The sequence below is a fragment of the Sphaerodactylus townsendi genome, linkage group LG08 (assembly GCF_021028975.2).
Source record: "Sphaerodactylus townsendi isolate TG3544 linkage group LG08, MPM_Stown_v2.3, whole genome shotgun sequence".
Taxonomy (NCBI): Eukaryota; Metazoa; Chordata; class Lepidosauria; order Squamata; family Sphaerodactylidae; genus Sphaerodactylus; species Sphaerodactylus townsendi.
This window is the reverse complement of record NC_059432.1, coordinates 63762877-63907055: the sequence shown is the minus strand read 5'-3', so window position 1 is coordinate 63907055 and position 144179 is coordinate 63762877. Positions and strand designations below refer to the sequence as shown.

General features: G+C 42.9%; 3 protein-coding genes across 11 annotated transcripts; 2 read left to right on the top strand and 1 right to left on the bottom strand.

Moving 5' to 3' along the window:
• The first annotated feature begins 48355 nt into the window (after positions 1 to 48355).
• Positions 48356 to 121534, top strand: FBXW4 (F-box and WD repeat domain containing 4). 3 transcript variants are annotated; one of them, XM_048506638.1, is made up of 9 exons: positions 48394 to 48865; positions 60952 to 61047; positions 61940 to 62125; positions 64265 to 64397; positions 68355 to 68449; positions 98170 to 98235; positions 119501 to 119641; positions 119793 to 119934; positions 120737 to 121534. In XM_048506638.1, exons 1-9 carry the CDS (start codon positions 48642 to 48644, stop codon positions 120848 to 120850), a joined length of 1197 nt encoding a protein of 398 aa, XP_048362595.1. In that variant the 5' UTR covers positions 48394 to 48641; the 3' UTR covers positions 120851 to 121534. The 3 variants fall into 3 exon arrangements, with proteins under 3 accessions (XP_048362597.1, XP_048362596.1, XP_048362595.1); XM_048506639.1 differs by lacking the exon at positions 98170 to 98235 and having other exon boundaries at positions 48388 to 48865; XM_048506640.1 differs by lacking the exons at positions 119501 to 119641; positions 119793 to 119934; positions 120737 to 121534 and adding an exon at positions 110651 to 112429 and having other exon boundaries at positions 48356 to 48865.
• A 653-nt stretch (positions 121535 to 122187) lies between these two features.
• Positions 122188 to 128514, bottom strand: DPCD (deleted in primary ciliary dyskinesia homolog (mouse)). 3 transcript variants are annotated; one of them, XM_048506643.1, is made up of 6 exons: positions 128382 to 128514; positions 127710 to 127790; positions 126824 to 126948; positions 126200 to 126333; positions 122989 to 123091; positions 122188 to 122363 (listed from the first exon to the last, which is right to left on the bottom strand). In XM_048506643.1, exons 1-6 carry the CDS (start codon positions 128443 to 128445, stop codon positions 122259 to 122261), a joined length of 612 nt encoding a protein of 203 aa, XP_048362600.1. In that variant the 5' UTR covers positions 128446 to 128514; the 3' UTR covers positions 122188 to 122258. The 3 variants fall into 3 exon arrangements, with proteins under 3 accessions (XP_048362600.1, XP_048362599.1, XP_048362598.1); XM_048506642.1 differs by lacking the exon at positions 128382 to 128514 and adding an exon at positions 128134 to 128351; XM_048506641.1 differs by lacking the exon at positions 127710 to 127790 and having other exon boundaries at positions 128382 to 128498.
• On the top strand, positions 128504 to 143938 carry POLL (DNA polymerase lambda). Of its 5 annotated transcripts, none has more exons than XM_048506634.1 (9): positions 128504 to 128556; positions 130940 to 131096; positions 131383 to 131680; positions 132262 to 132430; positions 133767 to 134075; positions 135572 to 135745; positions 137008 to 137136; positions 140746 to 140914; positions 141710 to 143938. In XM_048506634.1, the coding sequence occupies exons 2-9, from the start codon at positions 130982 to 130984 to the stop codon at positions 142072 to 142074; spliced, it is 1728 nt and encodes a 575-aa protein (XP_048362591.1). In that variant the 5' UTR covers positions 128504 to 128556; positions 130940 to 130981; the 3' UTR covers positions 142075 to 143938. The 5 variants fall into 5 exon arrangements, with proteins under 5 accessions (XP_048362591.1, XP_048362594.1, XP_048362593.1 ...); XM_048506636.1 differs by lacking the exon at positions 128504 to 128556 and adding an exon at positions 130435 to 130501 and having other exon boundaries at positions 131527 to 131680; XM_048506635.1 differs by lacking the exon at positions 128504 to 128556 and adding an exon at positions 130435 to 130501 and having other exon boundaries at positions 131386 to 131680.
• Positions 143939 to 144179: the final 241 nt, after the last annotated feature.

Here is a 144179-nt window from a genome sequence, read left to right as displayed (position 1 = left end):
ACCAGAGGTGTCCAACACTGGTGCTTCAGATGTTCATGGACTATAATTCCCATCAGCCCCTTCTGGCATGGACTTTTTGAAAATATGGAAGTTGTTGGGAAGAGTCCAGCAAATGCTGCTCTAATCTTTCCAGAAAAATAGAGTAGTATTTTATGTTGTATATGGTAATAAACAGGCTTATTAAAAAGGCAGACATTATAAATGTTATGTCTTAATCTTTTATATATTTTAATATATATAGTTATAAGCATGTTTTACTTAAATATAAGAATTGGAGAAACTGACTATCAGTGGTTTATATTGTTGGTTTTATGCAATTATTTTAGCAAAATTGATTAATGAATTGGGTAGTGTTATAATAGAGTTAATTGATTTATGATTGGAAGAAGGGCACTGATCTATGCCCATAATAAAGATATTAATCTTTTCCAGTGGTTCTTCTGTTTATGCCAGTATTAGGGGCCATAATCTTTGCATGCAGGCCATCCTGGTTCATTGCGACTGAGAAGTTTAGGGCCTTTTCTGCACTAGTTGTTTAAACATATTCTGCTGCCAAATGCTATGTTTTTAGTTGGTATTCCACATATTTTTCTCCCCATTTAGTTCCATTTTCACTTTTTATTTCCTCTGTTGTTTCCACTTACACTTTTATTGTGATGTTTGTTCCTGAACCATTTCCGAGCCAACTTCCCTTGAATGGGTGATCACACTGATTTGTTGTTTATTCCTCTGCCCCACCAAACACTTGGCCCTTATCCAAATCCCTGTGCAGTTATCAAACCTTCCCCTGAGCCATTTTCTCTTTTCCTTGGTCAGCTATTTCCCCCCTTCCTCTCCCTCCAGCCATCCCCCCCCTTTCATTAAAAAAATTGGCAAAAAGCTTAGAGATAGAGTGCTGGTACAAATGAACCAGTGAGTCACAGAAAAAGCCTAGGGGTTCCTGAAGAGCTGCTGGTCTTTCCTTTGAGTGCTGAATCTATTTCACTGCAAATTGACTTCAGCCTTACATGAAAAAAATGCCAAAGTCATGATAGGAATGTGAATGGAACCCAGCCAAATATGCTGCAAATTCATATAAACTTTTACGCACTGCACATTGCAAGCCTATACCATACTGTGCTCTCCAGCATTTCGCCAACTTCACCAGCCCTATGCATTTTTGTTTTTCTGTGTGTGCGTGTGCAAATGTGCTTAATGATAGATTGCGCCTCAGCTTGTGGCATCCATTTTGCATGCAAACTGTTCCAAAAGCAAAGAGACAGAAGGGACATTTTCTGAGAGCAGGAACTTTGAACACAAGGGCTTGCAACTTCTGAATGTTCTCCCAATGTCGAGATTCTTGAACATGCAATAAATACTTCTGGAATAATTGAGTAGTTTCTAAGGGTGGATATGGGAGCCTGATATTGGAAACAAGAGTCCTTTATTTATTCCTTTGATAGATTTTAACTAGCTATAGTAAACTAATCAAGGGTAGAGACTCATCTTTTACTGTTAAGGCACTTGTTTGCTGCTTACAGTCCACATAAAGCAACACCCAACTGGGAGAGACCGTTTGCTAACCGCTTGTGAACATTCTTTATTGCCTGTTATCACTGTTATCACTGTTTTGCCTGCTAATTTCAACACAGGGTAAATTGCTGGGGACCTTCCTCTCTGTGAAGCAAGCCCTTGAAATCAGTTGTTACTGCAATTAACAACCAGTTTGGCTTCAGTTCAGCCTGTTAACTACCAGGCCATCAAGATCTAGTAATGATTGATTCTTGAGCAGTTGTAGCTCTTGTGAATGGACCTGCATTAGCCACAGCTTTGTGAAGGGCAGCTGGCTCAAAGATAAACACCAGGGTTTGGGTCACAGACACCACATCAGGACCAGAAAGCCTTAAGCCATCCAAAAAGCCTTCCTTCCCTGGTTTTGGTCAAAACCAGACAAAAATTAGTAATGTTAAATAGTATTTTTCTAGTTCCAAGTTTTAGCATTGCTATTGCGGAACTTCATGTGTGGCTCTTTCTACAAATAATTCCCTTCACCCATTTAAAATGCTGTTGTTCTTAGGAACATTTGTTGCTAGTAAGTTTATTCCAGCGTAAACTTTAATGGCCTAGATCCCATTTATTCAGATTCTGGAACTGAATCTTCACTATGCAGTCATTTTTTGTGGAAAGTTTAAAAAGTATTGTGAGATTTCTTAATAATTCATATTTTTATAATTATAGCTCGAAGCAACATGGTTTGCCTGCTTGTTTGTCTGGTTTTGGGGATTTTTTGTAGTTTAACATCTTTATTAATATACAATTTAAAATACAATGTCACCACTTTTTAAATTGTCATTTTAACAAATGATCTGCCCTAAATACAAAGATTTCCCACTTTTTCACAAAAACAGGGTTAATTTCTTCTATACAGCCTCCCTTACTTTCATCATACTAATATACTTATAATAGTATTCTGTTTCTACTACCATTAAATCTACACACTGCTCTCTAATGTATAAAGCCTACTGTTAACACATCTTTTTTCCATTTCATCAGGTAGGCGATAAATGGTTTTAGGGTGTTAAGATACCCGTCTGGGTCTTGTCCTCTTATTCTGTTTGTTAATTGGTTAACTTGTTTGTTTTTAATGTTGATTCTACCCTGATTCAGTCCTCAAACACTCCTGTAATTTTGCAGTTCTGTTAAGACTGATTTATCATTCTTATTATTTATTTGTTTCTTCTGTACCCATGATATTCATTAGAATGTTGTGGTTATAGTAAGTTAGAGTTAAGAGGGACTGAAGAATGTAGCAATTAAACATACTCTAAACAATCCACATGTTATAAACTTTTACTCACAGATTGTTTTGTAATTTCTGATCTAATTTCTATTGCACTATTCACTGATTGTCTTCTGGTGTCTAATTGCAACGTTTTATTTGTGTGTAACTTGTGAACAAGGTCCGATTGCTCCATCCAAATACGTTTATCTATGGAGACTGTTGATTGTAATATCTGGGTGTTTATGTGTGAATGGGATGTCACAAATACAAAGCCATGGCAATGTCTTGCATCTCTTCAAACACAATACTTTCCCATGGAATCAATTCATATCAGTAATCAAACACAGATATATCAACCATGTACAAGTGCAAGTTGCAAACCCATCCATTAGGGATGCCAACCACGAGCTGGGACCTGGAAATCTGCTGGAATTGCAGCTCATCTCCAGCCTACAGAGATCAGTTCCCCTGGATAAGATGGATGCTTGGGCGGGTGGACTGTATAGCATTGTGCCCTGCTGAGGTTCCTGTCTCCCCCACGCTCCATTCCTCAATCTCCAGTAGCTTCTCTGTCTGGATCTGGCAGCCCAAACCCCATCCCCTGCCAGTGACCGGGGGGACCTGGCAAACCTATAATCCACAGGTGTCAAACTCGCGGCCCTCCAGATGTCATGGACTATAATTCCCATCATCCCCTGCCAGCATCATGCTAGCAGGGGATGATGGGACCTGTAGTCCATAACATCTGGAGGGCCGCAAGTTTGACACCTATGCATACATTACCAGCAAAGCTCTGTGGAAAATCCAGAACTTTAGTTTGTACTCTTTTTGATTTTGTGTGTAGCTTTGTGGCTGAAAGCAGGTTGTTATCCACTCAACCACAACAGAGTTGCTTTGCGCTGTCTGAGACATTCCTTGATACTCTAAGAACAGATGGGATTGATACACATGACTATTTGACCCAGGTTAATTGTCTTGGTAGAGGAGGTTCAGAGGTGCCAGCAGACATAGATAGATGGATATAAAATTTATAGGATTTTTAAGGAAGGCATTTGTCAGATGTTAATCTGTCCAAACCTGTTTCTTTCCCCTTGTCTCCTGGTCTGCATTGTATTCAGATTGACTGTTTAGCTGCGCTTTGTTATTGCCAGCACTTAAGGGCTTTGCTTGCACACATGATCAAAGCTGCTGGTTCAAGCTGTAGCATGTGAAAGCGAATGACACCTGTTTGGAAACACTTAGAAGAGAAGACACAGTGAATGAAGTACAGTGATAGAATACCCCTGACCTTCTGAAATGTATACATATACAAATACCATCAGAGAAAGGCTGAAGCTGCACAATGGGATTGACGCAAATCCAATAATCAAATTTTGTCTGCAGGAATTAGACATTCGAAAATATTGTCTTTGTGAATACGGAGCAGCACTTCAACCCAGTAGGGGAGGGGACAAAACTTTTATGCAGTTATTTTCATTTTGTTTAAGAAACTTTATCATTGGTATATCTGCAGGCTAGTTTGCCCTGCCCTTGCATAGCTTTTAGAAGAGTGCATTGTATGATATGCATTTCTGCAAATATAATTTTATGTCTTTATTTCATTTGTACCTTGCCTTTCTCCTCAATGGGGTTCCTAAGTGACTTACATTGCCCTGAACGTGGAATGGGCGTAGTTGTTAGAGCCACATATTATATTTTCAGGTGCACTGAACTTTTATGTGTACTATTTTCAAGTGTACTGAACTTTACTAGTTTCTAATGTAGTTGTGAGTCCAGAGCACTGGCTATTCAAGGAAATGCATTGACAAATAGAGACTGTAATTCTTTAACGTGCTGGTCTCTCCATGGATGGGAAGCTGTACCCACACGGCTCTAGCTCAGCATGGATTCTGGATGGGAAGGATGTGACAGCTCTAGTTTACCTGGATGTCCTGATATGGTAACTACAGAATTATGTTGTTAATCACAGTTACAATCCATCCAGTTCAGTAGCACTTGAGGCTCAGGGTATAAGCAGGAGCAGCAGTACTCTCTAAGCATTTTGCTTTGAGTATCTCATACATTCTGCAGCACCAAATATTACTAAGGATAGATGAACATCTTTCTAAGAACTTTATTATGAAATTGATGTGATTTGTTTCCAAATAAATTCTGGTCAGGATGAAAATAACTAAGTTAATTGTAGAGAAGGACTAATGTTTTATTTCCCATGTGATTATGCTAAATATTTAGTGCCTAAGTAGCTGCCTACCTCGCAACTGCATGTACAACTGTTTGTGCTTCTTGGAGAAAGAACTGGGTGTAACTATAGCAATTTGCCTGAAAATAACTATCGTGCCATTAGTTACAAGGCTGTTTCAGATCTTTGTAGGGGAAAGAGGCAGAGGGTACTTATCACCCCTTACAGTAAAAATATTATCCACTCTTGTCCAAACACTTAAAGTCAAAGCAGTCTGGTTTTAAAAAAGACCTTGGAGCTTGTGTAGCACATAGTGGCTAAGAGAGTAATCTATGATCTGGGAGATCCCTACTTCAAATCTTACCTCAGCCATAAAATAACCAGATGGCCATAAGCAACTCTTTCAGCTTCATCTGCACTATAGGGAAAATAATGTTGTTCTACTTTACAGGTTATCTTGGTAAAGATTACTGAGATAATGAATGACACATGTGAAGAGCGTTAACACCACACACACACGCGCACACGCACACACACACGCACACACACGCGCACAAACACACACACAGAATTCAAATATTCTTGGCTTGAATTGGAACAGTATCTTTCTAGCGTTCTGCGATACAAAACCAAGTAGGTTCAAACTAAGCTTTATAGGAGAAGCAATGCTGTAACTGACCTACATCTCTTCCCCCTCATATCATTGGTAACGTCCAGGGGGGAAAAGGCTTTCAATGTAGCATTATTATGCTTAGTATTTCCTTGCCCATTGGTATCTGTGAAACACTCCTTATACTTAATCTTTTCTAGCTTCTTCATGGCTAACTTTCCCAGTCTTAATCTCTTTCTAATTTTTTGGTTGCAGTCTCCCTTTTGGTTGATGATGGAGCCAAGAAGCAAAAAATCTTGAACAATTTTAATTTCCTCATTGTCAGCCTTTAAGTTGCATAATTCTCCTGAAGCAATTACTTTTGTCTTCAAAGAAAAGCACCTTATTATATGAAACATAAGGCAATGCACTACCATGCCACCTTGAGTCCTTCATGAGAGAAATGAAAATATACTGGATTGTGTTCATTTGGATTTTAGTACACTATCTGATAAATCAACACAAATTATTACTGGAAAGAAGAAGAAAGGTTTTCTTAAACAGGCAAACTTTCTAATTGGAGAAACATAATCCTCATGGGTAAGGCTTAGGATCTGTTACATCCTTGTGGAGCAAAGTTCAAGTGGGTTGATAAAATCTGCAGATAACCAAGAGATACTTCTATTGCAGTGAGGGATCAGGACATTATGCAGTAAGAATTGGATGATCTCAAGAAATGGAGGAATGAAATTCAGTAGCAAAAAATGTAAGGTCATTCATGGGGGGGGGGCCCGTCATCAGCTGAAAGCAACCATGGAGGAATATTTACAAGATTGTCATAAGCAATGCTATCCAGCTGCACATAGGAACACCTAAATCCAACTTCCTAGGTAAGGCATTTCTAAAAAGGAAGAATAGAGGATTTTCCTGTGATCAAAATCAATAAAATCAATAAACATAAGTAAACAAAATACAACTAGTTGGTTGTCTTTTTTTCACAGCTTGAATTCACCCACCCTTTCTTTCCAAACCTGTATACAATAGACCTGATGAGGATTTGCTAGAGCTTTGTGCAAACCGGAATTTCCTTTCCTCACTAGAAATTACTAGCGCTTTCCTTACTAGAAATGTCTTAACTAATGTATCTTCTGGGGAAAATGGAATTTTGAACAGATGAGCCTTCAGGACTTTTCTCCCACACATTACTGAAAGGAGCAATTGCTGGCACTAGGGCAGAAAGGATCTGGTCCTAGACTCTCCTACAACTTTTGGAGATCTCGAATTCATCAGGTGAAGTGGTTTGGGTCTTTTTTTTTTTTTTGGACCCACTGACTCTGATACAACCCAGGATTAGAAAACCTGTGCGTCAGCTGTTTGGATTTTAGAAGCTGCCTTCCTTATTTGCACCTGGCTGTTCTCTAGTTTTTTACTTTCACTTTTTCTGGGTGCTTTCTTTTATGGGCTTTCTGTACTATTTGCTGTGTTCTTTTTTTCTATGCTCTGTTACTGGTGTTATGTTTTGTAAAAAAAATTATGTTAAAAAACTAATGTATCTTCCAGTTATTTGCAGATTAAAGATACTATTAATGTCTGTTATTCTACTCTACATGAAAAAATGTCTGGGTGCTGAGAACTAAATCCCATCCTTCCCCTTCCTTACTCTGCAGTACTTCTTTTTTGGGGGCGTCTTTCTTTCAGATTAAGAGTGCCAAATTGCAAGAGAAATGCAGTACTGGCAGTGGTGGGATCCAAAAATTTTAATAACAGGTTCCGATGGTGGTGGGATTCAAACAGTGGCACCGCCCACACACACACCTCTAGTCCCTATTGGGCAGGGAGGTTGCTTTAGTAACCCCTTCTCTGCACTCAGAAAAAATGAGTAACCACTTCTAGAGAAGTGGTGAGAACTGGTTAGATCCCCACCTCTGAATACTGGAGGACAGTAATGTAAGGAAAGGTGAGGAAAGGAAATTCCTGTTCGCTCAAAGCACTAGTAAATCCTCATCAGGTTTAACTCTCCTTACTCAGTTTTTTGTTTTGTTTTTAAAAAAGGCTATGACCTTCCACATAACATGATGCTCACTATCAAGGAAGGGATATGCTGGGCTAGGGGTAAAAGGTCTGCCACTGTAGCTGGAGACCTCCCAGCAATCCCCAACGTCATCTGCCAGTACCTCAAAATCTGGTAGGAGAAAAGTGAGGGGAGGTACAGTGAGTGGTGCTCTGGTATTGCATGAAGTCACTTCCTTTTTTGCCAGAAGTGATGTCACATGTCACATGTCTGTCCTTGTCCATTCTCAAACCCTCCTAATGTGCCAGGAGGTAGTCTGGCATCCCTAGGCTGAGAGAGTATGTGACTGGTCCAAAATCACCCAGCAAGTTCCTGTGGCAGAGTGGGGATTTGAACCTGGGTGTCCCGGATCCTAGTTTGACACACTAACCACTATGCCACACTCAGATTTTTCTCTATGCGAGGGTTGGGGGGAGCAGCAGGAACGGCAGCAATCAAACTGCAGGGTATTGGGATCTGGGCCCAGCAATATTTTCCTTTTGATGGTCTGGGGAATGTATTTTTGGTCATGCTCAGGTTATAATATTTGAAGTATGAAAGACAACGTGTTCCAATTCAAACTGGCAGTGACCCTGGGTTTTTGTATTTTTATGGTCTCCCTTAAAGATGTGAAACTTGGCTGAACTCACATGAATCTTTCTCACAAGAACTCACAAGAATCTTTCTGCAGTGTGCTAGCTACCTGTTCATAGCCCACATAGTTAGGGCTGTCAGCTGCCTGGAGGGGGAAAAAAGGCCTTTTTTTAACAGCAGGTGATGTTGTTTACCTCCATGCCATGAAAAGCTTCAGCTGCACATTGCCGTATATTAATCCTCAAATAAAGCTGAAGGTAGTGGGAAAAGAGGAAGACCCAACATGTTTGATTGATTTTTCTATAAAGGAGGCTGCTGGCCCTCAGTGTAGAAGACCTGAGCAAGGCTGTTAATGATAGGACCACTTGAAGAACATTAATTCATAAAGTTGCCATAAGTTGGAAGTGTCTTGGTGGCACTTTACACAACAAAGACACAGAACTTTTTCTTCAGGCCTGTATGTGGTACCAATTGAATAAACAGATGTATGGGCTATTAGGTGAATAGATGTAGTATTCCATTTTGCTGCATTTTTTACACTGTGCTTTACATTGCTGCAAAGCAGAAGAAGTGTTTGGATTTATATCTCACTTTTCTCAGCCCTAGTGAGTCTCAAAGCAGTTTACAAACTCCTTCCCTTCCTCTCCCCACAATAGACATCGTGTGAGGTAGGTGGAGAGAGTTCTGAGAGAACTGTGACTGGCCCAAGATCACCCAGCAGGTTTCATGTGGAGGAGTGGGGAAACAAACTTGGTTCCCCAGATTAGAGTCCACCTGTTCTTAACCACTATACCAGTGGTGGCGAACCTTTGGCACTCCAGATGTTATGGACTACAATTCCCATCAGCCCCTGCCAGCATGGAAGGTTCGCCACCACGGCACTATACTATGCTGGCAAGTCAGTAAGAAACATGCAACTTTTGAGAGCACCCAGTTTGGTTGCTTAAAGAGACACAGACACCCCAAAGTCAAGCTACAAGTTAAACTATTATTTGACTACACCTGTGTCAGCTTTTCCCTGGATCTTCTAGATTTCCAAGATGTTATGTTAGCACTATTGATCGTTTTCCCGCACAGTTAATGTGGGATCTTATGAAGGATTCTTCTACTAAAATTTTAAGTTTAGGATCTCTGATTGCCAAACCCTATGAGCAATTACCTTTCAGATACACAAAGCTATATATATACTTACTTGTCTGAGTTTTGTATGAAATACTGATTTTGCTGCTGCTGTATTTGACTTTTTAACAATCCTGTGAGCTTTACTTCTTGATTACATAGAAACTGGGCAATGTGCAAGGGTGGAGGGAGTCTGCTGGAACCTTAGAAAGTAAGGAAGGCTTTGGGTGTTGCTTCAAGTGGTCAGGAAGGTGTCAAATCACAGACACTTTGATTTGATTAAAAGTAATTTGGCCAAAAAGGGACACAGGTACTTCAAACAGTACAACATTTGAAGTAAAACAGAGGTTAATTGTTATCTGTTGACTTGAGAACCACTGCTAGCCACTGGCTGAGACTTTGCTGATACCACAGAAGCCTGGTAGTAAGTCAGAGTGACAAGAGCTCTGCCTTCTGGGAACTGAAATGAAGCCCTTCTTTGGTCTGTTGCAATCACTTGCTGGGCTGCCAGGATGTTATGGAATGTTCGCAAAGATGCCAGCAATTCAGAAGTGTGCTGTCAGTACAAAAATCGTAGATAATACTGTGTGGTCTGCCTGGGAATCGTTTCTGCTTATATAAATGAATAGAAAATCTTCCATGTGGAGATTATGAACTATAAAGTATGGGAACTATACAACAAAGAGAAATTAATCACATTGACTTGTAGCTGCCCTTCATCTTGTACTGAAATCTCGTGTGCATTATAAAGTACAGGAAGGTTTAAATGCAATGATAAATCAATCTCACCGTTTAGCAGGGCTGGTGGAAGAGGATGGTATAGTGCAGGGGTAGGGAACCTGCGGCTCTCCAGATGTTCAGGAACTACAATTCCCATCAGCCTCTGTCAGCATGGCCAATTGGCCATGCTAGTAGGGGCTGATGGGAATTGTAGTTCCTGAACATCTGGAGAGCCGCAGGTTCCCTACCCCTGGTATAGTGGGTCTCCTAAGACATGGTCCACAGGAGTGGTTTGGCCCATTCACTCCCACCTGGAAATTTAGATTGCTTCAAGGACATCTAGGACAATCTCCCATTTTCCTGGGGGTAATAGTAGGAGAATTGCACAGATGGACTGTACTAGAAAAAGTGAAAACAAGGCAAAACAGAAGGTGCACAGAGAATCTTGAATATGTGAACAGTATTTATTCAATGATGCAGATGCAGTAGGAGAACCATGTTTATATGAGAGAGCCATTCTCCACTGTGTGCCTTTTCTCCACAGGAAATGGGCGCTTGTCTTAGAGGGTCCTGTGACATCACAACTGTCCTTTTTCTGGAGAAATGATGGAAGAAATGAAGCGCTGATTCTCTGTCTCCCTTCACCTCCATTTCACTGACCCCAGAAAGCTGGACAAGTGGGATCTGTATGTGCATGTCTATGTGAGGGGCACAGATGTTGTGCAGGGGAATGACTCCTGGGGATACTCAGCAAAGGAGCCTTTGGGAGGAGTCTTGCCCAGGAGTTCCTCAGAACCTGGAGTTGGTCCTGTACCTGCTGCATAATTTGAAAAATCAACTAAAGCTCATTTAAACGTCTGGTAATCTCTTGTGTCAACTAACAGTGGGAAAAGAACTGAATATCACTTCATCATCTTATTCAAAGATTTGTGGGAGTAAGCCTTACTGAATAGACCTGAATGTGATTGTAAATAGACCTGCTTGGATTATATGCTTAGGAATAGCCTCTTAGAGATAGCGTCATCTTATGCAAAGAAAAATGGATTTACAAAGAATATTGTTATATTTTTATACTGTTCCAGAATCATGAACCTGCAATAATTGAGCCTTGGTGGTCAGGTTGGATTTTTAGCTGTTTAAGGAGAAATACTACAGAATGTATTACATTGTAGCCAACTGCTTGCAAAGATCTGCTAGGCAGGAAATGGCAGTAAACTCTGGAGCAAGGTCCTATAAAGGAGTTGAGTACCTCAGCAAAAGCCTACACTAACTCCAATCATTAGTCTTCCACCCTCCTCAATGAGCTATTACAGGATGGCATACCACAGAGAGGGAAAGGCTAATCTGTTTTGGCATCAGCTGTTAAATATAGTGCCATTGGCACAGATTCCTGAGAATGAGATACACAGCATGGGTAAGATGATATGACCTCTGCAGGTAAGAATTGCAAGCTTCTTAGTTTCAAAGAGCTCCATGAACCAGCAAAGAATGCAAGCTCTCACCATAGAAGTCAGTCCAATAAAAAGTATCCCTTTCCATGTTTTGTGTCTTACAATTCTACTGACCAAGTGAAAGCATCTTGAGAGACTGATGACATTCATTCAAAAGCAGAGTGAGGAGGGATGACATGGAGATTGCAATGGACTAATCTTGCTTTATGAGCTAGATTGACTTCCAACCAAAGGCCATAAAGTGCTTTAGCTTAGTCATGCCTGGACTTCCAGCCCAGAGTGACCAGATGCAAGCAACTGAAGGTAGTGCTTGTGTATTGAATACTGATAGTTGTATAGAAGCAGAACTTTTGCAGCCTGTCATGAAAGGTGCATCACCAACATGATGATACAGGAAACTTGACTTCTTTGCATTAGTCATCCTGTTCCTTCCAGTGATGCCCAGTTGTTCTGTGGGTACAATCTTGCAAAAGTTAGTCACCTCTGGAACCTGTTGAAAGCAAATGAACAGTGCTTAGATATTCAGGGAACTTGATTTCAGTGGCTCCTGTAAGTCCTACTGTTGGATTGTGATCTGTACTCCCAATTTCTCCTAGAACCGTGGTGGCGAACCTTTGGCACTCCAGATGTCATGGACTACAATTCCCATCAGCCCCTTCCAACATGGCCAAAGGTTCGCCACCACTGTCCTAGAATCTATGGTATATCATAGAGTTTGCCCTCTAAAGTTACCATTTTCTCCCGAGGAATTGATCTCTGTATGCTATATGCTGTAGCAGTATACCCCCTGGCATCTTGCTCCTTTGTTTGCCGGGACCTCAGATGCTGACAGGAGAAAATGGGGGAGGAGGGGGAACTTATACTGACAGGCTGATAGGATTTCCTGGAGATTTGTGGGTGGATCCAGGGAAAGGTGGGGCTTGGGTATGGGAAGGACCTCAGCGGGGTATTATGCAGTGGTGGGATCTAAATAATTTAACAACCGGTTCTGGTGGTGGGATTCAAATAATTTAACAACTGCTTCTTTACAGGCACTATTTTAACAACCAGTTCTGCCAAAGTGATGCGAACCTGCTGAATCCCACCACTGGTTTTATGTCATAGAAGCTACCTTTACAAAAATAGCCACCTTCTACAGGGGAACAGATCCCTGTTATCTGGAGATCAGTTGTAAATCTGGGAAATCTCTAGGTATCACCTGGAGCTTGGCAACCCTAAATGTAAAGAAGGGCTGAAGCCTAGCTGTCTCCCTTATGTTAGTTTTCTGTGTTGAGGAGGAGAACTTAGATCCTGAACTGGTACTGCTCAGAAGCAAGTTTATCAGTGCAGGGAGAATTAGGCCTAAAACATATCATTATAATAAGTACTATAAAAGCTTTTGCAGGCTCTCATGCCTGAATAGCTAGAGGAAAAAAATGTCTTATCTTTGAGTGCTACAACTCTCCTGTTTGTCTTTAAAAGCGTTATGGCACGAGGGAGGTTCAGATACCTTCCTTGCAAAGGGATCTCAGGCTGTTTTTTCAGTGCACTGGAGACCAACAAACCATCTTTCTTTGTGCATAGCTCATCTTGAGTTTTCACATATCATATGATAGGCATGGGGACTGTGGGCTAAACATAGGCTGAACAGTGCACATAATAGAGTTCTGATGATGTTATAATCCACCTCCCCTATGCCAATAATGCTGCTTTTTAAATAAATAGGTTTGTGTTTTCAGCAAATCTAGTTAACTATCTTAGTTGTTATCTGCTTCTGAGAATCTTGCATGGAGACGCACCTGGTGTAATTAGAACTGTACATGTAAAGTGCCATCGAGCTGCTTCCGCCTCATGGCGACCGTATGATTCAAAGCCCCCTAGAATGTCCTGTCAGTAACAGCCTTGCTCAGGGCTTACAAACTGAGGACCAGTAAAGGGCTTATAAATATCGAGGTGGAGGTGGAGGTGGAGGTGGTGGGCATGGAAGAATCGTGTGATGATCTGCTAGGAAACCAGACATAGTTTAAATTCTTTGCCAGCAGAGGGAGCACTGTGTCATTGACAAATGTCATTACTCATACCAAAGCCTGAGACAAACTGGAGAGCAAAGGTTGCCAATGCTACAGATAGCCCATTAGCAGAAGACAGCAGCAGGCCCGAGATCTGTGCTGCTTGTGCTGAGAATAACAATGGCAAGGGTGGAGGAGGAAGAGCCAAGGAAAAAGAATACTGAATGTGTGAACCAGAATCAATAGGAGATGAAGCTAATCCATCCACAGTTCACACACGAGGTTAAAATAGTCTAAATCTCCCAGCCCCTTAGAGACCCCTAATAAACCACTAAGTTCAAAGTCTGATCAGACCACAAAGGTTGGAATACACCCTGGGAAAATGAAAAGAAAAACAAGACAAAGTATAAACGAAGTATAAACGAAGTAGATATAAATTAAATATTTTGGACACTACTTTCCATCAGGTATCAGTAGAAACCATCAACTGTTTTGAACCACAGAAATATGTGTTCAGTATTTCTGTGCCCTGAGACATGAGACACAACATGTACTTACCAGGTGAGGTATGGATGGGAAATCTTGGATTTATTACAGGCTGATTGTTGGCTCATCATGTTAACTTCAATTTAAAAATTATCCCCCTCCCTCAAAAAAAAAAGAGCTTAGGTATGCTAGCTTCTTAAATTTGCCTTCAATGAGCTTTCCCACACAAGACTTTTGCTACATTTCCTGCCACCAGATGGTACATTCACTATTAGAATTCCAGAGGCTTTTTGACCCATTTGGTTCCAGAAACATTTTTGCCCAACTCTTCTTCCCTTGTTTTCACCATCACTTTTACTGTGATGTTTTTCCTTGAACTGTTTCTGAGACAACTTCCCTTAAGCTGCCTTTTCAATGCTTTCTGTGCAGATCTAGGTATGTTCTTCTATTTTAATCTGGTAAAAGAAGGTGTTTGAACATTCCTCCTTCAGAGGTTGCATGTTCTGCATCTTTTCTCTGTTGTGAAACAGTGGTGGGGATTGAGCTGCTGTTCAGCCATGTCTGGAGATGCAGCTTTCCTACTTACTGGTATGTTATATTATGAGAGTTCCCCGTTGAACAGAGTTCTCCAGTGAAGACATCCAAAATGCATCCATCATATATTATACTTTATAGACCCTGCACATTGCATCTTATGTTATTGACATTTCTCTCATTACTGTTTACATCTTTACTGTTCTCCTATAGTGACTGCTGTTTTGCTCTTGGGTTTGAACATGAAATAAACTGACTGCTTAAATACCAAGGCAGGCATTGCATTATAATGTATTTTTCATTTTCCTTTCAATTTGAAACAGAATGGTCTCTTCAATGTATGTCCCTGTTTCTTCTGAACATCTCAATATTCCATGAAGTTGCAAACTCATCTTTTGTTTTATTTATTAATTGAAGTTCTATATCGCCCTCCCCCACCAAGGCAGGGCTTGGGACAGTTTATAAAGTCACGCAGTAATACACGATCGTATATCAAACAATAAGACCTAAATACAAATATAATATACTTCTAGTGATAACCACAATACAGTAAAAACAATGCAAAGATGGTGTCCCATTAAAACAAAGGTCTTGCTTTGGTCAGCCGGTAAAGGCTTGCCCTTCTAAACCTTGTCAGTCTTACAGTAAATTGACCACAATTAGCTGCAACAAAGAACATTTTCACATTTTCATTCTTATTTGCTCAGCCATTTATGTTAAGGAATAGCAGATTGTAAACTGAGAATTTCCAAAGATATTTAATATTAAACTGTGTGATGGAACCATTGCAATGGACAGTTCTAACCGAGTCTTTCTGTCAAATGATAGACTAGAGAATTTGGAAGCTCCTACTTGGAACTGCAATCTGTATAAATATGGTTTTATCATTTAGCTGGGATGACTAACCCTGACGAGAGTAACATACAAAAACCAGGAGCAATTATTTTCACAGATTAGTATACAAAGTTCTACCCTGAGGCCACTAAATGCAAGGACTCACCACAAAAGCCATGTTTATTTCAGTAAGCAGTAATTTGTTTGGTACGTGGTCCTACCCCCAAAATTCAGGAATAATGATACTCCAAGCAAAGAAACGTGCCTCCTGATGATCTTTCAGGCCTTTTCTATCTTACACTGTTTTTATAAAGATAGACTGTTCTTATGGTTTTTTGTTGTGTTTTGGATCAAATTCTCCAAGGCTACACAGAAAGTGATAGAATTCCTTCTCTTGATAGAATCAAGAGTCCTACAGGGAGGGAAGATCCTTGAGAGATCATCTAACCCATCCCCAGCTTCTATTATACAGTAAGATTCATGATGCTTATTTTAAACACCAAGTGAGGGTTCTAACGGCACTCACACAGAGATAATTATTCCCTCACAACAATCCATTTGATAGTTGAGAAATATGTTCATACTTTTGTTTAAATCTTCATGTAAATCTTGAATGGAGGAAGAAAACTCTATATATTTACAGCCACATTCACTGTATAATGGATAGCTACTGAGATCCTCTCATTAATCTGAATAATGTAAACCCAACAGCAGATTTTACCTTGCATGCAAATTCTATCAGCATAAGTGAAGACCCCCACAAAAAGTGGGTTCGGGGGGGGGCAGATTGGGAATGGCTGTGTTTAACCCCTTCCCTGCTGACTGTTTTCCCACTGTAAGCTTCCCTCCACTGCCTTAGCCTCTTGTCTGTTGAGCTTCATTATTTGTTTGCCCTCCACTGAGCTTAATATTAAAATAATGGAAATATATGTACAAAGGGCCCTTCTATTGTTTGGTCAAACTGAGTATCTGGTGAGCACAGACGTTCAGAATAAGTTTACATCAAAAGACTCAGTGACTAGACCTTCACTGTATCCCCATTAATGGCTCCCAGTCATGAACAAGCTCTAGGCAGGTGGTGTGGTTGCAGACATTGCTTGAGTCATTTTGCTTTCGCCAAGGAAAGTGCATTTTTCTCAACTCCCTTCTCATCTTGACTGAGCAACCACAGATATGGCATGTGAGGAGCACCCAAAAACCTACTTTTTAATATTGTTTCTGGGGTCAGAAGAGTGCCAAACTGAGTGCCAAGCTAGACAAGATGCTGCCAAGACCAAAAGAGGTGATCCTGGGGAACAGACGATGTGGATCAACTTAACTTTGATCAAAAGGGCACAGCTTGCATTCCTGTGCTTACAGTCTCCACCATTCATGGAGGGAACAGTTTTACACATGCCAAAGAATGCCTATATCTATCAAAGAATTTTGATAGATGCTGCATTTTAATGGGGGTCGATTTTAACTTATAGAGCCATACTTAATAACTATTTAAAAATTTTGATTTTATTTGTGCTCTATCTATTTGTTTGTTCGCCGCCCTGAGCCCTTCGGGGGAGGGCGGTTTATAAATATAATAAATAATATTATTATTAATAATAATAATAATAATAATAATAATGATAATAATAATAATAATAATAATAATAATAATAATAATAATAATAATAATAATAATAATAATAATATATGGAACTGCCTTCTCTGTTGCAATGAAAGGTGGAATATTTTTGGGTGGGAAAGTTTTGTGCTCAAGTCAGTTTTTAAGAAATGCATATTGTTTCCTACAACACAGTCCTTATTAAACTTGCTTTAACAGAATGCAGATATTTTATTTTTCAACATTTACATTTCAGTTTTGAAGATAATGAATTGATAGATCCATTGGCTGTTTAATCATGAAATGCTGTCTTCCCATATTACAGGGGCCTGAAACTCAGACAGGCGGTATGAGAAGGCTCAGATTTTCTAACCCAACTTTTGAAAGGGAGGTTCAATTTCTCCAAGATAAGATGAGCTGGAAGTGAGCTGGGATGCCTTGCTAACCCCTGGAGTCCATCGCTATGATAACAGCTGTTGTGCTGGAAATCTAATGCCTATGAAAGAGTTAAATGCTGGTCGATGGGCAATATCAGTGACATGGCTCTGAATTGAGCATGCTCCTGGAGTGAGACTGTGGACTGGTGTTCCTCAATGAATAGGGGCCACTCCAAGGGAGTTTTCCTTTGAATAGAATGGGGTCAGGGAGCTGCTTTGGGAACAATGGTTACCACCGGCAAGCTGAATTTCTTACAATCACACACCATACCCCCTGATCAAATAGCTCCTTTGTCAGCCTGATATAAAAACATGTCATACAATGATGATCTGGAAGAATGACATGGGCTCCCCTTTCATGGAGATCAGAAGGGCTTGTTGTGCACAAAAGGGAGCCTCCATCAGAGTCAAGAAAGGGGGAAAAGAAACGGAGAATAAAAGGGGAGCGAATGGAAACAAACAGTAACAGCAACTGCCACAACAACTACAGAAAAGGGAGCAAGCAAGAAAGCTATGCCGTCTGTCCTACAGGATTGGGAAATGCCGCAAAATTGCACCCAGTTCAGTCTGATGTGAACAGGCAATTCCAGTTGCTGCGCCCTTAAGAGTCCATTGTCATTCTGCACTGAAACAGAAGAAATTGCTGGATGGGAAAAGGTCAACAGGCCCAACAAACCTTCCCCAATCTTATTTTGAAATTCTGGAAGTTTCAAACTCCTAAGACATCCACATTAAGGGAGCAGCAATGAAGACAATAAAGAGCCTGGAGGTTTGTTTTTTTTTGTATAAGGAAGAGTTTAATCAGAGAAATGACCATGTTTAACTTAGAGAAATAATTGAGATAGCAATATTCTAACACCTTAAAGTCTGCTGTTAAAACAAGCTGATGAACAACTGAAGAAACAGTGCAGTGAATAGCAAAGGAAGTCCCATCATGAGAATTATTTGAGAAAAACCTAGGGCAGACATCTTTTAAGGGTGGCTTTTATTATATTACTTAGAATATTTATATTCTGCCTGTCTAAATTAAACATGTAAAAAAACTTACTGCAATTTACAAAAATATAAAACCTTTACAGTCACACCATCTAAACTAACTACTAAACAAGGCAAAATGAGAGAGAATCAGACAGTAGCAACATGTAACAAAAACAATGTAAATGACAACAACAATTAAAATTTGTACCAGTGGATCAAATTCTCCCGCCTTCCAAAATAAAGAGGTCTTAATGCAACATCTGAGAAAGAGGAACAAAGGCAAGCTTCTTGGGGCAGAGAATTCCATAGCCTGTTTTCAGTACCTGTCTTATGTATCTACGCCCTCAAATCTAGGGTTGTCACCTTGGGTTGGGAAATACCTGATGATTTGGGGGATGGAGCCTGATGGGGAAGGGAAGGACTTCAGTGGGGTACAATGCCAGAGAGTCCACCTTCCAAGGTGTACATTTTTTTCCTGATGAACCGATCTCTGTGCCTGGAGATCAGTTGTAATAGCAGGAGATCTGCAGCTACCATCTGAAGGTTGGCAACCCTACTCAAATCTCACCTCTCTAGGCATGGATAGGTAGAGCTGTGGTCCAGCAACTGATTTCAAATCATGGGCAGAGGTGGTTACCCTGGACCTAGGCTGTCCAGGGTCTAAAGATCGCTATCAGTCCTTTGAACTGGACCCAACAAACTGACAGCTGGTGAAGCAGGCATAATATTGATGTGGACAGAGGCATTAGAGACTTGATGGCATGATGCCCATGACTGGAATGTAGTAGTAGATGGCTATGAGTTGTATAATAAAAACTGAAAGGGTTGAAGGGGAGGCGGAGTGGTATTGTCTATGACGAGAGGGTTTGCTGGTCAGGAAATGCTGGAGGAGGAAGGTGACTGCGCAGTGGAAAGTATCTGAGTGAGGATTAGGAAAGGAAGGACAAACACTATTGTGGATGGAGTCTGCTACAGTCCAGATCACCTGACCAAAGGGAGGAGATACAGTTTGACACTGTATCCAAGCAACATGTCCGTGTAGGGTGACTTCAGCTTTCCTGATGTATACTAGTAGACAAGCTTTGCTAAGCATCCAGAACCATGCAACATTCTGACCTGCATGGCTGTGACAACTGCCTTTTTCAAATGGTGTACGAAGCTAAAAGGGACTTGGACATACACAAATTAATGCAAAACCAGCAGGCAGAATTGGTAGAAGGGGTGAAGATGCGGGGGACCTTAGGGAGAGGTGACTATGTTCTCCTAGCACTGGCGTTCCTGCCTAGGGACATGGGGTACCCCTTGTCCCCAGGCGCATCGATTGAGGTCACGTGGGGGGCGCCAAAACATCCTCCTACACAGCTAGGGATTGAGCAAGCCCTAGAAAGCAGGCACTGAAGCAGCGGACTGCTCCCAGTGCCTGTCGTAGCCCCGCCCACTCTGTACGGTGGCCTGGAGTGTCCAGGGGGCGGGGGAGAAGTCCCACTGGGCTCCCAGGAGCAGGACTGGGGAGCTCCGCCTCCCCTCCCTCTAACCCAGCATGCCTTATTTGCCTTAAATTAAGTGTGGCATTACTCAGAAGCCTTCTGCCCAGCAGCAGGCACAGGAAAAGGCAAGCTGAGCAGGGAGCCCAGCAGCAGCAGCAGCAGCAGAACTGAAGATGATGCTGACGTTTGCTTGGTAAACCTTCAGATGGGGGTGACTTGTGAGAGATTTACATGCTTAAACGTTAATTCCCCTTGCACTGGCTTGGAGCTGTTTCTCAGGCTAGCAGCCTACCTCACAGGGTTGGGGTGAGGACACAATTAGGAAAGTGGTGGGGAGGGAGCCATATATGTTTTGCTGGGGGTAGGAGGTGATTTGTGAGAGATGATGCTGATGTTTGCTTGGTAAACCTTCAGATGGGGGGTGACTTGTGAGAGATTTACATGCTTAAACGTTAATTCCCCTTGCACTGGCTTGGAGCTGTTTCTCAGGCTAACAACCTACCTCATAGGGTTGGTGTGAGGACACAATTAGGAAAGAGAGTTGGTGGGGAGAAAGCCATGTATGTTTTGCTGGTGGTGGGAGGTGTTTTGTGAGCTGGTGCAAAAAATCATTGTTTGGTCGTTGTGGGGGAGGGTGGTCGTCCATACCTGGGGTGGGGGGGGCACCAAACTCAGATTTTGTCCCCGGGCTCCAGTTTGCCTAGATTCGCCCCTGGACTCCTAGAATTCCTTTTCTTGTGGAGGGCCTAGGAAGTTTGTAGCCAGGCATGTACCTTAGATTTTAGTAGGGCAGAAAGACATGATGAGAGCCATTCCATGGGCAAGAATGTTGGAAGGAAAAGGAGCAAGTGAAGGTTGTGCTCTCCTAAAACATCACTCTCCCCAGATGCAAGCAAAAAGTCAGCTGATGGGTAATGGCTGCCCTGCTGCAAACTTGGTGGGGGTGGGTGGGGGTGGATAATTATGCCAAACATGTCCCCAAACAAAGATTCCCTAGCCAATTCTCTTTGAAGTTGCAGGAACCTCACCGTTCATAATCGGCCCATGATGAGCTAATGAAGAAAAAGGAACTATTCCATTTTTTATTTATTTTAATTTACACAAATCTATACCCCATCTTTCTGTCCTTAAGTGAGAGATTTTATCAGCAAAGTGCTATCACAGCGGGCCACTGAGCAGTCTACCTCTTTCTTTAGGTCAAATTCCAACTTGCGTCTGACCACCTGAAATAGCTTTATTGGCCTAAATTGTGTAGATACTTTTGGAGATTTAGGGAAAGTATTGCTTCTTTGCCACCACCGCCATCACCACCATAGTGTACACTTTAAAATGAAATTTCGACCTTCTCTCATCGGATTCATATGGAGTCTGCCTTCCAGTTTCTCCGGTTATCTCTCTTGCCTTTTCATTGCCCACAGTCCCTCAGTAAATCAATGGACTACCTGAACTATTACTTGAGAAAAGACATGCTGGGAGCTGTCAGGGGTCCAGATCATTTCTTCATTCCAGAGATCTATTAGGGCATCAACAGGAGCACCTACCATATTGGTAAAATCCCCTACAAATGCAGCTCATTTTAATGGATCCTCCACTATGCATAATCTTGGTATACTTGCAGATTTAACCAGAGTAAATAGCGATCTGTCCATGACATAGGAACTGTCATCAGTTTCTCCATCCTCATGTTGTATTCCTTCCACTGACAGCAAAATTCCAGATCAAGAGTGTGACCTAAGGCTTCCAACTCTAGGTCAAGAATTTCCTGCAGTTTTAGGGGGTGGAGTCTGGGGATAGTGGGCCATAGGGAGAGGAAGGACATCAACAGGGTATAATGCCATAGAATCCACCATCCAAAGCAGCCATTTTCTCCAGGAGAACTTATATCTGTGGTCTGGAGATCAGTTGTAATTCCAGGATCCATTTGGAAGTTGGCAACCCCATATGTACAACCAGGTATTACCTGAGACAGGCCCATGGTTGTCATGGAGGCCATAAAATCCTGAGCCACTCTTGACAAGAATGCTTTGAAGTCCCCCAGGACAACTAGCCTAGGGATCTTCAAAAACTCCGAAGACTACCTCTTGTCAGCTCAGGCAGGTAGACTGTTAGGCAGTGGAGTGGGTGGTACACCAACAAAATCCCAGTCCTGGTTCTCAGCCCCAACGTTAGGTACACAGTCTCAAAACTGGAAGTGTCTTGGCTGAGGCACCATGGTAGGGGGATATCCTTATAGACTACAGTGACCCTGCTTACCAGGTCTATGCTGATGAATCACTAAGTACCCTAGAGGCACCTTTGGTAGAACCCTTCCCCCAGCCAAGTCTCAGTAATACATATGATACACAAATATGTTTGGACCGTAGGAACCCAGTAGGTTGCTGGCATTCGGTCTGCTTTCTATCCCATGTCTGTTTTTACAACTTGGTGTGTAGCCTGAGGTACTTTGATGCCTGAAATTGAAATCCAGAAAATGTCTCCTTCTTTAGTGGAAAAAAGTATACTAATCTAAGCCATGTACAATTTCCTGGTTTTTCCTGGTGCCCAAAGTGCCATGAAGGGGGCTGCCTTATGCTGTGTGTCAATGAAAGCCTCTCCAGCTAGCTCCCACCATCCTGCAGAGGCAAATTTGTATCTGAGTTGTACTTTTACTGACAAACTGCTCCTCATACTATAATAATTAAACATTATTGGGATGAGTCAATCTTTATAGCATCCACTGATGTCTTCAGAATCATTGGGCTAGGCTAGAATAAAAATTCGTGTTATTCAAAATGTGTTCTATGAAGGTTTGTCTGTAAGACAATCTACAGCATTAATGCTAATTTCTGTGTTACTGTAGACATATTCAACATTTTCAACATTAAGCTCATTGATAACAATTTTATTCACAATCAATATGACATAATGCATATAATTATAATCCAGCATTGAAGATGTTGATCTTTTCAATTTCATGCAATTTAATACCCAGATATGCTGCCACCTGACTGTAAGAATTTTCTTTGTCTAATTAACATATTTCCTTTTGTTTATTAGATTTTATGGTTTCTAATTTAATTTTCCCCTGTTTCTTGATGCTTTTTCTCTATCAAGTATTGGGTAGCTTCACAATTTTGCATTTATACTACAGTCCTAATTACCCAATCCAGAAGGGAGAGCAAAATGGCTCTTGGAGCTGGCACAGAGCTGCGATGATGTGTTTGACTACCCTGCTTGTGTAAGTGACACTTATGCTGGCAGGAGGGCAAATGGGGAGGTGGGTGGAGCTCTGCGGTGCCCAACCCAAAAAAGCCTGCATGCCACAGAGCTGCGTGGCCTAAAGTTGGACAGTGGCATGGCTGAGGGTGGGCTAGGATGTTCCCAGGGGTGGAGTCAACTTTAGCTGGCTTCAACCAGGCTTTTGAGCTAGGAACACACACACCTCATGCAGGCCTCAGACTTACGCCATCCAAAAGGGTGGCGTAAGTCTGTTTTGCCCCATGGAGGGCTTTCAGGCAGCCAGGATTTTTTGGCCTCCCCATGCCACCTGGAAGCTCTCTGCAGGTGATGTGCCAGATCCCTCTAGATTAGGCTGTAAGAATACCTTCTTGGAAGTGAACCTCACTGAATATTGTGGAATTTATTTTTAATAGACCTACTTAGAATTGCATTCTTAACAATTCTAAGAAGATCTACTTAGAATACAGTTGAGGTCTATAGAGTGTCCCAGGAAAGTATCCTTGGAATTACACTGTTATACTTCTAAATTCTATAAATGTGCAAAATAGTACATTTTTATATGCCCAATACATTATAAAATACATTTTATATTGTTAAAGCACTAACATTTTAGGTTTGATAAGAAAGTATTGAATATATTTAACCCCCACAATTTGCTTTTTTTTCTTTTTTAAAATATGGGAAAATGCAGGGTATTTTTAAATTTTCCAGAAATTTTACATGTCTGTTTCTAAGTTGATAAAGAGTAATCTCTTTAGATTGTCATGTGCACACCCAAGTTAAAAAGCCAAGGTACCCAAAAATGTTTTTGTAAGAATCCCTAGTTCTAAGTATTTTGTCCTAAGTATTTCCCAAAAACTGTTTTATTTGAGCTGCCTTTGTGGACTGGGCTTGGATTTTTAGCATCTGTTATAAGACTAAGTATGTATAAGACTGTTAAAAAACTAAGTATTTTTGGAGGGTTTTTTTAAAAAAATCTAATGACAAGGTTTGGAATGCGACAGGATTGGATGTATAACAGCAAACTTTCACAAACAGTTTTATCATTGCCTCTTACAGTTTGATCATTGTTTCTGCAGAGGCTGATTTTGATCCTGATCAAATCAGCCTGATCTGTATCATAACAAACATTTGCTGAGTATCAGCCATGCTCTAGTGGAAAGAACTAATGTTAGAGGTGTCGTATTGCTTCTCTTATGGCTGAAGACAGGAAAACTTCTTTTCTTCTTTCTGTAACTCCAGTGACCCTGAATGAGTGGCGGTATGGTCACAATGCACCTGCCTAGCTTTGTGTTCTCATTTTTGAGTTGTGCAACTTCACAAAAAATGTTTAGGTGAAACTGGGGATTGCACAGGTATGTAATGTTCAATATAATTAAAAAGGACAGTATGTTTTAGTATGTGACAGGGATGATGGCCAAGGGTACTCCAGTTGACTGCCTCTGTCAAAACTGTATATGCAGGGTGTTGCAGATTTGTTCTATTTTACTGTTAATGACATAGCACCGAAAAAGGTCAATGGCATCATTTAGTTCTCTTTTTCAAGAAACAAGTTCTCTTTTAATGAATTAATTTTGGATCTTTATCATTCTTTTTCAAGCTTCCACACTTCTCTCATCATCTAATCTGCTGTGGGGCAAGAAATGTCTAGGAATAGAATGAAAACACCAAAGAGACACCAAAGAGTACATAAGCACTAGCCTAGTGCAGACTTAATTCAAATAATGGTGTCAGCAGTGAATGTGGGTTTAAATATTTGCAAAATCAAGCAACAGCAGCGAAATCCTCAATTTGTTGACTCCAAATGAGTCAACGTTGGTTCCAGTATGCACAAACTATCAGCCCTAGACATAAACGCCACTGCTAGAAACAAGCAAACACTGTGTGTTGTCTACTTATTTTCTACTACCTTTGCAGAAATTTTCTAGCAACTCTGACCTGGACTTCTGTACCACAATGGATGCCTGGTGTCAAGTATTATAGTTATAGAAAAGCACTCAGATACCATGGCAATGAGTGCATTAGAAATCCTTATAATAACTGCATTCTGATTTTGCAAACTGCACTCCCCTCCCCACTATCTGGGCATTTTGAACTGCTGAGGTACTTGAGCCCCACGAAAAAGACCCTGTGTTTTTACAAGAAACAGAAGCTGCTGGACACTTCATTGCTATGGGGATGTAACTAAACTGGGCTTGTTTAAGGCAGAGGAACAAAAAAAAAGACACAAGGGAGGGGGGTAGAAGGAGGGAGCTGCATTGATTTCAGTCTGTTCAGGTCTAGCTGGAAAACACAATGCAACGAAACGGTCCCTTGGACGGCGAGTCTCTTTAGTGAGGTTTTTCCCAGGGTTTGGAGTGGAATGGGGAGGGATGGTGCAAGAGAGGAGAAGAGAGGAGATGTGTATCTAGGAAGGGTGTAAAACAGTATCTTCCTTCTGAAAATGAGGCAAACTTTTATAACAGAGCCTCTAGCCTTAAAGGGGCAGTCTCAGATTGTAACTCAGTAAAGACTTTGCTATACAAAGACCTTTATCTTTTAATATTTACCCCTAAGCAAATCCAATAGGAAATCAGGTCTAGCAAAGTTTACCTATTAGAATGTGACAAGCGGGAACCCATTAGGACTTGCTGGAGGCGTCTGTTTTTCTTCCTTACTTAGAAGAAGAAGAAGAAGATAATAGTTTGGATTTATATCCCCCCTTTCTCTCCTGTAGGAGACTCAAAGGGGCTTACAATCTCCTTGCCCTTCCCCCCCTTGTTACCAGCAGGAAAATAGGAAAAATATTTTCCTGAGCCTGCCACTGAACTACACTGGTTACCCCTGGCAGTGGGTAACACACTCACAACAAACACCCTGTGAGGTAGGTGGGGCTGAGAGAGCTCCAAGAAGCTGTGACTAGCCCAAGGTCACCCAGCTGGCGTGTGTGGGAGTGCACAGGCTAATCTGAATTCCCCAGATAAGCCTCCACAGCTCAGGTGGCAGAGCTGGGAATCAAACCCGGTTCCTCCAGATTAGATACACGAGCTCTTAACCTCCTACGCCACTGCTGCACTTAATCGGCTCATCTGTTTTCTGCTCACCCAAAGGCATATCTGTTTTGGAGTATCTGTCCAAAACAACTCCCAGCTCAAGCATTACAGCTTACCCTGCCTCCAAATTCTACCTGGGGTCCACTGCTCAAGGTCCAACTGAACACTGGGACTGACTGGCTCCAGCTTTATAGTGCTGGCTCTGGTCCCAAAGCGCCACCTGACTGGAGGTGGAGATTGGAAATGGAGCCAGCAGTACAAAGATAGAGCCAGTCAAAGCAGCTTAGAGCCAGCTCAGTTTGATGCTGGATTTGACCTCAAAGCTGGAAAAGCCAAGCCCAGTGTAGACCAGGTATCCCCTGCCCCCAAACTCCACATGGAATTTGGGGCAGGGCACAGTGGCCTCCAGAAACTGTGGACACGTGTTGGCACTCCTTGAGGAGCAGTACCCAGGGCACGTACCCTGCCTTGTCTTGCACTGCCCTCTGAGTTCACACTGCCCCTCCCCCCCAAATCCTCTACCTAGGAAAACTTTGAAGCTGTAACGGCTGATGGTAACAGTAGCAAGCAGTCAGACCAAGGTGAGTTGTGTAAGTCAAGTGGTATCAAGTGACCCAGAGCTTGCTGTCCAGTTGCTGTCCTGGTAAATCAAAGGTCCTATCAAAGGCCAAAACAGTCCTGAAAAGGGCTACACCCCCTGCCTTTGCTCAGAGAAACCAACCCTAGAATGCTGTAGTTGTCTAGCAACAACCACTGAAGGAATCCATTTCTGAAAGCTGCAGGTGCTTCTTGTATCATTTTGAGGTTATTAGCACACCCAATGTGTTTTTTTTTTTAGATTTCAGATTCTTTAGCAAATCTGAAATTTTTAGAAAGATATGTCTTGTCTGTTCACAGCTTTACTGGATTTAAATATCAGATTTGGCCGACTTTGCTGTTAAAATATGATAATCACTTGTGTACAGGACTATACTCAATTGTGCACACACTAGTCAAGAATGATTATTTCTGCATGAGAGTACACATTGTATGGGCACACAAACCACCTGGGATGAAATTATGATTCTATTGGGGGGGAAATACTGAATTCTGATTTTTTTAAGTCACTTTGATCCTGATCTCTTTAACAGCCTTACTACTTTTTTTAAAGCAAATAGAAAGATTTGACTTCATAGTCAGAGACACTGAAGCCTCTTCTATGTGAGTTTTTATTCATAAGCTGCAATTTACTTCTTATGGAGTTCTGGACACCTTATCTCAAGCAGCATTTTTGCAGCGCTCTTGGTCCCTCCAATAAGGCCACTTAATTGCTCTGAAGTAACAACAATCATGTGCCAATGATGCATGGAACACTTACCTCAGGATTCTTCTCTGCACAGGTGACTTGTAGTGGACTCTCCTCTCCGCTGTTTACATGTGAGCAGGCACTCACTCCTGCCACACAGCTTTTCTGCAGAGAACTCTCCTGGGCCTGGTTCCCTTAACTCTGTCCATCAAGTAATCCTTAAAAGCACAGATCTCATTACACCTGGTAGTCAAGATGACTTAGCCCTTTAAAGTGCACTTATATTGATATTGCTGTTCCAAAAAATAACTAACACACACACACACACACACACACACACACACACACACACACACACACACACACACACACACACACAGAGAGAGAGAGAGAGAGAGAGAGAGAGAGAGAGAGAGAGAGAGAGAGAGAGAGAGAGAGAGAGAGAGAAACACACACAGTGTTGGGATTCAACTAATTAAACAACCGGTTCTGGAGGTGAGATTCAAATAATTTAACAACTGGTTGTTTACAAGCTCCATTTTAACAACCGGTTCTGCCAAAGTGGTGCAAACCTGCTGAATCCCACCACTGCCCCCCCCCCCCAAATGAAAGAGACAAAGCAATTCCCTGGATCACGGGCTTCTAAAGAAGGGGACTGTCCTAGAGCGGATATTCTCCCCCCCCTCCTTTACTGTACTCTCCTCCACATACACACACTCTTCCTGCTGCTGCTGCCACCAGAGGACAGAGATACTTGTTATTTCCAAACAGTCTCTGTTATTATTATATCGATATCTCAATATGACAATGTAGAGGTCAGTGTATTTTGACTAACCCCTTTTGAGTGAACTTCTTTTCAGTGACTTGAAGCAGGTGGCAACATGAAACGACAGCAGGGGGAAGGCATGAATGGCAGTGCGAGGGAGTGGGAAGGCTGGCCGTGGGCGGGAGGGAAGATGTTCAGACAAAGCTGTGCTCACTGGCAAATCTGTCCTGTTCTGGTGGCAAAACAAATTAAAATCATGCTAGAAGTGGTCTCACTTCTCATGGAGACAATGGAAAGTGAAAGCAGGGCTTGAGGAAATATGTCTGTACAATGAATTCTGCTGCGATGGACATTCAGGCCCATCACACATTAGACACCTTGTGCATAATCTGCCATTTTTTTGTTTTCTGAAGATTATTTATTCCCTTGAGAATATGCTCCTGATTCTATGTCTTCATCTTTAAAAAAAAACCTCCCTACTATTTTTAACATATCCCCTTGCTTACCACTTCTGTCACTATCATCAGCATATTCATTATTTCAACCAGAGGCATATTAAAGGCTCACTAACTTTAAAGCTTCTAGTATTGTCCAGTTGGAATTAATTCCTATGCTACCAACTGCATGTTCTTGCCTCTATCCCCCAGCCTTGCCTATTTGCTCTATAACTGGAGTCAGAATCCTTCCTAAAGTATACCCCACCTCAACAGCAGTTTACTTTGGCCATTGTTATTACTCTCTTGCTCCAGAGACCTGCTCGAGCTGGCATATAAAACAATACAATCCATTAAAACAGCATAAAAACAGCACTGAGAAGTTTAAAATATTCATAAACAGTCTATATGCTACAGGCAGACCATAAACACAACTATAAAAAATTAAACCTCTCAGTTAAACACTTAGGTTAAAATAAATGCTTTGGCCTGATGTCTAAATTAAAGTAAGGTAGGTGCCAGGCAAGCTTAAGGAGATAGCATTCCAAAGGCAAGGTACCATCTCTGGGAAAGCCCTATCTCTGACTGCTGCCTCATCTCTGCAAGAGGGGGCACAGAGAGCAAGGCTTGAGAAGAGAATTTTAACTGGTGGGCTGTTAAAATCCAAGCCAGCAGCTCTGAGTAACTAAGGAGGAGAGGCAGGTTCCTCATGCTGAGTTTTGAGATCAGTTCTGTCAGTGTGGGCTCTCTTTGAGAAATACTTTCACGTGATTTTGAGTCTAGAATATATGCATTTCAGATCACAGCAACATTTGACCCTATTCCTCCAATTCCCTGAATTTTCCCTATTGTTTTCTCCTAGCCCTAATCACTCCTGGGAGGAACTATGAAGACAAGGGACTTGGGGCCAAACTAGATGTGATGGCTGTCACAGGGCTAACCTGTGGCCATCAACAACATTTTACAGAAATGTGTAGCTATTAAAACAATGGCACAGTGACAATGGGCGATCTTGTGCCCTTTAAAATGTCAGCACTTTGAAGCTCGGGGCGGGGGGGGGGGGGGGGAATGGATGGGATAAGATTGCCTGTCACTGCTGTGCCATGGGTTTAATCAGGATCAGGCCCAAGTGGCAAATTTTATATAGCTACATTTGCCTCTAAAATGGCATTGATGGCTATGGAACCTGTGGGCGCTGTCACATCTAGTTTGGCCCACACAAGTTTCTTTTTATATGAACATTGGATTGGATCTGAATCATTGTGCAGCAGAGTACACTCAGCACAGTGAATCTTTGTGGACACATTGTGGATCTCAGCAGACCAGTATTCACCTTTTCATACTTATTCACTTTGTCTCCAAATGTGTGCTACTCATTCTTGCTCTGTTAACATTCCTTCCTCCCAATTTCAGTCTTAATTTCCTACAATCTGGCTTCCCCTTCTGCATTCCACTAAAACTTCCCTTGCTAAAATCACACATAGTTTTCTTTCTGCTGACCTAAAGTCTCCTGGACCTCTCTACTGCCTTTGATACAGCTGACCATGTTACCCCTCCCCCCCTACACCTGAGAACTGTGTTCTTTGTTGGGTGTCCTTCAATCTACTAGATTACCTGAACAGTATTTCCACTGGAGAAGCTCCTCCTCTACCCTCTCCCTCTCTACTGAGGTCCCTCAAATAAATGCACTTTGTTCCTTCTTTTATTTCTTTACACTGTTTCTTTGTGTAGCGTCACAAATTTTATGGCTTTCAGTACCGCCTTTATGCTGATGAAACTCAGCTCTACCTTCCTATTCCAGACCTTTTCTGCTCCATTCATTTCTGACTGCCTTGCCAATATATCCAATTGAATCCCTTTTTACTTCACATGGTCAAGATAGGGAGAACTTCCCTCACCAATTTTGTTGTCCTCAGTCACTCTCTATGCTCATCACCATTCTCACAATTTCTTACCAGACATACAACCTTAAATATTTAATTCTTCTCCCTCCTTTATTTGCCCCTTTCAATTAGATGTCATCATAAAGTTTCTCCCTCTCCAACACTGCAAAAATTTGCCAACAGATACCGCAACCTGTTTCTCTCTAGCTTTCCTCTTTTACAACTCAGTCCTCTGGCTTCTGCCAAAATCATCCACCTCCCCAAGAATCTAGCCTTTGAAACACTTCTCTTCCAGTTCTTTCTCTGGCTTCCCGTTACTGAGGTACACAGGAAAAATTCCTTGTTCTTAAAGATTTACCTTAACCCATCCTTTCATGCCCAGTTTCTTGTATTCCTCTGTTCCATAGTCAACTTCAACTATCCCAGGCCTCCTGCTGATCATAAGCCCATCCTTACTTGCTCACCCATATGGGAATTCTCTTGCTGAATATTATACTACTTTTCTCTTCATTCAAATCCTTCCTCAAAACCCCACCTCAAACTTACTAGGGCCTCTTCCGCACATGCAAAATAATGCACTTTCAATCCACTTTCACAATTGTTTTCAAGTGAATTGTGCTATTCCGCACAGCAAAATCCAGCTGCAGAGTTCATTGAAAGTGGATTCAAAGTTAATTATTCTGCATGTGCGGTCTAAGTTTTAAGTATCTCCCTGCATTAATGTCTTTCTATCTTTGCTATATCTACTCCTACTGCTATATCTACTCCTCCAACAGTGTATCTTACTGTTGTTTTCCCCACAGTATAGTTTAAATTATAAGCTCCTTGAGATAAGAGCTCTGCCAATTTTTGCCAATGCAATGTATTTACTTTCCTCGCACCATGTACACCACATATGTTGATGGCACCGTATTTTTAAAAAGGAAAATTCCAAATCTCAGGTATGTAAAGTACAACATTAAATCCTAGGCAGCATAAAACCTGCTCATGGGTTACTTTTGTTTTTTGACAGGTATTTTGTATGCCAACTATGTTTTAATAAACCAGTGCAACCCAAAATGGATGGACTGTAGTCCTGTAACAAAAACCAAAAATGCAAGGCCAAGGCCAATTTTGTCCTTACTGTAACCTTACTGAGGTCAAGTGCAGTTCCTACAGGGAAAATATGGCCTGAAGATCTTTGTAGCTATCCAGCATAGCTTTTTCTAATGTTTAATGCTCATAGAGCATTCAACAGTGTATAAGGTCAGGAAAGTTTCTCCTGTCAAGGTGCAATCAGCATGCATAGGAATGTAAATCTCTCTGCACTCTGAAATTCATACCCTTATGCCTCATATCATTAAAGTGGGATCAAAAGCAGTAAACAAACTAAGTTAATGACAGGTTTGGGGGAGGATCTCTGGGCTTTGTTGCAGGCTGTGCAAAAACTCAGACATGAGGCAGAAAAGACAACCTTAAACCAGTTTACTTGTACTTGGTGAAATTAGAGGATGGGATTTGAAAGGAACTCTGAGAATTTGACATTTTGTTCAGCTTTATGTGCTCCTGCTCCAGCCAAGAGATTTAAAATATTCAAGGGTGGGCAAGGAAGGGTGGCCTGCTGTTAGGTCTTGACAAATCTCAATATATTTTTAATATAATAAAACTCTATAATTCCCCCTGACACCTGCCTGGTTTCCTTCTGCCAGAATTATCTGGCATGCAGCACATATGTGCATATTCAAAAAATTGTGTGAGCTGCCCACCCATAAACTGGACAGCAGACGTTAAAGCCATCAGGAATGTTTACAGTACTGTCATTCCCCAAGGAAAACATTCTCCATTTAGGGATGGGGTTCTTTTCTAATCTAAACAAACAAACACAAAAATAGCTTCTTTCGGCATTACACAGCACCGTTGTAAGAAAGCTGTGTACATTTATCAATGGCTGTACCATCAAAGAATTGCACGTGTAACCTGGTCACTGCTACTGAATAAGAAGGTGCAGTGAGTTCAGTTTTAAAACCAAGGATATCTCATAGTAGAGTCAACAAGGTGCCAGGATGTCTACAAGATAATTCTGTGGTGAGCCTGTTGCACCCTAGTAAATATTTTCATTTTTTCATACAAAATGCTGACTCGACTAAACCTCTCCAAAACTGTAAAACACCTAGGAAAATATTGCTTTCAGCAATTTTTTAATGTTCAGTTCTTAAAAACCCAGAAACAGGATATGAGAATGCAGCTATTATGTAGTCAGAATGGAGCAAACATTTTAATCTGCATTCTTCTGTTTTTTAGAAGTATTAGAAACTTCTTGTGACTTGCCTTTCTATCATTTTAAATCTTTTATTTAAAATTAGATGGAAGGTTTCTGGGGCAAATGAAACTACCTATGCTGATCAAGAAAAATTTGAAGAATATACCCTACCAAACCGAGCAATCCATTCTTGCGTAGAAAATACCAGTCCCCAACACTGAATAAATCCCAGTTTCTTATTATAGGCATTTGTAGACCAGTCATGCAACAAACAAGATTGTTGCTTATAATTTGGCGTTTGAAGTAAAGGCAACCAACCAAATTAGCCCAAATGAGAAGCAGTGAAAGGGCTGATGCTATTCAGAAGAAGGAAAAATCAATCTATGGACTGTTTCTTTGACTCTTGCCTTTGCAATAAATAAGAGGCAGGCTCAAGCAGTCTTTCTATGAAGTTCTAATTGTTCATGACAAAAGCTTTTCGTAACCAACAAAACCCCCAAGAACCCCCCCCCCTGCCCCCATAAAGAATGTTTCACTGCAATGGGCCCCAATTCTGCTACTAAAGGAGTAGATGGGAGTTTTGCTATTGATTTCTAGAAAAGCAAGGTCAGGCTTCAAGTGTGAAAGGAAAAAAAAACCCTCTCCTAAAATAAATATCTTTGTAAGAGCCCACTAAAAAGACCCAGGATTCAAACACATTCCTTCTGGAGATCAAGGATGTCCGGCCTTTGAAGCCTGAAGGGTTGGGGCGTTTCGCAATCTGTGTGGCAGTCACACTGTGGCATTAGAAATTGTGCATTTGGAATTGTAAAGCATTTTAAATGGAATCTTTCAGAATTCCACAGCTGGCTGGTGAGTGACAGCCTGATATAGCCTTGGGCAGTGAGAGAGAGATGACATTGTTTGGATTAAAGTTAAAATGATCTCCCTGTGAAGAGATGCTTAAGAACATTTTGGTAAAAAGACAATGAAATACAATTCAATAAATGAACTGAATTCATTTTTGTGTGGTAATTAAGAAGCCTATTCCACAAATCAATTAAACTGGAGTACTTGAACTTATGCCAGTTTAATTCCACCAGGCAGTTTAGATAGTTTATTACAATTACAATCTGATTTGTGAACTGGTCAAAGTCATTAATATATTTTTGCTAATCGTGTGACTCTGAGTCTACTAGGAAGGAAAACTGAATTATTTATTCAAGCCCATACCTTTAAGCACAATTATGCATCTGTCTCTCCATCTGAAAATGGTCTAATATCCCTGCCCCATTGTTGTAAGGATGTGTTCATGGAATGTACTCCGTAGAGGGGTTAGATATCAGGATGAGATGGGCTACACATATCCTGGAGTCCTGTTTGATATAGACTCTTGTGTAATGGTATTCCCAGTGGATAAAAAGGGTAAGGGAATATTTCTTTGGTCCAAATTTTGTTCATATAGGGCTATGCAAGCTTATGAGTGCTGTATGTTTGCATTGGATGGTTAAAACTCTGTGGTCTTTTATCTTTTAATTAATAAAATACATATTGATAATAAATTACAGTAATTCAGTTGTTTGGGAACTCAGATAGGGCCCAATGATCTTTGTTGTAACAGTAAATAATTTTTTTCCAATAAATGTCATATATGTAGAAGAGGCTTTTCTCTGATTTGTCATAAACTACTTCTGCGAAAAAGTAAAACTCATGAAGCATGATTTGGAGAAGCCTGCACCCCAAATTCAATGAAACCTTTTTATCCCCCTTAATCCCTTGATAATTTTTCGTGCTCCTCTAGTAGGAAAGCAATTTTGCTAATCACCTTTGTGCCGATGCCTGCATTCCTGACAATGGCGTGAACAACTTCCATCAAAGTCTTTGATGTGGGAAAGAGAGAGAGAGAGAGACACACACACACACACAGAGGCACACACACATAATCTGAAAACAATTCCATTCCTTGCCCCTCAATGGAGAGCACTCTGCTTTAATAGAGAGCTGATTCTGTGGAAGTTTCTAATCCTTTCTGCCAAAGAAGAGAGAGACTGAGCCAGGTAGCCCACCTTATTCAGGAGTTAAAATAACATGGTTTGGCTCTCAGAGAAAATCAAAACAACTCAAGATCAAAACCAGATTTTCCCAACCCTAACGGGACAGCCTCTCTACTCAGATAACTCTTGATCTAAGTGTGTAACAAGTAACTGGCTTTAATCCCTCAAAGTGATGGCATTACAGATAAGTACCTTGCTAGTATCAGAGGTGTCTTGAATTTCAGAAATATACAAAAGTGTTAGCTGGAAAGAAAACCAAAACAGAAAAATCTCATCCGCATGACCTGCGTCTTTTGCTGAAAAGACACAAAACAAGAGCAGTACAAAGATAAAGAGGAAGCTTTGAAAAGAGGAGCACAAACAAATGACCGACATGTAATGAAGGGGTACTTCTTCAGTATCACTGTTGCTTGGCTTATGTTTGAATCTTTGTAGACCACTTTGAAAGCTGCATTAAAAAGTATCTGTACTGGTACATATATGTATAATACAAAAATGTTGTATTTATTTTGCATAATAAATACTCAGAAATTTGGAGAAACGCATACATAGGACATGTTCTATGGTGGTTGCACTGTAAAAGTGTTTGGAGAGGCAAGCAGTCTTCTCTTCACACTGAAACTCTGAGAAGCAAGGCCCCTTCCTCACACGCAAAATAATGCGTTTTCAAACCACTTTCACAACTGTTTGCAAGTGGATTTTGCCATTCCGCACAGCTTCAAAGAGCACTGAAAGCAGTTTGAAAGTGCATTATTCTGCATGTGCGGAATGAGCCAAGGATATCTTCTGCTTCTCTGGAGCTACAAATGAGGTCTCTCCTAGAAAACAGACAAGGCTCCAATACCCCAATCAGACTGAGAAATTCATCTCAATCAGCCAAGAGCAGAAGAGAAAGCTGGGCCATTGCAAATATTAAGTGTGACCCTTTACATGTTTATTACTGCCACCATCTTGTTGCAAGTCTTTACACTCTCCTTCAAGGACCAATCATTGCAGTGGTTTTTGTAGACACTTGTGCTATTTTTTCTTATATGTGCATTACATTTCCACAAAATTATTTTTGGGGCAGTGTTGGGTCTGTCTGTCTGTCTGTCTATGAAGAGTGGAACAGAAGAGACAGTTTCTCAGTTGCTTTTCATATACTAACTATAAAGGGAGGGTTACATGGAGATAGAAGAAGAAATCCTTTCTTTCCTGTTACTCATCTACATTACTGTACATTTGGTTACATCTTGGTACCTATCTGCTGTCTCGTGCTTGTGTTGGTAGTTTGGAAACAAAGAAACAGAGTTAACTTTATAACTTCAGATGTATGTGCTCACCAACATATAAGTAATGGCTGTCTCACTGACCAATAACTAATCAATAGATCAGGTCATAAACAGTGACTTCAGCAACTTATTTACATACAGTTAACCCTTTTTAATTGAGTTGTGAACAAATACTTGCAAAATCTCAACAGGCAGACCACAGAGAAATCTCATATCTTTGCAGGGTTGGGGGTTTTTTTGGCAGGTAGGTCGTCATATATTTGCATACAATTTTTCTTGTCTGTATAGCAGTTGGGGTGGGAGTATCTTTGAAGCAAATACAGCACGTACAGTTCTTCAATATTTAATGGGTTTGCATGTATATATCCAGGGTCTACTAGTGCTTGTTGGAGATGTCCTGCCAATTGAGCAGATGTCATACATTATCCAACTTTTTTGGCAATAAATTCTGAATATCACTTATCATATGGATACAGTTTGCTGCTAAAACCTACAGTTGTGCTTTTCTTTTAACTAGCAGAATGCGCTTTAGACCTTACATGTTTAAATCTTTTGGGATAATGAAATATTCACTTCTGTAAAAAGGCTTGTAAAAATAAAATATCAACAATCTAAAGGTATGTTCAGAGCAGAAGCCAAGTTGCTGACAGGGAAGCTATGTGTTGGAGATGAGTTGTCTTGAGCGGGAGGTCACTCTGGAGAGAAGCAATGCATTAGAAATGTGTTTTGTTTTATTTATTTATATACTAGCGTGGCCCGGCCACGCGTTGCTGTGGCTTATTGTGGTGAAATGGGAAAGGAACAGTAGCAGCAAATCAATTGCAGAGGCCAGCAGTACGTGCTCATGCAAACACGCAGCCTGATACTGTGCGATGTCAGTGATGTGTGTGCCCGCATTCCTTGGGGGTGGAAGGCACCCTCCCACACATCTAGGCTGGCTGGTCATGATCCTTTACCTGGGAGTAAGTTTGGTTGGTGGCAAAGGGTGTCGCTTCTGAGGAAACCCTCTGAGGGGCGCGACGCAGCCATTCAAAGTATGTCTGAATGTTGTTGCAATGAAGTTTTACTCCTGGTTTTAACTGTAACCACAGTATTCAGGGAATCTAGGGTGCCTGGCCCCTCCCTCCCGCCCCTTGCATGTCGCCCCTCACTCTCTTCCCTCCCTCACTTCTCTTCCCTTGCATGTCACCCCTCCCTCTCCTTCCCTTCCCTTTTCCTCCGCTAGGATGGGTGGGTCATACCAAGATGCTGGGCCCCTGCCTCCCCTCCCTTGCATGCCACCCCTCACTGTCTCCCCTCTCTCACTTCTCTTCCCTTGCATGCCTCCCCCTCCATCCCATTCCTCTCCCTCCCTCTCTTCCCTTGCATGCCACCCCTCCCTCCCTCTCCCTCCCTTCCCTCTCCCTCATGTGTATGTGTGTGTATGTGTTTCACTTCCACTCGAGTTACTGCCTATCAGTGGTGGCGAACCTTTGGCACTCCAGATGTTATGGACTACAATTCCCATCAGCCCCTGCCAGCATGGCCAATGGGAATTGTAGTCCATAACATCTGGAGTGCCAAAGGTTTGCCACCACGGGCCTATGTACTGTTTTCTGTAAGGAATTCCATAGAAGCAGAAATAAGGAATTCCATAGAAGCAGAAATCTTGAGGGGGGTGGAAAGAGCTGCCAGGTTTTTATGATCCGACCAAACTTGGAAGGGGTGCTTAGCCCCCTCCAGCCAGTGGCGCCAAGTGGAGAGTGCTGCTTTGATGGCCGCAGTCTCCTTGTCTCCCACAGTCCAGTTGAGTTCGGCACCAGAGAATTTTTTTTGACAAATAAGCACACGGAACCAGTCTACCATCTTTATTTTTCTGCAACAGGGCTGCCTCCAAGCGCTTTGTCCGAAGGCATCCACGTGAACCACAAACGGGAGATCCGGGAATCAAGTGCTTTTAGATCGGTTCCGATTGGTAAACGCTGAATTTTAATAGATTGAAAGGCTGTTTGACATTTCTCAGATACTAAAAGGGGGGGCCCGGGCTTGGCGGACAGTGGATCTTTTACATGGTCCTTAGCGTGAAGAGGTCTGTGAGGGGAGAGTCAGTTCAGCAAATTGGGGTATAAAATCACGATTGAAATTAGCTTAAAACCAAGAAACGACTGGAGTTCTTTAGGTTGGTGCGGGGCAGGCCATATTGGAGGACTGCTTCAATTTTAGCAGGATCCATTGTTAAGCCTCGGGCGAGATCCGGTAACCCAAATAGTCCAATGGAGGTCTGATGAAAGCAGCATTTGGAGAGATTTGGCAAGAGAGAGTTGTGTCGCTGGCGTTTCAATACTTCTCGAACCAATATTTCATGCTCTTCCTATAGTTTGTGAGTAAATTAAAACGTCATCTAAATATACAACCACTCCCTGGTACGAAAGTAAATCATGGAGAGAACTTCGCTTGATAAGGGCCATGAAGAAAGCTCCAGGGGCCCCACTTAACCCGTAATGGCATTATTAAATATTCAAACTGTCCAAACTTTGTGTTAAATTGGCATGAGTCAGGTGTTTCCCATATCCTTCCAGCAATTCTGACTCTGTAGTGGCTTTCTCAAGTCCAATTGTTTAGTAAAATAAATTCCTTTGCCGAAAGAATTGCATCTTAAAAGGTCCCTATGAAATCAAGGGCAAAGGATATTTATTGGACAAGGGAGACCGCGTGAGACCTGAATGGCAATCTGTACCAAAGCCGTAAAGACCCATCTTTCTTTTTGACAAACCGCTTGGGGAGCGAAGCGTGTGTGTGTTTGGTGGCCCGATGAAGTATGAAGTAGCGAGCAAGGTTCTTATCTAAGAAGACACGAAGTTCCTTCTCCTCAGTGGGACTCATCGCGGTAGATTCTCTGATTGTGCCCCTGGATTTGGCATGACAATTTTACAGTCCAGTGTCTCTGTGGGGGGGCAACTGAGTAGCATTCCTACTCCCTGAAAAAGCTCTGGCTAGGTCCTGTGCTAGGTGGGATGCCAATAGAATGCGGGGAGCAATCACTGGGGAAACCAGAGAGGGGTGTAATGACTGGGAGGCGTTGGGTTTTTCTTTGAGTTCATTGTGTTCACCACAGGGGTCAGTGAATTCTAGGATCCTCTCCTTCCAAGTGAATTTTGGTTCATGTAAACGTAACCAAGGCTGTGCCCAAAACTATGGGAGTGTTTGTACTGAAGCGTAAGTGAAACTAATTTTTCTCCCAATGGTCGGTGACATGGAGGCCGGCTGTATTTTTGTACTAGACTGGACCTTACGTTTCCGAGGGGGCTGCCGTCCATTTATGGTGAAATGGTATGGGCTTAGTAGGGAAATTCGGTCTGACTGAGCTCCTCCTGCCACCACAGGGGCCCGCATTAAGCATTGGGAGCAGCCGGAATCCCACAAGGGCAGAGGCTATAATGAAGTCTAATGTTTAGCGGGGTTGGCCAGAAGGAAATGCTTGAACAGTAATGGGGCCTTTGCCTTCACTCACCCAGCGTCAGGAGTCGAACCCCTTGTCCCATGGGGGCTGAAGACAAACAGCTGCTTCCCCCTCCTCTGGGTCGCCGGTCCACCGCTTTAGGCAGGCCTGACCTGCGTGGTGGTTTGTGACAGAGTGCGCTTGAGAGCTGGAGCAGTTGGTTTTTGCTTCTTGGGACGGTGGCTGGACTGACCCTGGCCCTCCATGAGTAAAGAGCACAACCCAAATTCGGCGGCCCAGTTCAGAGGTGGTTTCGGTAGGAGCGGCTTGGAAGCTTGATTTGGTGGACACAGTAGTGGTTTTAGAGCATTAGGCGGCCTCCTTGGCCAGCGATATTCCAAGCGAGGCGCCACTTGAGACCCTAACTGGATCCAATCTGCAATGAATTACGAGGAACCCGAATTAAAAACACAGTTTCACGTAGTTTGCCATCCACCGCATCCAGTATTCGCATTTCATGCGCTCAGGCCACTCAGGAGGAAGTCGAACTAGCCGCCGCCACGGAAATTCGGGACCAAATTCTGCAAGCGAGGCGGTTGCCCTGCTGGATAGTTTTGATGGTGCGGATGGCTTCATTCTCCAGCGCCTGGATCTTTGAAATGACGTCTCACCAAAGCTTGGAGGAATCACCGGGCACTATGCGAGAGTCCTCATCCTGCAAATCCAAAACATGATCCGCGAACCAATTAAATGCTGCCCCATCCAGGACTGAGCCCGATGTCCCACGTATTTTTTAAGCGTTCAGACCGGTATGGATGTCGCATAGTCTTCCAAGTGGGCATTTGAGTTTACCAAGATGAAGTAGGGAAGTTTGGAAGCGGTCCCATCAAAAGCAGGCACAGTATCGGAGGCCGATAGTAGCCCCGTTCGGCCCGGCTCTTAGAAAGCCTGCTGGGGAAGGTGGTTGCACGGGTTGAGCAGGTTGGAGCGAGCAGCTGTTATGCGAGGGGGGCCGGAGGTCAGGCTGGCGGTGCAGCTGGCGTTTGGGTGCTTGGGACCAGATGCAGTGGCCCCCCCTGGCACCCGGCATGATCAGTAACAACATAGACTCCAACTTGGGCCCTCCCGGTCTGCCTCCTTAGTTCCCTCTCAAGCGCCGTAGATCCCTCTCCTTACTGAGCCAATGCATCCCTGGTGCTTATGCAAAACAGCTTTTTCCCGTTCCAATTTAGTAGTTGGAGTCCCGTTTAAGGGCTTCGGTGAGCTCACTTGGCGATGCGCCAGAGCCTACAGGCGCTCGCGTTTGCCGTTGTAAATCCAGTCTGGGGTAATGTTCCAGGACTTTATCATGGACTGACCGATTCTGGAGCATATTGTGGATTGGAAGCAGCACGTCTTTGGCGCGGTCCAGCGCCGAGCTGGACTTCTTTGCGTTGCTGTTCCCGGTCCCTCTACAGGTTTTTCGCTCTTACTGCAACTGTGCCCGTTCCTCACTCTCCATAGCTGGCGTTCACGGTTCCAGCATGCAGCTTGGGCATCTACGCGGTCGTCCCACTTCCTCATCCCAGTCCTCGATGGGAGAGGAAGCAGTCCCGGCTGGGAAAAGCTTTCCTCGGACTCGCCGTCGTCTGGAAGCGAGGCAGCCGAGGCTTACCCATTAACGCCCGTATACAGTGGCTCCCAGAGGCACCTCCGGTGCGGTTGCCCGGGATTAGGGGGGTCCCAGGTTAAGGAAGCTTGAATGCGGATACCCCTCCCAATTCCCGGTTTTAGTCCCGGTGTCCTTTGGGCCGGGCCCCAGTGCTGTACCACGGTGGTTCTTTAGAACATCCGCAAAATACGAGTCCAGGAATGCGTTCAATGGACTCCTGGGTTTACCGCATGAAAGGTGGTCAAGCCCCGTCTCCTCCATGACAGGTTGCATCTGAGGTTTGCTTAATCCACCGCGAGAGCGGGTAGAGATCCGATCCACAGGCGCTCGATCCATGGACAAGCCCCAAGCGACTCATGTAAGTCCCCATGGTGGTCGTCACGTCCCACCAGCGGAGTAAAAGGAGGGCTCGTGCTGATACGAGGGCCGGGAAAGAGCCACCAGCGAGGCCCGTTCTCCCTGCTGGATTCTCCAGATCCAGAAGGGGGAAGATTGAGGAAGGAGCCCTCTTTGGGGGCTACCGCACCTTCCGCAGTAAAATTCAACCTCTCCATCGCAAGACAAGAGGTCCACTGCACAGGAATATAGATGAATAGCCATTCCTGCCACAATGTAAGGAATTCCATAGAAGCAGAAATAAAAGGCTTTTGGGGTAAAAGTCCATTTATTAAGACATCTTAGAAAGCTCAAGTACACGCAGTGGCAGGAATGACACTTCCCGCCAGAAGCACAGGTTATAATACCAGTCACCCCATCCCCCCTTCCTGCTTCCCATGGGAACAGAGGCTTCATCTCCCGCGCAAAGATAAGGTCTCCGCCGATGCATCTGGCCCATCGCCCGGGCTGTGGAATGCACTCAAGGTTACTTCACCATCAACACCATTGAATCCTTTACATTTTCACTGCTCATATCTGGCCATCTGAGTGAACATTCTAAGCAGCACGAACATTCTAAGGGTGACAGTTACACACAGGCAGCTGCATGTCCTTCACCCTGGAGTGCCAGGAAAAAGGCATTTTACCTGGGCCAGGTGTGAAATTTCAGCTATGTGAACATCTAAAAACACTCTCGCCTGGCTGACTATAGTGGCTGGGAATTTTCAAAGGAATTGGCCCAGCAGTTCCTGAGTTATACTATCATCAACAAAAACACTGTTCGCTTTTTATATATATGGATTACATTTATACCCCGCCAATCTCCCAGGGACTCAAGGCAGCTTACATGTAAAGCATATAAAACAATACAATAATATAAAAATAGTGTGAAAATATAAACATTAAAACCAATTTCCAACAAGATGGCATAAGAAAAAAAAAGCCTACATAGGAGCACAGAAGGCAGATGTGCATGTTGCATCCAGATGAAGGCCATGGGATGATATTAAAAAAGGGGGGGGGCCTGGCAGAAGAGGCCTGGCAGAAAGTTTTACAGGTCCTGTGGAACTGAGACAGGGCCCAGAAGTCGCTAGGGAGTGCATTCCACCAGGCTGGGCCCAAGGCTGAAAAAGCCCTGGCTAGTGTTGATGCCAACCGAACATCCCTAGGGCCTGGGACTACCAACAGATTTCCCTCCACAGACTGGAGGGGTCTTTGAGGGCAATAAGGGAAGAGGCGGTCTAGCAGTTATGCAGGTCCAAGGTCGCTAATGACCCTAAAGGTTAACACCAAAACTTTGAAGACGACTCAATGCTCAACAGGCAGCCAATGAAGATCTTTTAGAGCAGGTGTTATATGGTCCCAGCTAGAAGCTCCAACTAGGAGCCTAGCAGCTGCATGCTGTACAAGCACCAACTTCCGGATCAACTTAAAAGGCAGGCCAGCGTGAAGCGAATTACAGTAGTCTAGCCTGGAGGTGACCTTTGCATGGATTACTGTGGCTAAATCAGCCCGTGTGAGGGAAGGGGCCAGCTGCCATGCCTGTCATAGATGGAAAACAGCCGCCTGGACTGTCTTTGTGACCTAGTCCTCCAATTAAATAATGGAGTCCAGAGTCACACCCTGGCAAGATGGAGGGCCTTACCATCCAGAACTGATGAGGCAAGATGGAGGGCCTCACCATCCAGAACTGGCATCTGGAAATTCCCCGGCCGATCCCCCTGGCGGAGACACAGAATCTCTGACTTCAGTGGATTCAATTTCAGTCTGCTCATTCTCAACCAACCAGCTATGGCTTCTGAACAGTGCTGAATAGCTTCAGGGGCAGAGGCCGGGTGGCCCTCCATCATGAGAATGAGCTGGGTGACATCTGCATATTGATGGCATCCCAGCCCAAAGCTCCACACCAATTGTTGCCTCCCATGCACCTCAAAAATTAGCTTCAGCAGATGAAAATCAAAATGGGTGAGATATGTGGTTGCCAACAAGCCTGGAGAAAAAATGTCCTGTTCCTTAAATAGATTTAATGCAAAGAATTTGGCAGTTAAATCTTTTCATAGTGTGGCAGTACATAATATCACCTGTTAAATAATATTCAATTAATTCTCTATTAAAAGGACCAGGCATTTTTCTCCAGGCCTGTTGGCAACCCTACAGAGAGAATGTCAACAGCACCAAGGATTAAAAAATAACTACACCACTAGTGCCAAGCAAAGAGGCATGGACGCTTGCGCTGAGGGACTTACCTTTGTAGCTGGCCACTGAATGCCCAGACCTGAAAATTGAGCCCTGTGGCAGCAAGGCACTGCTGCAAATACCCCTGCTTGTATGGAGAGTAGTCCAGAGGCATTCCCAGATGCAGAGCCAACTTTAATTGACTCCCAGTTCACTTTTGGCCCCAGAACACCCCCTCCCAGAGGCATAAGTCATTTTTCGCTATGGGCTTTCTCAAGGGAGAAAGGAGTTTCTCCTTTTGCCCTGGTGCCTGTTTCGCCAATTGCTTCTTCAAGGGCTGTCAACTGAATGGCATCTTGAATTGGGCTACCCACCTATCATTTTATTCTTAAGATTCTTCTTATTCTTTTTTGACCTTCATTGACCAAACTTAAGTTTTCTGAGCAATCTGATTATCCAAATGCAATATGCTCTCCATCCAGCCTCATGTAAGATGCAAACAACTTACATATCTAGTACTGAACCTGGCTCTCATGCAGATCAAAAAAATCACAGAACAGGACTGGACACAGCGGGGATTTTTCCCACCCTGACAAGTTTGCAGAAAAATATTAAAAATACTTAAAAGATTTTTTTTTTTAAGTATAAGGATTGGCAGAAAAGACTAAGGTCTTATGACATAATGTTGCAAGATAGCAGCTAAACCCTAAAAAAGACAGGAAAAAGGTCTCAGTATTACAACTAAAAAGAAACTACAAAGTTAAGACTTTAATAAAAAATAACAAGACTGCAAATATAACGTTCTTCAAATTCAGTAACCATGTTTATTCACACCTCAACATGTTATGCCAATAAAGATTTATTGTATTAAATAAAAATAACCACTGTGTGTGTGTATTCATGTAATAAATACAAGAACAAAAATACAAATACAAAACTAGTGTGTGCCAATGTCAGAATTTCAATATCAAAGAAGCAACTTGATTACATGTATCTGGATTACAAGAATTTGAAGATTACATTGCTGTGCAGAAAGACCAGATCCCAGGTGTCAGTTGTTTTGAGTGAAAATCTTCAGTTTGACCTTTCTCATTATTTAGAAACAGAAAAGTGGTTCACAAAGAGCCATGTAGTCTTGACCTGGACTTAATAGGCATATGCCCATGTGACCAATGATGATGACTCATCAGCTGAGTGGACAGCCTCTCTCAAGGCAATTTGCCATCCACGTTTGAAACGTGAGCCAAGGAGGCGGGGTGGGGTGGGGGAGGAGCAGGAGCCACCCTGCCCCCATCTGTCACGCAGGGAGTGAGGTGGGAAGGTGAACACAGCCAAGCTGGTCAGGGAAGACAGAAAGCCTCTGCCCCTTTCTATTGCTGTCCTTGCAGGCAGATGGGTGAGGAGGAAGGTGAGCCTGCAGCCCTATGAGTCAGTTGGGTGGAGGTGCTGGCACTGCATGCTGGGGGGCGGGCGGGCGGGTTGGGGAACAAGTGGGCACTTAGGCCAAGGAGGTGGAGGCTGTGGTAATACAGGGGACTGGGATGGCCCGTGATTCAACTGTTCCAAGAGGGAACTGAGAAATTTCTATAGAAGATCCCCTGATAAAGCAAACTGTGAAACACATAGAGATCTAGAACAGCTAAATAAACTCTCGACCTTCCACGTTGATAATCTCCTTTGTCTTCTCCTGCCCACTGGTGCAGTCTTATTCTTCTCCTGTGAGGGGCCTGCACAGTACGTGAATGAGCAAATGGGGCAGAAAACATGGCTTGTGAGTCTTCTACGAGTCTCACATGTTCCCCACTTATACAATTCTAGTTGTCTTGCCCAGTGGAAATAAGTTCTGAAAGGAAACATAGCAAACAAATCTTTCCCTTCTCTTTTCAAATACATCTCATACGGATTATTATCTAGCTTTGTAACTCTTTCTGAATGCCTGTCGTGCATAATCTTTGTGGGTTTGGGCTTGTGGCCCTGGAGCAGCATGAATAGTGCCATCCTAAGCAGAGTGACATACTTCTAAAGCTAAGATAAACAGATGTCTTAGGATGGCACTGTGGACAGCTATTTATCTATATAAACCAAGTGACCAAGAATTGACCAGTGTGACCAAGAAACAAAATCCATACTGCAGCCATACAGATGGAACAGGCTGGAGTTATCTGAGAAAAGATTTAGCTTCCCTCCAACTGGTCTCTGTGAGAGCCACCTCTTTACTCTCTCCAAAGCAGTGAACAATTGCTATTCACTGCTGTGAAGAAAGCAAAAGCACTGCATTTAGGGAATAAGTGAGAGCAAAAACTGCTTTCCTTTTTGGAGTGGCTGTCTCCACACTGACTGAGATCACATGGGGGAACAATGTCCTTCTGCGCATGGGGCTCCTTAAAATATACAAATTCTCAAATACCACTAATTGTCATAGGGACTGGCATTTTATGGGGTATTATTCATTTTCATTAGTTACTCTTTGTCTCCTCTGGTATGTGAAAAGTCAGGAAGAACTGATGTCTACATACTGAGGAAGCAGTATTCAACACCTGTAGCTTATACTGAGATGGTGGACAGAGTTTCCCAAAGACACGTATTAATTTAAATCACAATTTGTTTGTTGTATGTGGCAGCCAACAGTCTAAGATATAAAGGAAACATAATTTCCTCCATTCTTGCTATTAATTTAGAAAATGAATATGCTGCCTCTCTGAAGATATGCTCAAGATGGCTGTTGTATTAAAAAATAGTACAATAAAATAATTTTTAAAATGAACAAGCATTATCAATAATAGTACATGCCATACTGCCCCGCTAGCCCCCTCCGCTCCTCGGAGGAGGACCTATTGGTGATCCCTGGCCCGAAAGTGATTAGGCTAGCCTCTACAAGGGCCAGGGCTTTTACGGCCCTGGCCCCTTCCTGGTGGAACAGGCTCCCGAGAGAGACCAGGGCCCTGCGGGACTTGTTGAGTTTCCGCAGGGCCTGTAAGACGGACCTGTTCCGCCAGGCGTTTGGCCAGCCGAGCTGAGTCCATCACACCCAATCCATCCGGCCTTCCGTGGGTGCAAGATGGAGGAATATCTGATGCCATCAGCTGTTTTATGGTTCCTGGTTTTATTGTATATATGCTGAAATCGTTTTAATTGTTTATATTGTTATTATGTTTACAGTTTTGTTTTCTTCTGTTGTTCACCGCCCTGAGCCCTTAGGGGGAGGGCGGGTTATAAATTTAATATAATAATAATAATAATAGTAAAACAACCCAGGAGCATAAAAACAGCATAAAGCAAGATTCACCAGCCTAAAATCATATCCATGAAACTAATATCAGACTAGAGACAGACAATAAAAACAGCTTGAATCGATGGAACTACTCAGTTAAAAGGTTGGGTCAAAACCAAAAATGTTTTGGTTTGGTGCCTAAAGGACAGCATGGCAGGTGCTAGATGAGGCTCAAGGGGCTTTCCAGAAGTGAGGTGCCACTGCTGAAACAGTCCTGACGAAATAATTATTTTCCACAAAGCTGTGTGATATGATTATTTGTGAGATGATGTTTCTAAATGAAATGGGAACACCACAACCCTTGCTTTATTGCCCCAGCACAATCCCATGTTATCTTCTAATTAAGATAACTCTTAAATTTTGTTAATAGGCTGCACTGTTTCAATTGCCTAAGCATGAAAGTGTAATGTTACAGGATCATTTTCTTAAAATACTATTTCCGTTCTATGTGACCTCATAAACCAGATCTCTGGAGTCATAGAGTGTTTGGTTCTGGTGGGTTTTCCAGGCTGTGTGGCCATGGTCTGGTCACACAGCCCGGAAAACCCACCAGAACCCGTTGAATCTGGCCGTGAAAGCCTTCGACATAGAGTGTTTGTTCCTCTGAGTTGTTTGAAGCTGTCAGATACACAATAGAACTGTATTGGTTAGAAGTAAGGAACAAGGCTACTTTCACCTTGAAATTTTTATTTTAAAGGATCCTTTGTTATTCCAGAGTATCAATAAGCTACAGGACACATTAAGAATCCTTCATTTTGCAGAATATAAAAGGATATTTTGTTTCATACATCAAAATTGCCTTTATTTTATTGTTGGACATATTTTTGGAATGGCAAGATAAACATTTTAAATGCATACAAAACATTCCCAAAATACATAATGTATGATGGCTCCTTAGAGCAGGGTTGATGTAGGTAGTGCATGTAGTAGTTACTCAGCAGATAGAAGTCAGCACCTTCATGCTTCAGCTGTTGGTCTCTACAAGTTATCAATTCTACTTAAGATTTTAACACTGTGACTGAAGTTTTCTGAGGCAACGTACTATTTCAACAAATACAGGGATTTTTTAAAGTTCAGAATTGTCGCTCTGACCATCCTGTTAAAGCAGATACTCATATTATCATAGTGTACTTAAAGTCTTCGTTATTTAATAACCCTATTCTTCTTTGTAGAAACCCATGTCATTCTTCTACATTCCATTTCATCCTTTCAACAACCCTGTGAAGTAGATTCAGCTGAAAGTGAGTGACTGGCCCAACCATACCCAGCAACCTTCATGGCAGAGTGGGGATTTGAACCTGGAACTCCCAACCCAAACAAGTTGCAGGATGGTTGCTGTCAGGGCTAGGGGATCAGGGGAGAGGGAGGGTGAGAAGCGCCCTTCCGAAGGTTTTTTTTTGCCGTCTCAGCCCGTCCTTGGTCATACTTTCAGCCCCACACGTCTATTTTTAACGATGACACTTGGCCTGCCTTCAGCTAGTCTATTCCAGAGCAAAATATTCTGGATCCCAATTTGCAACGATCTTCCCTGGGGAGAAAAATGCGTGTGCCCGGGGACCGGGGGCGAGGGGGATTCCGGCTCCTGTCCCTTTTGCTGATCGTCGCCCGCCCCAGAAAGACTTGAACTTTTCGCCATTGCATTCATGCATTACCGAGGGCGGGACACACCCAGGGCGGCGACTGACCGGCCAGGCGGGGAGAAACGGCCGTCCCCGACCAGCGGAGGCCTACCCGGGCCCAGCGGCGGCAGCTCCGGGTTTGTCGCTGCCGGGCCCGGGCCAATCCATGGGGAGGCCAGGCAGCCCCCCGCAGGCCGAGACCCGCTGTCCACTGTGGGGGCTGCCGGAGGAGCTGCTGCTGCTCATCTGCTCGTACCTGGACGCACGGGCCTTGGGCCGCCTGGGCCAGACCTGCCGCCGCCTTTGCCGCTTCACTTCGCGGGATGTGCTCTGGAGGCGCCTTGCGCGATCCTGCCTCAACGCCGGCTTCAGTGCGCTCGGCACCGACCTGTAAGCGCCTAGGCCGGGAAAGGCTCGCTGGGAAAACGCGAGGCGGCGCGGCCTAGCCGGCTCCTCAGGGGCGCCTTTGTCATTAAGGCTCCGCCCGCACGGCCAGAGGCGAGGGGGGCGTTCCGCAGTCGCGGGAGGGAGAGAAGCCCTCTCGACTCCCACGAGGAGTTTGGATAGCCCCCCGCTTGGGAGGAGGTCCAGGGCAGAACTCGTGGTGGGCTTGAAGACCCCCAAATAGTCGTGGAGCCCCGTAATGCTGAATCTCTCTAATGGGAGACTTGTTAGTTTAGGGGCCTGTGCTAGGATTTCATGGGGACCCTGGCCAGTTTAGAGATTTGACCTATGTTGTCAAAGGCAGCTCGTTGGGTAGCTTTGTTGACCTGGCCTCTTCTAACTGATTGTGGGTGGGTCCAAGACCTGGTACATTTCCCACCAGTGATATCCTAAAACGATTGTCGTCTCCAGTGTATCGCTCCAGAATACCAGTAATGCAATATAAAAATGCATTCAATTTTAAAATGATTTCCGATTGTTACTTGTCTCATGGACCTTTTTACTTGGGTGCGAGGGAAATTCAAATGCTGCTTCTAGTCACTAAAATTTGGTGTAAATGCCATCAGGCATAGTACCTGTTGTGAGTCAGCTGAGACTTATTTAATCAGTATGCTTGTATCCTGGCCTTCTCTGAGGAGTTCAGGGTGGCATGCGTGGCTCTCCTCTATTTTATCTTTGGAAGATTAGGTTGAAAGAGCTCAAGATCACTCAACAAGCTTCTCGGCATTGTGGGGATCTGAACCTGGAAATAGAACTAGACGAAAAACCGCTATACCTTACTGGTTGTTCTAGGCAGGGGGATATACATATATATATAGATCTCTGAGACCTTCATCTGAATAAACCCCAGCTCTTGTTCAGTGGTTCTGTATTGGGCCTATGCATGCCTAAGGAAGTGCACAGACAATATTTATTTTTATTTTAAAATATTTATCTCATGCCTTATAACAACACTTTAGGTGGCTTACACAATAAAAGATCACAATAAAATCTCTCTCAACCTGACCTGGGGAAAATGGAAGGTATAGTGAGGTCCTTAGAGAGTTGTTGCTACTCAGTAATAAATAATTGGGCTAAATGACCCAATAGTATAAGACAGTTTGTATAGATGCTTATATATAGCAGCAGATTACTTTAAATGGTTCCTTGGCTACCACTTTGCAACATAACTGCCCTCCTTCCAAAATCTCTAATTCTGCTAATCCTCCTGAATGGAACAGTGAGGACTTTGGGTTGATGTAGTACAGAAAAGGTAGAGAAATCTGCTTTGGTATATTTTAGGAAGATGTTTAAATGAGTCCATAATCTATTAAAGTGTCACTACCCTTTGCATTGTAAAAATGATCTAGAGATACTCCCATATAAAAACCACATGTTAGTATATTTGGATTTTTGATAATAGACCCCATCATATGGAGTGGAAGAATTATGCATGGCACCCTTTCAGGCAGAGGTGTAGCAAGGGGGAAAAGCAACAGGCTGGTGCTGGTATGTAATCCTCCTGCCCCGCCATACCCTGAAACTTACCCACACCACCCACAGAAATGGCGCGATGCCTTGCAGTGCATTCTTGCCAAATCCCCCCCATAAGGACTATTCCTCTGCTTTCCCGTTAAATTGTGCTGAATGTAGTTTTGTGCTGTGTAAGGTAGTTTTGTTTCTGCTGGTTGATGCTTAATTTCGCCCTGATTTTTAAAGTGATAACTACCGGAAGCTATTCTTCCATTTCCACTGATTCTGGTTTGCCCTGTTTTTTGAACTTACAAATATATTTTCCTGACTTGGCTGAGGTTATGTGAACTGGCTGTATTGTTTCTGCTGTTTCTGAGTATTTTATTGCAGTTTATATTGTTTATTGGAAACTGCTCCAAGTACAGTTGGAAGTGGGATAGGTTTGTTTGTTTTAACAAAATACAGATTCACATTGATTAGGCTGTCCTACATTTGCACATTTTTGGGGCAGGGGGTAATGTCTACTTTGTCCCTAAATCATTAGACATGACCACATTCTTAAAAGTCTGCCCCAGCGCCATCACTGCCATTTTGAAATGTCAAGAGGTTCTGATTAGGCCTGTAGCTAAGGGGGCTGAGGTGCTCCTGTTTCCCACTTCACACCTTTTCAGGTGCTGAAATAGGTGACAGAGGGAGGAGCACCTCAGCCTCCTACACTGAGGACCAATCCTGATCAGGTACTTGCAGCATTTTAAAATCACTTTAAAACGGTGTGTCCTTGTGCCAAACAAAGCTGTTTTTACTCTGAGATCAGATGCAGGTGGCACTTTGTTTCTGTGCTTACAGGAACCCATAGGGGGCTGAGTGTTCAAAATTGTTCATATAACATGTATAATTCCTCTTAAATATACAGAGTGGGACAGTGCCGTAGGAAGGGAAAATTGCGCCCGGGATGAAATGGTGGCCACGCCTTCTGTACCCCTGTGCCCCCCGCCCCCAGAACACGCCTTACTTACCTTTTTAAAGCTAAAAGAGCAGGCTGCTCTGGTTTGTGGGGGCTGCTGCAGGTCACAGAGGCTGCTGTGGGCTGTGGAGGTGACCTGAGGCAGCCTGAGGGGAGGGATGGGGGGAGCGATTCTCCGTGCCTGTGCCAGGGGCATTTGTCCCCCCCACACTGTGGTAGCTCCGCCTATAGAGGGGGTCGCTGAGATGTTTCACATTCAGCAGGATTGTTGACCTACTTGTAGGAGATTGCGTACCAGTGTGGTGAAAACATATACTTTGTATGGATTATTTTTAAACAAATACCATGATTTTAAACATACTTATTTGGCAATACATGCAGTTGGACTTAATTCCAGATAGTAGATAGACTGGAAGAGGTGTAACCAGGCGTAGTGAATGCATGGTGTGCAAGCTGCCCAAATGGTATTTTAATGCCATCCATGGACTATGGCAAGAATGACTGCAAGAAACTAGCACAGCTAGACCTCTGAGCATTAGTCTGTGATTCATTCAAAATAATAGCCCCAAGAAAGGTTATAGCTTCAGTTATTGTTGAAGATTCATTTCAAAATATGATATATATGATAAATGGTCTGGAAATAAAGAGGGAGAAGGAAGTCATCTGTTTCATTGGCTCTTAACACATGTGTTTGTCAGGACTGCATCAAATGACCCAAATGGTTCATTAATTTTGGTTTATACTTATGTCATGCAAGTGAAAATTTTGGTTAGTAGCCATGTCATGCAAGTAATATACAATTAAGTTCATGTATATTCACATACACTATCCGTAGGTATCTACCACGAGCCAACTCTGTCTCTCTGTTTGTCTTATTGTGAACTTTAGAATAAATTGACCCTAATTGCAAGCTGTAATGCACAAATTAAGAGATGACGTTTCAGGTTGAATATGATGAAAGTATCTTCCTTCCTAACATGGTCACTGCTTTGACTAATTCCACAAGTAATCTGCAATCTGAAGGGGCAAAATTATTTCTGTCTGTATGTGTATTATGTCCTCTGCATTGCCTTTCTGTAAAACCTTTCACTTTGGAACATCTACATTGTTGCTTAAATGTGGACCTTTAGAAAATAATGAAATAGTTTTGAGCTGCGTTGAAACTCAGCAGAGCAGAGAGCTCTTTGGAGTGACAGGATGGATAAATGATAGATAAGAAAAGCCTCCGCCTCTTCCTAATGGGGACAGCAGAATGCCAGAGGGTATGATAGGCCAGCACTCTTATTTGGTTCAAGTGCAGTCCTGTCTCTGTAAACATCCTAACATGGTGCTTTGCTAGATTTAGTCTTATTTGTTGTCTTAGTACCAGCTTTTGGAGGAGGCAATTCAATAACTTTTCTGCTGGTGAGAGTGCACAGGCTGCTTAAAGTGGCTTGAAATCTTGTACATTTACTAGTGGAAAAAGTCTCATGGGAGATATAAGTCTCAATAGGAGATAAAGGGGAAGAAGTTATCTGTCTTGTATCTGTGTGAATGGAACAAGAACTTCTAAAACATTTCAGGCACAAGGTGCCACCACTGAAAGATCCTGTCTCTGGTTACCAGTGCATTCCTTGCTGGAGGCAGGAGCGCAGGAAGAAGATTTAGGAGGATGGATCAACTGGTGAGTTGTGCAGTTTATGACAGGTGAAAGACCTTCAAGTATCTTGTCCTGGCGAGACCATCTGTTTGAATTCTCCCCCGAAACAAACAGCCAGTTAGTGCAGCGTTTTCAGTAGCGGGGTGATAGAATCCCTGTGTCCAGTTCTTGACAATAGACTTGTCTCCACACTTTGGACCAGTTGAAATTTCTGGACAGTTTTCAAGGGCAGCTCCACACACACACACAAATATTACAGTGATATTAACTTGGATACCATTAGAGCATGGATTACTGTGGTTAGAGATGTTTTTTGTGGAACGCTCATGGCTGCTTATCACCTGAAGCTGATAAAAGGATTTTGTGCTCAAGGGAAAACCTGAGCCTCTATCAGTAGACCAGAATTCAGCAGCCTCCCAGCGCCACAAATCTGATCCTTTAGGGAGAGTGCAGTGCCCTTCTGGACAGGCTGGCTCCTCAAATTCACAAGAAGTTTTGTCGTTGATCAAGAGCAGTCATGTCCTGGATTGAACTTCCCTGATCCAACCTACTGCCTTCTCTTGGCATTTGTTCACAATCTCTTTAAACCCACCTGACTTCTCAGTTAGAGAGAAATAGAGCTGGGTTTAATCTGCATATTGGTGGCACCTCCTAATCTTGAGGAAATCTCTCCCATTAGTTTTATTAAGATGTTAAATAGCAAGAGATACAAAATGCCAGGCCGGCAGCAGCAGCATTACTTGAGCGGAGGAGCAGAGACTACCAGGGTCCAGGGCTCTGGGTGGGGCCCACTGCCACTGACCCCACCACCTGCCCTTCCCCAACCTCACTTGTGGGTGCTTTGACACCATCATTCCTTGTGGTTTATGCTGTCCAGCAGCATTGGCTATTCTGGTACTTCCAGCAGTACAGACTGCCCAGCGCAGCTAGAAAGGGTTTGTGAGCATGGGAGATGGGAGGGTTTGCAAATGGGTGCAGGAACAGTGCACAGGTGGGGGCACATAGGTGGTTGGGTGGGAAGTGAGCGACAGTGGGGGGCCTGGGAGACAGAGGAGGGAGGGGACTCTTGGACACTCTGTGTCCAGGGCCTCCCAAAACTTGCAACCAGTACAGAATGGGCCATTGTGTGGGACCCCATGGGGTCTAGCAGCCGCAGCACCAGCTTGTAGTCTCAGATAAGTGAGGATAGGACGTCAGCTTTATTTTGCAGATGTGACTTAATCAGAATATATGTGCAGAGTCTGATTTCTTGGAGCATCTTTAGGTAAGGATCAGGTGATTGCATGATGCCTGACTCTTCAGGGCTTTGTATTTTTCTCCTCTCATTTGACCTGCAGGAAAGGTTGAGTATCCCTTTTGAATCCCTGGTGTAGTTTGTGGCTGCTGAACAGTTGTCAGAAGTGATGGGTAGAGCCTACGCAGGAATGTGTAAGATAAATAACATCCCCTCCTTCCTTCTCACCTGACACTATTAAGAAGTGGAGTTGAGGATTCATATTTGCCCCAAAATATTCAGGTTGAAAGCCTGCAATTCTTCCTTATTTCACTGGACATAAAGTTTGCAATTTGGGGTAAGAGTAGAAGGTAAACTTGTAGGCAAGTTTTGAGGAGATGAATATCTGTGTGTGTTTTTGCTTAAAGTGGGTCACATGCTCAGGAATGCAGTCAAATTATAATGGTGACAAAGTGCCGGAAAGGGGTGGGGAAATTGAGGAGCAAAAGAGAGCAAGAGAGAGAGAAATAGCTTGAGGCAATAGAAGGAGAGCTGGGAACCTAGCCTGGCCAAGCCTCAGGGCCAGGTTAAAGATTCCTCCATGCATTAACAGCCACAGAGATGTTTGTTCAAGGGGGCTCATTCCCCCCTCTTGGGGTCTTTGTCATTTTTAAGCAGAGCTATCCCTTGGGAAAGGCGAGGCATCGGTGATAAGAGTAGCTGCATTCCTTGGTGCACTTGTTCTGGCTTCTTAGGCTTCCTTTGCTTCTACTATTGCACCATGTCACTCTTCTTCATGTTTTCTGCTTACAAACAATTATCTTGAAAAAGAAATCCCAGTTCAAGTGTGTTGTGGGTTTTCCGGGTTGTATGGCCGTGTTCCAGTAGCATTTTTTCCTGACGTTTCGCCTGCATCTAAGATGATCCTCTGAAGATGCCAGCCACAGTTCTTGAGCTTGATGAAGCGTCAGGGAGAAAATACTACTAACATGCAATTTCATCGAACTGAAGCTCCAACACCTAGAAGTGATTCCGGCCTTGAAAGCCTTCGACAATACAGTTCCAGTTCTACTCTGTTTGCCATTGTTAACTGATTTTCTGAAGGAAGGCAAAGATACGTCTTTCATTTTTGTGCCTGCAAAAAAGATGCTTAAGGGAATAGTTGCTTTAAATTCCTAGGGGGAAAAGTAGAAGGCATGCTTCATGTGCTCCTGAAAAATAATGAGGAAACAGGTTGTAAGCATCAATATCCTTGTAAAAAACCGCAACTGTATTACAGAAATTATATGAAAAAGTGTAAGTATTTGAGGAGCTGTCCTGTAGAAACGGTTCTGGTTAGAGTTGCAGGGAACCTCCAGCTCCTGTCGTAGACCATGATTAATACTCCCTTCAGTATAATTTGTTGTAGCCTGGCTTGTTAGGATAGGAAAAAAATGTTGGAAAGCAGCACTTTACTGTGCATTTCTGCCTATTGTTTTTAATCTATTCTGTGCCCTCTGGTTTTTGAGTTCTCTCCACTGATGCATGAAAAGAGCTTTCTTCCTTGTTAGCCCCCACAGCTAATGGAGAACCAGACATCTTCTATTCAGTCTGTTGTTGCTGCTTGATGGATGGAATGGCTAGCAGATCTCAGATTGCAGACTTTTTTTTGTTGTTATTGGGGGGGTAGCACCCAGTTCATGTTTCTACTGCTAACTGTAAGAATTAACTTACTATGTGGTCAACTGTGATTTGGCTGAGAGAGAGCAAGATATAGTCTTTCATTTTCAAAAGAGGTCTCCAACCTTTTTTGAGCCTGCGGGCACCTTTGGAATACTGACATAAGGAACTGGGGTGTAACTGCAAAATGGCTGCCAAGGGGGGTGGAGCCAGCCACAAACAATAAGAGGTGCGGTTATCCTTATATCTAACAGTGGCTCTCCAATATTTCAGGCAGAAGCCCTGCTTAACAGAAGGCCTTTAAAAATTAAAATATTTTCTTGTGTCACATCGTGCTGTGGAAAACTAAAAGAACCCACCCTGAGGCCAGAAAGGGCAGTATAGAAATTTAATAAAATAAATAGTTGCTTCAACAGCAGCCAGTCAAATTCCCAGTGGCCAATAAAAAACCTTCCTGGGTATTTGAACCACCTGGTCCTGCCTATTTTCTAAAAACACTTGGTGGACATCTGAAAAGGTGTTGGGAGGCATGTGTCCATGTATCCATGGGCACTGTGTTGGAGACCCTGATTTTTCTGTACAAGATTGAATGAAGGGTTGCAGTTGATATTTCCTTATCCTTTTGGAGGTAAGAAAATCCTACTCAGTTCAGCACAGACATCTCATTGATTTCAGTGAGACTTTGGTATTAGCAGCAATGCATTAGGTGCTGACCTCTGTAAGCCAATGAGAGTATCCTCTCTTAGAAGAGACTAGAGTTCAGGTGCTTTTATGTTCTGGTGTGCCCATGAGGACTTTAATGGAAATTGAATTCCATATATTTTGACTTTAATCTGTGTGGGAAATGGCCTAAACTAGCTACTGCTTTATTTTAGCAGTCTAGAAAACCTCTGCAGCCTTTTCTATATTAATATATAGAAGTATTGCGGCTGACTTACTAGGAGAGAAAATACAGTATGTTATCACAGTAGCAAAGACTGTTTGAGAGTCCACCCGACATGGTGTGAGAGGTCACAAATATTGTTGTTTATATATTGTGCTAGCAAGTATCCCCAAGAAGCCTCTGTCACAATGAGTTTATTCTTCTAAAAAATTTCACTTGGGAAACAACAGGTGGGGAGGGAAGGGATGAATGTGACCAAATACGCTGATACCTATTTAGGCTACCACCACTGAAGTGAGGACTAGTTAACTAGCCCGAATTCACCTTTCTAGCTCCATGAGAACAAAAATCCATCCCAAATTTGTGTTAATAATAAACAGCCACAATAGCTCCAGTGCTGTAACCTGCCGTGCATTTGAAGGGTCGGTGCCCACGAGCCTGGTGGTGGAATTCACAGGGTCCAGACAAAAGCATTCCTACAGTTTTATTCCTCCCACTGTTGCACATGCCTGTTTTAAAGTAGCTTTCTTTCACGGAGAGTTCTTAATGGAGTCTCTTTCTGTGCTTTATCATTTGCTGTATCCTAAATTTAGACTGTAGTCCCTCTCTTGCTTTCAGAAATCAAATACTTATGCCCCCATACTTTGGGTAGGTACTCCCTTGCTGTCTTTACGTCTTGGCCAAGTATTGGTAGTTTTTGCTTCTGAGAGTTTGTTCTGGTCTTTTGCCCCTATATTAGGATTTAGTGCAAGTCTCACACATTGAGATGACTGCTATTGTAGATGGCTTTGAAGCTGGGTCTTTTCCTTGACTGAAGGGGAAAAATAGATTAATGTTTGTTAGGGAAATGAACGTTCAAAATTAGAAACTTTAGGATGTGTTTCAAGGCTGCCAGTTAAGGCTAGCGTACTGAAACAGCTTTTGTGTATGACAGTGGCGTAACTAGGCAAACTGGAGCCCTGGGCAAACCTGAGTTTGATGCCCCACCCAGGCGCATGCCCAATGCAATGCGCACCCCACTTGTAGCTACGCCCAGTGGCGTATCTAGGCAAACTGGAGTTTGGTGCCCCCCATGGGCAGCCACCCTCCCCCACTGTGACCAAGCAATGATTTTTTACACCAGGTTGTTTCAAAGTCACCATCACATTATAGAACATGTCCCAATTCACAAATCTGAACACAGCAGAAATAATTTTTTTGAAAACATTTTCAAAATGCTTTCAAAATGTTTTATTACTGCTATGAAAACATTTTATGGTGTTGTATCCAGTACCCCCAAATTGGGGGAAACAGCATCACTTTCAATGTTTCAAAGGAGAATCTGGGCTCCCTAGTTTAAACAAGTGATGCTGGAATCCACCCCCAAACAGCATCATTTTCAATCAGCATCAACCAGATTCTTCTTTTAAATCCACCTTAAAGGGAGAATCTGGGGTTCCCAGTTTAAATAACATTGGAAGTGATGCGATTTTGGGGTTGATTCTCCCCCACCCTGAAACAGCATCACTTACAATATTTAAACTGGGGACCTCAGATTCTCCCTTTAAATCCATGTCAAAGGCAGGGGGATTTAAAAGGAAAATCTGGGGAAATTTGGAAGGTGCCTGCTGGCAGGGGTGCAATTGTTAAGCTAGCAGCACCAAACTTTCAGGAAATCTTTAGGAGACTCCCCTAATGATACCACCCAGGTTCGGTGAAGTTTGGTTCAGGGGGTCCAAAGTAATGGACCCTCAAAGGTGTAGCCCCCATCTTCTGTTAGCTCCCATTGGAAACAATGGGGGATGGGGCACTCCCTTTGGGAGTCCATAGCTTTGGACCCCCTGGACCAAACTTCACAAAACCTGGGTGGTATCAGTAAAGAATTCTCCTGATGATACCTCCTAGGTTTGGTGAAGTTTGGTTCAGGGGGTCCAAAGTTATCCTGACCCTCAAAAGGGTGTAGCCCTCATCTCCTATTAGCTCCCATTGGAAAACAATGGGGGGATGGGGGCACCCCCTTTGGGAGTCCATAACTTTGGACTCCCTGAACCAAACCTCACCAAACCTGGGTGATAGCATCAGGAGAGTCTCCCAAAACATCCCTGAAATTGTGGTGCTGCTAGCCTAAAAACTGCGCCCTCTGCAGGCCAAAAATTGAAAAACACTGAAAATACAAAAAATCCCACAGACAAACCTGTGCCCCCCACAGGGTTGCGCCCAGGGAAACTGCCCACTTTGCCCAATGGGAGGAACGCCTCTGGTGTATGAGCAGAATAGTATAGTTCTTTAATAAATGAGATGGAATAAGGAGAGGTTTTGTCCTTATTTCTGCAGAGTATTTGATGCAGAATCTCATGGAGAATCGTTAAGTTGGAAAAGATATGGTTTAATAGCTTTATTTTAAGGAAGCTCACTAGTTTTATTTTTAAAAAGTAGTCTCATTTTTTAAAAGTGGATAATGGATAAAAGGTATTTTTAAAGGTACAGGAGAAAATTTTGCAGGATTGGTTTAAATGTGTATTGTTTATTGTCCTGGTGAGCTCAGAGTGGTTAACTCCTCCCCACAGTAGCCTTGTGAAGTGGGTTAGGCTGAGAGATCATGACTTGGAAGCGTTGCAGATGAATGGGTACTTGAATTTGACTTTTCCATCTCCAGTTAGACCTAGTAGTAGACCATACTAGTAGGCATGTTTTAGGAAACTTGAGCAGTGGAAATGTGTTAATGCTTATTTGTATGATCCCTGTGTCCATGTTAGTGGTCTGCTTGCATCTGGCAATGATATTTACGGAAGCCTCGATGACAGTTTCATGAATGGGAAATTCTATTATCTAAATGTACTGTACGCACAAAAGTGACTGCATGGATTTTTTTAAAAAAGACTTTATACTGCTCATGTTTTTTGGTCTTCTGTGCAAAAATGTGCTCGGGTCTCTCCAGTGACTCTGAGATCATTTGTGTAAGTGAAGGCTCATGAGTTCTCCATTATTCTGGATATTCTTTTTATTTTATTGGCAGCATTATCATTTGGGGCAAGGCCATAGCTCAGTTGTAGAGTATGTGCTTCATAAGCACAAGGTCACAGGTTCAGTCCCTGAACCTTCCAGTTGTTAAATCTTCGGCAGTAGGTTTTGGGAAAGACTGGGACTGCCTGACACTGAGCAGTTGCCAGCAATCAGTGCCGACCATACTGAACTGGAACAGTCGGATGGTGCAAGGTAGCTTCATATATGTTCATTATGCAGTTGTCTGCAAAAAGTCACAGTAAAATTACTTTGTCCTTTGATGACCTTCTGTGTAATTCTCATGTATGAAGCTGTCTTATGCTGAATCAGATGGTTCGTCCATCAAGGTGCCCATTAACAACTGAGATCCGCTGTTCCCCCCTCAGAGTCAGAGGAGTGAAAGGTTAGACGCCATCTGTTTTAAATATTTATAAGTTTGGAGCGCTGCATTTTAACTTGTATAAATTTTAGTATTTTATCTTATTATCCACTTGTATGTATTATGTTGTTAACCGCCCTGAGCCCTTTGGGGGAGGGCGGTATAAAAGTGGAATGAATAAATAAATAAAAAATAAATAAGATCTATATTGTCTACTCCAGAGGTCTGCAACCTGCGGCTCTCCAGATGTTCATGGACTACAAATCCCACCAGCCCCTGCCAGGATGGCCAATTGACCATGCTGGCAGGGGCTGATGGGAATTGTAGTCCATGAACATCTGGAGAGCCACAGGCTGCAGACCCCTGGTATACTCAGGCTGGCAGTGGCTCTCCACGGTTTCAGGTAGAGATTTCTCACATCACATACTCTCTGAGCCTTTTACTTTGCCAGAGATTGAACCTGGGATCTTGTACATGCAAAACAGAGGATCTTCCATTGAGCCACAGTCTCTCCTTCAATTCCTATTGGGTTGTGTTTCAATTTGTGAATGCTTTCAGATGGCACAGACTTGATAAGACAAAGCAGCACTAAGGTAATAGCGGTATCAAATACAGATCGGCTGGGTGTCACACATTTTCCATTGTAGTATTGATATACGTTGCCTGCCTTCTATTTATATTTATATAGGTTAGATGTAGTTGCATTCCTGTTTCCTTCCCAAATATTATAGTGGTATTGTGTGGCAAATATGTCCCCGCTGGATATGCCTCATTTGTAATTCCAGCACCAGAACACAGTCATATTCTCTTATTCGGTGCTGAAGTCTGACTTTTCTTTTTTCTTCCCCTCTCTGTCTGCAGAGTTCAAGGTGTCCCGGTGAAGGAGAGGGTAAAAGTTTCTGAGAACTGGAGACATGGGCGTTGCCAGAGGAAACTGCTCCTCAAATGGAAACGAAAGCAAGTGACTCCTGTCTATTTCTTCTTTCCTTAGTATTGGCCACAAGAATTGGCTGTGTGTCTTTGGAGGCCATTGCATTTTTTGTCTTCAATAAGCTTTAGCATTTGTTAGGTTAAGCATAATTTAGAGACCTTTAATTCTAGACAGAATTAGTTCCGGGGATGTTGCTCTGTCTACTCGTTTATCCTTTCTGCTAGTACTGTCATTCCAATTCTATTTTGTATAGTTCTTTTTCATCTTCCCATCTTCTTTGATTTCTTCTATTCTGGATCTAGAACAGATGGGGAACTTTTCTGGCTTTTAAATGCAAATGGTCTGTGGTTCCCAGCCTTGAGTATGCCTGCCCCCAGGGTTATGGACCAGAGTGTTTGGGGGTATGAGAAAAAAAAACATAATATGTTTGCTAATACGGGGTACAGTTTTAGGGAAATGGGTTGCCAAGGGGTAGACGAGCAGGAAGGGGTTGGGAACCACTGGTTTGGGGCCAACGGGAAGTATTTTCTCTCATTTTTTTAAAAAAACTTCCAACCTTTGACTAGGCTTGGCTCCTAACACTCCTGCAGCAGTACTTGTCCTTACATAGATAATTAGTTTGTACAATATTTTCAAATAATTATTATCTGAAGGCTGGGCATTTTCACCACTCCAGTGCAGGAGGCCACATTCCTCTCCCTCCTCCCACTTTTATTTTAAATGTGCCAAGTAGGCATATATATCTGTGCACCCCCAACAAGGCTGTAACTCAACTATTGGATCAACATTAGCATAAGTTTAGCTGCAGTTTTAATGAAATGGTAAAGGCCCAAAATTCAGCGACAACTAAGAATTCCACTGGATGACGGTTGTTACAACTAGCATATTTTCTGATATTAAAACTGTTTTCCCTTCCAGTTTAATGCCCTGGATGCAGCTAGATAGCGATTATCTGTATGTGTCCCAAGCAGAAGATATTCAGGCTTACTGGCTTCGTCCCAATCGCACTGGCTTCCAGCGCTGTCCTCATGCAGTCTTCTCTGGGCATCAGGAGGACGTGTGCCGCTTTGTGCTCGCTAATGGTCACATTGTCAGCGGAGGAGGGTAAGTTCTTTGTTGCAGGCAAAAGGGGCGGAGGGTGATGGTGGCTGAATGTCCAGCATTTGTTTATGGGTGCACTTGAATCAGAACTGGAAGAACGTTCTTCCAGAGCTTCTGTGCTGTGTGACTGGCTTCTTTCAGAGAAGCTGTCTGTCTGGTACATTTTTATCCTGCCCTTCCTGCAAGGAGCGCAGAGTGGTATACCTGGTTCTCACTTTATCACTTCATCCTCTTGATAACCCAGTGAGGAAGACACTGTGAGGTATGTTCCTTTAAGTATGATTATTTCCCGAGCACACCTGATGTGTATTAGGCCTGGTGTTTTATCATGAGCTGGCTGTTGCTCTTTTGTAGTTCTTGTTCTCTGTCTATGGTCAGAGGCTTTGCGTCTCCAGGCTTCTCTCTTTATTAAACTTGACTGCTGTCCTGTGAGCATGTCTGAGGATTGCTGTGTTTGCTGCCATTACAGCCATGGCCTTCAGTTTGCAAGACTTGAGAAAGTCAGTCTAAGATAGGACCTTATAGAGGTCATTAATTTTTAGGGGCACTATAATTAAGAAGCAACTTGACATACAACCTTGTGAGATAGTTAATTTTTGGAGAGCAGGATTGGCCCATGGTCATTTGCCAGATTCATAGCTGAAGCTCAAAGGCAGAGCAAAACAACAAAAAGCAAACAAAACCCGCCCAAACAAAGCAATTACAATATCAAGTAAAATCCATAAAATATCCATACATAGGTGTCAAACTCGCACCCCTCCAGATGTTATGGACTACAGTTCCCATCATCATGCTGGCAGGGGATGATGGGAACTGTAGTCCATAACATCTGGAGGGCCGCAGTGTTTAAACCATAAACTTGATATCTAAACGAAGCAGCATTAACAATAGCTTACTATTCCTATAATAATGAGTGATCCAACATAAAACTAGTGAGTATCTGGTTCAAGGCTGAGATCTGAACTCAGGGCTCCCTACTCTTAGCCCAGTTCTTTAACCACTGCGCTGTGCTGTCTGTCTGAACGGGATGAATAAAACCTCTGTGTAGGGATCCTGAAGCAAGCTCATTCTCCATTACCAGGACTGTGTCTGCTATGATTCTATGGGACTGCAGAAAGGGTGCAGAGCATCAGACCTACAGCTCTGTAAGAGTCTAAGCTTTCTTTTTTCTTTTAGAAGCAGGCTTCTGAAATATCAGAAAAAGAGAGATGACTGAAGTAATGGTTGATGAGAGGGCAGAAAAAATTGTATAGTTTTGATAAGTTTGCATAATTTTAGGGGTAGTAGAATTCCATTTCTATTGTTACAAAATTCAGATTGTGTGGGCACATTTTAAAACTTTTTATTGAGGAGTGTATTCAGCCTGGGCTAGGGTCACTACCAAAACCATCACAGATTGCTTGTACATATGTAATGTAAACACATGAAGGTGAGCCCTAGTTCTGATATTTTCCCCCCTGAAAGAGACATTGTGATGCAGGGTCTACAGGAGCTGTATTCGTCACACAGAAGCCCCTGACAAACTAGGACTCTAATCTGGGAGAGTACTTGTCTCTGGCCCCTTCCTCACATGCAAAATAATGCGTTTTCAAACCACTTTCACAACTGTTTGCAAGTGGATTTTGCTATTCTGCACAGCTTCAAAGAGCACTGAAAGCAGTTTCAAAGTGCATTATTCTGCATGTGCGGAATGAGCCTCTGAGACAAGAGAGAAAGAGAAACCTTTGCCACAGCCCCAATAACAGGCAACCAAGGCACCCATTGCCTGCGGAATACAGATCCTTGAAATAAACTGGAAATAGCAAGCATAATCTGTTATTGGGGCTATGGCAAAGGTTTCTCTTTCTCTCTTGTCTCAGAGACAAGTACTCTCCCAGTCACATAACATTGGCCTGGGTTGATCTAGATGAGGCCCAAAGCAGTTATGAAGTAAATTAATTTTGAGAAAAAGAGATTGGTGTACATACTGTAGCTTTAGTTCCACTTTCTGGAGCACTTTCAAATCTAGTTTGTACATCTTTGCTGATGCTAATGAAAGAATAAGCTTAAATGAACTTTGGCAGGATGGCCTCTAGTGTTGACATGTATTCCATGTAATGTTGGTCTGAGGAGATGGAACTTCTCATTTTTCTTTTTCCCCAGAGATGGCAATATTGCTCTTCATAAGCTGAATAGCTCCTTTAGCTTCAAGTTCTTGGCACATGATCAGGAAGTGAACTGTGTGGACTGTCAAGAGGGCATCATTGTCAGTGGCTCCCGGGATAGAACAGCAAAGGTGAGCTTGTGTGCGTTCCTGAATACTATATGAAAGTAGCCCAAATTGAACCCACCAGGAAATGCTCAACAATATAACTCCACCATCTCGACAGAGCAACCAATCAAGGAAGAACAGTCCCAATCCACCACAATTCAGAGAAGCAAGCATTAGAAAAACAAGGGAAGGGGGGTGGGGGTGGGTGAAGAATCAGCTCAAAAACCTGAAAGATCCCCCATGCACTGCCTGTAACCCACAGAAAGAAAGAAACCCAAAGAAAAAACCCTTGATCAGTTGTGAGAAAACCCACACACAACCAACTGTGAAACCTGTGAAAACTTCAAGCTCCCAAGCGAGAGTAAGAAATAAAATAAATAACACCCTGGAAAAGCAGCTCAGGGGAAAAAGAACCCTCTAGAGCAGGGGTAGGGAACTTGCGGCTCTCCAGATGTTCAGGAACTACAATTCCCATCAGCCTCTGTCAGCATGGCCAATTGGCCATGCTGGTAGGGACTGATGGGAATTGTAGTTCCTGAACATCTGGAGAGCCGCAGGTTCCCTACCCCTGCTCTAGAGCCACCCACAGATATGGCCCTCTAAGTACAGAAAACCCTAAAGCCATGGTGGCGAACCTTTGGCACTCCAGATGTTATGGACTACAATTCCCATCAGCCCCTGCCAGCATGGCCAATTGTAGGGGCTGATGGGAACTGTAGTCCATAACATCTGGAGTGCCAAAGGTTCGCCACCACTGCCCTAAAACAACTTTAAACTATCTAGGAAACAAAATCAAACTTTTTAGGTCTTGCTAGGGCAGGCCCTGGGCCCCTTGCCTTTCCATGCAGGCCCAATGGGAAAAAAAAATACTGTAAGCACACACTCCAAACAAAAAATAAAATAAATTATTTAGAAAATAAACCAGTTTTTTAAACCATCTGATGGGTTTTCCTCTAGGTGGCAGGTAGGTTGTAGCATTAGAATCCAACACAGACAGGTAGATAATCCAATGGATATAGCACAGTTAAAACACCAGAAGAAATTTAAAGGGAGGATCCAGGAACTAACACCAAGCTTTCCTCTAAAGTAAACTCTCAAACTTCTCTGTGAAATGAGCTGGTCAAACAAGGCCTTCAATTTATACCATTCGACCAAGCACAGAAAAGTTTGTAACTAATCCAGGGAAAAACTTCTGTGATTGGTCAAAGAGCAGTGTTGACCCTAACCTGAAACTCCATTGAGCACTATAATTTTCTTCCCCTATTTCCATTCTCTCCTCTATAGAGTTTCAAGGCTACGCCAGCCTAGGCCCGTGGTGGCGAACCTATGGCACTCCAGATGTTCATGGACTACAATTCCCAATTGGCCATGCTGGCAGGGGCTGATGGGAATTGTAGTCCATGAACATCTGGAGTGCCATAGGTTCGCCATCACTGGCCTAGGCTGTCATGCAATAGCAAAATGCACAGCAGCCGCCAAATAGTAGGGCTGCAGTGAGCTCTCTTTAAAGAATGCTTCCCTCCTGTTGCACTGGAAATCCCAGGACAGGAAAAGGACAGGGTTGGATTTCTGCCGCCTCTCAGCAATGCAGCAGACCAGCCCTGCAGAGTTTGAGGAGGCCCATGGAAACCATGGGAGGACAGAGAATGAGCAATGATGTTGTGTGGAAGCTTGGAAGTAATTTGCTGCGATTGGGAGCCCAAATTAGAGCAAAAGGCCCAGATGGAAGTAACCTAGGATGATACATTGGAAAGGGAGTAATTAAAGTGACGTCAGATTCCTTCAGAAGCAAAAAATCTGGAGATGGGATAGGGGTTTTTAGAGAGGAGTGGTTTTGTTTTGTTTTTGTTTTAACTCCATGGAGGAAAGGAAATAGTGGATTGTTGATTAAAATTGGGACGCACAATTTTATTGCAGTATAAGTGTAGTTTTTAACTGCAAGAGCCATGAGATGATGGAACTTCTCAAGAAATGTGTAGGAAACACTGTAGAAGTTCCATCGCCCATTGATTCTGCAGTCCTCTTAATTAAGTACGTAGTATTGATTGGAATAATTTGGGTTTATTTATTTACTTATTCATTTACCTCATCTATATGCTGCTTTTCTCTCCAGTGGGAACACAAGGCAGCTTACATTGCTTTCCTCTCCTTTGTTTTGTCCTTGCAATGACCCTGGGATGTAGGTTAGGCTGAGAATGTGTGACAAGATCACCCAGCAGGCTTTTGGGCATGAGTGGGGATATTTATCTATTTATTTTATTCAATTTATAGGCTGTTCCTCCCTTACAATATTAAAATGACAATAAAATCAATAAAATAATTTCCCACACAGGTTTATGAATATATGATGAGAGAATCACAAGGAGCTGGACAAGCTCTAATGCTGTTCCTGGAATTTTTTCACCATGGAATTTTTTTCCTCCTAATCCTTTTTTGTTCTGCCTTAAGGACAAATCCGGTTAAGTTATCTGGGAAAACAGCTCTGATAGTTCTCTGGACCACTGAGAATTGACTGTCTTTTGATATATCCGGACATGTTTGTAATCTGGAACTTTGCATATTCTTCATAAGCTGGTGGCATACACTTTCTACTGAAATATTTATGTGTCATGAAGCAAAGTTGGCACCTTAATCTAAAATGCATTATGTGAAGATATGCCCCACTGAATTCAGTTGTGCTTTTTCCAATGAAGTATGTTTTGAATTGGGTCCTAAATTATTTTCTAGTCTTGACTGTGTGGGGTGTGATTTTCATGTTTAAAATTAGTGTTTATATAAAGTAAACCCAATTTTTAATCTCTCCTGTAACTCCTGTACTTCAGCCTTCCACATTGCAAGGGGTTTTTGTTATTGTGATGGCCAAGTGTAGTGTATCTGCCTTCCTGCAAATGAAACTGAAGAATCTCATGACCTTGAGGGCAAAATCCTCAAAGTCAAAGGGAATTCAGCTTTAATTGTGCTCACTTTTTAAAAGCAGAACTAGAACCTGGCTCACCTAACACTCTTCCATCCTGATCCTTTTGAATAGAGAATTGCTTTTATTTTTACCGAGTGACATTTTCCTTGTGTTGACTCCTAGCTGAGAGGGAATCCCTAGTAGGTCTCTAATGGGAGTTGTAAGTGCATTGGGTGCTTTGGAGGGATAGTGAGTGTTGATTAGGGTTGAGCTTTGAGTAGCTGCTAATGCACATTCCACATTGATAGGCAGCAGATAGCATGCTCCCAGCAATATTTTTAACCTGTACGAGATAGGGGTGCATTAAAAGAGCTCAGCTTTTCTGCCCCTTTTTCTGACACTAGGTGCCAAATTCCCCACTGACACTGAATAGCCTACAATCCTGAGCATTATCAACAAACAAACAAATATAAAACTCCTAGCTTTGAAGCTCCTTTAAGAGTTTTTTTGGGTGGGAGGGGGAAAGAAGAGTTAGGTAGGAAGGAGGCCAGAGTATATAATTTTAGGACCCAGAAAACAGAGGTTTGTGGTTGCTGGGGCCGGGACAAGCATTAGAATCAGAAGAGTTTCAAGAACACAGTGTTCAGAAAACTCATAAACTTCTTCAAGGAGTTACTTGAGTCCGTTGATAAACATACATGGTTGTAGAGCAAGTGCTGTCGAAATATAGATTGAGTCCATGAATTTTTTTAAAAAAAGTATGTCGAGAACAAGATTAACCCACTCAAGAATTTCTGATGTTTTCAAAATATTTGGGAAGAAGGCTTTAAAAGTTTGTCTATAAAAGGACTCACAAAGAGGGAAGTTGACAGATAAAATCTAAATGTATGCTCAGTAGCATTTGAACAGACACATTTCAGATGACAATCCCTCTGCCCATCCACAACCATGAAAATGATTTGAACAGGTATTTTTCTGATGCTGTGGAGAGGGTGGTAGAGACAGATGTGCTCAGAAAATTATGCCAGGAGAAAATTGTTTCTGAACAGCAACAGTATTTACAACTGGACTTTACACTTTTCTAGGTTTGGTCTCTGTCACCAGGCAGAGCAGGACAATGTTTGCACACCATACAGACTGACGATCGGGTCTGGTCTATTGCTCTTAGTCCATTGTCAAGGTAAAAGAGTGCATTTTAATACATAATTATCTCATGTTTAAATGTGGTCGTCTTTATTTGCCAAGCTGCCTGTCATGATCCAAACATCTTATTTTTCTAAGAAACATTATGAACTATGCAGGTTAAAAATTTATTGAAAAAATATTTTGTACATTTATTCAGTGTATGGCACTTGGAGGGTTTTTCCCTATCTTTTTTCCTCCTCAAGAGCTAGAAAAGGAAGGTTTGAGCTTGAAGTGTATTATGGATACAGATAAAGTGATGCAAAGAATAGAAATTTCACATGTAGAACTCCATCATTTTTCTCATTGGATACCATTCTCATTCTCCCTCTGGTTTATAATCCCATTTCAGAAATTTCCTTATGTGTTTACCTTTTTTTACTGTTCAGTTGTAGGGGTTAAGAATTTGGCTATTGTGTTAAAATTAAAATTGAAGGTCTTTTTGTATGTTTACTTCAAACTTGCTCCTGCTACATGTTGTCCCATCTACAGTATTATTGTAACAACACTGGCATGATACTCAACTGGATTCAAGAATAATAGCTGAGAATCAAAGAAAGTAAAATAGTGCAAGATCCATAAAAAAAGATCTAAGTAAGTATCGATAGCACATCCCCTCCCACTCAATTCGGATTAGGAACACAACATGTAGGAAGAGGATGTTAACTCCCGTGTGCAGTTTTCCTGGTCTCCTCATGTGCTTTGGAGGAAACAGACTGGCAACCTGTATATTTCATCCATAAATTGGATCTTGGGAGAGAAGAAAGAAGCTCTTGTGGTTAAAACAATCACAATAGGACGTGGGAAAATCTAAACTTTATCTTTCTCTTTGCCATGATCCAATTTGAATCTCTCCTGCCTAGACTGCTAGGAATCATAGATCTGATGAAGGATCTCCTAGCATCTTGTTTAGTTTAATCTTTTGTCCACTTCGATGTTGTTCACTTACTTTTTTAAAAACAAAATTTTCTGCTTGCATTTTTGGTTCTGCATACAGACTATGTAGTGAGAAACTGCACATATTCAAAGCACTCCCCCAAGACTGACAGAAATAGCATGATATGTTAATGGAGTATGTATGAGTGTGGAAAGAATATTCAATCATTTATCACTAATTATAGCAAACACTGTATTTGAGATTGATGCCACTTGCCAATCTGCAAAGCTGTGCATTTTCTTATGTATAAAATACAATTCTTCTCAGAGAAGATGCAAATCAAATAGGGCTTGCAGTGGAGAACTAGAGGATGACTAGGCATATAAAATGGGCTTTGAGTGGGAACTAGAGGCGCAATAACAAATCCGTTGTTTGAAAGATCAGGTAACATGCAAGGTATTAAGGAATGCTGATTGTCACCTAGCTGCTTGCTTAAAAACAAACAAGGAAGTGTGATGTTTTAATATGTGTGTTTGTGACTTAGTTGAAGGAAAGACTACTGTAGCAGATAGAGGCAGTGGAAAGCTACAGCAAAAGCAAACTGCCTATGCAGCCATTGTACTGTTAATTACAGGAATTTTCTTTGTACAGTAGGAAGACAGGCTGAGTGGAGGTTTAGGAGCACCAAGTCCATAGAAGGATAACATGGAATGAATGAAATCTATCTTGTGCAATGCACACATATCTTGCTACCATTGTGAAACAGAGAGCCATATAATAGGCATCACGGAAACCTGGTGGGATGAATCTCATGACTGGAATTTATTTATTTATTTATTTATTTATTTATTTATTTATTTATTTATTTATTTATTTATACATACATACATACATACATACATACATACATACATACATACATACATACATACATACCCCGTCCTTCCCCAAAGGAGCACAGGGCAACAACAACAATTAAAACACAATAAAATCATACAACTTTTTAAAACAGCATTATTAAACCCAATATCAGATGGCGGCTTACTATCACATATTCCCACCCCCCTCCCCAGGAGGCCAAGAAGATGTTAAAGATGTTAATCCAGTTGGCTGTCAGGTAAAGCTTGGCAGAATTGCTCCATTTTACAGGCCCTGTGGAAATTATTTATTTCCCGCAGGGCCCAGATCTCAATTGGGAGCAAATTCCACCAGGTAGGGGCCAGGACCGAAAAGGCCCTGGCCCTCATCGAGGCCAGCCAGATGGTTTGGGGGCCAGGGATTATCAGAAGGTTCCCCTCCGAGGAGCGGAGGGGCCTACTAGGGCAGTATGGGGAGAGGTGTTCCCTAAGGTATGTGGGTTCAATACCTTGAAAATAACCCAGTACTCGACAGGCAGCCAGTGAATCTGGTAAAGGACAGGTGTTATATGGTCCCTAAGAACATAAGAAGTCCCTTCCAGATCAGCCTGATTTCCATCTGAGAAACTCCTGGCTCTTGTTGAAGCCAGCCAGATAACTCTTGGGTTAGGGAATGACAAAAGGTTCTCCTCTGATGAGCGCAGGGGCCATTGAGGGCAATATGGGGAGATGCAGTCTCGAAGGTATGTAGGTCCCATACCGCTCAAGGCCTTAATGGTCAATACCAATACTTTGAAAATGATCCTGAACTCGACTGGCAGCCAGTGTAGTTCTTTCAAGAATGGTGTTACATGATCACGACTGGCTGCCCCAGTAAGCAGCCTTGCGGCTACATCCTGGACAAATGGATGTTATCTCGAAGAGGGAGTGAGCTTGTTTTCTGCTGCCTCAGAGACTAGGATATGGATTCAAGGTGCAGGAAAAGAAATTCCACCTAAACATTAGGAAGAACTTTCTGACTGTCAGGGCTGTTTGACAGTGGAATTCACTGCCTCGGAGGGTGGTGGAGTTTCCTTCTTTAAAGGTTTTTAAACACAGGCTGGATTATCGTATGTTAGGAGTGCTTTGATTGTGTGTTCCTGCATGGCAGGGGGTTGGACTTGATGGCCCTTGTGGTCTCTTCCAACTCTATGATTCTATAACCAAATTTTTGCAAGTGGCACAGCATTTTGACTGAGAATGTTGCGGTTTTTGTTAATATATAGATAAATAAAAGCCATTCCACTATTTCTGCATATAATCCCTGTGTGAGTTTTTTCAGGTAGTAGAACTATAACTGCAGTTTTGGTAACTTCTGGGGGAAAAAAAAGAATGATTCATGGAGCAATGTTAAGCAGATCTTCTCAATAGTAAGCCACTTTATTAAGTGAGACCTGGGAAGGATTTCTTAGTATTGTGGCCTCAGTTACACTGACTATATTATAAAGGCCTACAGTTTGGTTCTCTTTCAGACTGCCTTTCTTGCTCACATTGCAAAATGAACATCTCTGTGCATTCTCAGAAGGTACAGAGTATTGCTAAACTAGTTCAATTCATTTTGTTTCATTTAAAAACTGTACTGTTGTGTGACTGGAAGAGCATTCATTTTCTGTGAGAATGCTGAATAATATTAAAGTGCCCCCCTAAGCAGAGTTACACTCTTCTAAGTCCATTGGAAGAGTGTAGCTCTGCTTGTTGTAGCATCGTCAGTCACTAAAACGCACAGAGATATATCTTGGCTGCTGTTAAGATCATAACTGGGCTCCTATAAGTGCAGTCTGATGTGTTAAGACGATGTTTATTGGGAAGAAACGCATAGTAGAAATTGACCTGCCTTGATGAGTGATTTTTTGGTAATCTCACAGTCATGATTCTGATGATCATCAAGAACTGAAGGCTGGTAAAGGACATGCAGAAATAAAAAAGGGAGCTACCTAATGCCCAGGCAGTGTCATGTACCATGAAGGATTCTGAGCATTCTGTACTGTGGCTCATGTTTTATTTTATTTTGAGGCCTGGTATCAGTGAACAAAACAGGTTGCAACAAAGCAAATTAAACCAATTTTCTGTTTGGGATTATACTTGATCCCTGAATTGTGAACTGTTGTGTGCTGCTGCTGCCTTCAGAGCAAGGCAACAGTTTTTAGAAACCTTGCACTGGATTTATAAGTACAAGCATTCCAATATTTAAAGGAATGTAAGTGAACATTTGGCTTCATGGTAACCATTCTACCTGTTCCATATTCTGGTCTTCCAGAATATGGAGTTGCAGTGGTGTAATGGTTAAGAGCAGGTGCATTCTAATCTGGAGAAATCGGGTTTGATTCCCTTCTCTGCTTCTTGAGCTGTGGAGGCTTATCTGGGGAATTCAGATTAGCCTGTGCACTCCCACACACGGCAGCTGGGTGATCTTGGGCTAGTCACAGTTCTTTTGAGCTCAGCCCCACCTACTTCACAGGGTGTTGTTGTGGGGGGGGGAGGGCAAGGAGATTGGAAGCCCCTTTGAGTCTCCTACAGGAGAGAAAGCGGGAACATAAATCCAAATTCCTTGTCTTCGTCTTCTTCGTCTTCTTCTTCGTCTTCTTCTTCGTCTTCTTCCTTCTGTGTTTATATTGCTTGAATTGATGAACACAGACGAGAGACTTATTGATCTTCAATCTATTTCATGGGCACCCTTTGAACAGAAGAGCTATACAGTGGCTTAATACAGCCCATGCCAACTGCTAGTTGCATCTGTTTAAAAACCCCTTTTGCATTTGCAGGAGCAGAATGAATGCCTATTAGGCCATCAGTTCAGAGCTCTTCCCATTGACTTACACTGACTGTGCTCTCTTGGATGGGAGAGCCCATTTACAGCACATTGCTTTATCCTCCTAAGCGATGACCTGCAGGGCTGGCCTCTTGTCAGAACACTGACTTCTCTCCCTGCAGCGAACACACTCTCTCTGTCACAATATTTACCCAGCGTATTTTTTCCCCCACTGGGTGATAAATGGAAGTGTGCAGAGTGGCTTCTCCATCAGCAACTGAGTTTGGATCACTCACTTGTTTTATGAGACTGCTGATCCCACTACACCCTTCTTCCTCCCCCCCTCCCCCCCTCCCCCAGTATTAGAGCCGATTAGCCACGTCATTAATTCTTCAATTTGACGGCTGATATAGCAAGAGCTAGAACACACTGCTGACCCCATATAATAGAACCCTTGCTCCTTAACATATTGATGATGGGAGAAGTTAATTAAAATTCCACAGAGCGAGGGTGTCAGCTAACCTATAAACTTGTCACTTCCAAGAAAATGTTGCTGCCATCCTAGAAGACAGTGAGTTTGTGGGTAAAAAGAGGCTTTGCTCGCCTAGGGTGAGATTCCAGTCTCCCTTTCTCTCTTTCTTAAATGCTTTGTATAATCTTACTGAGCCGAGTTAAATTTTGAAGTGTTTTAGGGGCCTTTAGGATCCTGTTTTCCTTTGCTGGTATGCATAAATTTAGGAGACTGCTTTGCTGCCTCTCTGATGGAGAAAAGCATTACTGTTCATTGGTAATCGTTGACCAGCCGCTTTTGGCTCATTAAAAAAAATCAGCTGATTTGCCCTGGGTTCTCTGATGATCTAGATTGAAGGGTAGGTTTAGTTAGTCTGTCTCTGCTTGATTAGGACATAGTACTGAGATACAGCTTCTGTATCTGACATAGTTTAGGATATAGTACTGACATAGATTAGGACATAGTACTGAGATACAGCTACAGCTAGTACTGAGATACAGTACTGAGATAAAAGCATGTTATCTGCAAAGCAGCAGGTGTTGCTCCTGCCTTTGGCCACAGGTTGCAGACCCCTGGTCCAGATGAATAGGCAACTGGAACAGCCTGAACATCTACACACTGTATATGGCACAGATAGGACATGTCTGACTTTCCCTCCAAAAAGCAGCGCTCTCCCTATCCACTGAGTAGAACTAGATTTTAAAAATTCATTATAGCCTTATGATTGTGTATTATTGACCCCACGAAGGCAATATAGTGACAGGAGTATTTTTGTGCTTTTTCTGTGATGGGAACCTTGTCTTCTCAAATGAAGAAACTGAAGCAATGTGTGTAACTTAAGGAAGGTTTAACATGTCACTGATAGTGGCAAATAACTGTCAAGATCCCACCAGGATTTGCAGAGCTTGGACTGAGTTACTAGAACAGACTGCTCTCTAAAGTGGACCATAAATAGAATGATAATCTCACAGATGTGTTCTTTGTAGAGAGTTCTTCAGATATTTTCTTTTTGATAATGAAATGCAATAATTTTTCCAGCTTCATTTCCTCTCTCGCTCTCATTTCCTAATGAAGAAAGAACGGTACCGTGTTTCCCCGAAAATAAGGCAGGGTCTTATATTAATTTTTGCACCAAAAGATCCATTGGGCTTATTTTTGGGGTAGGGCTTATATTTGGGGAAATACGGTACCTTCACAATTTATTAAGGTGGGCTCTCGGCAACCCGTTGCTTCCCCCATCATATGTGACACAAGCTGCATCCTCATTGGCTGGGAGCACAGGGCATTGTCCGCAATTGTGATCTGTAACTACTGGGTAGGGCTTATTTTTTGGAGGAGGGCTTATATTTTAAGTATCCTCCAAAAATCATGAAAAATCATGATAGGGCTTATTTTTGGGGTAGGGCTTATTTTGGGGGAAACACGGTAGTTGCGTTCTTCACCCTGCTCATTTAGTTTTTTAGTACGACTGAGTCTTTATGCAGTCTTAAATAATTGTACTGATTTTGCATTTTGGAGTGCATGCAGATATATGTTCCTTTACTACACCAAAAAATAGTACTTGTTTGGAGAAAAATATTGATATAATTTTACTTTCACTTCTCTGTTGTGATTACGATAATACATTGTTAAATGAAATATTTGAGTATATGAAAAAGAGAACACACTCTTTTTACACTATTTTATTCATTACAAAATGGATGCGCTGTTTCTGCCCTCTTCAGGGCCACTCTTAGCAAATTAGCTACTATACCAACATTTCTTTTAATTCAGTGTCATTTGTGTTATGACAGCTGCTGTGATTTAATTTCTTTCTTTTGAGGGCAGGAACTCATGCTGAGGGCAGCGAAGAAGCCCGTCTCTTGTAAAGTTTTGCGCAGGCAAGGAGAAATGCCTGTGTTGGTTTCTTCTGGTCTCATTGATTCTAGTTCAGAGGGGCAGCAGTCAGAGGACTACAGGTTTCCATTTCCAGTCAGTGATCTTTCTCCTCCATTTTTCAAACTTCCAAGGGGAGGAATGGAGAAGGTAATTTTCCTGGGCCATAGCTGCTGTTTACTTTTGCTTGGCTGTGCAGTGTGCCTTTGTTTTTCTACCTTTGATCAGTGTTTTGCTAGCAGATAATTTAGCAATTGCATCTCAGGGTGGAAGTGTGGAGTTAAAGTTAAAATTAGTTTTTTTTTAAACTTCACTGGCTGATGGAGCAGGGATAGCAAGAGGGGAGGTAACAGGGCCATAAATCGTACCGCTGGTATATCTGCTTGTTGCAGAAAATGTAACCCTCTGATGTCTACACAGCACTTTCATTAACATTTAAATTAAGGGTTTGTTTTTCAGTGACTAGGCTTTTCATGGCCTGACTCGTGCAAGGTTGCCTTACCAGTCAGTTACAATAGCAATCATTGCTCTATTTTTCCCCCATCTTCATTTGGGGAGGGCAGCGACCTGACAGATGTTCAAAGAGAACCCATAGCAGATCTGTGCAGGTACCCAGGCAGCAAGATGAAGCTTCTTTCCTTCAATTAGAGAGTTGTTGTCCATGTTTCTCTCCTTTTTTCCCCTTCCCCCATCCTCTTCAAAGACTTGTTTGGGGCCTGTTTGGTATGTGATTGCCTCGGGTGCGACTAGCTCTGAACACTCCTCACTCTTCAAACAAGAACTTGGGTTGAGGGATGTGTATGGAAGGTGGAAAGTAAGGCTGGAATAGACTGTAGTGAAAGGCTATCTCCATTTCCTTCTCCTCAAGTTCCAGTTTCATGTAGTAAAACTGGGGTGGATGATTTTTGATGAGACATGATTTTGGAATCATGTATTAGTGAGCTGTGGAAAGTAGAAAGTGGAGTGTCATTTTGGTCCTTCAGTTGATGAGCAGTGAAGTGATTGCATTATGGCCGTGGTGGCGAACCTTTGGCACTCCAGATGTTATGGACTACAATTCCCAGATGTTATGGGCTACAATTGGCCATGCTGGCAGGGGCTGATGGGAATTGTAGTCCATAACATTTGGAGTGCCAAAGGTTCGCCACCACTGCATTATGGTATATTGAGAGGATACCTGCAGAGAGTTCCTTAGAGGTTCAAGGGTATGTGTCAGGATTGTCTTTTAGGCCCTTTTTATAGTCTAGACTAGAAGAGTGTGTAAAACATAGACTTGGGGGAGACTGACATGCAAATCAGTGTTTACTGTTTGCATTCTAACTGATTCTAGAGATTCTTACTTTGTACACTTGCTGAGTGCCTTCGGGAACTCAGTACGAAGCAGTACTACGTGGCTGTATTAGTCAAGTCTGAAAACAAATGGCTGCTCTGTCAAAACACCTTAATTTTGTGTTTGCTGCTCGCCTCAAAGGGCAGCTTCGCATATTGCAACAGGGTTATGTTAAAATTTTAGCTTGTACTCTTTTATATCTTGTGAAGTGTGAGATCAGTTGCATCTCTTTTTTATTTGAGTTGATTTGATTTATTCGGTTTGTATCCTGCCCTCCCCCGGAGGGCTTTGGGCGGCGTATAACAATAACAATAACTTCCAATACATTACAATAAATAATTCACATCAATATGATGGGCAATAAAGTCAGCAAGTAGCAGACATCACAACGTCATGCATTGCAAATCCTAATACAGCGTCAATAAATGGAAAAACGTCAATAGGCAAAACACAATAGGATACAATATAATAATATCAACAAGATGACAACAACCAAAACAATACAGCTACCAAAATAACAGTAAATGTCAATATATATCGCACAATTATTTAATTTAATAATTTAATTTAATAATTTGAAATATATATTTGTTTAGAAATAAGTTCAAGGTGAACTTTAAATGTGTAGCTGTTTCCAGTGTAGTGTGTGAAGTAACTTCAAAAAGTAGATACTTAAGGATGTGACTAAGGCCAGTCATGCACCTTTCTCTTCCTTTGGCTTTTGTGGCCATATGATGCCGGTTGCCCTCTAAAGCAGCATCATTTAGTGAGCAGTATCATGTGGCTGAACTGTTTTAGGAGCCCACATGTTGCATCAGTTCTAGGAAACCTGATCATAGACACTTACAGTAACAAGGAGGTGAAAGCTGCCGACCTGTTTCTCTGCAGGTGCTAGCAAGATCGAGTTGCATGGCTGCCATTAAAACTATCCTGGCTGGTGATTAATGTAGGACCTGGGGTAGACACATTCTTATTCAGGCAATGTGAAGACCTGCCCTGAAAACTAAGTTGGTCTCTGTGTTTCAGTGTTTCCCTGCCCATTTCAGACTGTCAACTATTGTGGTGTGTGAGTCTTGGTGAAGATGACCTTCACTGGCTTGTTGCACGTAGTGAAGATTCTGTGGAAATTATTATGCGATGCTTAACTAGTGCTGGGCCATGCAAACAGTTTGTTCATGTGGCATGTTTTCCAAGCAGCAAATTATCGTTACAGTGTAGTTTTCAGTCACTTTGAAGCAACAAAAATGATGCAAACATTTCAAGAAGCTGCTGGTTTGTTATGAGATGGAGCAGTTGATTCTGGTTTTCTTTCTTTCTTTGAAAAACCCAGCATGGTAGGCTGTGTTAGCTTGTTATAACTATTTGTAGTTGCTAGGGTAATCCTGCCCTTTGCATCTTCAGAGGGGGTTCAGGTTTTGGGACAATCCTGTGTATGTCCTGCATTAAACTGTAGCCCTGTTTAATCATTACAGTTTTGACACTTGAGAGCATGCTACCCACAATTCAGTTGATATGGTTGCCATTTTGTCTGACTAGATCACCATAAGTGTGTTCCAGCTTTAGTATATGTGATTGGAAACCCAAATTTTTGGATGTATGCATTTGTGAATGCTGAAGCTGGAAAATACACTTTGCCCTATGCATGCAAGATAATGGCTACACATATCAAAATGACTGCATATAGCATGATTTCCCCTTACAATCAACTGATCACCAAAAATGAAATGACTGAAGAGACCTAAAAGGTCTACATTTGTTTTTGATTCATTAGTACAGTGATACTCGGTGGTTCTGAATCCACATGTGGCTTTTTGACATGCTGTCTGTGGCTCTTCTGAGCACTGTGTTCCAATGTGGCACCTGCCATGGATTTCTAGTGGGGCTTCTGCCATGGGTTTCTAGTGGAGCAGGTGGTTCCCAAGCTTCTAGTGGGGCTTTTGATTGGCAGGTGATTCCCACCTTGAAGCAGTTTATACCAGAGGAACAGATAACCTGAGTTGCAGCTGTCATGCCAGGGATGGAAGTAAATGTGGCTCCTTTGGTTCTTGATAATTGTGACTATTGCTCTCTGTGAGCTATGCAATGAGTAACATTGTGCTAGTGGATGCATCATGTGTATCAGTTAGAATATCTGCTGAAACTTGCCCTATACTCCTTATGCATTTTTCCAGTTGGCCAAGAGAGCAGTTGCCATGGATTTATTTCTAACTAACCTCCCTGTTTTAGGGTGGGAAAGGGTTGCTCTTTTTTTTCTGTTGATTGAACTCTCTGGTCACTCACCTTGGCACAGATTGCAGCTGAATGACTTCTAGAGAAGCAATACTAGAGTGAGTTTTCCCCCCCACTGCAATTGTGAGTGGGGGGGGGGGGAGAGACCCATTCCCCTCACTGCCCATAAAATCCAAGAAACCTTTGATTAGATGTAGGTCAAAAAATTTTAGGTCAAAATTTTCTCCACTGTGACCTTAATAAATGGGGTTGATTGGCAGGCCGCCTTGCCTGAAAGAGCGGCCAGTCCCTTTCATCTCCTCTAGTGTTGCTTGAGACAATGGACTCAGCATATTTTCCTTGTTGCTTCCCCTTTGAAAGGGCCTAGTATCTCTACTAGATACCTGTGACATGGGGGTCTTGATTGGGGTCTCATAAAGGGTTTTGCCAGTGTGTCCAAAGGCCAAGAAGACAAAAGCGATCAGTAGGTGGAGGTCTCAGCTGACTGCTGAAGAAGGGAGGGGAGGGTTCTGGAGGCAGTGAAGGGAGAAGCAACTCCTGTTGGGAGTTCTTCAAGAGGGGAGGGGGAGCGGAGTGGCCCATTTTTGTCCCAAACTCAATCAAGCACATCTGCAGAATTGTCCCAGCTGCTGCCTCCCAGTTTCAAAAGAAAATGATCGTTTGATAAACCGGCCTGATTTACCGCTTTCTCACAAGGGAGGGAGGCCCACCTTTGACCTCTATGATTTCACATCAGACTCTGCTTTTCTTTTCCCTTCCAGTTCTTGGAGAAACTTTGAAATGCATCCCTTGCTTTCACTCTGTCCCTTTGCTACCCCCCCCCTTTTTTTTCCCCTTGTTTTGTTGAGGGGAAGAGGAGAACCGGCGCGGAGCTTTGGATTTTAAGCAAGTAATTAGTAAAGTCGTCCTGCAGCATAATAAGCCAACGGTACCCGTCCTGTATATTCCCATGCTTGTGGGCATTGAGGGCAACAGGTGGCATTCTTCTTGCAGGATATTGCATACTAGCACCCTCTGTGCTCCTATGTCTGCTAACTATAGGAATGCACATGAATATATTAAAATATTTTCACACAATGAATGTATTTTTCCAATGGGAAGGAGCATCTCCTAGATGAAAGGCACCAGCCCCATTGGAACACTTGTTTCCACTCAGACTCTTGTTCACATGGACTAGATAGAGAGGGGGAAGGGAAATTAGAGAAGAGTGAAGCTTTGTGTTCTGTTTTTATTGGGGGGGGGAGAAGTTTACTGAAATGTAATGGGGTTTTGGACACTAAATTTTTTTAGCAATTTTACCTAGGGTTTTTATTTATTTATTTTTGGAGTGGGGCAACAAATTAAAATACTTTCATAATATAGCAGGTCATAATTTGATGAGTAGATCTGGCTGGCAGTTGGAATGGCGAGATATAGTTGGGGCGAGGATCTTAATATTTCGCTGACCTAAGCTTGGCATCCGTGATAGAAATGGATATCCACAAAGATTTTCATTCTCTTGCTTAATAGCTCTTCGTGTCAAGTCCAAGGACAGTCAACTGTTCTTGACTTCCCATCATTTCATGTGTCCCGAATCTGGTGCCACAGTTACTTAATGTAGCGCCAGGATGGTTTGATTTCAATTAAAGCTATTCAAAGAAGTGATTTAAATCACTGACAAGAGGGGTTAATTGTAAATCACTAATTTAAATTGAGTTTCCAGCTTTTATCTTTATTGAACAAACATACATTCAAGTTGTCCATTACAATTAAAACACATCTACTGTTTACAACTAAATAAATTGGAATTTAACCTCAAACCTCTAATTAAGCAGCCTGATTCATGCTACAGAATTTATACTTTGGTTGGGAAGCAATTGTGATTTCATTCCAGCTCTATATGTAAGTGTGAGGCTGGGCGTTTCCTAAGAAATTATAACCAGGTGTCCATTTCCAACTTGGCACCTTTCACTTTCATGGAGCATAATTTTTATATCATTCTTAAAGATATCAAAACCATAAATCTTAAATGGGGAAAAATGAGACTGTAGAAAAATTCATTCATTTATAAGGAAGGGGAAATTAATTTTTGGCGACACTGCATGTCGTAGGGCTCCTTTGCAACATTAAAACCAGAGCTGAACAAAACTGCTTGGTTAGATTCTAATAGCTCCATCCTATGCATCACGCTTCCACAAAAGCCACCTCCAAGATTCTTACATGGAAGTAAGTTCCACTTAAGTCTGTCAGAATTTTTCACAAGTAAACACGTTTCATGGTCGCTTTGGGAGAGGAATCTGGTCCTGTTGTTTCAGTTTGTGAGATTCAGTTTGTGAAAATGCTCTAAATTACAATGGAAAGGTTAACCTTCGAGCATAATTGATCTGAAGAAAGAGTTAAAAAAGAGAAATGTAGTTCACAAGCATGAAGGAAGACTGGTATGTAAGAACTTTGGAAATATTTACATGTTGCTCTGTTCTGTTGTTTTTGTTCAGTTTTATAAAACGTTACAGTTCTAGGGTTTCAAAGATATCTAATCTCAGTTTGTTTAAGGGTCCACTATCATGTGGACATGTATTCACTTTATGTCATTCTTTAACATGCCAAAACCATAAATCTTTTAAATAGGGAAAATGAGAATCTCAATATGGACACCAAACTGCTTCTTTAGAACATAAGAACAAGCCTGCTGGATCAGACCAGAGTCCAGAGTCCATCTAGTCCAGCACTCTGCTACTTGCTCTGTTCTGTTGTTTTTGTTCAGTTTTATAAAACGTTACAGTTCTAGGGTTTCAAAGATATCTAATCTCAGTTCGTTTAAGGGTCCACTATCATGTGGACATGTATTCACTTTATGTCATTCTTTAACATGCCAAAACCATAAATCTTTTAAATAGGGAAAATGAGAATCTCAATATGGACACCAAACTGCTTCTTTAGAACATAAGAACAAGCCTGCTGGATCAGACCAGAGTCCATCTAGTCCAGCACTCTGCTACTCGCAGTGGTCCACCAGGTGCCTTTGGGAGCTCACATGCAGAATGCCCTGGTATGAGGATGCGAAGTAAGATCACTTCCTTGGACTTCATTTTTGATGAATTTGCAAAGGCAAGTGGTGGCGACGAATGGGCAGAAGAGAGCTTCTCCATCCTATTGAAGTAATGTCTATTTATTATTTTAACTTAGATCCTGGTTCTCCTCCGCATAACAGGCCTGAAGCGGCTCACAGTAGAACACAAGTAATTTGAAACTGTTGAAAACCAGAACTATAAATACGCTTGCTGATCAATTGATAGATCCTGAATATTCGCAACCATCCCAGCAATAAATTTAATATGCAGCATAGCGTGTCATATTTATAATGCTTGACCTTAGAAATATTGTCCACAATTTATTCTCTTAAGAAGAAGAGTTTGGATTTATATCCCCCCTTTCTCTCCTGTAGGAGACTCAAAGGGGCTTATAATCTCCTTGCCCTTCTCCCTTCACAACAAACACCCTGTGAGGTAGGTGAGGCTGAGAGAGCTCCAGAAAGCTGTGACTAGCCCAAGGTCACCCAGCTGGCATGTGTGGGGGTGCACAGGCTAATCTGAATTCCCCAGATAAGCCTCCACAGCTCAGGCGGCAGAGCAGGGAATCAAACCCGGTTCCTCCAGATTAGAATGCACCTGCTCTTAACTACTACGCCACTGTTGCTCTAAATTTAGATTTAAGTAATTTAGATTTAGTCATGTAGATTTAAGAAATGTGAGCATGAATTCGTATTGTCTTGTTACTAATTTAAACCTGTTTTTGAAGGAATACCATGTAATTGAGGTTTTAAGAAAGAATTTAAATAAATATCTGATTTTGATTCCTTTATAAACAAATATACTATGAAGCTATCCAGTCTACTTAGAACATCCTAAAACAAATTTTTAAAAATTAAAATCAAGTATTCTAACACCGGAGATGTCTCCCAAATGGCTCCACAAAATCCTGATGAAATTCAGCCACTTGCTTTACCTTTAATGATTTCCTTAGAGAGATTGGTCTAGTAACAGAACAAGTACTGGAGCTAAACATATATTACCTTAAACTTAAATTTTCTTTTCTGTGCTAGATTACTTTTAAAGATTTGCTGGAAATGATTTGAGAGAATTTATGGTATGTGTTACGTGCCATCATATCACTTCCAGCTTATGGCAACCCTGTGAATTAATGACCTCCCAAACATGCTATCCTTAACAGCTTTGTTCAGGTCTTGCAGACTGAAGGCCACACTTCCCTTGGCTGGACCAGTCCATCTCGTGTTCCTCTGTTCCTGTTGCTTTACACTTGATGGCCTTTACTCCTGACTTCTCACAATGTGACCAAAGTACGATAGCTTCAGCTCTGTCGTTTTAGCTTCTAGGAAAAGTTCAGTCTTGATTTTGTCTGGAATCCTTTTGAGGGATGGTGGGAATGGTCCCCAGAATATATAAAAACTCTCCTTCAACACCACATTTCAAATGGATTAGTTTTCTTTCCATCAGTTTTCTTCATTATCCAACTTTCACACCCATAAATGATAATGGGGAATGCTATGGCATGCATTAACTTGATATTGGTTGCTAACAACACTTCCTTACATACACTTAAGAATCTTTTCTAGCTCTTTCATGGCTGCCCTTATCAGTCTCAATCTCCTTTTCATTTCTTGGTTGCAGCCAGGGGTTTACTTTTGGAAATAGTGCATACCGCAAGTGTTCTGCAGCTCAATTTAGTGCAGTTGATGGGGCGGGGGGGGGGGGGATTGCATGTGCAATGAGGGTCACCCTTCTTTTGCAAAGGTTCTTAGCAAGGGGGGGGTCGCCCTTCTTTTGCCCTGTTCTTAGTGCAATTGCGGCGGCGGGGGAGGAGGTCAGTTGCATGGCAGCTGTCAAGGGCAACCTCTTAGCGCTATTGCTTCAGTCTCACACGAAGGGCATCTTTTTTTTTTTGAAAATTTTATTTTACACATATAGGCAACACACAGAAAGAAAAAAAAGAAAAAGCCCTAACCCTAATCTCCTCTCCCCGCCATAGTAATAATAGAAAAAGAAAGCACACACATACATCCCTACATATATGGTGACTTCCAGCTACCTCAGTATGGATCCAAACACAAATCTAGCTTTGTGCTTATGGTTAATATCTGCATTTCTTTCACTTTTAGTCTTTCTTATAAAACTACTTTTGTCCAATCCTCTGTTTTAATTTAAATCTCAATTCCTGCTATTACTTCTCTACACAAGATGGAAGACATCTATTAAGCATAATCCTAAAAGCCACTTGGTGTGATACACCTGGGCCATCCAGTGTTATTCTTTGGGAAGGTTAGTATATCAACAATGATATATATACCAAAAAAGAAGAGAAGCTGACTTTTTGCCTTAGAGAGAGAGAGAACCCAGTGAAGTCTGGAAAACTTGTACCTCCCCCCCTGCCCCCGCTGTCCTTATTTCATGCTTATTGGGGAATTCAAGAGCATCAGATCTGTCAGGATTTTTCCTCCTAAATTATTATTGATTTATTTTTGCTTTATATTTTCCTGGCTTCTCTCTTCCTTGACCCTCCAGCATGCAAGAGGAAAATAGCTTTGATTTTTGTTTAGGACAGAGGTTAGAAAGGTTGCGAGGGGCACGTAGCCCTCTCATAGGGGTGTCTTGTCAGGGCGCAGCATGAAGGGCACAAATAGATCATAACCTTTAAATGAAAATGCAATGGAGGGAAGAGATGAAAGCATTGAAACAAATTAGATACATCTATAGGGGGTGCTCAACTGGAGAAAATTAGCATTTCCTCCTAATTGGAGTGCAGGGCATTCCATTACAAGGATTCATTACCAAGGGGAGGGGAGACTGGGCCTCTTTACAGAATTCCTGTTTTATTTTTTAAACCTTACTGGTGTGTAAGTATAAAAATTGGTGTCGGCTCTTACGTGTCTAAGGATGTACGTCATTATTAGTGCATTTGAATGGAAGTTTGAATATTGCCCAATATCCCTGTCCCATTTTTTGTGCCTGGAAGAACCCACAGTAGAAATTCATTTCTGTGACAAGGGGACTTTACCATGTGCCAAGTATTAAGCTTGCTAGCCAGCTGCCACATGTTTAGAAAACTTTAAGACTTTTGCCATGCATCTGAAGCCCAGTATGGTAATTATAGCAGCTGAATAAGTAAGATGATTATTAAAAAACTGCAGCTGATCAGTAAGTAAAATAATGGAGTCTTCAGATTTTTCTACACCACCAGACCAAGGTTCTGTTGCATTAAAGAAAACTGTGATAGGTGGTCTGTGCTGTCAGTTAGATTACACTGGCAACACAAAAAACGAACGTGAAACATCATGTACTACTTTCTCTCTTCACATTGATTATTGTATCCTGGTTTTGTTGATGTGCAGTGGCACATCAAATTGGGCCTCTGAGAAATATCTGCTTCTGCTCCTCTGTCCAAGAGTGGCAGTTCTTTCCTCTATTCTTCTATATTTCCACTCTTGCATCTTTTCTCATGCCTATACCTTTGCTATATTTTTTATAGAAGCAGTCTAGTGTGTGACATAGTGTTGCCTGTACAAGCTAGAGTATATGGACACAATATACTGCGAGGACACACAAACTGGATCGTTAATGTTTGCTATAAGCTACATGTTTAAAAGACTGGGCATAACATCTGTGTTGAATTATCATAATAGAGTATGTGATGATGATGCAGTTGAGAGCTAGTGCTATGTAAGCTGTGAACCAGGAATTTCCTAGTTCAGATCTCACAGTTTTGAGCTCACTTAGCCTCTTTAGCAATGCTGCTTTTTTCAATCTTGTATGTCTAAGGTGAGGAAAGCGATACTGGCCCACTTTGGAGAGTGTTGTCAGTGTTATTGACACCTTTTGAATGCTTGAAATGCATTCACTATATGAAATACTGTCTTTTTTGTTTTGTTTTTAAAAACTTGATGGTTCTGTTCATTAAGTTCTTTTTGCTGATAAATCTAGAAATGGGAGATGAAGCTGTGCAATACTTTAGGGGCCACTAGAATATTTTTTTCTCTTCCTTTCGGATACAGTGTACCAGAGTATACATTATTGGAGGTACCACAGAAATGTAAACCAGTCGCACTCTGCTTCAAAGCTCCCCTGTGTTTCTAGGAAGTACCCTTAGAAGGCCTTTGTGGGAATAGGGCATTGTACAGAAATTATGATGATCAGACTTTTTCTGGAGTGAGGCCAAGTTTATTTTTAATTACAAATCTGTGGACCCTTCCTGTTTCATAAAATGGCAGTGTCTGCTTTTATCACCTTTTCTACCAGCCAGAGGAGAGTTCAATGAGGACTGTTCCATGACTGTCAAGCACAGGCTGCTAACTTGGGTGTGTGTGTGTGGGGGGGTGGAGCCCATTTCCTCAAAGGAGCACAGACTGTGCAAAGGTGACGGTTAAGTTGGAGATTTATTAGCATATGGTTGAGGGCTTAAAAATTACCAGCAGCAGCTTGTTTCCTTCAGAGAAGAAGTCAGAAACCTGCCTGTGGCTCCTCCCTTACTCTAGAAAGAGGGATGAAGAAAGAAAACCAGATAATTGGAAGGGGCAGTTTGTTTGAACATAACTGCAAGGTTGCTTCTTAATTCTTGGGTCTGTTGTAGACTCATTTTGAAATTTCAAAGCAGGTATTTGGCGTCACACCTGTTTTTTGCATTATAACTTGTTTCCATGTGGTAGTGTTGGAAAAGCAATCTGGTTTCATTCTCTGTCTGTTCTGTAAATTGACCTGCTTTGATACAGTCCTAGTGCCCAGGTAGCATTGTGCTAGATTCCTTAAATGGCGATGTGGCTGCAAGAGTTTGTTAAAGAAATCAAGGGAATATAGCTAACTTTCATATGAGTGTTTTCAGGGCCTCTGCTAGTGTGGGATAGCAGCACCCATGGCACACCTCATAGCTCTGGAGCTCCCTCCCTGTCTAGTTCCAGCTTGTGTCATCTTCAGTATGGTAAGATATATTCGTTCTGGAAGGCTTTTGAGAGAATCTGATTATTTCTTTTAATTTATTTAATCATTTTAATGTTCTGTTTCAAATTGATATTCTATTTGATGTTTTGTTTTGTTAACCACATTGGCATTTTCCCAATAAAAAGTGGTATTAACATTTTCTAAACACACAAATGGTTTAGAATTCATTGCATACCCTTCATTGTTTCAGTTGTACATCAGTTGTGCCCTTCATTGTTTCAATTGTACATCAAGGTTTAACCCTCCTGTTTCAAGAAAGAAGATTCAAAGCACAACTTTACTAGATCTACATAATATATTCTCCTGCCAAGCGTCAGGCATGCAAAAAAAAAATTCCTGCTTGAGGCCTGGGCTGCTTTTAGTCTAGTTGTACTCATGATTGTTTTAATGTGTCCAAGTCAAACGTGCTGCCAACAGTTTCTGCTCCTCTCACCTGTTGAAAGGTAAAGAGAGATTTCAGAACATTAAGGAAAACTTGGCCAGTCAGTGGTCAGGATTCAGTGATGTGTATGAGAGGACAGTAGTGTAACAGCTGCAGCAACACTAGTGCTTCAGTGTAATTCTTAATGAAATAATGTGCATATTAATTAATTAATTAATTAAATTTATAGGCCGCCTCATCCCCGAAGGGCTCGAGGCGGCTCACAACATAACTGTTTCCAGAACAGTAAATCAATATAACATAAAATCTAACTTATTAAAATTCAGCAGCAATTAAAACAATAAATACAGATTATACAGATTATGGAGTCAACAGGTGCACATATTGGAATCAGTTGTGTTGTTTACCCAACATGCATACCTATGTGATTGTATCATACAGTGACAATATCACTGATTACTAGTTTTGAGAGCTGAACTGAATGGCCGTAGAACATCACATTAGTCATTAGCAGCTTTCTGATGGAGAAAGTGGCCCAAAACAATGAACAAACTACTATCTGAATACCATTTAAAGTATGGAACACGTTTGCCAATTGAAGTTGAAGGATTTGTTTTGTGGGATAGTGCTTTGTTTCAAGGAAAGCAAACCCAGAATAAATTATACAAATGATATTAAATCCATGTGTGTAAGTGATTCTGATTTTGATTTTTAAATAGTGTTTTTTCTAGGGTTAGCATGGAAGAAGGAGAGAAGAGAGGAATGATGAGGAATGGAGAGAGAGAAAGAAGAAATTATGACTGGAGAAATTATGACTCTGAAATGGTAGAGACAAGATAGTAGACCCCATAAGAGGACCTACAACTCTGCAGAACACCTGAGATTCGCCATAAGAGAGAGAAAAAATCAAAACGGGGCATCTCAGGATATGCAGTTACCATATCATATGAGCATTTGCATGACAAATCATTACACACAAGGAGGGTGATACATATACATTAGATGTAGATCTACAATGTGTGCATGTCAGAAATGGTGACAGGCAGCTGGTATAGAGTGATTTATACCCTTAAATCAGCGGTGGCAAACATGCACTTGAGAGGGCTTATCAGGCCTGCAAGCCAGTTGAGGCAACCCCTCCTGTTCCCGATCTGGTCTGGTGGGAGTGGGGGGGGGGTTGACTCAGCCGGCTTGTATATCTGATAAGCCCTCTCAAGCTGAGGTAGCCACCCCCATCCCCCGTGACATTTTGGGCTGGGAGACTGTGGGCATCTTACCAGCCAAGGCAGCCATACCTATTCCCCCCCCCCCCCCCCGAAGCCTGGCACGACCAAGTTACATTTATGTCATATCTGGCCCTTGTAACAAATGGGTTCAACACCCCTGCATTAAATCATCAGTTCAGAAGGTTCCCTGGTAGAGGTTCACAGTCTGCTCTCCTCACAAGATGGTAATTGCTTGTTTGATATGAGAGCACTGGCACCTTATTTTGCATGTAGACATCTTACCTGTCAAGGAGAATAATATAAATTAAACAAAAACTTGAATCATCTTGATTCACAGTTGAGGAATACTGATTGTACAAGTGCTGTTTCTTTGCTCCAGCCTAATTCTACTGCCTGGGTAAGGACCAGGTAATTAATACATCTCCTTAGGGGAGCACAGCCCTCATTTCTTCCTTTTAATCTTTTTTGGGGGTGGGGGGAGGGTGTCTGTGCATGGATTAAAGCCAGGACAAAAGCTAAGAAGGAGTTCATTTCTGAAGTAGTACCTATGCTTTGGTTTTTCAGAGAGATTTTTGGATGGAGGTGCTGCTTCTCTTCACTTCCCCCTCCCAAACAGGTTTGGCCCCCCAAGAAGCTTTTGTCTGTGGACTGCATATGTATCTGGTCCTGCCAATCCCACATGACACACCCTCCCTTGGCAAAGTCCCACCATTCCGTGATGGTGGCTGAAAGAACCTTGGCTAATTATGCTGGACTGGAAATTACCACTTTGCTGTGTGCTCCTGCTGCTGGGCCTATTTGTTCATGGACTGTATTTAGTGTGAACAAAGCCCCCCTGCAGAGTGAGTCCAGCCCTAAGTGTGAAGCTACAGGTAGGAGCTTAAAATAAAGGGGGTAATTACCAGTGTCTCCAGGTGAAAGCCCACTAAAGTTCAATAAACCAATTTAGTCTTGGGGATGAAGAAAGGGGAGAATCCCCCTTCCCCAAATAAATGATTCCCACCAGGCAATTAAGGGAACATAATTTCACCCAGGGAAAAGGGTAGCGAACTGTGGCTTAGAAATTGTGGCTTTTTTCTTGCCCTTGTGCGGCATTGGGTGGGGAAACAAAATGCCTTCATTGAGGAGGAATGGATGATTCCCACATATACGCTGCAACCTCCCTGCTTGCTAAGCGCCTTGAATGTACCTAGTGGGGAGCAGGGGAGGAAAAGAACAAATAAGTCTCCAAAAGGAATCGCTGGAGCTTTACACCTGAGCAAGCTTTGAAAAATTGAACAATGGCATTCAGAGCCTCTTTAAGGTGCTTGTTGGGGACCCATCTGAGGAATGGACTAAGAATTGTGTCCTTTGTCCACAGTTCTATAGAACTCTTAGTTCAACCCACAATTCCCTGTACTGTTCCATCTCTGGGTAGCTGCTGGAAAAGAGGCTTATACAAAGGCTCAAAGGTTAAGGTGACATATTGGGAATTGGAGGGATTCTTCCTCTTCTGTGCTATCTGCCAATAAGAGGAGAACATAGCACGGACTTTCATGTTTTATCCATGTAGTTCCGTGCTGCAGACATTTCGTATGCGAATTCTTATGTCAGAGCCCAGACACTGGGAAAATAATTACAACACAGCCTATAAATAAGAGAGAAACTGGACTTTGTCTTTATGGAAGACAGAATGCTTTGCAGTGCCATATTTTAGTCACTCCACTACAAGAGGTTGAGTAGTGCTTGACTCCTCCCATCTTGGCTGTTGGGACATTCAGATCTTTAGTTCTCATAGAAAGTGGCTAAGGGTGTACTGGCTAAGCAACTGGATGTTAATATGTTGAGAACGGGAGAATAGTTAACATTATACATATTTTTTTTAAAATGTAAGTTACTTTGAGAATGTTTCACAAACAATTGTAATTGGGGATATAATGAATATGATCTGTGACTGTGGTTGCTCTCTTGCATTTCAGCTTGTGCAAGAGTTCTAGTGCAAGCATACATTTTGTGCTGGATGGAAATTAATATCTTCCACAAGATTTTGTCTGCATAGGTATCTCTGTTAATTTGCAGAATGATGAAAAGCAAATATTTTAGATGATCCACAGCATAATGTAGTAGCTAGTGTTTCAGACTAGAGGACCTGGGAGAGTCAGTATTGAATCCTCTGTCTGCCCGGGAAGCTTTCTGGGTGATCTTGGTTCCATCACCATTTCTCAGCCTAACTTTCCTCACAGGGTTGTTATGAGAATAAATTGGAGGAGACAAGAAAGATGTAAGCCAGTTTGGCTGCCCCTTGAGGAGGAAAGCAGGGTATAAATGAATACATAAAATACACAAATAAATTAAATATTAGGATAGTCTGTTCCAAGAAGGCTGATAGACACAAACAGCTTTCTGAGGGCTCTTGAGGAGTTTCCTACCACATCAGTGGTTCTGTCGAAACTCTGACCAGCCTCTGGTAAAAGGAAATGGCCCTCTGATAAAAGGAAATGGAGCCAAATTAGTTCCTTGGTTCTCTAAGGGGTTAGTGGTGATGAAGCATGTGGGGAAATGACTAGAGCAATAGTGGCAGAGGTTTCAGAGCAAATGTGATAGAGTACAGGTTAGAGCCCATTTTAAGACTTACTATGAAGTGGAGAGGAAGGCAAAGAAATCTTATTTCTTTACTGCCAACACATCTATCCAGAACTACCTGGCAGAGTTCTTCTATGTGGTTAGGGGCCTGTTGGATATGGGTTCAGTTTGTGTCTCAGAGGATCCCATGGTGACTTGCTGTGGCTTGTCTGTTTAATATTTTCATAGAACTAGAAAAATATTTCACATTTATAATAAAGGCATACACTGAATAAAAAATTCAGATTCCTAGGAGGTAGCCAGTTTTTTAGACACTTGGGCAATGGTGCCCCTGAGACTTCGATTTCATGCGTGCGCTAAGAAGATTGGGTCGGAACAAATTCCCATGAACAGAAGCAATGTGTGCTAAAGTTTATAAAGAGGATGATTCTGACCGGTAATCCAGACATGAAACAATAAAACAACTAGGCTCTGTCTTCTGTCCATATTGGATGTGAGACATCGTTGTTCTAATCTAGTCTTCAGAATTATGACTTTCCCAATACTTCCACAATGTTCTCCTTAGTGTGAAATGCAAACACCTATTTCCCAGGGGCCAGTTTTCCAATTTGAGTGGGTAGCACATGCTTGAATTATTGCTGTCTTTCTATGCCTGTAGTGTTGGTTTTCCCTACAGGTTTCTCCTGTGGAGACAAATGCTATAAATCCCGAAAACATACTCTATCACGTTGCCCAAAGTTTGTTCCTGTTTTATGTCGAATGCCTTTCTCACTGGGAGAGGCCAGGCAAAGTTCTTGTATAGCTCTTCTGTCTATAATTTATGTGCATACCTAGAGATCAGTTCTCTCAAAAAACTGGCAGAGAACTAGGAAAATAGCACTGTGATGGTGCTTAGGTCTAAAAATGTAAAGACTTTGAGACCAAAAGTTGATAAGCTTTCTGTCCATCTTTCTACTAATGTGATAGAGTTTGCGATTTCTGACTAGCCTTTGATAGTAAATTAGCAAACAACTATTTAGCAGCTTAGGTAGACTTCATAAGACAATAAGTGCTGTGGTTGAAGGTCTGGGTTTTTAGTGAAGATAGGACAATAGGGTGGCTGTTAATATTAAGGGATTTTGACAGGGTAGCTAGGAAAATGGCATGAGATATATTAAAGTAAGGCGGGAACATAAAACAACATTCAGAAGCATAAAATGGTATCCATAAAATAACCTTTAAAAAGTAACAAGATGAAACCCCTCAGTTAAACTTCAGTAGAAAGCTATTCTTCAACCTGGCAGCTAAAGGACTATAAACTAGGCATCTGGTGAGGCTCAAGGGAGAGGCAAGGAGCCCTCACTAAAAATTGCTGTTTCTGGTCACATCTGCTGTACCTCTTCAAGTGGGAAGAAAATGAACAGTATGGGACTAGGACCCTTCAGGTACAAACAAAGGCTTTGAATTGTGCCAAGCACAGAGATCTTTGCTGTGGATGACAACTTATCTTCTTGTATGCTGAATGGAATGTCTGTTCAGACAGTACGAACTTTTCTGCAGTACAAAACTCTCTGTAAATAAAGGACTAGCAAATCAGGGATCATTTTCCGCATTATCCTTTTAAGCTTTTGAATATATAGACCAGACCTTAACTTTGGCAGGGTCCACAGTACTTGTTACTTGTTACAACATCTTAAATGTAGTGTTTTGTTTTGTTTTTGTGAAAGATTCTTACCTTTCAGAGCATGTCTCAATCAGAAGAGTTGGTTTTTATTCCCCACTTTTCTCTACTGTTTGGAGTCCCAAAACGGCTTACAATGGCTTTCTCCCCTCCATCAGGCACTTTGTGAGGTAGGTGGGGCTGAGAGAACTCAGAGAGAACTGTGACTAGCCCAAAGTTTGCATGTGCAGGCTGCATGTGGAGGAATGGAAAAACAAATCCAGTTCTCCAGATTCGAGTCTGTTGCTCTTAACTGCTGTGCCACACTTAACCACTACGCCATGCTATCTTGATGCCTTATTCCGCCCCCCCGCCCCCACAAAATAATGCCTTTTTACAAATAGAGGCAGGTTTAGAATCAGTCAATTAAAATTACAATCAAATTAAACTGATGATTGCTCCAGTTGTCCCAAGTGTTGGGCGATATTTCCTGGGAAAGAAGACTGCTCGATTTTTCCACAGCTGTCTCTGGGGGTTCTTGTCCAGTTGGAAATGCTCCATAGTAGGTATAGGTTCTGCTGGGGGTCATCCACTGAGCTGGGTCTACCTCAACTACTTTTGCAGGGTTGCTACTGTTGGGGCCCTTCCCCATCACTCTTCAACAGGGGAGACCCAGAAAGTTTGTGTGACCTTAGCACTAAATTCAGAAAGCAGGAATTATCTTCTGTAATGATGTCAACTGATTAGGTTAGTAGGGCTGGTGGCAGGCACGATAAGAGATGACATGTTCTAATGATTCACTTCAGGAGAGGCATAAGAGCAGTGAGGAGGAAGAGGCAGGATAGGCGGGGGGGCCCACAGGTGCCGACAAAGACTTTGACCTTTGCTGCTATAATATCACTGTTTCACAGGCCAGGCGGTTCGGTAACCCACTTCCAGACCATCAAAAATTGATTTAATTGCAATTTTCCCCCAATTCAGAGCGCTGGAGCTTAACTAATTGGAGTAATAGAGAGTAATAAGGCTCTGATTTTTTAAAAAAGCTTTCCTCTGCCTCCTTTTGTATCCTGTGTCATTGCCTGTCAGAGGTCAGGGAGCCTGCATATTCTATTAGGCTGAGTTGCCTTCATTTGGACAAATTAGTTTACCCAACAGTAATTAAAATGCCAGTGCGGCTCTGGAAGAACTGAATGCAATTGATGGGCACATTGGTGAAGGATTTGACAGCTTTGGTGGCCGCTCTTACCAGAGCGTGTTGACGTGGACTCAAAGGTTGCGCAAGTTTGGACCTATGTGGCTGATGTAGCTCTGTGGTTGAAAGAGATGCAAGCAAAGGGTCCTTCTCTTTCTGTACTCAGCTCCTCCCCTTGTTCTTTTATGACACTTCATTCTCTCTCCCCCCCCACGCCCAGCGTCTTTGTTCCAAGAAGACCACTCTCAGCCCCCTCTGGTGTACCCCCCATTTCCCAGCTGCAGGACTCTGCTAAGTAATAGCTCCTTTGTTTCTTGGTTCGATGATTCTTCATATAGAATAATTTCCAAAATGGGATAATAACATCCAGTTTAAATAGCATGGGGGGGGGGGCAGGTTTGAGGAGGACCGAGAATGAAGCTTGGGTGTGTTGGGCAGAGTAAAAGTAAAGTAGGCCTGGCTGAGTGTTGTGGAGAGGCATTAGTCAACAGAGTAGGATAGAGTAAAATGGATGGAATGGAATGGTTGATGCAGGGGTCTGCAACCTGCGGCTCTCCAGATGTTCATGGACTACAATTCCCATCAGCCCCTGCCAGCAAGGATATGTCTGGGGGTATGCATGCAACAAGTTCAGAATTTTTTTAAAAAAATGCTCTATTCCTGGAGAAAATGATAACTGGTCCTAGCCTACATATTTTGGAAATGAAAACTGATACCTGTTCATTTTAGAATACTTGTAGTGGGGAAGATGTCGTCAAAATCTCTTTTGGCTAACATTGGACCAATTTAGGCTGGCTTTTGTGGTGACTGTTTTAACTTGAATGTGTGGTTGCTGCCAGGTCATGTGAGAGTCCATTTGTATGGTAAAACTTATGTTTTCAGATGGATTATTTTCATGCTGTAACAAGTTCCCTTCAACGTGGATTTGCAGCAAAACAGTCTAGTTCAGTGCATTTTAGTCACTTCACCTGAGAGGAGGACAAAAAGACACCCAACCACACTGGTGACCAGCTTGTGCCCCATTGACTTCTATGGATTGAAAAGAGTGTAATTTGTTTAGAATTGCAGTATGACTGTCCAGCAAAGGTGAAGTCCAAGACTACAAAGAGCCACCACCACCTCAGGGCCCCTTCCCAGAATCTGCAGATTGAACCCAAACATTATCTGAAAACTTCACTTGCCTAGCTGTATGACTGAAGGAGCCCCAGGGTGGCCATCCTACACAATTATTTTCCCCTTCCCTCCACTTGTTTCGTGCTTCTGACTGTTACTTAAACATAGGTAATTACATACAAATTTCTTTGGGCCAGCAGTGACATTTGTAATATGGACTGTGCTCTGTAAAGGGAGATATTATTGTGTGTAGTGGCTTGCTTCGTGTTGGCATTGCTGTTTCTCACAGAAGGAGAATTGTTTGTGTTTTGTCATTCTTCTGAGTGGCATTTTTGTATGTGTGTTTCATTTTGAAGAAAGGTTTATATGATTGCACAATACAGCCGACTTCCAGTATCTAAAGAGAGTTGATGTTCCTCTTTCCATGGCTGCGTTATACTGTGAATTCTGGGTTTTGTTTGTTTCCTATTCATGACATGTTTGCTTTTCTGTTTCCCCTATGGATGCTCCTTGAAGGTAAATTATGAGAAGATGTTCAGTACTAGTGTTAATTATAAGAAGGTACTCTGTTTTCTAGGCCTTTTTCTCCTCAGGAATGAAATTTGAGGAGACTGAAATTATAAATGCTTCCTTATGCATGGGCTTCAACAACAAAGTAGTAGTTTGTTCTGGCTGTGGTCTTTAAAGCCCTTAATGGTTTTGGCCTGAATATCTGAAATGTCTGTTTCTATATGTACCTATCTGTAAGTTAAGATCAGTAAGAGAGGTCCTGCTCCAAATACAGTCTTGTAGGGAATCCAGATGGATCCCCATATGTATCAGGACCTTCATTGTGGTTGCCTTAGAACACTGGAATGTTTTTCCCTATGATGTTCACCTGCAAAATATCCCTTTCTCTATCTTTAGACTTTTTGAAGTGCTTGAAAATCTCTTTGCTAGGATAGCTTTGCAGCTGTTATTTGCTGATTCCTGCCCCATTATGTCGGCTCATTTCAAAATAACTGTGTGTTTTGCTGTTCAATGGGCCTTGTTTTTTTTCAGTGTTAATAGTGTGCTTATTGTTTCTATTTCTTTTCTGCACATTGTTTTCAAATGCCTAGAAAGTTTGCAAATCAGTGGTTTTAGAATTAGAAGTTCATAAGAAGACTCAATTCTTTCCTCAGTGTTAAAAACTTTCTGGTTATGACAACTACCTAACTTTTTTCCGCAGTAGGATGCGAGGGTGTATTGAAAAAATTATGGGTCATGATTGGCATAGCTGGAGGGAAGTGACCCTAAAGAGTAATTTGGGAGCAGGCTGCTAAGAAATTTCTAATCCCTACCACAGACTGACTTTGCGATTGTACCTGCAGAGTGTTAGGGATTAGTGCTGGTGGTCTCCACCCACTTCTTCTTTCCTATTGACATACCTTGATGCTAATTTAGACCTGTTCAGTCTTTGGAGGGACGCTGCATACCTTCTTCTGAAAGGTCTGTGTTGAGCAAAGGAGAGAGCTGAGAGACAGAGAGAGAACCCAATTGCCCACTTCAGTGATTTCCAAGCAGCTATTATGTTTCTATCCACGGTAATTGGCTTCACAATTTCCTAATGGCTTATGGTAAAGAGAATGAAGAGACCGAACTCAGCACCCAGCTTTATAGTTCTAAGCGCCACTGACTACAGTGCTGCTTGATGACTTGGAGGTCAATTGATGTGCCACTCGATATTTACGATTGTAGTGGTGTCCTGACATTTCCATCCTTGATAACCAGCTTGGGCCTCCAGTCTGTTGGTCAAGAGAACTTGTTTTGGCTTACACACCTAAACCAAGCTCTTTCTTCTGGGTTTTAAACAGGCCCCTGGCTGATGTACATAAATGTTATATTAAAGAAGCTTCCCTTGAACTCACCCAAAGTAACTATTTGAATTTCATTTGTAAAATTCCTTTAGCACTTATAAATGGAAGAAGATCTTGGAGCTGGTTCATGAATTAACTTTGCTTCAGTCATTTTACTCAATGGATAACTACCTCAGAACGATACAGAAACTTGTCCTTTGGGACCTGGTGCCCCTTCTCAGTTCTTTTTTTTTTTTTTGCATTTCTGTGTAGAAAAGGAGCTTAATTTGTAACTTGTTTTAAAAATATGAAATGTGGATACATTTTGAAGCCATTAGAATAGAAGGCCTTGTGATCTGTATGCCTACACTTGGGCTACCATGTAAACATTACAAAGTTCATATTATTTTAGGAAATGGAAAAAACATGGCACATGAAGCAGTCCTCAGTAACTTCCGTTTGAGACAAGGAGGTTTAGGGGGCAATATGGTGGTTCCAGTTCTCTTTGTTTAGATTTTTATACCCTATTTTCTCCCCATTGGGGCCCCCAAGCAGCTTATAACATTGTCCCCCCCCCTCCATTTTATTTTCACAACAACAACAACAACAACAGCCCTGTGTGATAGGTTGGGTCAGTCCGTGGCACTCAATGGAGATTCAAACCTGGATCTCTCAGATCCTAGTCCAGCACTCTAATTTTTTTTATTTATTTATTTATTAGATTTTTATACTGCCCTATCCCCGAGGGGCTCCGGGCGGTGTACAACAATAAATCACAGCAGCATGCTGGCTTTCACCATCCTGGTAAATTATTGCATGCATGTATAAACCTTCCCATCTCTAAAGTAATGAGGATCAACATGAATGATAATGCAATTCATAGGAAGATTCAGCTATTAGATGTGGGTTCCATACTGTTCATCTTGAATCTGATTTGGCACATCAGTGTTTCTGTCATCTAAAGGAAAAGGCATGGGTAGATTGGGGTTACGCTGACAGTGCCATGATGATACTAGGCATGTACTTTTTCTCCCTGTTTTGCTGCCATGATGTATACACTTTCAGTATTTTAGTGTCATGTTGAAGCTGGTATGACATTTCTGTGTTTCCCACTCATAAAGACACCAGAGGGTTGATGTGTCCTGCATCCCATCTGCATCCCTGTTTAGATTGGTGAGCTTTTGCCTTTGATAATCCGAATGGGAAAGTTGTGTGTACGGTCTTACACCTCTCAAATGTCTTGGCAAATGCCCTTTGGAACTTTCACCAAATATTTACTGTTGGTGTAAGAAAGGTACGCCTAGCCTCGTTTTGTTTTCTTCCTTTTCCTGACAGTTCGTTTGTGACGGGAACAGCATGCTGTGGACATACTTCACCTTTGAGAATCTGGGACTTGGGAAGGTAAGAATATCCTCTGACTGGATATGACTGAACAGGAAAATCTGCCTGTGGTATGAATGTCACGAGATGCCATGTGAGCTGGCTGTTGTGCAGAGCTCATGCTTATTCATGACATAGAAATATATGGACAACAAAATGTCTAGGTTCATCTCTGAGCATTGCACCCCAGACTTGAATCTTAACTTGAAGGTTCAACTTGTTCTTAAAAGCATGTGCAAACGCGCACACAAACACTCACGTGCATAGATTTCACAACTTGTGTGTTCAGTTTTTTCTACTGTCCAGCTGTTCTTACAGTTAGGACATATTTCCTGATTGTTATTGTTTCTCAGATCTGACTTCCTACAGCTTAAACCCATTTCCTCACTGGCTATAGTAGCAAAGAGGGTCCGTTGACCATACCTCTGAGTTCTCATTCTCAATAGAGAGCAGCCATGTAAACGGATTGTTTCTTTTCATTATGATTTCCCCATTAAAGTCTATGAGAATTCCAGAACTGCTCCAGTCATTTATAGTTAATGGAATCACATTGGCCATGTGGAATCACATTGGCCATGATGCGGCTGGCCTCTACCCGGGCCAGGGCTTTTATGGCCCTGGCCCCTGCCTGGTGGAACGCTCTTCCTCCATCTGTTAGGGCCCTGCGGGACCTCGGGGAGTTCCGCAGGGCCTGTAAAACCGAGCTGTTCCACTGGGCCTTTGGTGAGGCTGGCCGCTGAGTCCGCCCTTCTTTGTTGCTCCTTACAGCTCTGTCATCTGCTGATTGAATATCGGCCTGTCCCCTCCCAGGAGGTTAATGTTGGACAACATCTATTTATTTTAATTGTGGAAGATCACTGCTGCTAGTGTTTTAATGTTTAATTTATTTATTGTTTTAATTGAAACTATATGCTGTCTTCAGATGTTGATTGGTTTGTAAACCGCCCTGAGCCCTTCGGGGGTAGGGCGGTCTATTAAATGTAATAAATAATAATAATAATAATAGTTGCCATTTACCTGGTCACTTTGGGCAGAATTATCTGGGCCTCAAACAGACGGGGGCAGTCCATTGTCACAAACTGTCCTGTGAACAGCTGAATATGCTTTATTTTAAGACTGCTACCCAATGATATAATCAGAAGACGTCCTTCTCTATCAGCATGCAACCAATACAGTTTAGTTCTGTGACATCATGCCTGGGAAAGTATAGGACCCTTTCTCTGTGAATACATGATTGATTTATTTACCCATCCCAGTAGGGACCCAAAGTAGCTTACACGGTTCTCCTCTCCTCCATTTCCCCCGCCCCCTCATAAAAGCCTTGTGTAGTAGGCTCAGCTGAGATTGACTGGCCCAAGATCACGCAGCAAGCTTCCATGGCAGAGTTGGGGATTCAAACCAGGGCCTCCCAGATGGAAGCAACTATTTAACCACAGCAGTCTAGCAGTGGCTCAGGACCTCTACATCACAGGTGTCAAACTCGCGACCCTCCAGATGTTCATGAACTACAATTCCCATCAGCCCTTGCCAGTATAGCCAATGCTCATGTTGGGAGGGACTGATAAGAATTGCAGTTCATGAACATCTGGAGGGCAACGAGTTTGACACCCCTGCTCTACATGATCACCAGCAATTTCGATAAAGAAATATAGAGTTGGGTACTGTGAGCAAATTAGTGATAACCTATCCCAAAATCAGATTAAATAGCATCCGGGATAATACTGATCCCTGTGGAGCCCCATAGGTTAAGTCCCACAGTGACGACAATCGATCTCCATCATCAACCGTTCAAGTGCTGTACACGAGGAGTAATTTAAACCAAATCACATTCCTTCATTCCTAGTTCTGAACGCCTCAAAGAACTCAGATTCTCTCAAAACCAAGCCAGTTATGCCGTATGCCTGCACTTCAGACATGTTCATCGAATAATATCCTATCATTCGTTCCTGAGGATCAGAATAGCTGTAACTCCACTATCAGCATTTGTAAGATCCTTCTTCTCAGCCATCGTTTAAGTTGTCTCTTTTGCTGTTTGTGTTCTTACCATATGGTTCTGTTCCTTTCCTTTCCCCCTTACACTTAGCCAACTTGCTGATCTGAATGTAGCTTCCAAAGCTAGTGGCCCATGTAGGCATAACTATTAAATGTGGATGTGATGCACCAATATTTAAGTATGTTCCAGTGCACGGGTCTGCAACCTGAGGCTCTCCAGATGTTCATGAACTACAATTCCCATCAGCCCCTGTCAGCATGGCCAATTGGCCATGCTGGCAGGGGCTGATAGAAATTGTAGTTCATGAACATCTGGAGAGCCTCAGGTTGCAGACCCCTGCTCTGGTGGCTAGCTTATTAGACAAGGATCTGTAAGACCCAGGTCCAAATCCTCACCATGTGAGGAAGCTCACTGGCTGCTTTGGGCCAGTCACTATCTCTTCCCTAACCCTGCCTCCCAGGGTTGTGGCAAGGAAAAAATGGAGGAGGGCAGAAATGTGTGCATCATCCGGAACTTGTTGGACAAAGGTGGGATAAAAAATACACCAAATCACATGCCTCTCTTTATATTTGCCGTTTAGCATGTCAGTTGGGCTTCTTCATTCAATCAGGTCTACAAGTCAGTGAAAAATGGGGCAGTGATTTGAATCTTTGCTCAGCCATGAAAAGTCACCATGTGGCACAGGGCAAGATGCTGTATATCTGCCACAAACAGAGCTACATCACAGGGTTGTGAGAATTGACAGTATTTTTATTCCTTCCACTTTTTGAGGACTGAATTGTCAAACATAACATTTTGCTGCAGTGGTGTGTGGTCTGAAGAAGCTTCCTATAGCTTGGTGTCCATGTAGCATTTGTTTAGCAACATGGCTTACTAATTTAACATTTTTTAATGTTTACTGGTTGCATGCAGTTTGTGTTTAGACTGAAGAATGAATTCTATTCAGCCTGGCCTCTTCTTTTTCTCCCCTCCTCCCCTTCCTGCTTTGCTCATGAACTTGTCCAGGGTTACCTCAAATGCAAGCAGCTGTTAGGAGTAGGTAAGGAGTGGCCATGTCACCTTTTCCGACTTTCCCAAGGAAGCTTCCACAGATAATAAAGCTGGGCAGAAAATAGGATTAAGGTAATGAACAGGGAAGATTGAGTTTGATCTTTCAATAAGGCAGAAGCCTGACTGACAGGCAGAGCTAAAGCCTGGAACAATCCAGCCAATCAGACACCACCTACAATGGCTGCTGAGTGTCACGGATTCCTCCCTTTTTGCTTGTTGTAGTGGAATGCAGTGTGCCACTGGGACGCCCCTCTCAGGCCTCACATGGGGAGGAGCGAAAGTCTACATAGTTTAGGTGTCTCACATACTCATATTAATTGGAAATTGGTGGGGCACCTTCCATGGGGATTGTCTGATGGTGGCCAGTTGCAGAGTGAAAATATCAGCAGTGCAACTTCCTATACTAGTCCCCAAAGAGCTGAATTTTTTGTATGCCATATATTGTGGAAGTTTTTGATCCCCCCCCTCCCACTGTTACTACACTGATTCCTCAGTCAAAAGTTGGAGATTTCTTCTGTTCTCGTCTGGGTTGTCATTACTTCTTAGCTGCAGACATTCATCCCATGCAGGCTTTTGATAATTCATTATGCTGTGGAGTTGGTAATGCAGCAACTGGTCCTTTTGAGACCAACCCTCCTCATTTCATATAACATGCAAGAGGAAATAGAATGGACTGCATATTAACTGATTCCACATTTCCAAAAGTTCTTGGTCCTGGAAATAAAGGGGCATGCAGACTGTCAGGTGGTTTCCTTACATCGGAACATTTAAGTCAAAGCGTGTGGTAGGTGTTAATCCTGGCTTAGGGCACTGCATGTTGTTTTCCCATGCAATTAGAGGACACCTTGAGGGCATATTGTGATTCAGCTATAGCACTCAAGAAGAGATCCAAAGGCAACTGCCAGAGTAACAGACATCTTTGTCCTAAACACCATCTTTTAATCTCGCTTCCTTGTTCTTCTCCTTTACCCTATGAAGACAAACAGTGGCTTTACGGTTGCTAACTATCTTCTGCTTCATCACACATTTTGCGCTTCCTAAGCAACTTGGCTGCTCGTCTTCCAGCTGAGCTGTCCTTTGGTGCTATTTTCCCAGAAGATGTTGGTGTCCCTCTCCTTCTGATTCATTACTTCAGGACATTAGAACATTATGCAAAACTTTGCCAAACTTGTAGTTTCTGTTTGTGGCTAATTTAATGATGGAATGACCTTTGCTTTTCTCTGATCTTGTGTTTTCTGACACTTCTAATGTGTGAAAGGCTATGTTGTGTTGTTTGGACACCAAACAACATCATGCCTTATTAGGAGGTTCCCACCCTCAGGGAAATGGGAAGCATTCTGCTTTTGAAAGTTGCTGTTTAATTCTCTGTGTGTTCCATTACCCTATGAGGTAAGCATGCAGAGATTCTACATTGGACTAGATCAGGGGTCTGCAACCTGCGGCTCTCCAGATGTTCATAGACTACAATTCCCATCAGCCCCTGCCAGCATGGCCAATTGGCCCCTGGACTAGAGTGTACACTCTTTTTAGTTCTCTGTCAGTAATAATCTGTATAGGACTTTTGTCATTATCATTTATTCACCTTTTTATTTTTCCAATAGAAATATGGGGTAGGGATGTTTTTCAGAAGAAAGCATGGCTGAGAATTACCTTGGCCACCCTTGCTGCCTGGGAGAGGGCAGGGAGAGGGAAAGGCTCAGCAGTGGCGTCCAGCCCAGCAGGCGGGGCCATTCTGCTGCTGGCATGAGCATGTGATGTAGGTGGAGGGGGCAGGGCTGCGGCCGTATAAAGGCAGGCCGGGCCTTCCTGTGCTTCTCTTCTGTTCAAGCTACAACAGCTTCTCCCACCCAGCCTCCCTCATTTTTTCAACCTTGTAGTGTTGCCCTATTGTTTGTCGGGCTTTGTTGTTATTTGCATTGATCTGTCATAGCCTGGTGGGTTGCGCATGGGGACTGATCTGTTCAAGGGAGGAAGAGCCTGTTGTCAGCTCCCAGGGGATTTTCAAAGATGTTAATCAACCTGATAGTGCTGCTGCAGCGCCAGGGCATCCACATCCAGCCGTACTTAGACGACCTACTTATCTGGGCTAAGGAGGCCCTTTCTCAGGCCCAAAAAGACACTCAAGCAGCCATTGCTTGCTTGCAGGAGCACGGATTCTTAGTCAATTATACCAAAAGCTCTCTTCACCCCTCATGGGTCACAGAGCACTTGGGGGTGGTGATAGACTCATCCCAACACAAGTTCTTTGTCACAGAGAAAAAAGCAGCCAAAACCAAGTCACTAATCACTTAGGTACTTCAGGCCAGGACCTCTTACCTCATGACCTTGGCAAGCTTGATGGGAGTCCTGATCGCCAACACCAAAGCCACACAATGGGGCAGGTTCCACTCCAGGAAGCTCCAGCAGCTTCTAGGCCCATTCCAATTGCATCGTGCACAAGGCCAACCTGCAGCTGGTAGTTCCCAGCTTGGTCAAGGGGTCCTTGGCTTGGTGGACCAAGTACGACAATATCATGCAGAGCAAAACCTATTGGGTGAGTCACGCCTATCAGAGCTTCACAGATGCGAGCCTCTTGGGCTGGGGAGCCATGCTAGAAGGGACCCCAGTCCAGGGCCATTGGTCAGTGAAGGAGTCCAAACTCCCAATCAAATGCCTCGAGCTATGAGCAATCCGCCTGGCCATCCTGGCCTTCAGCAATCACATATAGGGCTCGCATGTTCTCATAAGGACCGACAACATCACCGCCAAGTCATACATAAACTGGCAGGGGGGCTCAAAATTGAGCTCCTTACACAAAGAAGCATACACTCTCCTCTCCTGTGCATAGAAGAACATTGCCTGCATCAGGGCAGAACACATCCAGGGGACCTTGAACTGTCGGGTGAACTGGCTCAGTTGACAGGCCCTAAAAGACGTGGAGTGGAGGCTAAACAGAGAGACCTTCCAGCTGATCTGCAACCCCCTGAGGGCTCCGGAGATGGACCTCTTTGCCTCCCCCAACAATCACCAACTCCTGCGGATCTTCTCCTGGTTCTTCTATCCAGCAGTGGAGGACACAGATGCCTTAACAGCCCCATGGCCCTCGACTCTCTACAACACATTCCCTCCAGTTCCCATCTTGCACAAGTTGTTCCACAGGGTGAGGCTGCTGAAAGCAGAGATCATTGTAGTGGCTCCCCTTTGGCCGAGAAGGCCCTGGTTCTCCTCCCTGAAGGAGCTGTTGGTCATTCAGCCTCTGACTCTGCCCCTTCGAGAGGACCTTCTCCAACAAGGCCTGATCAACCACCCTGACCTATCTTGGTGGCTAGCTGCATGGAGGTTGTGCGGAGCCTCATTGAGGGGTTAGGCTACCCCAAGGACATCACTGACACCATCATGGCTTCTTGCCGCAGCTCAACCAATAGAATCTATGACACCACATGGAAGCCTTCATCCGCTGGTATCTCAGGAAGTTGGTGGACCCTTGCAACCTGGGGCTAGGCAGCATCTTGTGGTTCCTTCAGGACTACATCAAGACAGACCTGAGGGCCTCCATCTGGCAGCGCCAGGTAGCGGCCATTGCAACAGCCATTCCTTCTTGCGACGGGGGGCCTACTTATAAGCATCCACATATAGTGAGTCCTCAAGGTTGCGACCGCCAAGGACAGTGGTTCTCAACCATCCTAATGCCGCAACCCTTTAATACAGTTCCTCATGTTGTGGTGACCCCCAACCCTAACATTTATCCATTTTACAGATGGAGAACACTGATGCAGAGAGTCTTAGGTGACCCCTGTGAAAGGGTCATTCGACCCCCAAAGGGATCGTAACCCTTAGGTTGAGAACCACTGGCCAAGGACAAGCCAGTGTGCCATGGATTTCCCACCTGGAAGCTAAACTCAGTGCTCACTGCTCTAACCAGACTGCTCTTCAATCCAATTGGAGACTGTTCTCTTAAGCATCTTAGACTCAAGTGGCTGTCACCTCAGCCTGCCGCATTTCAGAGCTGAGGGCCCTCTCCAGTGGACAGTTCCCTCTGTGTCTTTCACAAGGATAAGGTAGTCCTCCACATGAACCCCCTCTTCTGCCCCAAGGTGGATTCTAGGTTCTACAGACAGGAGGAGATTTATTTGCCCATCTTCTTCCCTAACCCCCAACATCCCTAACCCAAAATGCACACAGGAAAGGGTTTGGCACGCACTGGATGTGAGGAGAGCCCTTAAGGCCTATCTCATATGCACAGAGAAAATCAGGCAAACAGACGTCATGGTCATCTTGCTAATGCCTCCCAACAAGGGGAAAGCGATCTCTAGCTGTGCTATTGGCAGGTGCCTGAGGGAATGCATCATGGAGGCCTATAGGGCTTCAGGGTTAATACCTCCTGAGGGTATTACAGCGCACTTAGTACGGGCAGCAGCGACCAGCGCTGCCCTTGCCAATGAGGCCTCGGTGATGGAGATTTGCAGGGTGGCCACTTGGTCCTCTGTTTCTACCTTCCCCAGGCACTACAAGATTGACAGGTACAGTGTGGCGGACGCGGCCTTCAGCCACAGGGTTCTGCAGCACCTTTCTAATCTGACCCACCCAGGCATAGGGACACTGCTTTAGAAGGTCCCACTTTGAAGAGATGTCCTCCTGCTCAGGGGAGAACGACCATTGGACACTTACCATGAAGGGCCCTTCTCCTCTGAGCCAAGGAGGACATTTCGTCCTATGTTACAGATAAACACCGAGGGGGAAGACTCCAAAACTGAGGGAGAAGGAGGGGTCTCCCACCAGGAACAGGAAGCTGAAGTTTTACTTACTGCCTCTCCATCAAGCTGGTGGGAAACAGCTACTTTGACGAGATGTCCTCCTTGGCTCAGAGGAGAAGGGCCTTTCACGGTAAGTTTCCAATGGTTGTTTTATATGGCCCATATTTATTTTCCTGGATCATATCAGACTCAAAAATAACCAGACAAGTTCATGAATGCTAGGAACAGTGGTAATGTATCTTCTTGCAAGAGTCTACATTTAAACTTTCAGAGGTTTATGTGGTATGTGTGCACATGTATGCATGCTTTTTAAAATGCTATGTGTAATTAGACTTTTTACCTAAAGCATCTAGGGCACAGTTGAAGACTGAATATTGGACTAGATGCAGCACTGATGTGATCCAGAAATTTTCTCATATTCTGAAGTGCACCTCTGTGTAGTAACTTAGTAAGAGCCCTGTGAACACTTTATTCTCTCCAAGGAGACATTTTTCCTCTCTCTACTAAATAATCTTAAAAGAGCTTGTGACAACTTTTATTTTTTAAAGAACCCTCTAATTTTTCCTCTTCAGTTCTTGATCTTCTTAACTCTTTGAAACTGACTTCATGCCATCTCCGTCACCAAATCGACACCTTTGCCTTTCCCCACTTCTTATCCCTTTATAGCAACAGATGTTGAAATTTTGTATCCCTTTTATCTGCCCCTCTTTAACCTCTTCCTGTAATTAGGTTCCCCTTGTTAGCAGTACAAAGTGGGCTGGTCCACAATCTACCCTGCCTTTTGAGTCATTGTGTCTGAGCACATGTGGTTTGGGTTGTTTGGAAAAATGTCCCTTTCCCCTTAGGTAATAGCGGTGGGCGGATGGACAAAGGTTGAAGCTTTTTTTTTCATTTATCTTTGCCAAGGGAACGGGGGGGGGGAGGTGTGTGGAGCACATGGGAAGGGAAGGCCACAGACCTGTATTTCTCATCCATTTGCGTTTCCTGTTCCTTGACTATTTTTCGTCCTTCAGATTCTTAGGGCAGGTCCTTTTTACATCTACACACTCCCAGTGTGTATGCACACTCTTTTTACATCTACACCACTCACTCCCAGTGCCACAGACCTGTATTTCTCATCCATTTGCGTTTCCTGTTCCTTGACTATTTTTCGTCCTTCAGATTCTTAGGGCAGGTCCTTTTTACATCTACACACTCCCAGTGTGCATGCACACTCTTTTTACATCTACACCACTCACTCCCAGTGCAAAGGTGTGTACACGTGTGCATGCTTTGAGTACATGCAGGTGTGCACTGAATAAAGCTACAGGGAGACATTCAAGATGGCTTTTTGTGTATATGTTATGTACTGCGTTTGAGCAGTACAGGTACAAAAAACTGCAAATTCATGAGATATTTAAATGCACACATAATATTTTATTTATTTGAAATAGTTATATATACCACCTTTCTCTCAATACTGCGAGGACCGAAGGTGTGTAACAACACTAGAAAAACACAAAAAAATCAACTTTAATTAATAATCCAAAATACTAAAATTAGTATGTGGGAGCATATTCAACCAGTGCTCTGTCGGGTTCACTAGATCCAGGTGGAGTACTGGACCAGGTTCAAGGTTTGGGTATTAACTTTTAAAGCCTTAAATGCTGTGGAACTTTCATATCGGTGGGACCACGTCTCCCAATACACCTCCCAAAGAACACTGTGCTCAGTGAATAACAACTTACTGGTGGTCCCTGGCCCGAAAAATGTCCAGCTGTCTTCAACTAGAAGAAGATTCTTTTTGGCCCTGGCCCAAGCTTGGTGAAACACTCTGTCAAATGGGACATGGGCCCTGTGGGGCTCTTATCAGTTTTGCAGAGCCTATAAGTTGGAGATATTCTGCCAGGCCTGTGGGTTGAGAGGAGTGACAGTGTGCCTCTTAACTGACCTCTTCCCCTCCCCTCCCTCCCTTTCCTTTTTTCCTTTTCCTTTTCTCTTTGTATTTCCCTTATCCCTTTCCTGTGTTTCTTTAGGCATTTCTTTATGATCGTTTGTCGTAATGTGCTCCTTCCCTTTGATTAGTTTACTATTCGTTTCAGGATGCTGGAAAACTGCAGAATCTTAAAAATTGGGGTTGAATTATATAGTAATATTAATCTGATTTTACACTGCAGAAATTGCTGTTGTGAGCCACCCTGAGTCTGTCCTGACAAAAATGGGTGGCCTATAAATCTAATAAATAAATATGTTAAATCATTAACATACAGTACATCATAAACAACAGTGGTGGCAAATGGGTCTTGCTAGGTTCCATCTTGTCTCCTGTGCTGTGTTATGTCTACATGAAACCAGTGGTCAGACATATTTGGGCTGGGTTGCTACCAATATGCTCTGTCTTATGCTTCCAGTTGATGTCAGAGAGGCTGTAGAAATCAAGAACCAGTGTTTGGAAGCAGTTTTGGATTAGATATAGGTGAATACACTGGAGCTTAATACCAACAAGACAGAAATACTACCAGTTAGCAGAAGTTCTGATCCTTTTGAGCCAAGATTTAAGAAGTGACCCATTCTAGATGGGATTGTACTTCCCTTGAAAGAAAAAGTTTGTAGTCTGAGGGTGTTCTTGGGTCTAAGCCTGTTGGGAGATAAGCAGATGGCAGCTGAGGGCCAGGAGCATCTTTTAGCAGCTTTGACTGGTAAGCCAGTTACAGCCTTTCCTGGGAGGAAATGTTTGGCCACTGTGATGCATGCCCTGGTTATATTTAGATTACTGCAATGGGGCTTCCTCATTCAGAAATTTTAATGGGTACAGAATACTGCAGTCAGGATGCTGACTGGAGTTTTGGCCCATCTATACTGGCTCGCAAGCATAAAGTCTTGGTGTTAACCTTTACAGCTCTATGTGGTTTGGAACAAACGTACATGAAAGACTACCTACTCCCTGATCACCATGGTTATATTCCAAGCATTACTTCAGATGCCCTCTCCTTCGCGGATCAGGAGGGTGGTAACCCTGAGAAGGCCTTCTTCGTTATGATACCCAAACTCTGGAACTCTCTCCCCAGGACAACTCCCCTGTCCCCTTTTGTTGCCATCTTCTGCCAGTGGGTGAATAGTTTAGAATAGTATTATTCAAAATTAATATTCCCTCTTAAATATGGACTACAGTTCTTTAGAGGCATTGACACACACGTTCTTCAGAGGGGTTGAATTTCAAACAATACATTTTAAAGATAAAAGACAATAAAAGTTTTGATTTGTGGGGCTGTTGTATTCAGCGGTAATCTGAATCCCATTAAGAGGGTTCTCAAGCGTTTTTACAAAGTGTGTTATTTTGTTGAACAAATTTTGTAGAGGTTGATGAATCAAAAGTTGGTACCATTTTTACATTCTGAGAACATTGTATAAATGCATTAGTTAAGTAGACTTAAGTAGAGTTAAGTCAACTCCGTCAGTAATAATCATATAGGCATCACCAATACTAATCACCAGTATTGATGTCCAAGACTTGATATAATACATGCCTAATCTCTCTTTGCCCCCAGAAATTAATTATATTCTTAAAACAAACTGTGCACATGTGCTTAAATGCCTGTTTTTGCAAGCTTATTTGGGATTATATGGCCAGTGTATTTAGAAATGTTTGACAAGATCTGAGAACATTGAAAGGAAGGAATATAGAAGGATTAATTGATAGTAGTGGTCAGAGGAAATAAGAAGCATAATTGGTTTTTATACCTTGCCTTTCTCTACCGTAAGAAATCTCAAAGCAACTTACAATTGCCTCTTTTTCTGCCTCCAGCAACAGGCTCCTTGTGAGGTAGGTGGGGTTGAGGTGGGGCACCTACTCAGCTCAAAGTCACCCAGCAGACTTCATGTGGAGGAGAGGGGAATCCAACCTGGAGAATCATATTAGAGTCCCACTGCCCTTAACCACCACACCATGCTGATGATGGTGGTGAATTAAGAATTGTAACACGTACAAGCCCTGTTCCTTGACTATTAGAAACTCTGCCTAATGTCCTCTTTTGGCATCTCTGAGCCTTGACTTGAAGGCTTTCTTTATAACTGTGAGGCATGGATAGATCGCCTTTCAGGTAAACACAGCTGATGATGTGTGATTATTCTGTTTGCTTCATGGATCAAGCAGGGATTCAAACCTAGGCCTCCTGGTCTCAGTCCAATATTCTATTCACTGGACCACACTACTTCTCAGTGCCTTAGTCTTTGTCACTTTCATCTGAAATTTGGAAGTAAATTGCTTGGAACCTTAATTTTAACGAGTTAAATGTGGACTGAGCTACTTTAGCCTTTCCTTGCAACCTTGAAAGGTTCTGATGTACAGGTAAGGAAGCAACATCTACTTTTGCCTCAAATTCTGGCCCTTATATGCATTTCTTCACAGCATCTTTGCAATACTTATAACAGAAACTTCCAGTATCGGTAGTCAGAATTCTCGGCTCCAATCAGTTTTGTTCTCATAAATCCAAGACAGTCTCCCCCTTAGGCTGCAAAAGAATTGACAAACTGTAAAGAATAAGATTGCTTAAATGTGGGAATACATAAACACCCCAATGCCCCCCACCTTTAGTTTGGGCTGGCTCATTTAAACAGATGGCTTTGTTTTGATTTCGAATCTCCATTTTTCTTTTTCTTTCCTTTTTTTGTTGTCTGCCAGCCGAAGGAGACCTCCAAAGTGCTGCCTGTTCAAAAAGAAGCTATACAGTGGCTTATTCCCACACAACTCCCCGTGGTTCTTCATGCTGCCCCCTCCCAATCTGAGAGAATTTCCCCCACCTTCGAGACATTCTTCACATTCTTTGCAGAGAAAAGGGGTTAAACGTCTGAATTTGGGGGTCACCATGTTATACAAATTGCAATCTAATCGTTTTTACAAGAACACACGTGTGCTCAGAAAAAGAACTCTGGACAAGAAAGACAAGGAGACAGACAGCTTGCTTTGTCTGTTTCTCCCCTGAATGTTTCTTACTATTGTCATATTGCTGTGTCTCTCTCCCCTCTTTGCCTCTGGAAGGGAGAGAGTTAGTTTGATAGTTAAATTGGCCCGTAAAGCAGAAGGGCTTGGTGCCATTTCTGTTTGTTTTCCCAAATAAAAGCCCCAGAGGGGTCTCTTTTGCACCGTTGTGGCTTTATTTGAGGAAACTGGCTTTTTCCCATAGCTAGCATGTCAGTTTATCCTCTGAACTTAACCTTATGACAACCCGGACAACAAAAAACGTCCAGGGTCCCAGAGCCAGGAAAGGTAAAAGAAATTGTATCTCTTTATTGGACCCTTTAAAGTGTGTGTGGGCCAATTCAGAGTCACCAGAAGAAAAGAGGGGAAAGCTTTCTCGGTCCCCGCTGCTGCCACTATCATTGCCACCCCTGCTGAAACCGAAGGCACACACATGCCTCCAGCTGCCGCAGGGAGTGTGAGAGGCAAGGTAGTGTCCAGAGTTAACTTTTCTTTTTAAAAAAGCTGGTCACAGACAGCTAGTTATTCTTACACCCCAGAGTGCTTTTCACACTGGTTCATTTGTAAATGGCCGAGAAATACTTGCTGATTCACAGGTAAGAGTTTATTAATAAAGAGAGTTCATCAAAGAAATAGACTGCTTGCTCATTCTGAAAGCCAGTTTCCTCAAATAAAAACACAACTTTTTATCACTGATTGTGGAGGTTCATTTGTGCGTATGAGTTGTGTTCCTCTGGTGCACTCCCCCCACCCCCCCAACGTACTGGAACGTATCAAGGTGGAGAGATTTCCCTAGGAGATCAGAGAAATATGGCTGTAGGTGGTTATGCATACAGTCTTTTGTTGGAATCCTGGGAATCCCAGTTTAACTTTTATTTAATATTTTGGGGCATCACTGTTTCTAAATTTGGTGGTTTTCTTTCTTTTTGTTTTAAAAGGCCATGAATTAAATTCTGATTGTTGGAACAGTTTGCTTATCAGTTCTCTGTTGACATCTAAAGTGGTCTTTAAAGCTTTAAGCTATCTTAAGACCAAAATAATTTATTTTTAAACAGAATAATTGGAGTTACAACATATCCAAACTCTTCTTCCACTTCTTCTTCCTCTTCCTCCTCCTGCTTGAAAGTTTGAGGAACAAGAATATAAAAAAAATCTTCACCCTTGAGAAATATAAAACAAGAATATAAAAAATCTTCTACTTCTGTCATGATGACAAAGGAGGTGAAGCACAGTTAGGGGGTGAAGCCATAAAAATCCAGACAATTGATTGAACTTTATCATACATTTGTTCATTATGGGCTAAAGAATTCTCTTTCAGTGATATCCATTTGATTAACCAAGAGAACTGAGTTGTATGGTGATAAGTTATGATATTAGGATAATCTAAACCTCCTGTACGTCATCAATACTGAACAGATCAGCAAATATATACAGTCAAACCAATACTAGAAAATCTGAGGCCAGCCAAGCCTAAGAAGCATGGACTGTATATATAGTAACACAAGGCAATGAACTAATTGGTATATGCAATTAATTCGAGTATAAAGTCAATAGATAAGTCATACACCATTCATAAAGATATATTGTGATTATATTATAAGTAATATGCAACTGGATATAAATGTAATAACATAAATTACAATGAGGGCACTTAGGCAACCTAAGAAGCGTAATGGGACAGTACTTAGTAACAAATTCTCATAAACATTGTACATAAGGCAAGAAACCTGTAACATTCATATTGCGTTCCAGTAAATTGAAAGAGTCAGTATCACCAATGTTCAATGAGTCAAAAATATTAAAGCGAATCGGGTTGTAGTAGGCAGCAGCAGCTCCAGCAAGTGGATGAAGAAACCACGGCGACAGCATCAATACTGTGCAGTAGTCAGATGGACAATTCAGTCTTAATGGCTGGCTGGTGGCTTGTCTGTGATGCCACAAGTCTGCTCCTTAAGGAGTTAGTGAGCAGGCAAAAATATGTAGTTGGGTTTTTGTGGCTTCAACCACATCAGCATCCCCAGCAACTGTGCTCTAGCATCCCATCCAGATGTGTTGCAATGGCTGGGCCATGGTGGACAGGGCAACCAGAATCTGGCAGGATTGTAAACATAATGCTCATCACACCCAGGTCTGGAAAGGAGCATGGGTAAGGATGCTGGCTATGTGCCTGCAGCACACATACCCTCCACCCTTAAAGGGACTGAGTCCTGCTACAAGTCTGCAGACAGCAGAGGTCTCCCATGGGGACCTCAAGCAGGCCCTTGACCCACATAAGGCAAAGGGTCACCTCACCTCAGAAGGGGCGTGGGGAGTTGTGGAAGAGAGTGCCACTCACCTATGGGGCTCCTCCTGACACCCCAGCCATGCTGCTGAAAACGCCCTCAGCTGCCCAACCTCCCACCCCCATCGCCACCAGCAGCGGAGCAAGAGAGGGGGCCACAGTTGTTGGCTCAGATGTGGGGGCATGTAGCACTGCCAATAGATCCCTCAATAGTGTCCTCAGTGGAGCAGAAGTGTTTTGGTACTGGAACGATCATGTCTCCACTCTTGCTGCTGTTATTCCAGTCCTTGTGCCATCTCTCTGTGCCCAGAGACCATTCTGCACTACTTTTGTGTTTAGCAATGTATTTTCACGGTGTCCATGGAAGTCATTTGGCATTCTTGGCTCCCAGTACATCCAGTAGGTATTCCAGCATCTTCCATTGTTCCCAATCAACAATCTTGTCATTCATTTTGGTTCATCCCCTCTACTTGCACTCCTGGCTGACTGTGATATCCAGCAGCCCGTCCAAATGCCTAGCAGCTGCTGCCACAAATGCTGCCAAGCCTGTCCATGACCCATGTTCATTTCTTCTGTCTGAATGTGTTGTTCCCTTCTAGTACTTGCCAGTTAGTTTGGTGACTGCTTTGTTTTTCTACCTCTACAGCGACTGTAAGAACTGTTTGACATTATACTTTTTTAGAGTTTCCATGAAGCAAAAAAGATGCATGCTTTTGTGTATGATAGACGTGCTGGCATTTTGCAATCTTTTGCCATGATTACATGCATTGAGAACTGAACGTCAACGGTGAGCTGTTTGCATACCTCCATTCACCACATGCATTCCCACTGAAATGTGACACACACAAATGGATCGTTAACCGTATTTTCCCAGGACAGCCATCATACAATTGCTTCTTTGAGTGAAAACGCATATAGAAGAGGGCTAGAAAGCGTAAAGGTTTGAAGTAACTGGACTCCATTCCTCCAAGTTCTTGTAAAATTCACAGCTCTTAAGAATTTGTGACAGAAGTGCCCTCTTTTATCATGAGCCTGCACGGCTTAGTTGCCCAGGCACAGGATGTGGAAGAGCAGTCCTAGACAAGCTCTTCTTACCCATTAATTGACTAGTATATAGGCAATTAAAGGTACCGTATATACTCACGTATAAGTCGATCCGCATATAAGTCGAGGCACCTAATTTTGCCTTGAAGAACTGGGAAACCTTATTGACTCGAGTATAAGTCGAGGGTGGGAAAGGTCCATGGGGAGGTGGGGCACTGAGCCAGCAAAGGAGCCACAGTTGGGGGAAAGGAGCACCCCAGAAGCCTTTGGAAGGCTTTTTAAGGAGGGGCGAGGCCAGCACTTGGGTCCAGGGAGAGGGAAGAAGCTGGGAGCCATAGAGGGTGAAAGGGATGGGAGGTGGTGGAGGAGAAGACAGAGGAGAATGAACAGAGAAAGTGGCTGAAAGGGGGGCGGCAGAGAAGAAGGCAAGAGAGAGCAAAGGCGGGACAGGGGGAACACCACACAAGAATTACCAGTAAGTGGGACCCGCGTATAAGTCGAGGGGGGCATTTTTCAGCCTAAAAAAAGGCTGAAAAACTCGACTTATACGCGAGTATATATGGTAAATCCTTCTACAAATTAGGAAGGCCTGACCATGTGGTTTTATACCACGTTTTCAAGTGAGAATTCACACCAATGTCAGAAGAAGCTGCTTTCATGAGATTCATTTGTGGTGTGGGGCCATCCTTAAGTATGACACACTTGTAAACCCCCCCCCCCCCCGCTATCATCTACTCCATGTTAGCTAGTGTTAAACCTAGGTGCCATCTTGGTACCCTTGCACATTTGATATACTTTATGGGTGGTCCCAGTTGGGAACAGTTCCAGCTGGAAAATGAGATTGTATTGAGTAGAAACTTGTAGAGAAGCTTGTAGAAACAAGCTTGCTCTTGTCTAGGTAGCATTTGCTGAGGTTCCTACTCCACTCCACTGATCTTCAGTTTTGAAGTGTTTCCATTGGTCAAGTAGCTACCAGGTCTGCGATTAGCATTTATCAGCAGTGTTTGCAGCTTGGGAAGTTTTTGAGTAGATAGTGATCTCGTTTACACTGTAGGGGTAGGAAGCTAACATGTAGCCCACCCAGATCAAGTGGGTGAATGTTTTGAGGAAAGTATCATCACTTGAGCAGTTGCTGCTTTGCAAACATTTTTAGACAACTTTTTCAGACTGACAGCGACAGCATAACTTCTGTGTTTTGGTTAGAGGAAACCAGCAGGAAACCATCCTCACCTTATCTAAATGTTTGAACTGCTTTGTCCTGCAGTTTAAGAATCACCCTGTCAAGTGTTCCTCCTATTTAGGGAAGGATGCATTCTTCACATCTCAAAAGTAGGAAACTGAGGTCTAATTGTTTAGTTATTTGACTGAGGAATGGGGCAAAACTGTTAAGTCTCTGTCGCACATCTCACAAGAATTATAACTCCCATTTGGAGTTTGTGCTGATGGTGAAGTGTGCGGGTGGCAAGGAAAGGTCTGACTTGGGAAGTGGCCTATCCTCAGTTCTGGATGGGGTCGCAACCCCTAAAGGAGTAGGTTCATAGCCTGAGGGTGCTCCTGGACAAACAGGTGGCAGCAGTGCCTTTCAGCAGCTTCTGTTCATGAGCCAACTGCACCTCTCCGTGAGCAGAAAATATCTTGTCACTGTAGTGTATGTCCTAGTAACACCTAGATTAGATTATTGCAGTGTGCTCTATGTGGGACTTGCTGGGTGCTATATTTGGTACAGAATACTGTGGCAAAAGTGTTGACTGGAATGGGCCATAAGGACCCTCTCCCATCTTGTTCCAAGCACACTGGCTTCCAGTTTGCTTTCAGACTCATTCAAAGTGCTGTTATAGACCTTTAAAGCTCTGTATGACCTGGGACCAACACACCTTAAGGACAGCCTTCTCCTATATGAATATACCAATTCACTCTGGTCATCCTCGCAGAGCCTGCTTTAGTTTCCCCCACAATCTGAAGCTAGATGGGTTGCAACCTGAGAAAGGATCTTCTCCATTGTGGCACCAAAACATTGGCATTTGCTCCTCAGGGAGATTTGTATGTCTCCCTTTGTTGGTGTCTTTTGCCAGAAGACTTTGTTTCATCTGGCGAACCCCAGTAACTGTTATTGGCCCTCCTACTAGTGGTGCTTATGTGGTTTTAATTGAATGTTATAATTTTAACAGTATTTTACTTTTTTAAATGTTTGACTGTTTTTTATGTTTGCTGCCTTGTGGGCCCTGATTGGATGGAAAGGCAGTGTAGTTTTCTAAAAAGTAATACCTAAATTTAGCTGGCTACCACTGCTAGGCCTGGCACCTGTCGTTTATACCTACCCCAATTGCATTTTCTCCCTTTCTAAGTTTCTAGGCATTAGCATAATTTCCTTTCTGTAGGAATCCTGCCTCTCATTCCTGCCCTGATCCTGTAAATGCCTTCACCTCCTGACCTACCTCTAGATACAGACAAATTGCCTCCTTTCTCTCCAAGGGTTAATGTCTTAAGAACTTTTCCAGCAATTCCCTGTCTTGAGAAACACAAAGTAAGCGCAATAACACAGCACCCCTGGACTCAGGTTTTAGGGGTGGGGAGGGATGAGGATTAATTCTTGCACTTGATGTTAAAGCTTGTCCGAGAGGTTTGCCTTCAGGGGAGCATTGCTAGGGCCAACTGGTCTTGTTAAATGGTTGCTAAGGCCCTGGCATTGCAGCCCGATGGAGTGGCCCACAGTCACGGTCACGGAGGGAATTACACAGCCACAAAGAAATTGTTATTCTCCATAATCTGGTCTTTGGAAAGTGACTGGGGGAGATGGGCCGGCCCCAGCATGCCGCCAGTACTGTGATCATGGAAGCGTGTTGGCTCTGCGGAGTGGATCAGGGCTCACCTTCTGATCTGGGGGACACCAATGCTGCAGCGACTAATCTGCTTTCTCAGCAATTTTGCTCCTCTTGACACAACGATGTTTACTTGTTTTAACATCTCCCAGGACTCTATTTTGCCCATTGTATGGTCTTTATCCCCCCCTCCACCCCCAAAGGGGCTTTAGCCCAGATTACAGATGGAATTAAGGCCTCGGCTCGGGTGCCCCAATAGACTGATACAGGATCAAGGAGCAGAAAGTAACAAAATAACTGGAAGAAGGGGGAGGTGCTGTTACTTTAGGGAGTGGAGGCTGCATTGTCCCATGAAGCAGAGCCAGTGCTGCAGGCTGAAAAGCTGGCCTTCAGTGCTTTGTGTCCAGTTCTGATTAGACCGTTAGGGAGGAGGAGGAGGAGAGAGGGCTGGGAACATGTGGGTCTTTAGTGGCTGAATGGGCCTCATTGGATGCTGCTGTCTGAGTGAGAAGCGGGCTTTCTCTTGTTGGGCAGGGAAGATGGACGGGGCTTATTGGCCCTCAATTATGGAATATATATTCATTAGATTTATTGATTATGATTTATTTGTGTGTGCCTTTATGTCTTCTCAGGACCCCCAAGAAGGCTCACAAAAATTTTCAAGAAATTTAAAATATTAAGGCACAATATGCTGTCCTCTATCAGTTAATCCAGATGTTTTCATCTTTTTATAGGAGAGGGGGAGAGAGACTTGTTTATTGATTTCATTGTTCAGGCAGGTCATTGTAGGAGAAGATATTCCTTTTGGTACTGTAGACCAAAATTTGTTTTGTGCATCAAAGATCAGAGATACCTGAATTAGGACCTGAAGCCAGTTAGCAACTGTGTTTTGAACTGTCTCAAAGCGCTGCCTCACAAAGAGAATGTCGCAGTAGTCAGATCTGGACGCTACCAGGTTAGGCATTCTGGGACCAGAGATCAGTTTTTTGCAGAAATTGCCACAGCTCACAAACCAGCCTAAACTTAAAGAACAGACCTCTGCTGTTTTTGCAGGGACTGAAAGGCATCCCAGATCACATCACACATGCTCCTTCAGGACTTTTTCCAGGCAGGCTGCACACTTGTTCTCACAACTGCCTAATATCCAATGTGGAGCACCTCCACCTTTCTGGATTAGGTTATGCTTGTCTGTATTGAACAGAGCCTGTAGCTGAAGGGAACGAAGGAGGCCACATGGCTGCCCTGCTAAGAGCACTTCCATGAATGGGGCAGCCCCATTCAGATGTTTCCAGAAGCCTTTGCTGTTTTTCCAATTATGCAATTATCAATTGGGTTATTCTCACAGCTCCAGAAAAACCTAGCAACCTATCTCAGCTTTGAGACTGGGTGTCTTTGACACAGCACTGGATAGTTCTTCAATAGTAAAACTGCTTGATTAAAATCTGGTTCAGATGATGGGAATGTCCTCCAGACTCCCTTTCCCTTCATACAAGGCCAAGGCTTCGGTGTCTTAGCAAACATTCAAGTAATTCCCTTGAATTTGATTTCTTGGCAAGCACAGGAAGATCTCACCACTGAGAAGAATTGGGATGAGGGTGACCTTATCTTTTTAGAACCAACATTAACATGCAAGAGGTTGGTGGAAGAAAATAATTCGTTGGTGTCAACCAGAAGGAAGGGTTTTCTGAATGCATGAACTGTCTCTGGAGAGTGAATTCAAAGGAAAGTTAACCAGTCTTGAAGTAATAGGAAACCTCAGGAATAGACTTCCAAGTTTTGGAAAAAACTGCCCGAAGTGTAGTAAGCTGGGAAATGCTTCTTAGGAACCATATCTCTTGAATCATTTAGAAGCAGATAGAATGGAAACCAAGAGCGGCTTCACACTCTTCATACATGATGGTTGACCAGATTTCACCATGGTCAGTCCTGGTTCTTTGGCATATGCATGGGCCTGATAAATATTTTCAAACATTTGTCATATTCATAGAGTTTCATGTGTTCACATACACATAAATATCTGCCCTAAGAATGGCTGCAGAAGGCTGGATATATTTTTTGTAAAAATAATAATACCTAGCACGTTGCTGAAAATTAATTTCTACTTTTGCTATAATGATTACTCATTTCTCTTCTGTTCTCTGCCTTCCCATATGTTCTAATTAGTACATACAGAGCTAAATAATGGTGAGTTTTTACATTTTCAGAGAAAGAACAGCTGATTCTTCTTTGTATTGATAATACTCTCATGCATTGTGTGATTTCTTGTACTAGCCAAAATCTAATCTGAACTTTCATCAAGTTTGGTTGATCATTTAACTTTTTCATTAAATCTGCACCAAGAGAAAAGCTGTATTTAAACAAAAGCCTGTCATGCACCTTAATTTATTATTTGTTGGGTTCTTGTTTCAGTGGACAGCTGGTCACATGCCTTGGAACAGACTTCCACCGAGGTGCTGGAGTCTTGGATATTTTTTATGAAACGCCTTTCACTTTGCTTACTTGCGGGTATGATACCTACATTCGGTACTGGGATTTAAGGACAAGCACAAGGTTAGTATGTGGATTTACCTGGTTTTCTGAGCTGGTTGAAAAGACTATTGTAAACGGTTTTCTATACTACCTGTGGAAGAACTGGAGAACAAGGGCTTGGTGAGGAGTACTGTAAACCTCCATCTTACAGGATTGTATTTTTCCCCCCTAGGGACTGTGTCAAAAAATGGGAAGAGCCTCACGATAGTGCCCTGTACTGTATAAGGAGCAATGGGAATCACATGATTGCAAGTGGCTCTTCTTATTATGGCGTGGTCCGCCTTTGGGATAAAAGGCAAAGCAGGTGCTTACAGGTAAGGCTCTGGCAAGTATGTTCCCAGAAGTGGGTTGGGAATTGAGGTTTATGGAGGAGCCTCACAAGAACAGTGAGGGATCTTACTTCATCAGATCGCTTCTTGAAGCCCTTGTGGCAAAATGCATGGATAAGGAAGACCTCAGCTCAGATACCTGCTCAGCCATAACCTCTCTAGGCAGCCTTGGGTCAGCCTCACTATTTGTCAGTTTAACGTGCTTCAGCTTGGGAGAGGAACAGGCATGTCACTTTGAGTTCCTTGGAGGAGCAATGGAATAGAAATGCAGCCCCTACAAGCATGGCCCTGTCTTACAGGGCTAGAGCAGCCCTCTGAGCTGGTTCTTAAGCTCCTAGAACAGAGAATTCTTTCTCTGTTGAACTCCATGCAAGCAGGTGCAGCAAGTAATTATTGCTGGGGATCACTTGGAAGTGACAGGGGTCTTCAGGCTCTTAGTCAAATTCCAAAGGCATCCAGATATGTTTCCTTAGTGGTTATTTTTCAAGCTATTGTTCCTGCCTGAAGCTAGTTTGTTCAGAAAGAAGTCAGACAGTTCCCTCTGTCTCCATAGAGTAAGATCCACAGGGGCAGGCTGGCCCCGCTTCTACTTGGTAGTGAATTTTGCTGCCTCAGTTCAGTTGCATTAGCCTCCTGCCACAGTAGCAGTCCCCTTGTAATGACAGCAAGGAGGCAATGCAGCCGAGGTATAGTCCTGTGGGAGCCAGAGGGTTGCTTTTTTCTCACTAGCGGTTAATGCATATCACTTTAAATCTCTTATCTAGAAAAATCTGTCATTACTTTGCAGAGCTTTTCTTTGTCATCACCAATCAGCAGTCCAGTGTACTGCCTACGCTTCAGCACCAACCATCTCTATGCCACCCTGGCATCTGCACTGCATGTCCTTGATTTCACCACCTGACATAGCCAAGGATTGGGGTGGACTGCAGAACTGACCCCCTTTGTGAAGAGCACCAAGAAGGGGGAATGTTTGTGAGACAAGAAGCAGCCTAAATGTCATCCTGAGTGCTGAGGAGAACTCACAGAAGAGTTGATCCGCCTTTTGGATTCAATAAAGGCTAATGTCTCTTTCCAGCTTCTTATTTTGTACATCTTTTGTGTTTTTAAAGGAATTTCTAATGAAAACTTGTTTGGAGATATGCATGCTGGTTTCTGTGTATCCAGTATGGGCTTCTGCTGGCTTTAAGTTCAGACCTACAGGGGTCAAATCTCATGCTGGATTTACATTGGCAGGAAAGTGCTTAACCTGGACATTAAAGCGCCGAAGACTGTGAAATAGCTATTTCCTGCTGCTTTACTCACATACATCCCTTCCCCTTAAATAACCATAGGGCTGTAGGCTTGAAGCCATAGCTAGATGAATTGTACCAGATTTAATCATTGATGTCTGAGTACATACAAGGAGTACTTCATTAAAATTATGCTGTCAGCTCACTGTACTGAATAGATTGTTAAAAGAACGCAAGAAATCTGTTCTGATGAACCTTCCAGTTCAAAATTCATATATGGCTGGTGGTGGGGTTGTATTGATGTCTATGATCACATTGTTTGAACTGCTTATCCACTAATAAAGTATTTCCTCCTACAGCATTGATGCTCATTCACTGGCTCAGCAGCCACCAGTTGCTCTTTTGAGTATGGCTCTCCTATGTGGCACCCACCACACGTTCCTGGAAAGTGGGCAAGGCCATTGCTTGATGGGGCTTATAATTAGCACATGGTTCTCTGTTTTGAAACAGAAGCATGCTGGAAAATCCATCAGCTTTGAGTTCCCCTGAGCTGCAGGCCTCATGCTATAGATCAGGGGTCTGCAACCTATGGCTCTCCAGATGTTCATGGATTACAATTCCCATCAGCCCCTGCCAGCATGGCCAATACAGGGCAAACAAGATAGAGAAAATTCATCAGCTGAGAGTATTTAGTGAACCCCCCCCCTGAAAAATCAAAAGGAACTCTGCCACATATCAAATACTTGGCTATTATCTCTGAAACAACTCGAAATGTTCTTGAGGGAGAGAGGAGACGGAATAATCTTGAGCCTGGAAACACTGCTGATCTAAACATGGCTTTTGGCTACCAAGAAGCCCACCGAACACACTTATAATGAGGCTGGCACTTCAGATGCTGGCTTCACACCTTGGCTTGGTGCCAGGAAGCGGCTGAGGAGAGTTAACCATTTTTGATGAATTCCTCTTTCCAAGTACACGGATCTAAGATCACCCATTTATCCTCAGATTATTTAATTGCCAGTCAATATATTTATTTGTAAAGAAAAGTAGCAAAATATATACACGTAGGACGTTTTGCAGCTATTGGGTCTTGCACTCTCCCTCTCCAGTATTAGCTGCCTGGATCTTTTCAAGCTCCTTTTGTAGTTCCTTCTCTGCAGCCAGAATCTCTGGTGGTTTCTGATACTGTGGAAGAGAAATGACTTGAATCTATCACAGCCTAAATGCAACTGCCATTAACTCAGCAAACGATTTTTACTAAGGGGTGTTAAACACGGTGTGCATATGTGTGGAGATGTAAGGCTGCCCAGAAATATACCTATACTTCTCTTCATGTTTCTTAAAACCACCTGAGATTTCATCACAAACTGAGTAGATACCTCAGATCTATCCTGTCTAATATTCATTATCAGTTTTTGTCTTTGGAAATTTGCTTTACTTTTAATCCTGGTTAGATTAGTATTCTTTGAAGCACCTCATGACAAACTACACTTCAACTCAGATTTAATGTCCATCAACACCTTCATAAATTCAAATGGTTTCTGTACTAAACAGCACATCTGAAGGAGGGAATACGTTTTAAATGGTGGTTACTGGTGGTCAGAAGAAAATATATTTAGTTCCTGAGGTATTATTCCTTGACCTCTGACGCAGACACATGAATAATACTTTTCCCTTGCTATATGCCTGCTACCCCACTTTTACTAATGAACTGGTGCCAAAAAGGAAGGCTAAAATAAGTTTTGTGTTTGGCTGGAAAAACAGTTGTCAGGAGGTTGGATGCTAAAATATCAGCCTTACTGATACTTACTGTGATAATCAGTGTATTGCTGGCATGTGTGAAGCTCACAGCAGTGCAGTCCAAAGGCAGCTGGAATCTGTCTAGGTCAGGAATAGAGAACTTCTTGTAATACCTGAAGGCAAACATAGGAGAGAATGTGAGGGTAAGGCAAATTTTTACTATTCTGCCAGTCTTCAGCAATGACAACAATTTAAATACACTGGAACCTTGGTTATCGTTGCTGTTGGTTTTCGTCAGGTTTTTTCAATGAAAAGTTGCCTCGGTTTTCGTCGGTGTCGTGCACTAATTTTGCAATGAAAACTGGCGACCCCTCTGCTCCTTTGCTTGCCAATGAGAGCCTCAGCTTCCCGGACGAATTGCTGACGAAAACCAAGGTTCCGCTGTATTTACTTCCTTCTGTGTGTGTGTGTATAAAGTGCTGTAAAGTCACAGCTGACTTAAAGCAACCCCATAGTTTTTTCAAGGCAAGAGACATTCGCAGCACGTTTGCCGTTGTCTGCCTCTGCATGGGTTGACAGAGTTCTGAAAAAAACTGACTGGCCCAAGGTCACCCAGCAGGCTTCATGTGGAGGAATGAATAATTGAACCTAGTTCTCCAGATTAGAGTCCACTGCTCCTAACCACTACACCACTGGCTCTCATTATTTCCTTGCACAACCTGAATTATATTTTTACATACAGAGGATGATAAATGTACATTTTATTCATTTCATCTCAGGCAAGCAAAGATTAATGTTTGAGTACCTCCCAAATATGATTGTCAAATGTTGGGTACATGGCAAAGACAGCGAACTGAACAGAAAAGTTGGGCAGCAAGAGAACCCTTTGAGCTGGAATGTCAGCTTATTCCTTTATCTTTGCTTCACTGGTGTGTGTACGTTTCCTAAACACCCTTGCCATCTATAAACCATAAGCAACTTTTGTTTTATTCCATCTTGCAATATTGTTTCCATTTGGTCCCTCTGATTTTTCTGTATGAACTTTTCTCATATCAAGATGTTTCTGGTGTGCTGAACAGAACTTCTTTGCTGAGGTCAGGCTTTTCTCTTAAGCCAGTTTTGCTTAGAGGTTGACTGCTTGAACTACTATGAACCCTTTATTGTCCAGGCCTTAACGAGAATGCATACAAAGGCCAAACAGCCCTGGCTGCTTTGCTGGCTTGGGAGGAATGTTACCGCAGGGCTCCGAGCCTTCTGCGTGTATTTGGAAAGGTGGCAGACATGGATAATAATGGTGGTGTCAAAGGTTAAACAGCAAAGATTAGATGAACACAAAGACATGTTAAGGAAGTGTTAACTTCTTACTGATTGAGACAATAAAAAGCAGATCCTATGAGGAGCCCAATGTTTCAAAGAGCCTAGGGAGCCATCCTTGGGAACACCAACTTTGCTTCCCCCTCGCCCCCAGGAAGGTAAAAATACCTGGTCTGGCTTCCAACTAAAATCTGTGAAAGATCAAAGGAAAAAAAAGATCTGCTGCTTCCAGTATAACACTAACTGCTACCTCGCCCTGCAATAATTGATTCTGCTGCGGCCAAGAAAGTTTTGCCTGTTTAGAAAAGTTTGGTTTAATGGATTTGTTTTACTGTAAAAGGGCTGGAGCAAATCCCACTTGAGTAGCCCTTTGCTGTGGCTGGAGGGGAAAACAATGAATGCCTTAAAGTGGGTGGCAGCATTCTCTTTTTGGAGGACTCTTAGGGCAACTGTTTTCTGGCTGGACCTCTGTGCCTTTAATAGCTGCAAAGTAGATGTTCAGTGTTTTCTCATATCACATCTCCATGCCAAGAACAGAATTATCTATTGAGTTGTCTGTCACAAAGTTATGAAAAGCTTCATCTTCACTGAAAAAAATGCATCTTTGGTCTCTTCAGTGCAAGAAAGGAACTATTACTTAACAAGAACTTCTATGGATTGCAAGTCTGTATTTGTTGTAAACAAAAGCCTGGTTTCAAAAAAAGTACCGAGTAGAATAATTGTAAGGAAGACCAAAACTAGCTTGACACTATTTCTGTCCCTTGCTGTAAAAATTTATACCATTAGTCCAATGGTCAGGCGCTTTTGGAACAAATTCAGTTACTTTTACTTTCTTGCCTCCAAGATAGATTTTAAAAATTAAGATAGATCATAACATTGTAATGTACAACAATAACCACAGCATAGCCAGGTGACTTATAAACTAAAAAGAGAATCCAGCAATACAAAATTGATAAGCAGCTGTACCCAAAAGCTTTCTGGAAAAAATTGTAGAAAGCTGCAGGGTCTAATTTAGCCTAGTGGGGCTTCATAGGGATTAAAATATTTTCTTAAGAACGTGCAAGATCAGAACAAGGATCCAACTAGCCCCACATTCTGTTTCCAATAGGGAGAGCAAGACACATTAGGAAAGCTTGCATACATGGAATGAAGGTGATGCCCCCATCATCAATCTCTCACCAACTGATATTCAAAGATAATGTGGAGGTTTTAGCTTTCATGCCAAACATATTGAAAAACCTACCCTCCATGAATTTATCTAATCCCATTTTAAGGCTACGGCCATATTGTATGGCAGCAAATTCCACACATTATGTGAGGAAATACTTTTCTGAGCATTCTGAACCTACTTTTTGAACCATTCCTTTAACCTAAAATGGCAGTATGTGATTCTGCAGAAAGGTTAGGAGACTCATCAGTTATTCAAATCAACAAGTACTGCAGCGTCAAGAAGAAACAGGGCATCAGGAACCTGCAGATAACCAGAGAACCAGGACACTGCTAGAGAGCCCAAAGAGTTAATCTGTTCCAGCCCATCAATGTGAAGAAAGACTCTGATCGCTCCTGGCGACATCCTTGGTCTTTCTCTGGTCCTCATTAATAGTAATCCTTATCCTTGTCTTTTTGCTCTCAGAACAACTTTAAATTACTGTATGTGATAGCTGGTTAAACAAAAATTAGGAGCTCTTTGTTAACAGCACCACCTCGAGGTAATTATTGGGGCAGCACAAAAACAGGTAAGGCATCAGAAAGGCAAAACAATGGATCGTTCCCAAGTTTCTGTGTTCTTTATCAAAAATTAGGAGAAGGGGCAGAATTGAATTGGCTTCAGTTACACTATCAGGAAGGTAGAGTTCTACAATAAAGAAAGCAGACTGTTGCTTCCAGTCCTCAGGACTCATCTGAGCTGGCAGTCTGTACCAGCTCCATCCTACCCTCAGTTAACTCAGCCCACTGTGCTTACTAACTTCTTGTTTGTTGTGCGAATAACACAGCAGTGCTGATCCTTCTCCACTGAAACCCTGTAGACGTCCTTAGGATATGGCAAGTTCCGAATCCGCCACTGGAAGGCATTCTTGGTATCTTTTCGCATAAAGATGGGCTACAGAAAAAGGACAGGCAGGTTAGCCTCTTGCTGCTCAAAGGGAATGAACAGTAATCTAAGCTTCCCTTGAGATGGGACACCTGGGGATCTCTACCTTTGTATAGTTACACGGTTAGTCCTTTTCCTTAGATCCAAACAGCAATATTAAAGTTTGAGCCCCAATGGGCCACAACGGTGTGCTTATTTATTGGTTGCAAACAGCATGAATGTGGGATGGTTTCCACTCTTGGTGCTCTGCCATAATTTCAAAGATCTAGGGCCTCTTCCGGATGCATAAATTATAGAGTCTGACAAGAGGTCAACTTGTACGAGACAAGAAATCCCACCCACTCCACTCTACTAGCACAGTTGGGCTACATACACAATGCCATCTTGAAACTTATGTTTCACCTCTAAAAATATCACCTTAGAAACTTCCCATGATAAAACCACTCTGAGATATCACGGAGATATTACAGTGATATACATAGAAGTATGGTATACATACATTGGCACTACTCTCCATTATGAGCTCCCGATCCAGGATTCCCATTGCAGGCAGGGTTGGCTCTCCCACCTCGACCTGCCAACTGCCATAAGCCCCCAGAGTATTTTTCTCTCTCCATTTCCTCACTGCAGAGGATGAAAGCAAGGGGGGGAGGGGGAGGCTTTAAGTGGATTTTCAGCAAAAGCCAACTCTATCTACTGGAGTTCTTTTGATGCTTTAAGGCTAGAGATTCTACTTGAGCAGGAATTTTGAAATCTAGACAAAATCATCTGATGAAGGACTCAGACAAAGCACAAGCACCTGGCAGAAGACGACCCTTGCCTTGGAGAATATATACACCATTCCCATGATACAAACTATTAATTTCATCCTAATATTAAGGATAATTCTACTGTGTCTTCCAAACTTGAGATATTGCTGTTTTAGGAAAACAGTACAATAAGTCACACTACTTTTCTCGCATGATGTAGAAATGGAGATATTTCCTGTAAGGCTTCATAGACTGGGCAGAAAGTGTCATGCACCTGCTGAGAAGACATCTTTTGAAGGAAGAGCGTAAACAATGTATTATTCTTACATTATGTGATATGATTACTGCAATTTTTACGGTAAAGGTATTGATATTTTAGCACTTCTAAACCACCTTCATTTTAAAAAAGGTGGGTTATAACAGGTCAAATAAAATGTATATTTGGATGGAGATCTGTGTTTGCCATTAACATCAAATCCCTGCAAACCTGTGTTATGCACAATGATGACAAAATGCTAAATTGCTACTGTTGCTCAACCTCCTGCCCTGTGTTACACATAAGCGAGGCTTATGTGTTACACATAAGCGAGGCTCCCCTGGTCACTATCTGTTTTCTAAACAAATAAACTGGCTTACAAAGCAGCTGGTTGGTCTTCATGTCATACTCCTCAGCCATCTCCTTTCCATTGTCAAACAAGTAATGGATTTTTCGCTTGCCTAAGCAGAACAGAAGGTGGGTGAGTGCAGAAAAAGACATTTTTGGTGGGGGGGGGGGAATCCCACCCATACCACCATAAATACAACCACATGCCCCGGTCGCGGCTACTCGAGGTTTAGGTGGAGGCTGCAGAGGTCTGGCTAAGAGGTAACCTGCGGCTTTCGCATAGCAATGATTTATCTCTCCCCGCTCTTCAGACAGTTCTATCCCGTGCATTTCTAGTAAATTTCCACCGAATGCAATTTATGTCTTCCAAGGAAGCCCAATAGGCTTCTGCAGAAGTCAGTCCCATGTTAGGAACAAGATCCACCAGACCACGGCCACACAGCCCGGAAAACCCACCACAATCAGCCCCATGTGTTCAACGGATCTTGGTTCCAGGTAAGCACAAGGTAGGATTCCAAGTTGAGGGTGCAAAATCAGGGCGGCTGCACTGCCCCCTCCTCACACATCGACGCCTCCTCTATTTGCAAGGGCAGCCGCCTCCCCCGTTACCCGCACACTCTTGGTGACCGGCTTTTCGCTGTCCCAGGAAAGCCCTCCCCGCCCCCTTTGCAGGGTCTACTCCTGCAGGTCCCGATCCCAATTACCGTCCCCGAGTAAGGCGGTCTTGCGCGCCGAGCGCAACTGCGCCAACCAGTTGGCCTCAGCCATACCGCAGAGGGAAGCATCTCCAGGGAAACCTGCCTCCACTTCCGCTCCCTTTGACCTCGCCCGGAAGAGAATGCCGGACGCCAACTCTTCCTCTCCCCCATCCCTCCCTCGGTAAGTGAGAGACAATGAGACTGGGTTCCTGCGGGCTCTTATCGTGCAGGTTTCCCTCCTTGGGTGTTTCAGCGGTTCCCTACTCTCTTGTTGCAACGGCTGGCAGAGGCACTGTGGTGGTGCAGGAGTCTCCTCCCGGCTTCTCTGCAATGCTCACAATGGTCAGTTGGTCCTTTCCCCGAAAGCAGGCCCACGGCGTGGCATTGGCTGGGAAACTGGCTGAAAAGAACCAGGGATTGAGCCACGCGCGCAGGAGAATGAACGGGATGGAAGAAAGGATAACAGTTATTTGGGGCTGTCTCAGTAAAGGAAGCCTTCGTTTGCAAGACCTGAGCAAGGCTGTTTGTCGATACGGTTTTGAAGGTCGTACATTTATGGGGTCGCCGTAAATTAGAAGCGTTAGCCCTTAAAACACATACGTTTCGGACTGGTGAATTCTAGCTTTGAATGTTTCTTTGCATTAAAAAATGCCGAGCAAGGGGCAGATTAACGCACACACACACACCCCTTCCGCTTGCTGCTTTGATTTTGTTGTTTGCAAAGAGGTTTGTAGAGGAACAAATCAAAACGTGATTCTCCACCTGCAGTTTGAAGTGGTGCAGTGCATTCTGCTATCCCATCCGGTCCTGAGTGTGTAAACCAGGCCTATGGTGCTACCAACCAGTTTCTCTGAGTCTGCCCTCGCACAACCAAGACCTGGGAGTAGGGAGAAGGCTTCCAGGTCAGAGGCTCTGGTATTAGGAGCCCAGCGCCTTACAAGAACGATGAGACGGAAAAGACATTCGGTGAATAATGCAATAATATTGGCTTACACAGTTAAAGAACAATGGAAAAAATGGTATAATACATACAAGAGCCTGAATTCCAGAAATCACATAAATCACAGATCCAGTGGATTTCACAAAACAATGAGTTAAAGATGGTATAATACATCTAATGAACAATGCAACATGAAAATGGAGGGGAAGAGCTAAGATTTTTGCACCTAATTTAAGTGGCCACAGTATCACTTCATCACTTTTACAGAAAGTTCCCTCTGGCACACCATTGTTTACCAGGTCCTTCTTCCCTTTATGAAAATGCAATTCTGGCCAGTTCTGTTGTTAAGAGGCAGATAGCACACATTTCAGAAAGTTTGCACTTAGGGCTGCTGTACTTTGTCCTACACAGAACTACGGTGTATGTGAAAACTGTTGTGACTGTGCCATTCGGCCATTCGACTGTGCCATTCTAATATATATATTAGAGAGAGAGAGAGAGGGCAAACAAGCCACCATGATATAGTGGTTAAACTATTGGGAAATCCAGCTTCAAATCCCCACTGCCATGGAAGCTTGCTGGGTGACCTTGGGCCAGTCACACTCTCTCACCCTAACCTACCTTACAGAGTTGTATTGGGGATAAAATGAAGGCGAAGAGAATGATGTAAGCTCATTGGGGAGAAAGGCGGGATAGAAATAAAGTAAATAAATAGATGTATATAACTCTAGCCATTTAAATTACAGATTACATCTGTATCTGGAGTGAAGAGAAGGGCTTTCCTCTCTGGCTTCTTGTTCCCAGCATGAAGCACTGAGCAAGTCAAGGCAGAGTGAGATTGCCAGTGTGCCCAGAGGAGAAAAGGGAGTAATATCTTCACAAGCCCTGGTGACCAGTTTGCTCACAGTTTAGCCATCTTCCAGTCCCTGTTTGAAAGTGAGGATCACTTGCCTTCTACAGGGCAATGACCTTCTCCCTTTCCTGGAACATGGGACTGATGCATCATTGAGGAATGGTGCTCAGAAGAGCTGCAGATGGCATGCCAAAGAGCCATATGTGGTTCCTGAGTCACTGAGTATTGGTGATGTAGGGTTAATTTATTTTTCTTCTTCTTTTCAGCCACCATTGTTGTTGGAATGTTCAATGACATCAAACCCCATTTTCCTATGATAACACCCCTGTTAATGTAAATGAAAAATGAAGAATCATACCAACTGATCTTTGGATCTACTACATTTTAAGCTTAATGTGTTGGATCTCAGATTGGAGCCCCCCCCCCCCCCCAAAAAAAAAAAAAAAGATTTTAATCTGCTGCAGAATGTATGTAGCACCCTCTAAACACTTGGCTGAACTGGATTTGCAGCAGTTACCCATTCTGCTGGCTGGTTGTTTGCCTTTGGAGTTGATCGTAAACTGAGACCATTGCAGTATGAAGTTATCCCATTCATGTAGACATGCTGTAGCCTTCCAATTAATTATTTTCTACTTCTGACTTTTAAGCTGCCAATAGTGCTTTATGATAGACTTGTAGTCATGAGTCACAAAGTGACTGGATTTTCAGCGATGAAAATTCCTTTAGCATACATATATAATCTTAGTAACCAAACTTAATGATTTTCCCCAGTGAGCCTGCTTACTCTGCTTTGGGAGAGAGAGATCCGTGCTTATGGAGCTTCAAGGAATTGTCAAAGCTTTCCCTAAACGGAAGAAAATCACAGATGGTTCACAGAAGGCAGGCCCTGCAAAAGTCTTGAAAGGAGAAGAAATCAGAAATGTTAATTGTAAGTCCTCTGTTTTCTTGTCCTGCTTTGGCCTGGAGCTTACGTTATGTGAGAACCTGCCCCTGCTGTGTCATAGATTAATGTGGACAAATAATTCGCTTTGGAAGAAGCTACTTAACATCTGAAGAGGGCACTAACATATTGGTTATGGCCCAAAGTGCAGTTAGCCTCCTATATATTGGCTCCTGTATATATATGTTGATTATGGATTCAAACTGCCAGATTCACACAAGGCATGAAAACAGTCTTTTCTTCAATAAGTCTTTTTCTCTCTGGCTTTCCTCAGCAGGGTGGTTGGAGCCTGTCACAGCATATGTAGTGCAAGCAGGAATGGGCCAGGCCAGGGCTGAGATCTTCCGCAAGCAGATCGTTCATAATGGGGGTCATGTTTGCAGCCATCTTTCATCAGATGTAACTCATGTTATATTAGATGAAGGCATGGATTGCGACAGGGCCTTCCGACTCCTCAAACTAGCCAAGTTACCTCCCGGACTGCAACTGGTGAAGGCTTCCTGGCTGAGTTCATGTGTTGCTGAGCAGAAGATGTTGAGCACGACTGGCTATAGTCTCTTCATCCCAGACAGGTAGGAGTCCTTCCTGTATACCTTCTCCTTTCCAAGTTGTAAATAGAAATTGAATTCTTCTCTTGGGAATGCACGGAACAAAGTTGTCTTGTGCCTCACTGACAGGAGTTGTTTTGCTTTTGTGTCATTTGTGAAAAAGTTTGGTGCCTGAAAAACCCTCCAAAAACAGATGTATAAAATACAATGCCATCATCTATGATGATACTTTTATCCAAAATCTAATGGGTCAGTGAAATATAGTTACGTTATTCAATCATATCTGCAATTGAATATATTTTTTACTTGCAGCGAACAGTGTGTCAGATTCATAAGAAGAAACCATAACTTGGGTTATTGCAAGGCAGAACCCACAATAATGAAAAGTTCATAAACTTTCAGATGGCTGTATGTTACAGTTTTGGTGCATTGACAGCGCTGTATGCATAAAGGAAGCTAGGGTGGGTTAGCATTGCTAGCAGCATGCAGGGGTTGACATCCAGCCACATAGATAGTGCACAAACTCCCTATTTTTCTGCTTTCCTGGGCCTTTGGATGTCTTCGGATCCAGTGACTGAGTTATGCTGTATATTGTTTCCTGGCAGGTATCTGGATGTGGCAGACCTTTCGAAGAGGCAACCACAGGTTCTGGATGAGGAGAAGATCCAGCCCCAAATGGTTTGTGCAGTCCTGGAACTAAAGGCTGAACCACAGACGGAGCTCACCTCTTCTTGCAGTGCAGCCAATTCCACAGGACAGTGGGGAGCTGAAAGGGTAGGCCTTTATACGCTAGTCAGTGGCCATCCAACATTTGTGTTTTGAAATATTTTTATAGGTTAGGCCAAAGATTTCCTAATAAACCAACGTCAGGCTTCAGCTAGAGCAGCTAGAGCAGTTCTCAACCTGTGGGTCACGACCCCTTTGGGGGTCGAATGACCCTTTCACAGGGGTCGCCTAGGACTCTCTGCATCAGTGTTCTCCATCTGTAAAATGGATAAATGTCAGGGTTGGGGGTCACCACAACATGAGGACCTATATTAAAGGGTCACGACATTAGGAAGGCTGAGAACCACTAAGCTAGAGTAAGGGGATGCTCTCAGAGCTTGGGTCTGATGATTACAAACTCAACTGATTTACTGGACAGACACAGGCACTTTTTTTCTTCTGAATGGGATGATTGAAATGAGCTCTGGGTGTCCTTGTAGAAGGTGGATCTTACCCTGGTAACTTTTTGGTGGGCCTTCCCCTGAAAGCCCATCATATGAATTATTCTGGGTGTGGATCTTTGTCAAGCTTGGTTGTGTCTACCTAAATTTCAAGGATTATAGGAAATTGTCTAAGGAATATTTAGCAAGCTGTTTTTGTGCTTAAGATGCATGGCCTGTTGTTTGGGTTTGTCAGTCTACTGAGGCAGTCCTCTTAACAACCTAATATCAGTCTCTTTCCATTATGGTCTAAGAGACCTATATATTAATTTTGCTGATTTTAATACAACATTAAAATCAGTTAATAGACTCATATGATTGTGGTATATAACTGCTACATAACTAAAGTGTAAACCATTTGGACTAGACCTTAAGGAGTATGGTCTCCCTTGGCTTCCTAACTACTATTGCATCCTTTACGTTCCCTTGCTAATGGGATAGCCTGTTTGTTCACTATGGAATGTTGTTGCCCTCTAGTGGCTGCAGGATGCAGAAGATGGAGGCTTCTTCTGTGGTTGCCACTGCTAGCTGGAACATCATGCCTCATGAATTTTCATGTGCGTGCTCAACTTCATTAACTAACAGCAGCCACAGCCAAGGGCCAGTTGTGTTTCCCTGCTTTATTTATTTATTTTGAACATTTATATGTGCTGCCTCTCCACAAACCTGCTTAAAGCAGCTTATTATTCATGAAAATGCTTGTTATAATTGAGGGAAGAAAATGGGAATGTGCACATGTTAGCTTGGCTGATGTTAATTGCCTTTCCCTGTGGTTGTACCTAAGTATTGGTATGGCTCTTTTAGGACCGAACACTTCCTATCCTTTAGTTTCCTCCACCTTTGAGCATTGTGAGCCGATTGCAATGACCGTTTTTAATTGCTTTCTGTGTTGTGTCTCTCTAAAGAGGGCCTCCGTTGATGAGGGAAGTGAGGGGGAAGACCCTGACATCACTCAAGGAGAGCTGGAGGCATTGAGGTCAGGCCGAGACCTGAAGGTTTCTTCTGGAGACTCTTCAGTAGGACTTCCCTCTGGCAAGTGGGTTTGTGCTCAGTCTTCTGAACATAAGAAGACTAATCAGAATCAATGCATTACAGAGAAGCTGGAGGCACTGGCAAAAGCCTACTCAGTCCAGGGGGACAAATGGCGAGCTCTGGGTTACTCCAAAGCCATTAATGCACTCAAGAGCTACCCCAAGCCAGTCTCTTCCTACCAGGTAACTGGGATAAGAGCAAGGGCTAAATGATTTTTTTTTCATGTAGAATTCTACTTTTCTTTCATTTGCTATTGTTGTGCAGTACAAAAGGAGTAGCCGCTGAGTTTGTGGCGTAGCTGGCTTCTTTCTGTCCTGCATCACATGAGTATATCCAAGTTGCACTTTGCATTTGTAGCAACGGGCTAGGAGTTATGTTACACTGCAAGAGTAAAGAAGCATATGGCCTGCCCCCGGTTGCTCACCGCTGCTGGTCAGTTACTGCTTTGTCTGTTGAAATATAAAAATGTTGAATGTTTTGCAGTCATTGGAAATGTTTTTGCTTTCTGGGGGAAAATGGAGTGGTGAAGAAAAATTGGAATATATGAAGTATTTTTTCAAATCTATATTTATTTTACTGCTATAAAATATGCAAAATATAACCTAGTTAAAATATAAAAGTAGTATTTGGCACGTTTATGAACTTTAAAAGTACAAATGCCTTAATTTTGTGCAACCAAAATTGCTGATATACCCGCTGCTGAAAAGGGGGAGCTGCACAGTGCTGCATACCATGCTACCTTAGCACATGTACCTTAGTTTTTGTCATCTGAGAGGCAGGAAAAACTGAAAGTTGAAAATAGAAATCACAGATTTTGTAATAAGCAGAAAAAGGTACAATTTGAACAAAAAAATCCTCACAGTGCAATCCTAAGGGGTGTGTGTAAAGGGGCTTAGGGAGCAGACTGACCTTTATATTGGCATATCTCAGAAATATGCCACCTGAAGGAGCACGTGCCCCAGTGCAGGACCCCAGGGCCACTGAGCTGCTCTCAGGTGCCAGTGCAATTCCGCAGTAGCTGCATACTAGCGCAATTCATCCTCAGGACTCTGCACTGCTGTCATGGGCGGATGGTGGGCTGTGGCCAGTGTTAGTCTGTTCCTTAATCCATGTCAGTCTGGGGACAACCCCTGATAGAAGCACAAAGGTGCGTCTGCAGAAACATGACAGGCAGGATGTCGTCGTGTCCGCCCCCCCCCCCCCTTCGGCGCTCTTAGTATTCCACACAGAATTTCAAATTTTCCTTGGGAAGAACTGAAAATTTGTCCCTAGGCAAAAACAGGCTTTTCCTGATTTTTTTTCCAGACCTTTACTTCTCCCTGAGAAACAATTTTGTGCTATGCCATATCCTACGGTTTTAAAATTAAAACTGCTGGAATTTTACCCGCACCCCAACTACCAAAAAAATACAGAGAAGCCTTGAGACGGCTTTACTGGGAAGATAAAAGGTCTATTGCCAGAGGGGGAATAAAACAAGTGCATTTTACCTGTGTGGGTTCTGTGATCTCTAAATGCCCATTCAGGAACAAGGCTCCTGTAGGGGCCTGGGGACACAGCAGCACCTGTAAAGGACTCGCTTATTTGGAAACTGAAACTTAATAAGCTAAAAACAAGTTAGATTTTTCTCGTGGATCAGGATTTCAGCCTTCCTTCTGGACAACATTTTTTTGTTTTCCAGGAAGCCTGTCAGATCCCTGGGATTGGGAAGCAGATGGCAGAGAAGATCGTGGAGATTCTGGAAAGTGGGCACTTACGCAAGCTGGATCACATAAATGAGAGCGTGTCAGTACTGGAAATATTTTCCAACATCTGGGGAGCAGGAGTCAAGACGGCTCAGCTTTGGTACCAGTGGGTAATTTTCTCTCAACAATAACAGGCACTACTACAGTTTTTTCACTTGTTTTATTTATTTATTTATACCTTGGCCTACGCCAAAGTCTCAGGGCAACTTGTATAATAGGGTTAAAAGTCCCCTTAAAACATACAAACATACTTAAAGGGAGCAGGCCCTGTCAGAGGTCCCTGACCATCTGCACATAAACACAACATGTTGTTTGCCTGTCATATACTTGTTACCCATATTTTGGGACCAAGGTTAGGCCTCTTCTAGGAACTGTATGGGAATTGGCATTTTACCTGTGATGGTTGTCTTGCTAGGAAGAGTGGAGATTTGCAGTTTAGTGGATTAAGCCACAAATCTTCCTCGTGTCCATCTTTGCTATCATTCAGATTGAAAGTGAGGTGAGGCTGGGAAGTCTTAGAGTGCTCAAAACAAATTCCTTTTAAGAAAATCTGCTGCATGATGTATTTGCAAAGTTGGGCTGGGATTTGTAGTGGGATTTATGATCAGAAACAGTAATAATGAACCATCCATGATAATGTTACAACATCAACATTTACTTATGTATTAAAAACAGTTCCATGATGTTTTTTTCACCTAAATAGGGTCCCCAGGGCAACAAACATCAAAATTGAAACAACGTTTAGAATGCGAGTATGTATAAAACATTTAAACAACTCAATAAAACATAAATGCACATAACACCACAACTAGGGAAAGAGCCATTAACAGTTAGTGGGGGAATGCCAAACAAAACACCCACTAGCAGAAGACCATGACAAAGAGAGAGAGATGAATCTCCCTGTGGAGGGAGGTAAAAGTTTTGGTAACATGACCGATAATTGTTGGGTAAGTTCATGTGGGGATACTTGGTCCTTATTCGCATCAGTCTTTATTTCTTTGCAATCGGTAGCGACATTGTGTCACTGTTGAGTCTCCTAAATATTGCAGAACTGTGTGATTAATTTTTTTGCCTTTCTTCCCTAGGAACACTGTCTCCATTTTTTGTTGGCTTTTATTAGTTGTTGGTATTGCCTTAGTTTGACAGTGTCTCAAAGATGGGGAGTAACTCACAGACCTCTGTCAGGGCTATAAGTGGCCTGTAAACAGTGCACTGAAGATATGGTGATGAAATAAGGAAGGCTGTTATGATTCCTTACTCCCAGCCTTACAAGGCAATGCTCAGGTCTATATAGAAGCAAACAGCATCTTGTGGAGGAGGAATTATTATAGGCATGCTTCCTTTGTCTGAATGTCCCATGTTCTTTGGGCAGGGTTTTCGCAGTCTGGATGACATTCGCACGAAGGCCTCTCTCACTAGCCAACAAGCCATTGGCTTGAAGCACTACAATGACTTTTTGGGACGCATGACACGGGAAGAAGCTGCAGAAATTGAGCAGACTGTGAGTACCTCTTTTGCATAGGACGACTTTGAACAGGATCACGTGATCATATTGTCATTGTTGAGTGGGGCTTGATTCACATATATCTTTATGTTGATGACTTGGAGACATTAACTTTCCTAATGTCTTCTACTTTCCAGTTTGGTAAACCCCCCAAAAAAACTGTCTTCTGGGTTTTTTAAGTGACGGGATGACTTTTGCATGGAAATTGTTTGCCTGTTTGGCCTGCATTTCTGTTCTCGAACAGCTTTGGGCAGTGGGTGTGTGCACATCTGCTCTGTACCTTTGGAGGCATAGAGGCTGTGTGAAATGGAAAGGATGGATCAGGCCAGCTTCTTGAAATAGGAGCTTGAGTATTTGGCATAGGGCTTGGACCAATTCTTGTCTTGCACCTAATCATCCTGGCTGTTAGGTATTGCCCTCACTGCTGCAGGGTACTCTGCCTCTAAGCCTGGAACCTCTACTCTTTACCAAAGGCAGGATAATTCTTACCAAGGCAGGATAATTTCCTAATGTTACGAGAGTGAACAAGAGGAACTAAGATCTCCATGAGCCCCCAGTTTCATAGTGACTACAAGAGATCATTTCCCTACGGAAGCCACTATGGCAGCATTCGTCAGGAACGACAACTGTTGGAACATGCTGGATCCTGCAGCTTAGTGTTTTTACATGGGCAGTAGTTAAAGTGAAGTTCCTTATGGCTAAATTTCCTGTTAGACGAAAGGAGAAAGCTACGCCCTCTTCTTCTTCTTCCTCTCAGCTAATGACTTTCAGCATTCTTTTCTATGCAGACTTGTAACATTCTTTTGAACTAGCCCAAAACTTGCTTTATTTCAGCCATGTTTCCCTTTCCTAATCTTGCGGTGGTAAACTAGCAGCTCTTCCCCCAGTCTTCGTAAACCCTTGACTTGTTACGCCCTATTAAGGGATTTTCAGATGTAGTTTAAACATGATTCTGGCAAGTGAGATGTTACCTATATGATCTTTCACACGTTCAGCATTTTGTCCACCCTGGACTCCCAGATGTTTTGTGAGCATCTTTAGCACCACCGAGGTCCATAAAGTGGGCAGTCATGGCATACTGGCTTGCTAATGGTGCACACACCATAGGACAGTTTAAATGAGATGACTGAGCACGTAGATAAGTTCTTCCTGTTTAAAACCAGACACAGAGGGCCTCATGGGAAGGCAGTACCTCAGGAGCATCTTGTGAATTCCTGTAGTGAATCTCATCAATGGGCTGTAATACTAGGACTCAGGGGCACCACTGAGTGCTGGGGAAGTAGGTTCAGGGCAGGCAAAAGCATCTGTATCCAATGAACAATTAAACTGGGGTTCCCTGCCCGTGGAAGTACTGATGGCCAAAAGCATCGATCGTTTTAAAAAGACAGTACCATCTAGAAGATGTTTTCCAATTGCTGCTAATCATGGTGAGTAAAAGGAGCAAACCAGTGCTGGGACCCAGCCTCAGAGGAAGGCTCTGTCTGTTGACCCCGCAGGACAGCTGGTTGGCCATTGCACAAAACATGACGCTGGACTGGATAGACCACTGGTCTGATGTAGCTGGCTATATTTATGCTCTTTTGTTCAGGTCGGAGAGTATAGGTTTTGCAAGCACTGTCCCTTTTCCTTCTCTTTGAGGATTCAGCTGGGATTGAGCCCTGGCCTCATAGAAGACGTTTTGGCGAATAATAAAGATGTTTGCACTGCAAGACTGTTGTAAACCACCCTGGGCCTTCCAGGGAAGGGCACTAAATAAATCTAATAATAAATAAATAAAATGAAGATGCAAGCTTTGGACCTAGACCACAGGGGGCTTTCCCCTTTGCTCCACCTGTCTACCAGAATTACCATGGCAGTGCTGGGCAGCATGATCCTGTCATTCAGTCACAGTGCTTGCTCCTGAAGAATACGTAGTTGCCAGGCTGGGCATTGCCCAGGATTAAATTTCTTTGGAGAGCTTTGGCCCTTGGGAATTGACCTATTGTGGGTTTGATGGGATTACCTATCTCTTTATCCCCCCCTCCCCCTCAGAGAGGAGTGAATGAGAGGATTAGCTGCTGTCTGTGGAGTTCCAAGGTGGTGGGATGCACCAGTGTGGTGGCTGGCTTGCTTTCAAGAAAACCTCATTGATGATGTAAAGCAGGCAGAGGGAAGATATCTGCATTAGAAAAGCCATGAGGCTATTCCAAATGTCGTGGGGCGAAGGTTAATGGGTTTATCCCTCACTAATGAAGGATGATCCTGGACACCGACAAGGGGCACTTGGCATCTCCCCCCCAACCCCCCATTTTATCTGCTATGTTCTGAACTGGCAATCATGTCTCTGTTTAATAAGATGGATGATTGGCAGCTGCTGGTGTGATTGGCATCCTAATACCCATAATCCTGTGTACTGAGATCACCTTCCAATGTCTCCTTGATGAAGCCATCAGAGCTGTGTCGATAAAGGGAATCTACTGGACGTGGTGGTGATGGTGGCCCCTCTGTTAGGAGCGCAAAGCTTGAGAGTGCCAGCACTTTGCCTGCTCTAGATGGTGTCCACTGCTCTGAAGCTCTAGAACTTCCCATTGGCAGGGCTGCTGAAAAGCCCTGCAGAAAGATAGGGTCAAAGTCATCCAGGTTGTCATTTTGGCCTGCCTAGGTGACTTTGAAACTGAGGTGTGATCCCTATACCACACACATCTTGCTTCTGCTCTTGTTTTCTTATCCTGTGTAATAACAGCTGCAAAATTCTTCTTGTCTCTTGTTCACCTGTTTCTTCTATGACTGCTTGTTATAATTTTGGCAGAACACGTTGGAATTTGCTTGTTCAGCTATACAGCCAGGACAGGGGCGGAGCGAGGGGGAATTGCGCCTGGGGTACGTGTGCACCCTGCGCCCCTGCCACGCCCCTGCCCCGAAATGCCCCTTCCTTGTTTCCACAGGGGCGCGTGCCCGGTGTGTCATGCCACCCATCCCCTTGGCGCTATACCACTGAGCCAGGATAACATACCTTATTTGGAAGGACTTTTGATATCGGGCTGCAAGACAGGAAAATAACATAGTTGAAGAGTTTTTTGATTCCGAGGTTTCAGCATACTGAAATTTTTTGTTTTGAAAGGAAAATTGAGGTATATCCCTTACAGTTTTGAAGATATCCTTGTGAGCTTTGGGGAAAATTGTGGTGACTACCTTGAAATCAGAGTGAGACTCAACAGAGTTTTCTGTGGTCCAGGAGCAAAGATCTGGGGCAGTGTCTCAGCCTTACCCCATGTCTTGCAAAAGTAAAATAAATGATTCAGAATAAGAAATTAAGTATACTTTTAATGGATTTGAATAATGTATGCATGAATTCAGCTTTCTTGCCATGGGATTTGGATTATGGTGGCACAAATTATTGTTGTTGCTTGCCTGGAAGGCCAGATAGCTGAATCCTAAGTAGGCTGCTTCCAGGGTGTAAACTTTTTCTGTGACTGCGGAAGCTATTTTCCAGAGTCTTGTGCTGTGTCCTGTAGACCACTATCTTGAGATTGGACAAGGCAGGACCACCAGTACTGAACAGTAATGAAGCTGAATAAGTAGAAATGTGTCCTGGTAAATCCTCTAATCTCTCTTATTTTCCTGGAGGTCAGAGAAACTGCCCAGTCTGTCGTGCCTGGACTGGTGTGCATGGCCTGTGGCTCATTCCGACGGGGCAAGCCCACCTGTGGCGATGTGGATGTGTTAGTGACCCACCCAGATGGGCACTCTCATCAAGGAGTATTCAACAAGCTGCTTGACAGTCTCCGGAGAACTGGTACGGGGAGATATCTGCTCGGGCTGTAAAATGGTTAGAAGAATTGGGATGTGCTGCCACATTCTCCTGTACCCAAGAGTCCCTTTGAAATAGCAAGGATACGAATCCAGATCTGCCATTGGTGCTGCCGTGTTGAGTTGTTCTGATCACTAATTGTAGTGCTGCTACAGTAATGAACAGTACTGACATTTCATTAGGTGGAGAGACCTTTTTCCCCCTTTTGTAGGCAGCTGGAACAGATATGTAGCTATTGGTATGGCAGTTCACGATGAAGTGCTATATGATCATATACAGAGCAGCTTTATATGGTTTGCCATAATTTTAATAGTATATTTTATTCCTTTTTGGGAATTTTTCTGTTTAGGGATGTTCAGTGTCATCTGTTTTTCGTCTCTATCATTCTATTAACATGAGACCCACTGTGACCAGAAAATGACTTGGTTAGCTTCCTTGTCTCTCTGTGCTGAGACCACATAGGCAACTGAGCTGTCTCTCCATCTAGTCATTTAAAAATTGCCCATCTCCTAGGTATTGGCCTAGAGAGGTCCCCAAAGGGACAAGGATGCTAGTAACTCTGACAGTGTAGTTTTGGGTGCCATGTAGGACACCATGAACCGTCATGACATTGTATCTCCCAGGATCATGTCAGAAATGACTCTGGTCAGGCAAAGCCCAGTACTAGTGCTAGCAAGCAAGGAACCCTGGCACAAGTTTACTTGTAGAGAAGGGTTATAGCTCTTTGTCGTCATCCAGGCAACCGGTAATCTCCTCTGTGATTCATGCCTTTCTTCTTAGGGTTTCTCACAGATGACTTGGTGAGTCAAGAGGACAATGGCAACCAGAAGAAGTACCTGGGAGTCTGCCGTCTTCCAGGCCCAGGCCGTTGCCACCGACGTCTTGACATCATTGTGGTGCCCTACAGTGAGTTTGCTTGTGCCCTGCTGTACTTCACAGGATCGGCCCACTTCAACCGCTCCATGCGGGCCCTGGCCAAGACGAGGGGCATGAGTCTGTCTGAGCACGGCCTCAGCCGTGGCGTGGTGCGAGGACCTGGTGGCCTCAAAGTAGCGCCTGGCGTTATTCTGCCTACTCTCACTGAGAAGGACGTGTTCGTGCATTTGGGACTGCCTTACCGGAAACCACACGAGAGGGACTGGTGATGGAAGGAAGTGGGGGGCTTCCTCATCTGTTCTCTGCAAATTCTTATATGTGCTGAAGCCAAACAATGGACCCTTCTCTGGGAAAAGTCCAGGGTTCTGAGTGTATTTAACTAGCTTTGATAGATTGTACTGAGGGAGGTCACTAATGTCAGTCTCATAGACTGGTATGCAAATGAATGAAACAAAGATTGCAAAGTATTTTGCACACTTGACAACGCTATTTAAAGGGTCTAGTAGGAAAAAGGGAGGAGCACATAGATTTTAAATAATATATTAGCAGAAGTGTTGTCGTTATTGTGAAGGCTGCTAGGATCTCCTACTAAGAGAGCTTTCCTTTTGAAGCATGCTCCCCTTAGGACTTGTTGTCAACATATTTCCTTCTTTTTTTTAGCTGGAGACTATATTCTGCCACAATCAAATGGAGTTTTAAAGAACTCCGACAACTGAAGACTGGCCAGATGGTAATATTGTTCCACTATTGGTGTAGATACGTTCATTTGCATAATATTTACTGGCCATAGAAACTGATATCATACTAGGATTTGGAACAGTTTTATCACTACCTCCATGAGGAGGGTAAAAACAGATTGCTGTATGGAGTGAAAACACTCCATACACTCTGCAACTGGGCAGATCAAGTCAAAGTAATTAGGAAGATGCTTTCTTAGTGCTAAGAAGAATTAGCAGTGGGAGATGTTGGGAGATTCTGCTTCTCTGGCTTTTAAAAGGAGGCTGGATGAGCATCCTTCAGGAATGCTTTAGAATAGGCTAAAAGAGAAGCATTCTGTGCTCAGGTGAACAATATTCTACACAATATTATAATTGTTTAAATTAGCACCCCCAGCCTGGATTGCCCAGACTAGCCCAGTCTCAGCATATCTTGGAAGGTGAACAGGTTTGGCCGTGGTTTTTACTTGGATAGGAAATCACCAAGAAAGTCCAGGGCTGCAATGCAGAGACAGGCCATGGCAAATCACCTCTGAACATCCCTTGCCTTGAAAACCCTATTCAGGTCCCTGAAGTCAGCTGTGACTTGATGGCACTTTCTAACTCTGATTAAATTAGCAGGGCTCAGCTTCATACCCTGAACCACCAGAAATGCTGCTCAGACATGTCCTTGCACTACTGAGAATGTCCTATGTTATGGACATATGTTTGGATTCACTAGATAACCCTTGTAGTATCTCCCAGTTCCGGCTTTCTGGGGACTGTCCTTTGATCATTGAGAGTGCTACACTGGTTGCCTCTTGTATCTGGGCATTTTAAGGATTGTTCCAATGCTTTCCTCTACAAACATGAGAAATAGTTGTTGTTGTTTTTTAAAAAAGCAATGAGAACTGGAATTCTGAGGGGTGGGGGGTGAGGGATACAACTCTCTGATTCCTGATCAAAAGCTGGAGAAAGTGACAGTGAGCTCTGTCTTCTTCTCCCACAACAAGCTCTTGGTGTCACCCATGGTTAGAAGTAGCTTCAGGGCAGACAAAAAAAGTATGTCTTCACGCAATATGTGTCATTAATCTATGCAATTTGCTATCATAAGATCTACGGATGGCCCCTGACTTTTAAAGGTGAGAGGGAATTGGATTTGTGGAGGGTCAGTCTTGCAATGTGATGGCTAAATGGAGGGCAATTGCCTTCTGGTCCTGTGTGTGGCCTTCCCAGGGCAATCAGGTGGGCCACTAGTGAGAAAAAGGGTAGGCAGAACCTCGATCCAGTGGAGCTGTTCTTATATTCTTAAGTCTCTAGGCTTCCCTGAATGTGTCATAACTCTCCAGTGTATCACTAGTGATCCTTTATACTAACTATAGTTGGAAACAAATAGTGCTATGGGTTCTGAAAAGCAATAAAAAATCTCTTTCCATGTTTTTGTGTCCTGTAATGAATGATATTTTTTCTTTGGGATAATGATGTAGTTGGAATGACATTCTAAATCAGTACAGGTGTTTAATGTGAGCACTGACTGGCTACTAGCTGCATATTCCTTTCCCTGCTCCCCTTCTCCCAGATTTTTGGAAAGCATTGAATGAAAGATTTAAGAGCAGAACTTCAGGAGGAAAACCTGACAAAAGGAATACAACCCATTTCAGTTAACAAACAGACTGAAA

Excerpts from the sequence above, each read along its gene's own strand:
- FBXW4 (XM_048506638.1), top strand. The coding sequence starts at position 48,642 with ATGGGGAGGCCAGGCAGCCCCCCGCAGGCCGAGACCCGCTGTCCACTG. Across the intron at positions 62,126-64,264 it reads CACATTGTCAGCGGAGGAGG|AGATGGCAATATTGCTCTTC; the intron begins GTAAGTTCTTTG and ends CTTTTTCCCCAG. Across the intron at positions 119,935-120,736 it reads GGCAAAGCAGGTGCTTACAG|AGCTTTTCTTTGTCATCACC; the intron begins GTAAGGCTCTGG and ends ATTACTTTGCAG.
- DPCD (XM_048506643.1), bottom strand. The coding sequence starts at position 128,445 with ATGGCTGAGGCCAACTGGTTGGCGCAGTTGCGCTCGGCGCGCAAGACC. Across the intron at positions 126,334-126,823 it reads TAATGGAGAGTAGTGCCAAT|CCCATCTTTATGCGAAAAGA; the intron begins GTATGTATACCA and ends CTTTTTCTGTAG. Across the intron at positions 122,364-122,988 it reads GCAATACACTGATTATCACA|TATCAGAAACCACCAGAGAT; the intron begins GTAAGTATCAGT and ends TCTCTTCCACAG.
- POLL (XM_048506634.1), top strand. The coding sequence starts at position 130,982 with ATGGAGCTTCAAGGAATTGTCAAAGCTTTCCCTAAACGGAAGAAAATC. Across the intron at positions 132,431-133,766 it reads GACAGTGGGGAGCTGAAAGG|AGGGCCTCCGTTGATGAGGG; the intron begins GTAGGCCTTTAT and ends GTCTCTCTAAAG. Across the intron at positions 140,915-141,709 it reads TGACAGTCTCCGGAGAACTG|GGTTTCTCACAGATGACTTG; the intron begins GTACGGGGAGAT and ends CTTTCTTCTTAG.